Source organism: Solanum lycopersicum, chromosome 12, assembly GCF_036512215.1.
Source record: "Solanum lycopersicum chromosome 12, SLM_r2.1".
In the NCBI taxonomy this organism is placed as follows: Eukaryota; Viridiplantae; Streptophyta; class Magnoliopsida; order Solanales; family Solanaceae; genus Solanum; species Solanum lycopersicum.
The window spans coordinates 7,748,793-7,864,739 of NC_090811.1; the positions used below are offsets into that span (position 1 = coordinate 7,748,793).

At 36.0% G+C, this 115,947-nt stretch overlaps 7 protein-coding genes across 8 annotated transcripts; 4 read left to right on the top strand and 3 right to left on the bottom strand.

The window, feature by feature from the left end:
• Window positions 1–4,893: 4,893 nt before the first annotated feature.
• On the bottom strand, window positions 4,894–6,258 carry LOC138340185 (uncharacterized). Its single transcript, XM_069291877.1, has 2 exons — window positions 5,908–6,258; window positions 4,894–4,998 (listed from the first exon to the last, which is right to left on the bottom strand). Exons 1-2 carry the CDS (start codon window positions 6,256–6,258, stop codon window positions 4,894–4,896), a joined length of 456 nt encoding a protein of 151 aa, XP_069147978.1.
• A 12,963-nt stretch (window positions 6,259–19,221) lies between these two features.
• Window positions 19,222–23,324, top strand: LOC138340186 (uncharacterized). Its single transcript, XM_069291878.1, has 10 exons — window positions 19,222–19,625; window positions 19,688–19,908; window positions 20,000–20,066; window positions 20,180–20,444; window positions 20,546–20,777; window positions 20,880–20,986; window positions 21,161–21,439; window positions 21,561–21,700; window positions 21,817–21,961; window positions 22,593–23,324. Exons 1-10 carry the CDS (start codon window positions 19,222–19,224, stop codon window positions 23,322–23,324), a joined length of 2,592 nt encoding a protein of 863 aa, XP_069147979.1.
• Window positions 23,325–30,732: 7,408 nt separating this feature from the next.
• Window positions 30,733–40,922, bottom strand: LOC101260312 (uncharacterized). Its single transcript, XM_004251927.5, has 10 exons — window positions 40,546–40,922; window positions 37,157–37,331; window positions 36,841–36,999; window positions 33,860–33,953; window positions 32,962–33,032; window positions 31,906–31,957; window positions 31,599–31,647; window positions 31,359–31,499; window positions 31,015–31,134; window positions 30,733–30,932 (listed from the first exon to the last, which is right to left on the bottom strand). The coding sequence occupies exons 1-10, from the start codon at window positions 40,746–40,748 to the stop codon at window positions 30,797–30,799; spliced, it is 1,200 nt and encodes a 399-aa protein (XP_004251975.1). The 5' UTR covers window positions 40,749–40,922; the 3' UTR covers window positions 30,733–30,796.
• A 2,417-nt stretch (window positions 40,923–43,339) lies between these two features.
• On the bottom strand, window positions 43,340–72,541 carry LOC101253458 (pre-mRNA-splicing factor ATP-dependent RNA helicase DEAH1). Of its 2 annotated transcripts, none has more exons than XM_019211317.3 (5): window positions 70,025–72,540; window positions 69,664–69,739; window positions 69,385–69,521; window positions 68,700–68,758; window positions 43,340–43,637 (listed from the first exon to the last, which is right to left on the bottom strand). In XM_019211317.3, the coding sequence occupies exons 1-4, from the start codon at window positions 72,374–72,376 to the stop codon at window positions 68,717–68,719; spliced, it is 2,607 nt and encodes an 868-aa protein (XP_019066862.1). In that variant the 5' UTR covers window positions 72,377–72,540; the 3' UTR covers window positions 43,340–43,637; window positions 68,700–68,716. The 2 variants fall into 2 exon arrangements, with proteins under 2 accessions (XP_019066862.1, XP_019066861.1); XM_019211316.3 differs by lacking the exon at window positions 43,340–43,637 and adding an exon at window positions 67,944–68,542 and having other exon boundaries at window positions 70,025–72,541.
• Window positions 49,533–51,677, top strand: LOC138340187 (uncharacterized). Its single transcript, XM_069291879.1, has 3 exons — window positions 49,533–49,894; window positions 50,365–50,596; window positions 51,306–51,677. The coding sequence occupies exons 1-3, from the start codon at window positions 49,533–49,535 to the stop codon at window positions 51,675–51,677; spliced, it is 966 nt and encodes a 321-aa protein (XP_069147980.1).
• A 17,359-nt stretch (window positions 72,542–89,900) lies between the features above and the next one.
• LOC138340188 (uncharacterized) lies at window positions 89,901–90,425 on the top strand. Its single transcript, XM_069291880.1, has one exon. The coding sequence runs from the start codon at window positions 89,901–89,903 to the stop codon at window positions 90,423–90,425; it is 525 nt and encodes a 174-aa protein (XP_069147981.1).
• Window positions 90,426–90,512: 87 nt separating this feature from the next.
• LOC138340189 (sporulation-specific protein 15-like) lies at window positions 90,513–92,337 on the top strand. Its single transcript, XM_069291881.1, has 3 exons — window positions 90,513–91,058; window positions 91,153–91,419; window positions 91,894–92,337. Exons 1-3 carry the CDS (start codon window positions 90,513–90,515, stop codon window positions 92,335–92,337), a joined length of 1,257 nt encoding a protein of 418 aa, XP_069147982.1.
• Window positions 92,338–115,947: the final 23,610 nt, after the last annotated feature.

The window sequence follows — 115,947 nt, forward strand, 5'->3', positions numbered from 1 at the left end:
ATAATCACAGGAGGTACAGAATATACATTACGTAACATGGTTGAAATACCATCTTTTGTCCTAGGTATAACTCAGATTAAAACACAAATTTCAGGATATACTGCTACGATGGAATTACATAAGAAGTCGAAAGATGAAATAGTAAGGACTCCTTCAAAAAGAAAAGTAGGGTTAACGGTGAAAGCGATTGAAAAAAATTGTTACAAGAGGAGGAAAGTAAAAAATGTAGTTTCCGACATGATTGGAGAACATGCAGTTAATGAAGAACAAAACGAAGTCAGTGAGCATTAAAGGTATGTACATTTTTAATTTTTTTATTTTTTTTTGAATAATTTTTGCATATGAACATGCAGTGTACTTTAATTTGTAAAATTTACTTAAATGAATATAATTTTTGATTATGATATAGTATTTATGTTGTTGAATGGTGGTAACTGTAGTGTAGATATATATATATATGCATTTAATTTTGTAAAAAGTACATAAGTGGATACATCTTGTATGAGAGCTTTTTGAGTGAATGTAGGCAGTGATGTAATGTATGCAGGTTGATGTAATGTATGCAGGTTGCATGATATAGTGATGTATATTGTGTTATAATGTAATGTAAGTCGAACAACAAAGGTTACGTTGAGTATATACCAAGAAAGTTTATTAGTAGTTTTCCTTTTTTGAATGTGTTATCTTTTATAATTACAAGGTATCAGATTCCATGTATTGGCTCGCCCAAATAAACCACCACGCATGCAGGTTTATGTGAACCATAACATAGTCACAGATTTGAAGGGGAAGCTTACAGCGACCCAATTCAATCATTTTAAAATACATGTTTTGGAGCATATACAAAAATGCACGTGTGTGGAGCGCAACCACAAATGTTTAGGTGTTTCATGGTATGTGAATTAGAGGACAGTTCCCCTGATGAATTGTTGTTTCATATAAATCATACCATGCTCTGTTTTGGTATCAAAGAATTTGCTATCATTACTGGTTGAACTGTTTTGGTAATAAAGATGATTTTTTATTTGATACAAGGAAGCCAAATAGATTAATCAATCAGTATTTTGAGGGTAAAAGTATTGTTACAAAAGTGGATTTGATCAGTAAGTATAAAAAAAGGTTTGGGGTGGCAATGATGATGATGCTGTTAAATTCGCTATTCTGTATTTTATTTGTACGTTCATATATTCCAGCGAGATGAAGATCTCATCAATTCCAAAGATACATTTTGATCTAGTTGAGAGCGGCCGGTACCATGAATACCCCTGGGGGAAAGATGTTTTCTACAAATTGCTCAAAAGCGTAACAAAAAAAATGGATAAGAAGAAAAAGTATTATAGAATTGATGGTATGCCTCTAGCCATGCAAATTTGGATATATGAATGTTGTTCTGCGATTGATTCGAATATTGCTGTAAAGAAGAGCAATCGTATACCCAGAATCATCAATTGGATGACCAGAAACAGCAGAATACATTATGAATTCCTCATGGAAGGAATGTTCAGTGATAACGGCAATCCGATAATTTATCATATTTTAATTAGTCAATTGGTATAGATTTTGTTGTATTTCAATATAATTTTTAATTATAATTATTTTGTGCGCAGTTAAAAATTGAAAAATATCGAACCTTAACTTAAGGAGATTGCATTTTATCAGCTTGAAAAAGTAATGCAATCACAGAGAATACCTTTCAAATTGTTAGTGACAAAGATGACGACGAAGATGATGATTTCACTTCAAAGCCTCCAAGTAATAAGCCACACAATAAAGAAAAAGGTAAACAGAAGGCATATGTTTTAAGATCCACATTGATCAAAAAGTCCAATTTGTATGCAGGTTCGAGGTTGAAAGATAAACGCCCCACAGTATTGAATGGTTGTCGTAAGGCAAAGAGTACAACTTTAAATTCTGATTCAAATCCATTGGAGGATAATGTATTATTACAGGAGTTGCATAACTGTCCGGATGATTCTGCTAACCGTACACCACTAAGGAGTTCGAAAGAACCTCAAGATACCAAGGCAGATGAAATTGGTTTGCTGAGACAAGATCTTGCATCCTTCAAGAATTATGTATGCAATATGTTCTATTTTTTTTAGTTCACATTGTATTCCAATATAAACTTACATTCTATTTAATAATTAGGTTAATAATGAGTTCAAGGAGTTGCAATTGTTTATAATGGGGAATTTTAGACAAGTTATGGATGCACTTAACAGAAGCTGTCTTGAATCTGGAGCACCACGTCAGGTTAATTATGACAATATTAAATTAATAGAATACATTTACATATACAAGTTACTTACTTATAATATCTAATTTTCTAATGGATAAAATACACAGGAAGATTCAACTGAATCTCCAAGTCATGTACCTAATTGGTCGAACAACAATCCGATGAAAGATGACAACCAGATATCAAATGTTATGGATAAGCCTCACTGTGATGCAAACGAGGTACTATTTGAATAAATTATTTTTTGATTAGTTAGTAGTTGAAGGTGAAAAATGTTAAAAGAATACAAATAATAGTTTTTATTGTAATATTGTTAGGTTCGGACACCTCGCTTCGTTCTTCAAGAATATGTCAAAATTAATGTCAAGGAGTATTTGCAGTCTGTCCAGATACACATACAAGACCCTTTGACGGTACATGAACATATTAACGACATTAATGTTTTTCAGAACCATGACACCCAACAACCGCAGTCACAAATTGAGTTGATAGATGCTTTGTTACCTAATATTGATGCAATCAATCCCAAAAAGAATGATGTGGTTCATTCAAAGGTTGTGGTCCATCCAGAGAGTGTCGTTTATGATACTACACCCGTGCCAGTTAAAAGGATCAGACATCCTGATCGATTGACAGGAGATCATAATGTAATTCAGAATGACGGAATCCAACAACCTCAGTCACAATTTGAGTTGCTTGATGCTCTGTTACCTGATATTGACACAATATATCCCAAAAAGAATGTTGTGGTTCATTCTGAGGTTGTGGTCCGTTCAGAGGGTGGCGTTTATGATAATACACGCGTGCCAATTCAAAGTATCATACATTCTGATCGATTGATTTGCTCTCCTTACTCCACAAATATTGGATCATCATCTTGTAAATAGCAATGTTTGACCTATTTAGTGTCTTACCTGCCACCTCCTAGTTTTTTTTTACAAATATGATTCTATAACAATCGTAGTGCCTAATACATATATGTGATGTTTGGCTATTTGATATAGTTCATTGTGTACCATAATTAGTAGTACATAATGTAGTTCAGTAGGTACCAAAATGGAGTAACATGAATGATGAGTATTCTACTAGTTTTGGATTTAGGTTTATCTATTGGTGGTGGTTGCAGAATTATTTATCGAACATGACAAGTAACAGTAATAGCTAGATTCAATGTGAATAGTATGCAGCTCAGAGATGATTTTTTGCGAAAATATGTTTGTTATAATTTGTGTGTCTGTATACTAAATATTTCAGGTAGCTCTTATGACGTGGTTAAAACTTATGAAAAGAAACATCCTTTTGTTTCCGACTTCATACAAGGGCCATATAATATGATCTCTTCGACGATTACTGTTTGTGGCTTTCTGAAGGGCTTCTTGCTAGCCATATGAATAAGTATACATAATATTCATATGATGATTCTGTAAACATAATATACTTAAATATTAATTAATTTTATTTGTTATCAAAAGGATGCTCGGTGAAGATCGGTATAAGAATAAAAAAGCAAAACTGGGGGTTGATATGGATTTGGGCATTCATCGAATATCAAACAAGAATTGGTTCTACTCTCTGTCTTATGATAAACAACTGCTGAATGATGAGGTAAACATATGAATTTAAACATAAAAAGTAGTATAAGTATTGTTCATATTTTTAAGATGTGCTAATTTTTTACATTTGTTTTTTAATTGTTTACAGCATATTGATGTGATCCTGTATTACTTGCGTAAAAAAAGTAAATACAACATCAATAGTCGCTACAGATACACTACTGTTGATTGTATATTCAAGTCAAAAATTTCTGAAATTTATGCTGCATATGCTCAAGTTGGAAGTAACTTTTGTGTTGCAAATGTTGAAAACGTCATACGTGATTACATAAAAGGATATAGGTTGATGGCTGCCATTCCATGGAATACAATCGACAATGTGTTCATACCAGTGAACGTGGAGCATAAAAATCACTGGGTGTTGTCTGTTTTGTCATTAATTGACAAACACATTTATGTATATGACTCATACAGAGCAGCAGGTCATAACTATCATGTTAGAGAAGAAATTCAAAAGCTTGCTCAACTTCTGCCAATGTATGTTTCAATGGAGATTGGAAATGTTTCGGATGATGCAGAAGATAACCATATCGCATACGACGTGATGTATGTGGAGGATATACCTCAACAAGGATAAGATTTTTTGTAAGTATAAAACAAATATCTTCATTCAATTTTCCTAAAATGTATCAGATTTTAAAAAGTAATGTATATTTTTAGGGATTGCAGGATATACTTGCTAGCATTTGCCGAGTACCTAAATGAGGGTGAAGGTATTCCAGTTAAATATCTTGATTCTAAGTTACACCGCATCAGATACAGTGCACTCTTGTGGGAATATGCAATGAAAAAGATGAAAGAGGGGGTTGTTAGCGATAATGAGGCAACACCAAGAAGAATGAGGAAACCCGCAAGGATCGATAATAGTCAACTTCTTGTGATTGATTAGTATTTTGTACTAGTTCTATTTTTTTTTGAACTTATGGTAAAAACTAATATTTTGCTTTTTTGTCAAACATTATCAACTTTTCTTTATATTCATATATGATACATTAGTTGTTTTAAATTTATTTCTGTGTTATTTCATAACTAATGAGATGATCATGACTTGCCATGATTTGGCTTTGGCATCGGTGAATTAGTCAATGGCTTATCAGTTACAACACGAGGGGATAAACGATATTTTTGACCATGTAAAACAATATCCTGCAAAACAAGTATAACATATTTTCATATCACAACTTTTTTTTCAAATTAAAAGTAAAAAATTAAGTGACCCCATTTTTATATGTATAAACATGGCATCCATGCACATAATGACGCGATCCCACAAACATTTTTAACAGTCTACATATTGAGAATCAATGTCAAAATACATATACACTTATACCAAAGAATTTGATTCCAAAATTTGTATCATTTTTAAAATTTACATAATTGATATCTTATTTAATAAATATTTCAAAATATACAAAAGGCAAATAACTCATCATTCCTTTATTCAAAATAACAAAACTTAACTATAAAAACAATTTAATACTGTCGTGTAACAATTTCTATGCATTTCGTGTTGCAGTTCGACATGAACACCTATTATGACCTTGTTGTCCACATGTACTAAAAGAATTGGTACCCTTCCTTTTGCTCAGCTCGCTAAATGACTTTTCACGTTGCTTTTTTAGCCTTCCTGGAGGTCGCTTGAATTTTGGTGGCAACACAACTTCGGTAGCAATGTGTTAAGGTATGTTCCATTCACTTTTGTCAGGGAGAGGATATATAGGGACTTCATATGATTTCAATATTGTTCCTCGCTTATAAAAATCTGAACAATATTCTTCCGGAAGCATACGATTTTTATTCAATACACTCCACGCATGTGAGCACGATATACCGTCAACTTGAAACATGTTGCAACTGCAAGTCTTTTTTTCCAAGCATACAATATAACTCTTCCCTTAATCACTTACGGAATAAACGTAATCAGTTGACGGGGCAACTTATAATCAATACAGAAATTCAATTATACACTTTAGTGTTAAAGCAAATATCTTTGATTACTAAAATAAATGAATACACAATCCCTTGAACAAGAATTTTTTTTTTCAATATACATACCATCATACGCCCAGATTTTGATTCATTAAGCAAAAACATCTCTTGAAACTTCTTTCCAAGCAGTGTGAATGTGCATGATGCATTTTTTCGATTTGTGCAATTCCATCTAGCAAACATCAATCGCACTTGTTCAAGAAAGTCAAATATTGGTAATTCTCTTGCTTCTACTAACGTCGAATTGATGCACTCTGCAATATTCGATGTCATAACCCAACCACGAGGAATTGGTGCATACAACCTTGCCCACTTATCATATCCAACCATCTCCAAGTAATTCTTAACCCTTACATCAAACTGCTCAACCCTTTTCATTAGCTTATCAAAATCACTTTGAGTATATGCATTTGCCATAGTGTAGAATACTTCACTCTATTGATCATTTGCTTTTCGAAAATTCTTACATACATTAGCCCACAAGTGCCATATGCAGGCGTAATGTTGGACATTGTTGTATACAATAGATACAACCTTAATTATGCTATTATGTCGGTCAGATACTACATACATATTCTCTCTTTCTCCATATGCTTCTTTGAATTGTTCAAAGAACCATGTCCAAGAAGCATCATTTTCCGAATATATAACTCCGTATGCCAAAGGTAATATATTCCCTATTATAATATACAAAAATAGATGAATAACAAAAAAATAAAAATAAATTAAATTGTATGTATGTATCCAAATACCTGCTCCATCCATAGTGCTGGCTGATACGAATGCACCAGCGTATGCTGATTTGAGGTGGCTGGCGTCTACAACAACAATTGGCCTGCAATGATCAAATCCCTTTATAAAAGCATCTAGCACTATAAAAACATACAAAAATTCGTCATTAGGTGTTTTCTTCATTCGTATATGTGAACCAGGATACATCTTATCCAACATATACAAGTATCCTGGTAGCTTCCCGTAAGACGCAGCAGGTTGCACCATGATAGATTCTAATGCCTTCTCCTTTGATCGCCATGACAACATGTAATTAATATCAATACCCAAGTCCAACTTAATGTCATCCTTAATATCATTTGGACTGTACTTCCTCTTATGATTCCTCAATAGGTGTTATTATTCCTCCAATCAACGAACTTGTTGCACGACAATCTGAATGCACCTCATCCTTCAAAGGACATGTATGTTCAGAGTTAAAAACTCTAATTCTGAACATTTTTGACTTGTTAATACTTGACGCTTTCATTAACCACGTGCATTCTTAAGATTGGCATACAAGAGTATAGCTGCGAATACTATTTATAGTTTGGTTTTAGTTTTGAGTTGCATCTTCAAACATATATAAATAAACGTACTATGAATAAATTTAAACACAATTTACCTAATAGAGTTTGACCTCTCCACCAAGAATTTAAACATTTTTTTGATTGAATATTTTTCCATCACATCTTTCAATGTCGACTTATCCATGTATATCTGATCCACCATTATCTCCTTTTGTGATCTGTTAGTGATTATTAAATCATTTTCAACATCAAATGCATCTACTGTTTGATCGCCAAATACTGGTACAATTGCTAATTGATCATCCTCACTATTTAATTCTTTATTGTATTCAAGTTGCAACATATCACTTTCAATAGAAGTTTCTCCAGAACCAGAATATACAACATCAATATCGTAAATACTAACACATAGGGGATATACTCCAATTTGCGTATTCATTTTTTTCAACTGAACATATAGGCGCACACCCATGTCGTTACGTATTTCCATAAGCGTGTCGTCACCTTCGATAGTGTATTTAATCTTCATACACTTCTTTGTAAGATCAATGTTTAATTGTACGGAAATCACATTAACTAAATTAGAATATGAAGAATATTCCTTCAAAACAATCCCGTCAATGTTGTATTCCACATAACAATTCTCATCGCTCCATTTTCCGGAATGGCGAATTAAAACGCAGATTGTTGCCATTTTTTTTCCAGTAGTACAGTGTATAAGAATAGATTGCATATCTTCATTTTTTTTATATGTTGATAAGAATCCTATTAAGGAAAGGTAAGTTACAATTTGAAAGTGCCAAATTAGTGGGCTAGAAAATAGGATTTTCAGTTACATTTAAATTCCAATGTATTTTTGTATTTTTTTTTAAAAAAAAATTTAGCCATTTTTTAAAACAAACTGTAGCTATTTTTTTTTAAATATGATAAATATAGTCATCTCAATCTAATAACCCTCAAACCATAGCTATTTATGTAAGTATAACTTTTTTTATTATGTTAAAAGAAAAACAATTCATGTTATGATTGGTTTAATTTACTTAATCAAGTTTTAGAGTTTGAGTGGAAATTTAATGTGAAGTTTAAAAATGGTTAATCCAATTTTTATTTAAATAAATAATTTAATATAATTATTATTTTTAATTTTAGTTCTAAAAAATATCATCCTATTATTTAATTTTAATTTTTATCTTTATGTAATTATCAAAATTTAAATTTAAACATGTGTCACATAAATTGTTAATTTATTAATTTTCAATTAATCAAAGTTTTAGATTGAGTGGGAATATAATGTGGAAGTTTAAAACTACCTTCCTATTTATATTCCCATCATAATTTAGTTTCAAATTATTCACATTGAGTGGGAATGTAATGTGGAAATTTTACACAATTTTTTTTTAAAAATTTTTACGGTGAACTTTCATATTTTTTAAAAATATGTTTATTTTATTGTAATTTTTTTAAGTGGAAATGTAACAGGGAGTTCTAAAACTATCTATTTATATTTCAGTTTATTTAAATAAAGCATTTAATTAATTTTAAATTTTAGTTTTAAAAATAGTTATTCAAATATTTAATATATATATTTAAAAAAATATGAAATTTAAATAATTGAATTAATTATAATCACTGATGGGAAAACAATGTCTCATATAACTTCAAGCAAGGGGAAGGTAAGACTGGATACGACTATAATTTACAAAAAATACAAAAATTGACCAAGTCATTAACGACTATGTTCGGTCTAAATATAAGGAGTTTGTCCTCTATCATTTTACAAAACATCAGAACCAAAATAATTCCAGTTTCAGACTGGAAGTTGTTGACCAAGTCATTAACGACTATGTTCAGTCTAAATATAAGGTGTCTGATCGCTATCAATTTACAAAACATTATAACCAAAGTAGTTCCAATTTCAAACTGGAGGGAGTTCCATGTCTTCTTCTCCAATATTCACTGTCGCCTTATCTTGTTGGCGGCTGCGGCGATAATGCAAGGCATGATACAACTCTTCGTACATCAAAACAGAGAGTATGAAAAATTCAAAATAAAAGGCAATAAAATACAAAAGTAACATAGTCGACAAATCCATCATCCTGTCGAACAAGAAAAAAAAAAGAAATACAAGTCTTGTTAGTCTAACTTCATACCTTTTTGGCATAAATCATATATCTCAGAGAGGCCTTATTTCTTTGGGTTTGTAGTAATGAAATGCTTTAATTATCTAAAATAAAGAACAACTCCCACCAAAAGATGTATCAAAAATACTAAACCAAACATGAATACTTTCATTATATAAAATAAAGAATATCTCCCACCAAAAGATGTATCAAAAACCTCAAACCAAACATGGAATGCTTTCATTATAAAAATAAAGAACATGTCCCACCAAAAGATGTATTAGAAACCCTACACCACAATCACACTTAGGACAGAAATTCCTCCTACTATCTCAAAAACCTCTATTACTTAGCCATCAAACAAAGGTTTTTTGAAAACAAATGTTTTTTGATTTTTCCTAAAATTAAATGACTACTTTAAACTAGTCATATAAAAATCCGAATAAAATAAAATGACTACTCTGCTAGGAAAGAATAATAATGAGGGGTCGTTTATTTTTTTATTTGTTGTGTTGCTGAAAATAGTGGGGATGGGTTGGATTTTTAGAAAGTGGGCTTGAAATTATTGTATTGGATTGGGGGAGATTGAAGATGGGTGCTATAATTATAGTTATCAATTGACACTTTCTGATAGTCTATAATTAAAAAGTTCAAATTAGCTGCAAAAGTCATTAATAATACACTAAGAGCAGGGGAGCAGAAAATCAAATGATTTCAAATCTGCACAAGAAGAGCGTCCATATCTTCTCCAATCGCAACAAAAGGGGTTTTTTTCCACCAAACTAAACCAAGAGAACTCACTCAACATGTAGTCATATATATAACTAAATTCAACATCTGTTCTGACTTTTTCTGTTCAAGCTGTCTATTATAAACAGACTCCTCAGCATACCTACAAACACTTCTCCTAACAGAAATAAAAGAGATCCCACAGAGAAGCTGATCTCAAGCAAGGGGAATGTGACAAGCCTGAGAAAGAAGTCGAAGGAAAAACTACCAAAGTAAAAAATACAGGCAAAAGATTCAGATACTAGTCAACAGACGATGGGACAACAATAGCTCAGATAACTTCAAGCAAGGGGAAGGTAAGACTGCACACGACTATAATTTACAAAAATATAATAATTTACCAAGTCATTAACGACTATGTTCGGTCTAAATATAAGAGTTTGCTCCCTATCAATTTACAAAACTTCACAGCCAAAATAATCCAGTTTCAGACTGGAGTTTGTTGACCAAGTTATTAACGACTATGTTCAATCTAAATATAAGGAGTTTGCGCCCTATAAATTTGCAAAACATTACAACTAAAATAGTTCTTGTTTCAAACGGGAGGGAGTTCCATATCTTCTTCTCCCATCATCATTGTCGTCTTATCATGTCGGCGTTGACGGCAACGGTAGTAATACAATGCTTGATACAACACTTCGTACATCAAAACAGGGAGTATGATAAATTTAAAATAAAAGCCAACGAAATACAAAAGTAAAATCATTGACAAATCCATCAATATGTCAAATAAGAAAAAAAGAAATATAAATTTTGTTAGTCCAACTTCGTATCTTTCCAGCATAAATCGTATATCTCAGAAAGGTCGTATTTCTTTAGGTTGGTAGTAAAAGAATGCTTTCATTATATAAAATAAAGAACATCTCCTATCAAAAGATGTATGAGAAACCTACACCAAACATGAAACACTTTCATTATCTAAAATAAAGAACATCTTCCACCAAAAGATGTATAGAAACCCTACACCACATTCACACTTAGGACGAAAATCGCTCCTACTATCTTCCAAATCCTTTATGACTATGCCATTAAACAAAGGTTTCTTGATTTTTCCTAAAATTAAGTGATGACTCTAAACCAGTCATAAATAAAGAATATTTTTTCCGAATGAAATAGAGTGGTGATTCTATTGGGAAAGAAAAATACCACGGGGTCGTTTTTTTCTCTGTTGTGTTACTGAAAATAATGGTGTTGGTTGAGTTTTAAATGGGCTGAAAATTATTGTATTTAATTGGGGGGGGGGGGGGATTGAAAAGGTCTGCTATTTCATAGTCGTTAGTTTACACTTCCTGATAGGCTATAATTAACAAGTTCAAATTAGTTGCAAAAATCATTAATAATCCACTAAGAGTAGGAGAGCAGAAAATTAAATGATTTCAAAGCGACACAAGAAGAGCGTTCATATTCACTTGAATCGCAACAAAAAGGGGTTTCTTCCACCAACGTAAGTCAATAGGCACTCACTCAACATGCAGTCATATATATAACGAAATTTAACATCTGTTCTAATTATTTTGTTCAAGCTATCTATCGTAGACAGACCCATCAACATACTCGCGAGCACTTCTCCTAACAGAAATAAAAGAGAACCCATAATGAAGCAGACCTCAAGCCAGGGTAAGGTGACATGCCTGAGGAAGAAATCAAAGGAAAAACTACCAAAACAAAAAATACAAGTGAAAATTCAGACACTAGCCAACACAAGATGAGACAACAATGACTCATATGACTTCAAGAAAGGAGAAGGTAAGACTGCATACGACTATAATTTACAAAAATACAAAAATTGACCAAGTCATTAACAACTATGATCAGTCTAAATATAAGGAGTTTTCTCCTTATCAATTTACAAAATATCACAACAAAAATAATTCTAGTTTCAGACTGAAGTTTGTTGACCAAGTCATTAACGACTATGTTTGGTCTAAATATAAGGAGTATTCTCCCTATCAATTTATAAAATATTACAACCAAAATAGTTCAAGTTTCAAACAGGATGGAGTTCCATATTTTCTTTACCCATCTTTCACTGTCGCCTTATCATGTCGGCGAAGGCGCAATGCAAGGCTTGATACAACACTTTGTATATCTAAACAGAGAGTATTATAAATTCAAAATAAAATCCAATAAAATATAGAAGTAAAATCTTCGACAAATCCATCAACCTGTCGAACAAGAAAAAAAAAGAATAATATATTTTGTTAGTCCAACTTCGTACCTTTTCGGCATAAATCATATATGTCAGAGAGGTTGTATTTCATTGGGTTAGGAGTAATGGAATGCTTTCATTATCTAAAATAAAGAACATCTTCCACTAACAGATGTATCAGAAATGCTTCACCAAACATAGAATGATTTTATTATCTAAAATAAAGAACATCTCCCACCAAAAAATGTATTAGAAACCCTACACCACATTCACACCTAGGACGAAAATTGTTCTACTATCTCCATAGTCCTCTATGACTAAGCCATCAAACAAAGATTTCTTGATTTTTCCTAAAATTAAGTGACGAATCTTATCTGTCATAAACAAGTAATGTTTTTTGAATAAAATAGAATAACGACTCTGCTAGGGAAGACGAATAGTGTGGGGTTATTTTCTCCTCTGTTGTGTTGCTGAAAATAGTGGGGTTGGATTAAGTTTTTAAAAAATGGGCTGAAAATTATTGGATTGGATTCGGGTAATTGAAAAGGACTGCTATACTTAAAGTTATCAATTTACACTTTCTGATAGTCTATAATTAACAAGGTAAAATTAGCTGCAAAAGCCATTAATAATTCACTAAGAGTAGGGGAGTAGAAAATCAAATGATTGCAAACATGCATAAGAAGAGCATCCATATCTCCTCTAATCGCAACAAAAGAGGGTTTCTGCCACCAAACTAAATCAATAGACACTCATTCAACATGTAGTCATATATATAACAGCATTCAACATCTGTTCTGACTTTTTCTGTTCAACCTGTCTATCATAGACAAACTCCTCAGCATATTCGTGAGCACTTCTCCTAACAGAAATAAAAGAGAACCCATAGAGAAGAGACCTCAAGCAATGGGAAAGTTACATGCCTGAGGAAGAAGTCAAAGAAAAAACTACCAAAGCAGAAAATACAGGCAAAAAATTCAGATTCAAGCCAACAAACAATGGGACAACAATGACTCAGATAACTTCAAACAAGGTGAATGTAAGACTGCCTACAACTATAATTTACAAAAATACAAAAATTGACCAAGTCATTAACGACTATGTTCGGTCTAAATATAAGGAGTTTGCTCCATATTAATTTACAAAACATTACAACCAAAATAGTTCTAGTTTCAAACTGGAGGGAGTTCCATATCTTCTTCTCTCATCTTTAATGTCGCCTTATCATGTCGGCAGCGGCGGCGGGAATGCAAGACTTGATACTATACTTCGTACATCAAAACAGGGAGTATGATAAATCCAAAATAAAATTCAACAAAATACAAAAGTAAAATCGTCAACAGATCCATCAACCTGTCAAACAAGAAAAAAAGAAATATAAGTTTTGTTAGTCAAACTTCATACTTTTCCGGCATAATCCGTATATCTCATAGTGGTCGTATTTTTTTGAGTTGGTAGTAATGGAATGCTTTAATTATCTAAAATAAAGAACATTTTACACCAAAATATGTATCAGAAACCCTACACAAAACATAAAATGCTTTCATTATCTAAAATAAAGTACATTTTCCACCAAAAGATGTATCAGAAACCCTACACCAAACCCTACACCACATTCACACTTAGAACAGAAATTGCTCCTACTATCTCCCAAATCATATATGACTAAGTCATCAAGTAAACACTATTTTAACTTGATACACTTACAATTGAAAGTTAAAGCACATAACATATGGATAAATGAAATGCCCTAACCTAATTCGGCCTTTTGCTGAACGACGGTACAAACCTTCATATTAAGGGGTAAACGGCGGCAACAGTGCTTCCGATGGAGGGACAATGGAACAGCAGAGGTTGGACGAGCTTCTGATGGAGGGACGACACGCAACAGAGGTTGGACAAAGTGTGTTTTAATTACGGTAGAATTTTGTAATTTTTATTAAGGGAACCCTTTTGTTAATATGTCGAACGAAACGATGAATATATCTGATGGATATATGAACACTCAATATATTCAAAATTTTGAATTTTGCATTTTTTTATAAAAAATTAATTAAATTTTTAATAATTTCATTCTATACCCATTGACCATAAGTTTTTGGAATATGCTTGATTAACTAGTTGGCCCTGACGGTCAACCCGATCCATTTACGTGTGCTATAATTCACCATTTCTTTTAGTGATTTGATTTTTGGATGTCCAAAATGTCGAAAGGCAGTAAGTATGGTAGTTTAGCCATGTTACAGGTTGACGAGCGTCTTTTAGCTAGTGATGTCCAATCCTTGGCCAATAGCTTTGTGAGACTTGATATTACAGAATCTGATAAGGTGTTGGCTTATATGAAGACTAGGTCATCCTTGTTGGAGAAGACTCGAGCTCAATAGTTTGATGATGGCGACTTATGTAAGATTAAGGACAAGGTTTTAAAAGGAGAATCCAAGGCTGCAATTCTAGATAGTGAAGGAGTTCTGAGGATTAAAGGTCGTATCTATGTTCCTCGTACATGTGATTTACTAGATGAACCATGGAGGAGGCCCATAGTTTGAGGTACCCTATTCATGCGGGGGCTACTAAGATGTATCGTGACTTGAAACAACATTATTGGTGGTGTCTTATGAAGAGGGACATATTAGATTTTGTATCTCGGTGTTTGAATTGTCAGCAAGTTAAGTATGAACACCAAAAGCCTGGAGGTATGACTCATATGATGCCCATACGTGAGTGGAAGTGGGAGCGTATTGCTATGGACTTTGTGGTAGGATTGCCACGCACCTTGGGTAAGTTCGATGCTATATGGGTCGTTGTGGATCGACTTACTAAATCTACACACTTTGTACCAGTTCAGACTACCAATAACTCAAAGAAGTTAGCAAAGATTTATATTCGGGAGATAGTTCGGTTGCATGGGGTTCCTATATCCAATTTAAATCTCATTTATGGCGGTCTATGCAGAAAGAGTTGGGCACTCGGGTGGATCTTAGTATACCCTTTCACCCTCAGACTGATGGTCAGCCTGAGTAGACTATTCAGGTTCTTGAGGACATATTGCGGGAGTGTGTGATTGACTTTGGTGGTCAGTGGGATCAGTTCTTTCCTTTAGCGGAGTTTGCTTACAATAATAATTATCATTCAAGCATTGAGATGTCACCATTTGAGGCTCTGTATGGTAGGAGATATCGATCTCCAATTGGTTAGTTTGATGTATTTGAGGTTAGACCACGGGGTACAGATTTGTTGAGGGAGTCCTTGGACAAGGTCAAGTTGATCCAAGATAGACTTCTCATGGCTCAGAGTAGGCAAAAGAGTTATGTAGATCAAAAAGTTTGTGATTTAGAATATATGGTTGGAGAGAGGGTTTTATTAAAGGTTTCACCCATGAAGGGTGTGATGAGGTTTGGAAAGAAGGGCAAGTTCATCCCAAGGTATATTGGTATTTTCGAGATTGTGGAGCGTATTGGTGAGGTGGCATATCAGTTGGATTTGATGCCTGGGTTGTCAGGTGTCCACCGTATTTCATATTTCAATGCCGAAGAAGTATCATCAGGGTGGTGCTCATGTGATTCAATGGGATTTAGTGTTACTTGATCATAATTTGACTTTTGAAGAAGAGCCGATAAACATTTTGGATAGGCAAATTCGGAAGCTAAGGTCTAAGGAGATTGCTTCAGTAAAGGTTCGGTGAAAACATTGTCCATTGGAGGAGGCTACATGGGAGACAGAGTCAGACATGAGGAGTAAATATCCTCATCTTTTTGAGCGTTCAGGTTAGATCTTTTCTTTTCTTGTTCGAGGACGAACGTTTGTTTAAGTGGTAGGTGATGTAATGACCCACTATGTCGTTTTGAGAACTAGGACTATTTTTACTTCTTTTGAAAATTTAAAGAGGGTATTTCTAGTTGGTGAATTGTTTAATTAAATAACTAATATAGTTAATAGTTGGGGGTCAAGTCCATAACCCATTAAATATTTTTGATATATTTGGTCCATTCATCAAAATGAATATAAGGGGGTTAAAATTATTATATCATAATTTGAGAAAAAAATCAGAACTAGAACAAACTGCTCAAATACATCGACGAGCAGAAACCCTTATTCAGGTAAGACGATAACACTAATTATCAAACTTTCAAACTTTGCATTGAATGTCATTATGATAATAGTTAATGTTATTTGATTTATTAACATTATTATTATTATTATCATATGAATGGGGGAAATTTGGATGGTATATGTTTAAGCTTTTGGTTAGTGAGGCATCAATATGGTGGGGGGACAAAATTTTCAATCCAATCATTGGGCAATCATGCCAATGATTGGCATTTGACATTTTTTTTGTTGAAGTTAGGCATATTGCAGATGGGTGATGTTCGCAGGAATTCCACTGGTTCCTAGTTTAGGTTATTACATTGACCTGCATAAGTTAAATATAAAATTAAGATTCTAGCTTTGATATATTGATATAGGTAATTAATTATTAGGTGTATATTATATGATTTAACATTGAATTCTAGGGTATTTGGAAAGATTAAGGTTAAGTTATTGGCTTGAAATTTAGCAAGAATGAAATTTTGGCATACAAATTATATCACGATTTGGAGCTTGGTTATAAATATGAGTGATTTTTAGGATCTATAATAGACATATTATAATTTGAATGTCTACAAACTCGCTTACTTATGAATATTGCGTAATTGTTAAATTGTGAATGTTTCGAAGCTTTGCGAAGGGGAAAGGAAAAGTTGTGAAGATTCGTGACACGGGTTCGGCATTTAAGGTATGTTAAGAATTTTTAGACTTGTTGAAGGATGTTTTTCCTAATTAAATATTTTTTTTAAAAATGAATCAATGGTGTGACGGGCATTGGTATGAGCACCAGTGTTATAAAAGGGGAAGTTACTACTATCAAAAGGTGGATTGTAATGTGATATTGCCAAAGCATATGGGCATTATCTGATATATTATTGACTTGAAATCCTTGTGTGATTATGTTTTCTTTATTTCACCCGTATAGTTGTTATAATTGAGGTGGTTATGTATTATGTTGATATTGATTGATTGAGATGCATCATCATCCCCTTATATTGAAATAATATTGTGCACATGCATAGACATGAGACTAAGTATAAGTTGGACACGTGGAGATCGTCCGTGCTGGGGATGGTGAGATGTTAAGATTGTAATTTGGGCACGTGGAGACTGTTCGTACGGAAATTGGTTGATATTATGATAGTGCATTGAGATCGTCCGAACAGACACGTGGAGATCGTCCGTGTCGGTATATGGACTTCGCGAGTCCCCCATGGATCATGAGCTTTCGGTGTTTTTCCAAGGAGTATCATGTATATACGGTTGAGTGAGTACTGGGTATTCTGAGACATATCATTGCATTGTATCATATTGCATTGCATTTCATCACATTATTCAGTCCTGATGATTATGTGTTTTTTTTGGTGTTGGAAAGTACTTATGTTTGATTACCTTTATTGATGAAACTGAAATAGTAAGTGTAATATATATATATACTTATATAATTTAAGAATTTATTTTTCTTATATAAACTTCCTTCACTACTTATTCGTTGTCGGTCAATAAAACATACCGGGTACACGTGGTTTCGTACTCATACTACACTTGTTGCACTCTTTGTGGTGCATATTCGATTTCGAGTAGGAGCAGATATCGAGGAGCAGTTTGAGTCCGAGTTTGGAGTGTCTTGGAGTTGTGGTGAGTTGCTTGGCTGTTTCCGTGGCCCACACCTCCCTCTATCTTTTACTTATTCTGTTAGTCAGTACTCAGACAGGGTATCCCTTATGTTAGAATTGTCATTTTAGTTTCAGACTTGCATCGTATTTTAGAAGATCTTGTACTTGTGACCCAATTCTTGGGTAGTATTTTTTTATAGTTTTCCGCATTCGATCTTATAAGGAACTCAGTGTTGGAGATTTGGCTAATTGTAGTCTTTTCACTCATTAGTTAGTTAAGTTTGTTAAAATATGTTCGTTGGTTTACCTATTGGTTGGGAACATAGGTGCCATCACGACTCATGATTTTTGGGTCGTGACAATTTCGTATCAGAGCCCTAGGTTCATCTGTCTCACGAGTACAAGAGCAATGTCTAGTAGAGTCTTGCAGATCGGTATGAAGACGTCGATACCTATCTTTGAGAGGCCATAGGACATTTGGAAATATTCTTTTCTTTTATTCCATATCGTGCACGCTTGACCTTGTTGAAATTTTAATCTTGATATCTCATTCTCTCAGATGACGTGGACTCATATATCGGAAAGTGGGGGTCAAAATTCTATTCTGGAGCCTGCTTATGGGAACACTATCCAAGGTAGAGGCAGGAGATGAGCTCAAGGTCGGGGTAGGGTCCATATTGCAGCACCTGTGGAAGTTCAAGTACCAATAAATACGCAGGGTCGTGATAGGACCGTACCTCCTGATGCAGAGGTTATTCTTGGGGATGTGCAAGATCATGTCGATGGGGATGGGCCATCTCAGGCTCCACCCAATACTATTGCCACCCTAGTTCTTCAAGATACCTTGGCTCATATGTTAGGAATCCTAGAGGGGATGGCTCAGGGAGGAGTTTTACCTGTCACTTCTGATTGCTCACAGACCCGTGTTGGAGGTTAAACTCTAGATCTGATAGTTGCTCCAGATTCTCAGTCTCCTAGGACTCAACCAGCTGTTGTTGTAGCTCCTCGTTTGGATAGTATGGAGTTTCCAGATATTGCATCACATCTGGCGAACAGACCTTCTATGACCGTTGATGAGCAAAAGTTGTTTAGGAGGTTCAGACAAATGAATCCTCCTACTTATACCGGTGATTTAACTGAGAATGCATATGAATTTATAGTTAGTTGTCATGAGAGGTTGCATAATCTTGGATTAGTGGAGTCTCATGGAGTTGACTACACAGCGTTTCAGATGACTGGCTACGCCAAGTAGTGGTGGAGGGATTACATTAGTAGTAGCCCATCTGGATCCACTCCACTATCCTGGACTCAGTTTACTCATGTATATCTATTCAAATTTGTTCCACGCTGAGTTTGACGGTTCGCAACAAGGTGGTATGTTAGTTATAGAGTATGAGGGTAAATTTCATGCCTTGGCTAGACATGCTTTGATGATACTTCCCACAGAGGCTGAGAGAGTGAGAAGGTTTGTTAAGGGGCTGATTATTTCGATTCGTCTAGGAGTTTCTCAGGTTGCTGCTTCTGATGTTCCATTCCAGAAAGTGGTAGATGCTGCTAAGGAGTTGGAGATGATTTGCGTGAGGGATTTGAGCAACGTGAGGGCAAGAGGACTCGTTATTCAGATGATTATGGTGGTGCTCCGCCTAGGAGTCGTGGTTACTTGGGCAGAGGTTATCACCCTCAGTCCAGCAGACCCATTCATGCTGCTATACCAGCGTCTGAGGTTGGTTACACAGGGATTAGATCTTCGAGCTCAGTGCATACTTCATAGGCTTCATCTTCTAGACCTATAGTTTGTGGAGGGCATTTTGGTCATTCAGGATCCTCTCATCAGCCTGCATCTCGTAGGGGTTGTTTTGAGTGTGGTGATATAGGACACTATGTGAGATACTGTCCTAGGACTAGGCGTGGTGGCTTACATCAGGGTTCTCAGGCTTCAACTTTCAGGGCTTCACAACCTCCAGCTAAGGGTGGTGCACAAAGTGGTAGAGGTGGTTCTTACTCAGGTAGAGGTGGTTCTTCTTCTGGTTGAGGTGGTGGTTGTGGAGATTCACAATCTGACGGAGGTCGTTCTCACTATTATGCTTTTCTGAGTAGGCCAAAGGCTGAGGCTTCAAATGCTATTATCACAGGCATTATTTCGGTTTGTCATCGACCAGCTACTGTATTATTTGATCCAGGCTCTATTTATTCTTATGTGTCCACATATTTTTCTCCTAGTCTTGATATATTATGTGAGTCTCTTGATTTGCCGATACATGTTTCTACTCCTGTCAGGGATTTTGTTGTTGTTGATCGAGTGTATCAATTATGTATTTTTACCTTGATGGGGTATGACACTCATGAAGATTTAAAGGTCTTAGATATGATAGATTTTGATGTGATTCTTGGTATGGATCGGTTATCTTCTTACCACACAATTTTAAATTTCCATGCCAAGACAATTACTTTAGCTATGCCTGGAATTCCTATAGTAGAATGGAGAGGTTCTCTTAGTCACCCTCCTAAGGGTGTGATATCATTTCTTAAGGCTCGTCAATTAGTACAGAGAGGATGTTTTGGCTTACTTGGAACACATCTGAGATACTAGTGTTGAGACTCCTATGCTTGAGTTTATTCCAGTTGTGAGTGAATTTTCACAAGGTATTCCCGACCGATTCGCCAGGTCTTCTACCAGATCGTGATATTAATTTTTGTATTGATGTCGAGCCAGGCACTAATCCTATTTCCATTCCTCCTTATCGGATGACACCAGCTGAATTGAAAGAGTTGAAGGAGCAGTTGCAGGATTTGTTGAGCAAAGGTTTTATTAGACCGAGTGTATCTCTTTGGGGTGATCCAGTGTTATTTGTGAAGAATAAAGATGGGTCTATGCGTATGTGTATTGAATATCGATAGTTGAACAAGCTAACCATCATAAATAAGTACCCGATACCTCGTATTGATGACTTATTTGATCAGTTGCAGGGTGCTTCAGTTTTCTCCAAGATTGATTTGAGATTTGGCTATCATCAGCTAAAGATTAGGGCGGAGGATATCCCTAAGACAGCTTTTCGAACACGTTATAGCCCTTACGAGTTTTTGGTAATGTCTTTTAGATTGACTAATGCCCCTGCAGCTTTTATGAACTTGATGAATGGAGTGTTCAGACCGTATTTGGATTCCTTTGTTATTGTATTTATTGATGATATATTGATATACTCATGAAGTAAGGAGGAACATGAGCATCATTTGAGGATTGTACTTGGGATTCTAAAGGAGAAAAAACTTTATGCAAAGTTTTCAAAGTATGAGTTTTGGGTTAGTTCGGTAGCATTCTTAGGACATGTAGTTTCCAAGGGGGGTATCATGGTGGTTCCTAAGAAGATTGAGGCAATTAGAGATTGGGTCAGACCTGCTTCAGTTACTAAGATTTGGAGTTTCTTAGGCCTTGCAGGTTATTATCAACGATTTGTTGAGGGTTTCTCATCCATTGCATCTCCATTAACTAGATTGACACAGAAAGAGGTGACTTTTCAGTGGTCTGACGAGTGTGAGGTTAGTTTCCATAGGCTCAAAACTTTATTAACTACTGCTTCGATTTTGACCCTACCCGTGGAGGGAGAGGGTTTTATATTGTGATGCTTCTCAAATTGGTCTTGGTTGTGTAATAATGCAGAAGGGAAAAGTGATAGCTTATGCTTCGAGACAGTTGAAGGTTCATGAGAAGAACTATCCTATTCATGATTTAGAGTTGGCGGCTGTTGTGTTTGCAATGAAGATTTGGAGGAATTATCTTTATGGTGTGCATTGTGAGGTGTTCACGGATCATCGTAGTCTCCAATATATATTCAGTTAGAGGGATCTGAATTTGAGGAAGCAGAGATGGTTGGAGTTGCTCAAAGACTACGATATGACTATTTTTTATCATTCAGGCAAGGCAAATGTTGTAGTAGATACCTTGAGTCGGAAGGCAGTAAGTATGGTAGTTTAGACATGTTACAGGTTGACGAGCGTCTTTTAGCTAGGGATGTCCAATCCTTGGCCAATAGCTTTGTGAGACTTGATATTACAGATCTGGTAAGGTGTTGGCTTATATGAAGGCTAGGTCATCCTTGTTGGAGCAAACTCGAGCTCAACAGTTTGATGATGGCGACTTATATAAGATTAGGGACAAGGTTTTAAAAGGAGCATCCAAGGTTGCAATTCTAGATAGTGAAGGAGTTCTGAGGATTAAAGGTCGTATCTAAGTTCCTCGTACATGTGATATGACTAGATTAACCATGCAGGAGGCCCATAGTTTGAGGTACTCTATTCATCCGGGGGCTACTATGATGTATCGCGACTTGAAGCAACATTATTGGTGGTGTCTTATGAAGAGGGACATAGTAGATTTTGTATCTCGGTGTTTGAATTGTCAGCAAGTGAAGTATGAACACCAAAATCCTAGAGGTATGACTCATAAGATGCCCATACGTGAGTGGAAGTGGGAGCGTATTGCTATGGACTTTGTGGTAGGATTACCACGCACCTTGGGTAAGTTCGATGCTATATGGGTCGTTGTGGATCGACTTACTAAATCTACACACTTTGTACCAGTTCAGACTACCAATAACTCAGAGAAGTTAGCAAAGATTTATATTCGGGAGATAGTTCGGTTGCATGGGGTTCCTATACCAAATTTAAATCTCATTTATGGCGGTCTATGCAGAAAGAGTTGGGCACTCGGGTGGATCTTAGTATACCCTTTCACCCTCAGACTGATGGTCAGTCTGAGCAGACTATTCAGGTTCTTGAGGACATGTTGCGGGAGTGTGTGATTGACTTTGGTGGTCAGTGGGATCAGTTCTTGCCTTTAGCGGAGGTTTCTTACAATAATAATTATCATTCAAGCATTGAGATGTCACCATTTGATGCTCTGTATGGTAGGAGATGTCGATCTCCATTTGGTTGGTTTGATGCATTTGAGGTTAGACCACAGGGTACAGATTTGTTGAGGGAGTCCTTGGACAAGGTCAAGTTGATCCAAGATAGACTTCTCATGGCTCAGAGTAGGCAAAAGAGTTATGTAGATCGAAAAGTTTGTGATTTAGAGTATATCGTTGGAGAGAGGGTTTTATTGAAGGTTTCACCCATGAAGGGTGTGATGAGGTTTGGAAAGAAGGGCAAGTTCATCCCAAGGTATATTGGTATTTTCGAGATTGTGGAGCGTATTGGTGAGGTGGCATATCAGTTGGCTTTGACGCCTAGGTTGTCAGGTGTCCATCCTGTATTTCATATTTCAACGCCGAAGAAGTATCATCAGGGTGGTGCTCATGTGATTCAATGGGTTTCAGTGTTACTTGATCATAATTTGACTTTTGAAGAAGAGCCGATAACCATTTTGGATAGGCAAATTCGGAAGCTAAGGTCCAAGGAGATTGCTTCAGTAAAGGTTCGGTGAAAACATCGTCCATTGGAGGAGGCTACATGGGAGACAGAGTCAGACATGAGGAGTAAATATCCTCATCTTTTTTAGCGTTCAGGTTAGCTCTTTTCTTTTCTTGTTCGAGGACGAACGTTTGTTTAAGTGGTAGGTGATGTAATGACCCACTATGTCGTTTTGAGAACTAGGACTATTTTTACTTCTTTTAAAAATTTAAAGGGGGTATTTCTAGTTGGTGAATTGTTTAATTAAATAACTAATGTAGTTAATAGTTGGGGGTCAAGTCCATAACCCATTAAATATTTTTGATATATTTGGCCCATTCATCAAAATGATATAAGGGGGTTAAAATTATTACATCATAATTTGAGAAAAAAATCAGAAATATAACTAACTGCTCAAATACATCGACGAGCAGAAACCCTTATTCAGGTACGACGATAACACTAATTATCAAACTTTTCAAACTTTGCATTGAATGTCATTATGATAATAGTTAATGTTATTTGATTTATTAACATTATTATTATTATTATCATATGAATGGGGGAAATTTGGATGGTATATGTTTAAGCTTTTGGTTAGTGAGGCATCAATATGGTGGGGGGACAAAATTTTCAATCCAATCATTGGGCAATCATGCTAATGATTGGCATTTTACATTTTTTTTTTGTTGAAGTTAGGCATATTGTAGATGGGTGATGTTCGCAGGAATTCCACTGGTTCCTAGTTTAGGTTATTACGTTGACCTGCATAAGTTAAATATAAAATAAAGATACTAGCTTTGATATATTAATATAGGTAATTAATTATTAGGTGTATATTATATGATTTAACATTAAATTCTAGGATATTTGGAGAGATTAAGGCTAAGTTATTGGCTTGAAATTTAGCAAGAATGAAATTTTGGCATACAAATTATATCACGATTTGGAGCTTGGTTATAAATATGAGTGATTTTTAGGATCTATAATAGACATATAATAATTTGAATGTCTACAAACTCGCTTACTTACGAATATTGCATAATTGTTAAATTGTGAATGTTTCGAAGCTTTGCGAAGGGGAAAGGAAAAGTTGTGAAGATTCGTGACACGAGTTCGGCATTTAAGGTATGTTAAGACTTTTTAGACTTGTTGAAGGATGTTTTTCCTAATTAAATATTTTTTTAAAAAATGAATCAATGGTGTGACAGGCATTGGTATGAGCACCAGTGTTATAAAAGGGGAAGTTACTACTATCAAAAGGTGGATTGTAATGTGATATTGCCAAAGCATATGGGCATTAGCTGATATATTATTGACTTGAAATCCTTGTGTGATTATGTTTTCTTTATTTCACCCGTATAGTTGTTATAATTGAGGTGGTTATGTATTATGTTGATATTGATTGATTGAGATGCATCATCATCCCCTTATATTGAAATAATATTGTGCACATGCATAGACATGAGACTAAGTATAAGTTGGACACGTGGAGATCGTCCGTGCTGGGGATGGTGAGATGTTAAGATTGTAATTTGGGCACGTGGAGACTGTCCGTACAGAAATTGTTTGATATTATGATAGTGCATTGAGATCGTCCGAACAGACACGTGGAGATCGTCCGTGTCGGTATATGGACTTCGCGAGTCCCCCATGGATCATGAGCTCTCGATGTTTTTCCAAGGAGTATCATGTATATACGGTTGAGTGAGTACTGGGTATTCTGAGACATATCATTGCATTGTATCATATTGCATTGCATTTCATCACATCATTCAGTCCTGATGATTATGTGTTTTTTTTGGTGTTGGAAAGTACTTATGTTTGATTACCTTTCTTGATGAAACTGAAATAGTAAGTGTAATATATATATATATATATATATATATATATATATATATATATATATATTTATACTTATATAATTTAAGAATTTATTTTTTTTAAATAAACTTCCTTCACTACTTATTCGTGTTCGGTCAATGAGACATACCGGGTACACGTGGTTTCATACTCATACTACACTTGTTGCACTCTTTGTGGTGCATATTCGATTTCGAGTAGGAGCATATATCGAGGAGCAGTTTGAGTCCGAGTTTGGAGTGTCTTGGAGTTGTGGTGAGCTGCTTGGCTGTTTCCGTGGCCCACACCTCCCTCTATCTTTTACTTATTCTGTTAGCCAGTACTCAGACAGGGTATTCCTTATGTTAGAATTGTCATTTTAGTTTCAGACTTGCATCGTATTTTAGAAGCTCTTGTACTTGTGACACCAATTTTTGGTTAGTATTTTTTTCCAGTTTTCCGCATTCGATCTTATAAGGAACTCAGTGTAGGAGATTTTGTTAATTGTAGTCTTTTCACTCATTAGTTATTTAAGTTTGTTAAAATATGTTCGTTGGCTTACCTATTGGTTGGGAACATAGGTGCCTTCACGACTCGTGATTTTTGGGTCGTGACAGTGTTCCTTTCGATGACACGTACTGCATGTAGCTTTAAACCTCTTAAATTTCACATAAGCAAACCCCTTTCAGTGTTCAAGTTTATCACAAATTTCATATCCTTTCATGACAAAATTCATCAATTATTCATACCAAGATCATGTCCTAATAATTTCTTCCATCTGAAAATCAACATATTTCCCTGTTTCATTATGAAATCACAGTCAGTATTGAATAAAACAAAAGTAAAAATACATATGTTGGATACAAATTTCATCCATAAAAATCAATATAATAACAACAAAATTATACACAATCGTCATTATGTTTTCATACAAATATCATTCAGAAAGTACACTACAAAACAGATTACACAAAAAATAATTTTTCACCTTTCATACTCACTTAATATACATTCCATACAAATGATCATCATTCATATCGTTTTTATACATTTCTCATACCAAATAGTTCATTCCTTTAACACAAATTTATACACAAATGACAAAACTTATATAAACACTAAAATTTCAAATTTAATACCAACTAAAAACACTTTTCATATAATTCGTCAAATTTCTAAACAACTTTTTTTACAGATTACTAAACAAACTTTCATAGAAATTTATTTTCATTTATTCGATCAAATTCATTCAAAACTATACATTTAAATTATACTTTCAGAAGAAAAAAAATAGTATTCAATATTATATTTTTAATCTGTACAACAATGATAAACTATTTATGTTTTATCAGTTTATACTCAAATCTTTCATATTTTGCGAGTGTATACAAAATAACCAGAATACAAAAAAAACTCACTAATACTATATATTTCACAACAATAACAAAAAATCATCACCTTAAATATAGTGATGATTTACAGTTTCATCATTTTTTTCTCATTTCGTTGTAATACAAAAACAAATACTATACAATAATAAATACAAACTTGAAGGATCCCATCTTCCATCATGTTTAATTTATATTGTTACGTAGTTGTCCATCACAACAAAATCAAGATTTTTCATTAAAAAATACTATAATTAAAGAAATGTTAAAAAAAGAGAGGATAAAATCAAAATTGTAGATGAAAATGACTTTTTGTATTTATTTATGGCATTGTTTCCTTTCATAAAATATTTAATTATTGTAGACCTATAGTTGTTGTAGATGGAAGTCACCTAAGAGGACCTTATAGTGACACTTTTGTTGCAACGTGCATGTACTACTGATGCGGCAATTATGTTGTACTTATACAAATATTTAAAATCTTATTTATTGTATAATATATAAATAGAAGCATTGTTATATTTGTACATATATGTATGTATATACATATATCACTAATTGCATATAAATGTACATACGGAAAAGGGTAAAAAAAATACCCTTAAACTATTTGAAAGATCATGTTTATAGTAAACTATATTTTGGCTCAAAACTACCCTTCCCATCAAACTATTGGGTCAAAAGTGCCCTTTTTATTAACGCAAGTTGTTAAATGTCATGTGGTTGCCACATCGAACGCCAATAGGGTTCCACTGCCACATATAGACTAAATGGAAATGGTCAAAATATAGACCAGATGGAATCCAAGTGTGCTTTCTCACTTCAATCATCTAGTAAGCCTGCTAGTTTGTTTTGAATTTTGAATATATTACAACTAGTAAAATTGTATACAACTAATTATTATGCACAAAAAATTGTAATTTATAAATGAAAAAATACTAGTTAATTTTTTTTTACTTAAGCCCGCATCAACAAATAGTAATTCTGTTAGTCTGGAAATTCGCTATAATGACTGTAGCAAAACCTTTTCTTTTCTTATGTGGTTTTAACTTCATATGGAGTTTAAGAAATTCGAACTTTTGTATCTTGTGTGTCTTAAATTAAAGATAATAAATATACCAAAATATCCTTCAATATTGTCGCCGGAAAGTTATAAATTTTGAAACTAAAGAGTTTCTGAAAAAAAGAGAATATATTTTTTTTATGAAACAAGTTAGCAAGAAAAGCAAGACAAACAAATTGATACGAAGTGGGTAACAAAACAACTATTGAACTGGAATTTCTTGTGGCTCTGTTTTTTCTTTTCATAATTGATAGTGGTGCTTAATGCAATAACATATGTATTGCTGATTTTGTATTAGATGTATAACTGGTAATCTTTTTATGTCTCTGAAATACTGAGCTACTTTTACGTGTGACGAGAATGGTGCGTGTACAAAGTAAAAGGGGAGAAGAGAAAAAGGAAAGGAGAGAATTATGATAAAGAAGAAGAAATTGAGGTACCTATGGAAGAGGAGGAATCAACAAAAAGAGTGAAGATAGAACACTCTGAGGCAGACACCGAGGTAGCTGAAAGAGTTGTAGATTACTATCTGACATTCTTGTTGTTGCAACTAATCAAACCAATAAGCCTGATGTTATTTTCATCATTGAAAGAGCATCTCATCATTGAAAGAGCATCTCTTAAAATTGCTAAATTTGGAAAGGTTTGTCTTTATCTTTGCAAATGTCATTTCTGTTCCTCTACTCTGTATGGTTTTGAGAATGTCTACTTTAGAAGAAGCTTGTAGCTTTATTATCCAACATCCCACTAGCTCATCTTATTATTATCTTAAGCATTGCATATAATGCTTATCCTTCCCTTCACCATGTATAAAAGAAATTGAAGTTATTGTGTGTAATGATCTCTTTCTCTTATCGATGCAGACCTACGAACTTTTGAATTCTGATGAACACTCCAACTTTCTGAAGAAGAATGACCGAAACCCTTCTGATTATCGGCCTGATATTGCGCATCAGGTTAGTCCCAACTTTGGAACTCCAGCTCTATCTTGTTGCCCAATATTCCTATAGTATGAACATAATGGTGTTCCTGTAGACTCCAGATTTAAGTGTTTGTCATTTGAGACACTATATGCATGCATGTGGGCCATAGACCAACGGTAACCAGCAAGAAGTTGATGATTCAAACATCTGTCAACTTTTTGTGGAGATGGGTGGTGGAATGTCCTGGTCAGATATTGAGTCCTGCTAGTGAAAGTATGTCGAATACGGACATGGAGAGGGATATCTGCTAGTTGGCCATGAAATCACCAAGTAGTCATTTTAATAGCTCTTTGATAATATATTGCCATGTATTTATTAGTGATTATGCATTAATTTCTCTAGCCCAATCATCATGGGCATATGCCTTTAGGCAAAATCCTGCTTATTCACTTTGTAGTCCACTTATTCAATTCTACAATCCACTTTGCAATTAAGGTAGTATCTAATATATGCCGTCCATCTATAATACTTCCTCCGTTTAAAAAAGAATGACTCTATTTCCTTTTTAATTTGTTTCAAAAACAATGATCCCTTTCCTTTTTTGGCAACACTTGAACTTTAACTTTACACGTGGCATGTTTAAGACCATAAAATTAAAGGGGATTTTGGTATATTAGACATAACTTAAATTTAAAACCATAAGATTAAAAAAATTTCTTTCTTTTCTTAAATTCCGTTCCAAGTCAAACTAGGTTATTCTTTTTTAAACGGAGGGAGCAGTTATTTTGTTCCAAGAGATAACCGAAAATTCTATTGAAAGTCTAGAGAACATAGCAAAATTAGGACGATGGATAAGTGGGCTAAGCATGTCTTTTTTTTTGCTTAATTACCCTACGGACACTAATTTTTAAGTTTCTGCCACTGTCAAAAGGAGAAAAAAACAAATAGGAAATCAAATGCCTTCTCAACCCACCACCTCTGATTCTGCGCATCTCAGGCTCACTCTCTATGCTGCATTGTTTCATTTATACATATGAAGATATCAACCGCACATTGATACCTCCACGTAGCTTCCTTAATTCTCTCAAAAGCTTCTCAATACCTTACATGAGAAGATGCAGATATAGATTGATTAGGCTGTGCTTTCCCTTCCACATTTTTTCTCAGAGTAAATTCTTTAAAGCGAGTTCACCAAATTGATCTTGCTTCTATTCTACTTCTTTCTGGTTCAGATTCTGAGTTTGTATTGGAACTAAAAAGTAGGGGTGTACAAAATCGAACCAAATCACAAATCGAGTCAAATCAAAAAAATATCCGACTAGTGATTTGGTTTGACTTGGTTTGATGTTGAAAAAAATAACCCGACTATATTTGGGTTGGTTTTGATTCAACTAAAAAGAAACAACCCGAGATCAAACCAACCCGACATTATATATATAATTTCAAAATTTTTATTATATACATAAAAATATTTACTTTGATAGTATACTTTTAAATATTTCTTATATTTTTTCATAGTTTTTATCTTTTAATATATTTATTTTTTGTTTGAAAATTAGAATTCTTAATGATCGTATAAATTTTATAGTTCATACATGTTGGTAATTATAATAAAGCTTAAATCAAAATCAAATTAATAGTAATGCAAAAGGAGAAAATCAATTCAACACTAAGAATGACCATAATATTGAATATTTATTTTTTAGTTTTACACAATTAAAATAAATAACCTAATTTTACTTTCGTTTAATATTTAGTCATGTAAGTAATACTTTCTAAACTTATTTTAGCATGATTTAGTACTTTTAAATTATGATCAATTTTATTATGACTTGTTAATTTGCAATATTTGTTTTACACGATTTCATTATTATTTTTTTGTTAGATATTTTAGTGTCATTAATCATTTCACATTGTGTTATTTTTGTAAAAACAACTTAGATAGTTGCATTATGGTAGGACAAAAGAAATATTTGAAGTACAAATAAATTATATATCTGTATGAATACTTTACCGAAAAACCCGAAGTTGAAAAACCTGAATTTTATTGGTTTGATTTGATTTATAAATTCAAAAATCCGACAGAAATGATGATTTGATACTTGAAACCAACCCAGTCATGTACCCCTAGATATGATGATATGATCATCATTTAAAAATGTAAGATTACCTTTCATGCAGTAAAATAGCTAAGTAAAAGCTAAGCAATCGGGGCATATGAAAAGATAATGGAAAAAAAAAACTCTTAAAGCTGTGATTTAAATATAACCTCTTGCACAGAAATATCAAGTTAGACGCTTAAAGCAGCAGAAAAGAGATGTTCATGCCTATTTCCTATGAATTTCTGTCGAAATTGCTGGAAATTTCCTTGGTGAATCGCCTCTCTGATAGAGCGGAAGAATCCCAGAAAATGATGTGTGTTATGCCTGGGAAATGAAAGACAAGCTAACATTAGGTATCATGAAGACATGACAACAGAGCCAGAGAACAAGTCAGAGAGCTTCATACATTTCCAGCAGAATATGTGCCAGCATTTCATGTACATTGAGAAGGTGATTGATGTAAGCTTTTGTATGATTTTGGCATGTATAACACTTGCAATCATCGACGATAGGAGATGTATCCTTCCTGTGAGAATAGATGGAGAGGGAGGACACAAATTGCACTATCAGTGAACTTCATCCAAGTATTTTGCCAGAAAGGCCCCAAAGTAAGTTTATTGAGGGACATCGCAACATTACATACAATCACTTTCTATAAGAACAGCGAGTGCAATTGTAGGTATGCTAGCATGTTACAAGTTTCAGTGATTGTGAGTATCACAAGAAGTCTGAAGGATGAACATGACTTACCTATACAATGTTGCTTTCAAATTTATCTTTGTGCCATCACATCCTGAATTACTATTTGGTTGATATTTAGTAACTTGCTTCTCTATGCTTTCAAGTGGAAAGGTGAGAGCAAAGCCTCCTAGTGTGAGATCGTAGATGTAACTGGAAAAAATAATTCCAAAGTCACAATAGAAGCTATAAGAGATTCAGATATAGTGGAAAGGAGACACCAATATCCTGAGCAGCTGAACTAGCACTTACGTGGAATCAAATAAATCAACACCTGCAGCAACACCTTGCAAGACCTCTTCTGTAGAGAAAACAAGTAAATCCACTCAGCCAGAAGAAGAACACAGTTATTAAATTCAAATATACAACAGTTTTCACAGTGAGAAAGCAAGTGGGTTGAATCTGGTGGATACTAAAGTTGTTTCATTATACTAGCTAAGTAGCTAAAGCAAACAAGCTCCTCTTTTTCTAACACAATATCAATCACTATGTTGACATGCATTTATATGCAAATATGTTCTACAAGTGCAACATTGAATGAGTGACAGAAGCATCTTGCCTGGTAGTCCAAGGCCACTTATGAGACGTGGCTTTTCTTCAGGTAAACTATCCTGCAATCAGTAACATCATAAGCTACTATAAGCTTGAGTTTTCTACTGTATGCAAATAAGTACAAAATTTTACAGTCTACCAAAGACATTAAGGAACCCCCACCACCATACACACACACACATAAACATAACTTGGAGAAGCCCATTTGTTCGAAACTAATATTTATTGTCAACTTTAAGGCTGTAATAAAAATGAAAATAAAAAGTTAGCACGAATAATGACCTTAAGGTGAAGAGACTGAATGAAGATGATTAGCAACTTATGGACCCGAAGGACAGATCATAAAGGAAATTTCACAACACAACCACCTACAACTATTTCACATGTACTGCAAATTGGCACTTGAAGCACCAGCACCAAACTACTCCAACAATACAGGACCATAGACGGTCCCCAACTTATATTTAAAAAAATCCATGTTATGGACTCTTCACTTTGGCTATACATATCCATTTCACGAGAAATGACATAGGTGAAACTATTGATATGAACCTTCAAATACACTAAAAACCTGATAAAAATATAATCCTCATGTGGTGTTCAAGTCAAACTGAGTTCACTTTACATTTTACATTACATAAGGTGCTAAGTATTCAAAAGAGCTCCTAAAAGTATATGGGGGAATAGCCCCAAGGGTTTGGTTCAATAGCAAAAAGTAATAGAGCACGAAATATGTGGTAGGCCGTAGAAACACATGATGAATATGAATTCTGCAGGTGAATACTAGTATTTAAGTGGAGAAAGGAAGAAGGGAGGGTCCGTTATCTATGAAGTTTCGAAGTTGGAAACAACAGATCTCTTGATAGGTATAAGGGGAATAGAGCTAAAGAAAATTGGTTATCAAGATATCTATGATTCTTGTCTTTATGCTCATTATGTAAGTGCAACAACAGTGGTGGGCCTGTCTTGCCTTTCCATATTCATTTCAAGACTTCTGTAGAAGCAAAACTATTTCCTGCTAAAAGAGAAAGAACAAAGCAGAAATATCATGAGAGAATCATACCATAACAGCATTAAGGAGGGGGTTACGCTCTTCCATGCTCTCCCCTAATCCAAATCCCCCAATCCAAAAACCTGCATTGAACTCATTCTAAAATTAATAGGATATTTTCAAGAGACCAAACAAACAAATGCATAGCTATGAGAAATTTGATATTTAACTAAAGTAAACTTCAGCACATCGGTTGAAAATATATTTTAGATATTGCAAAAATAAAATAACTAACTGAAGTATCTCTAAAAGATTTGCAGTAAATCTATATGATTTAGGATTTTAAATTATTTTTATGTTAAGTGAATTTCGGAATTAGTTTCCTTTTTGTGATTTGATGTTGCAGATAAGTCATTAGCATAATTTCTATTTTTTAGTTAGGAACTGCAGCTATAGATGTATGTCTCTGAGTTATTAATAAAACAATTTCCTTTGACCACATTGCAATATCTTTTCAGTATTTTTCTCTCTGTTATTTCCCTAGTTCCTTTGTTTAAAACTAACAACAACAGAATCACTAGCAAAAGATGGCAGATGAAAATGGACCAAGATCCCCTCTCTGGTAGATGCTTTGATTTATAAAAGTCTTTTCCATGACAGGAACTTAAGTTAAAGGAAGTTCATCAGTCGGGGCAAGATATTTTGAGATATAAAGATACTTATGAAACAAAAAGAACTTTTCTCCAACACCGTTGAAGATCAGTTTAGTCATGTCACACAAAAAGCCTGATACTTATGATAATAGAAATTCTAATTGATTTATTTATTAGTTAGGAGTATTTCACTTACAAATATCACATTCTCTAAGGGTTTTTGGACTAGACTTTGCTGTTACTCATCAGATTGGAATCAGTTGCAATCACCAAAATAGTGGCAAGGAAGTATATGACTTTGAAGAGAGTAAACAAACCTTCTACATTCCTCCTAGCAACTTCTTGAGCACAACTTTGCCGCTGCTCCACCCTAGAGCCTCCAACAATGGATCCAAGCACTGCTCCTTCTGTCTACGCTTCAGCAGTTATAACACTTTTTGATGAGATTATGTAGCAATATACTTGGTAGGGTTAATAACACCAGGAATTAATTGTTTTTTCAAAAAAAAAAAAGAAATAGAAAAACAAATAGAAGGAACAAACAGGAAGACTGAATGCACCTCGTTAGCAAGATGGCATTGACTACATTCAATTAATATATATATATATATATATATATATATATATATATATATATATATACACACACACACATGACGAAGACATCACACTAATCTGCTGTTTTTTGTGGGCTATCACACTATTTTGTGGTTGTTACTGTTTCCTTGTCAGTTACTTTGTTTTCTTCATTGTCGTTTTCCTTTTCTCATACCTACTTTGATATGTTATACTCGAGCCGAGGGTCCTCAGAAAACAGCCTCCCAGCCTCCACAAGGTAGGGGTATGGTCTGCATACACTCTACCCTCCCCTAAACCAACTTGTACAATTTCGCTGGGTATGTTGTTGGTGACCAAGGCAACAGACGAACTACCCTCCTAAAACATATTGCAAGAAAAGTGCAATACGTAATGAGTAATGACCAGCAAGGCAGATACCCTGCTACAAGCAGTGCCATTCACTTCATTGAAAATTTTTACTAAAGGTGTAGTAGGGGAGGGCATAGTTTGGATTAACCCAGAATTCAAACCAAAATCCAAACTTTTTAGATATTTGGTTTGGATTATGAATTGGACTTCGAATTTTGAAAATCCAAATTTTTGTACCTTATATTCAACTCTACACAAATCAAATGTGCTGATTACTAATTAAATCCAATAGATTAGTGCCCTACAGCCCTACCCCTTACAGTATTAACTCCAATATGGAATTACAAGGCATGGGAAGAAGGGAAGCTTAGGAGGGTTGAGTCACTATTTCCCTAAATATATTCTACCCATCCCTTTGACTACATTACAACCTATGAAGTCCAACTTGATCCTAGATTTGGCTAGTCAAGTCTTACACTATGGGCAAGCCTATGGTACGACCTCAGGAGGCACATGATTTTCTTTGTGTGAGAGAGTAAATTCTTTTTATATGTAAGTCCTTAAATTACATTTGAATTTATTTGAGTGTATGTACTGATTTCTCTGAGTTTAATTGGTGAGGTACTTGGATCTTGAGTTGCATTGGAAAGCAAATCATGTAATAGATAGGGGGAAAGTCAATTTTCGAGGTCAGGATGTTAGAAAAGATAACTTGAATATTTTAAATAGTCTTGGCATGTTAAAACTTGAAGAAAGGTGTCAATAGTGCATATGCTAGGTTCTAAATGTTGATATAACCATTATCATTGTTCAGGAATCAGAATGCATGACACTGTTTAAAGTCATTCAAGCCAGCATTTGGCTATTCTCCAGCTACTATTCCAGAAAACTTTTTAATGATATCAAGGCGACCATATTTTTTCACCAAAATTAACCCATCAATTATATCAGTGATACTATTCTGAAAAACTATTTTGAAATGTTGTAGGTGTATTGTATTTGGTACCTATAAACAGATACATTGTGTTAATCAAATAACCAATGCTCTTCCCAATTTTAAGGAAGATTCTCAAATTTGATCTGCTCCTAAGGCATAACAAATATAATCAGGACATCTCTTCCAAGAAAACAAACAATAGCAAAGAAACAAAATATATCTCAGAAACAGTTTTCGTGACTATTTACTCAATTGGATAAAATGAACTTATAAAGTTCAATTAAACAAAAGGCTGGAAAGGCAAAAAAGCAAAAATCAATAACAAGATTACAATGATACAAGATATAGGCATATATCTATCGAAAATCAACTCAGGGAAAAGGAAGTACCTCCTGTATGGTTGAAAACCTAGAGGTATCCAAAAAGACAAAATGCAAAATTAAACTAATATGAATTTTCTCAATGTTTTAGAGGAGTAAGCCAAGATTTATTTCTCTAAAATTATGAATTGATAAATACTTGTTTCTTCAATGATTTAAAAATGTGAGTCAAGAGTCATTTCTTTGAAATTATGATTTGATCAATGAAAACAAAGCTAAGAACTTAAGAGACCTACACGCACTAGTTTTCAGATGAAAACATAGCATGCAATTGATGATATTTCATTTACTCAAAACTCAATCATAGAAAATATCCAAAAAGATAGATTACAAGATTGCCCTAATGGTATTTTCTTCATGACTGAGAGGAGTAAATCAAGAGTCATTTCTTCAAACTTATGATTTGACCAATGAAAATAAATTAAAGAACTTGAGATACACACACACTAGAAACAACTTCAAGTGAATCAGCTTCCCAAGTTATTTATATGCCACTCATATTACGGATTGAACATTTCATCCAACTCACACTTTTAGTTTTAATATGGCATGTTATTATCTAGGTCATAAATATCTCCACTACAACGACCAACCAATTAAGTGTGACAAAAGTCAGCAAAGATGATATATAGAACAACAGGTAAAAAAAGAAGTAAAAAAGAAAAAGAAGAACTGCCTGTGTGATCTCATTAGAATGAACGGAAAGGTCAACGACTTTGAACGACAAATCAAATTAGTTCCCTTTTTTTAAAAAAAAAAACATCTATACAATTATGAGTACATTGTGCTGTCCTGTGTCCAGATTATGGGAATGTTGTAATAAATGTATCTCCTCGTTAGGTAGTTTACAGAAAAGGAACTATTGAGTTATTGCTTCTTGCCATGAAATGGTGTTCAACCAGCAATAAAAGTTCCACAGACAAGCCTATATAGGCATCTCTGCATGCTTTTCACATTGCATATGACATCAAACTCAGGCTTGTAATTAAGCATATTTACATAAACTTTGCTAACAAAGCTGAGGATAGATAAATAACCAGTATGACATGCCTACCGAGTTTGAAGTGATGCATTCGTCAAGCCATTTCAACGTACGTTCAACTGAGGCTTTGTTCCTCTTTTCAGAAACCCAAGCAGGAACTTCATCAGCTAAAGTGGCCCACAAATTTGGCCGCATTGATGAAATCATTTCCATGTAATCTGCAGGCTTAATCTGCCAAGCAAGGCAAAGAAAATTTTCATGAACAAATAAACTTGATGGGAAAAAAATACAAGAAAATGGATCTTAACTGGGTGGTTGCACTAAAACAAGAAGGTGGTCCAATTATAATTATAAACATAAATAAGAAAGAAAAGAATAAACAAATTACCAACATACGACCACAAGGAGTTTCAAAGGAAGCTCCGATCCTGTTAGTACTATCATGATCTGGAATAGATATAATAGAATCCCTTGGCACAGCTACCATTATATGATCATGTAACCCTAGCAATGGGTGCAGCCCTCCAATGTTTGAGATTGCTTTCAGGGAAATGCCTTCCAAGCTAGAAAAAGGAAATTACACAAAGCTGAATTGTGTGAATCACCTCATCTAAAGGGTTAAACGCTAGCTACTATTATAAGAGGAAAACGTATGTGTTGTATAACAGACAAGAACAGGAAGAAGAAGAATGTCAACTTTACCAAATAATGATGTTGTGCCCCATAAAGAGAAAAGCAGGCATTCGAACTACAGCCAGAAGTGATTTTAATAGAAAGAAATCCAAGTTTTCAGTTAGATACATGAAGGGCTGAGCAGAGACTCCCTCTCTAGAAATAGGGGTTTAGGATTTCCTACTCCTTAGCATTTAATCATCCAAACAACGATTCTAACAGCCAACTTTAAGCAGAATAACTGACTTTGTGATATTACAGCCAAGTTCAAACTCACATTAAGAGCTCCACCAGCCATTTCTTCACTCAATGTCCAAAACCTAATTCCAAAATCTCTTGCAATTCACCTATTGATTTCATTGCTGGATGATATTTGGTAAATCAGAGCTTAATTGGGATAATATTTCAGCTTCAACTCTGAATTGTACAGATCTGGGTCTTCCAGATTGCACTGATCAAGCAAGGAACTGTACTCCATTGCTTCTTTTCTCAAGAAATAAGCTCTGACAGATCTAGCGGCAATTTGACAGACTAATCCAGAAACATAGTGACAGATGGAACTTGGAAGACTATAGTAAGGCAAATAGGTTCTGTTTTTCCTCGAGCTATAAAGCAAGCAAGATTCTGCAACTCCTCTTCTTTATGCTTAAATCGATTTAAAATTGCTTGTTTTAAATTGTTGGATATCCTTCATTGTGTGTTTGTTTCTTGTCTGACAACTAAGAATGATAAGGCTAAAAAGAATCCTGATACACAAGAACTTTCATAGAATGAAAGAGAATCTCAACATCGAAGTACTAAGAGGATGAAAGATAGAATTACTAAAGATATTCTGATGGATGATGAAATTGAGGAAGCAGATGATGTTTTGGCTACTAATAAGATGAGAATACTGGACAAGATACAGAGGGACTGTTGATTAGCGAGACATTGTTGAATAAAGCGCAGAAGGCTCAATATTTTGATGGCAGATATGTTCTAGATATTTTATGTATGAGGAGGAAGCAAAAGTCAATAGTCATTTGTTTCTCCACTGCAATACTGCACAAGCCAATGGAATAGTTTCCTATGCATATTAGGAGTTAGCTGGGTGATGCCCAAGACAACCTTGGAGTTAATGAATAGTTGTCCAGAGATGGCAAAAGAGCGAGGGAAGAAGATTGGCGCAAGACTATACCAGCTTGTATATGGTGGATTGTGGAGAGAAAGAAATGATAGGTGTTCAAAAGATCAGGGAATTACAGAAGATTAATATGAAGTGTATTAGCCTTCTATTTTTTTGGTGTAAACAATAATTGGTAGGGGTCCTAGGGGATAAAGTAGATTTAGACATTTAGATTTTATAGGGAACTTGTAAAAGCACCCAAATAAGATTGTGGTCACCACTATGTGGTATGAAAATTTCCAATTCATCATTTTTTGGATGATAGATTTTTTTTTTTTTTTGAATACGAAGTTACCTTATTCTCAAAAAAAAAAAAAGAAAAAACTGTCTCCCTTCTATGGAGCCTATGATTTGTCTATTTCTTCTATCTCTATTCCCCATAATTGGAGGAAAGCTTTTGCAGATTCTAAATGGAACCAAGCTGTGATTGAAGAAATAAAGGTCTTATCAAAGAATGAAACTTGGGAACTTCCTCACACCAACACCAGACAAGAAGTTGGTTGGTCAGAAATGATTCAAAGCAAGATTGGTCGCTAAGGATGGTTTATCGAGAAACATTTTCTCTTGTTGCAAAAATAAACACTACTCAGACTTATGGAGTGGATTATCGAGAGACATTTTCTCTTGTTGCAAAAATAAACACTATTTGAATTCTTTTGTCAGATGCAGCTAATCTTAAGTGGGTACAACAGTTTGATGTGAAGAACGCCTTTATTCATGGAAACTTGGAAAAAGAGGTGTACATGGAGATTCCTCCTCGTTAAGGTACTAAACAAAGTCATGGAAAGGTATGCAGACTAAACAAAGCCTTGTACGAATTGAAAATCTCCTGGAGCTAGGTTTTACTGATTCTATGAGCAAATTTTCTAGCAAATGAATATTACAAGCATGATGATGATTTGCTAGTATGTAAAGATTCAATCAACGGAATGGAGTTCATACAGCTTCTGAAGGATCTTAGGAAGTTTATTTACTATTTTACATTGTATCGCAAAAGAGGTTATATGGTTAAAAGACCAAACTTCTTTATTAGAATAGACCGTTTGACTCATTTATGACAATCTTCAACACAGGACACTATATTTTATAAGGTTTGTATTTAGTGAAACCTTCATATACATGAGTGGATTCATTGAATCAAAGCCCCTAAAAGGCATATGAAATCATGCAGATAATCCGAATCCATGCAACTGATGTTCAGCGGGCTAAATCATTTCCTTGGGCTTAGGTACTTAGAAATTATTATTATAACTGAATACTAACCGCATTTGAGACCGACTACGAATAACATTGGAGATGTAATACTTTTTTGAATATTTCTCTTGAAGAAATAAGAGAAAGGTTCATAGGCGGACCCACATGTATAGAGGAGTGCACACATCCGTTAATTCGAAAAAAATGATGTATATATATGTATATCTATCTAATTGGCAGAAACTATATATAAGTAACAGTACCCCACGGAAAGCATTGAAGGACACTTGTACTAGTGGTACAAGCCAACAAACCCGTCCACGCAAACATGGTTCGATCCCAGATAGAACCCGATTTTATTGTTTATATTATAAGCTTTGAATTTAAAGGGTACTTATTTATAAAATTAAAATTGCTACATAAGAAATTCAAACTCTTGATAATTTATTAGAACAAACGAACCCTCTTGACCATTATTTGGTCTTATAATATTTTCAATATTGTTCAACCCATTAGTCACCAATCCACTACTACATTTTTCATTAATTGATAACCGGAATCTTCAAATTCTGGGTTTTCCCGTGGAAAGAGAACCAGTATATTATATAGCTTTGCCTTAATAATAGCAAAAATACAGCATGTACAAAGTACCAAACACCTTGTGTGCAACCCAATGGATTTTGACAAGTATCAAAATAGTAACAAGAGAAAAAGTAGAAACATAGAGATAAGCAAGGAAAACTTACAAGTGAAGAGGACTGAAGTGGAGTAGGTTAGAATCCGGGGAAGGGAGAGAAGGGAGATGATCAGGAGGGATGTAAACGGGCAAGCCTTTACGAGTTGTGAGGAGAAGAGCAGGTGTCTCAATATTGTGTGGACAGCTTCCTAGCTGAAGAACCCCAGATCGAGCTTTGCCGCCGTTGCTCCATGCCTTTACAGCAAACTTCATTCTCTTCTCCGTTTGCTCTCTCCCTTTCTTCCTCGCCGGCTGTTTAGACAAGTTAGCTTCCCGCCCTTGACTGTTTAACCCCAAAAAGAAAGCAAACCAATATTGGAGTTTTTTTTTTGCCAAAATATCTAAAAACTCAAATTACATCATTTTTACCGTAAAACATTTTAAAGTAAATAATTTTCATCATTCTTACTTGAATTTATTAAAAAAACTAACCAATATATCTCATAAAAAATAAGTCGTTCTTTGCTATTTATTGTGAACTTTAGGTATGCCAAGAATTTTATTGTGAACTTTTTCGTAATTGTGTTAAGAATTCTGCAAAATCTTTTAATTTGACCATTTTTTCCATTCATTTTTCATGTAATTTTAATTAAAAATAATATTAGTTTTAATATGTTTCTTCTTAATTGAATATGCTAGAAGCGACATTTGTTGGAGACTTCCGCTTCTAATAATGTAGAATGAAACTCAAATACAAGACATAATCAGTATTTTGATCACTTCAATATTAGATTTACCCAAAAATCTATTAACTTAATTGGTTAAGAAAAAAGTAAAAATAATTAATCTACAACTTCTTTTCATTATGAAAAAGACAAATCATGTATGCTCACACTTTTCGATCATTTTTAGTTGTCATAAGCAATAGTGTCTAAGATTTTTTTATATTTTTCAAGAACTTCACGTAGATAGTAATGAAATTATGTAAAATAACTTTTGTTGATAGTCACATTTACTACTCATGTTTGTTTTTTGACAATATCTAACAAAAGGATGAAAGTTGTTCACTTGTAAGTACTTAAAGGATGTTTTCTGCTAAAAATGATATTTTAAGGATGCAGTTTAAGTTAAAGTATAGTTAAATGATGTTTCTGCTAAAACTGATACTTTAAATAATTAGTTTAAGTTTGAGGTACAGTTGAAGGATGTCTTTGGCCAAAAAATTCACCAATATTACACCTTACAACCACTAAACTTTCCTCTCTTGTTCACTTTTTTTTTTCAGTCGTTCCTAAATACTTATCTATTTTGACATTTTTTTTTCTATTATACCCTTAATTAATTAATTGAAAAAATGTAAAAAAAAAATTGAAAATCTTAGATTTTTAATTTATCCACTTTACAATTAACAGGGGTAAAATTGAGAAAGTTAGTATGTCAATTATTGTTTTCTTAATTGATGCATCAATTCAAAAGTAGACAAGTAATTAGGGACAATGAGAGTACTTATCCTCATTTCGTAAAATTACCACTAATATTTTTAATTTATGCGCAAAGACTTGAAAAACTCTTATACTTAGACTTAAATTGTGACTTGGGCCCCTCTACTTAATGAAGTTTCAACTAGCACTTATGCTCAAACAAAATACGAATTTTAAGTCATTTTGTCATCGTTACCTCACACGATTTAATATGAATGACACATCATATCCACGTCAAAGAAAATAAGTCACATTCTATCTATCTCATTAATTTAAGGGAAAATGTTTGATATACCCTTCAACTTTGCAATTTAGAGTTGATATACTTCTTGTTATGAAAGTGACACAAATATATCTCTACTACTATACAAATAATTCACATATACCCCTTTCCTCTAACAGAAGAGAAAAAATAATTTTAATATAACTTTTTAATTCTTTTTTGAAAAGATATAATACATATTGGATATGTTTGATCTTCTTCACACATTTTTTTGTTTTCACTATTAATTTAAATTTATTATTTTGACTGTCAAATTTATTTATATTTCACTATTTTTCTTGCAAAATTTATTATAGATAACCCATTTTTTTTTACAAATACAAAAACTGAATTACAATTTAGCCATAAAAGATTAGTCTCAAACCTTTTCTTTCACTAAAGAATGAAACAAAAAAAAAACTCAAATAATGATAATCAAAAGAGACAAAAAAAAATAATTTGATTATTAAAAATATACCTCTAATAGAAGTAAACAAATTAATTTTAATTATTTTCTTGACAAAAATATAATTCATATGGGTATATTTGATCCTCCTCACATTTTTTTTTTACTTTTTTGCTTAAATGACTAAATTAAGTTTATTATTTTGATGGTCAAATTTATTTATGTTTCATTAATTTTCTTGCAAAATTTATTATAGATGCCACAATTTTATTTTATTTTTACAAATATAAAAAATTACAATATGTCCGCAAAACTATAAGTCTTAAATTATTTCCTTTACACTAAAGAATGAAAGAAAGAAAAAAGAAACTCAAATAATGATAATCAAAAGATACTAAAAATAATTCATGTATGAATAATATTAAAATGTACCTTGATTTTTGCTAAAAGAATCATATATACCTCTATATAATTTTTTTTTAAAAATTGAAGTCCAAAAACAATAATTAAAACTATTTTTTTCACTTTAATTAGATGAAGGGTGTATGTAAGCTCCTTTTGAAACACTAATGTCATGACCCGAGTCTACACCCTGGACTAGGTCGACACTCGAAAATCATTGTTGGCCCCAAACAAGCCCTTATCATGATTGACTACAAACGGAAAACTAAATCAAGCATACAAAGCTTAAAAACTGAATAAAAATTCATGAAACTTTAATACAAAACTTTAACTCAAAATAAAACTTTAAATAATCAAATACATTCAACTCGCCCCAAATAGGCAACTTAAGTCTTTAAAACATTTAACAAAATAAATGAACAGACTTCTCAAACTCTACAGTCTATTTATGAAGCCTCTAAATGACTATGATGAAAGTCGGGACAAGACCCATGACCTCCTAACAACTAAAAGTAAATGGAATCCTCTAAAATCAAGGAGGCTCACCATAACTAACTTGAACTCCATGTGATATCAATAAAGTTCCTATTGATGATCCTGAATACCTGGATCTACATCATGAAAGGATGCAGGTCAAATGACTCAATACGTGGAATGTACGAGCATGTAAGGAGAATTCTAAAATAAAACATAAGATTGAACATGATTCAACTAAACTCAAAGAATACTCAACAGTACTCAAAACTACTTAAACATACTCAACTCAGTAGTACTCAAGGATAAGATACTCAACTCAGCAAAGCAAATGTAACACTTCGAAAATCTAAGACTTGTTCTAGAGCCTAACATAAGTGTTAAAAGGTTTAGACACTGTTTTAAGGTCTATTTTAATGAATATAAGTCATTTAGGAAGTTTAGAAATCAAAACGTCAAAGAACGTCCATGACATCCGAAAAACTAGTTTAATGAGGTGCTAGTGTGCCTTAATCTGTTTGTCTAGCTTTTAGGAGTCGAAAAAACACGTATTAGAGTTAGTTCATAGTCGAAACGTCCGAGCACGACCCCCCAAGGACCAACAAAGGGCCATTGAGGAGGACCCTTACGATTTGGCAAGAGGCTACAAAAGGCAATGTTCGTAGACGGTTGCCATCAACGAATCGTATGTCAATCGACGGAGCGTTGATTGCCTCCATCGATGAACACTTAGAAAAATTGGACAAGGCCTGTTTTGGACCAGTCTCTGAACTCAAATATGGACCAACAGGACAGTTGGTCCGTGGCCCGTCGATTTACAAATAGGGCGTGGGTCGGGGTTTCGTCTGTGAGGATTGTTTTTGCTGCACATTTTAATCTAATTCATTTAATTATTTGGCTTAGTTAGGAGGTTAATTAGGGGTTAGGTGAGGTCTAATTAAGTTAATTAACAACCTATATAAAGACCCTAAGTTCATTACACTAACCAAAGCCCTCATAATTCCCTAACCCATAACTCTCTTCCTTATCTCTTCTTTCTCTCTCTAGTTGAAAAGCCCCATTGAAGACCAAGATAGATGTGGATTCAAAGTATAAAGTTTCTCCATCAATCTTCATCAAACAATAAAGTATGAGATTCCTTTAACCTTTGAGACCTCTTTCCTAAAAGGGTTCCATCAAATTGATTTCAAAAGTTGAGTTTTCATATGGGACTTTTCCAATCTCGAAATTGATCTTATGAATTTATTTTTAATGATTTCTGTTGAATATTATGAATATATTAACATGTATTTTAACTCAATTATGTTATTTCTTGATGGATTGGTCTAGTTTGTAGAAGATGACCTATTCCCCTTAACCCTAGGTTATGATCTTGATATGAATTGTGTTATGTTGGTTCAATTAAATTTGTTATTGGTTGAATTAGTACTAGACGATGATATCGTATCAATTATGAATAGATTAGGGTGAATTATAGTCTTATCATGCTAGTTCTTGAGTAATTGATCTAGATTATGACTTTGACCTAAGTCTCTTTACTTAATCTATGAACTAGTAATAAATTGTGATGTAGTGTTTCAATTAGCCTTGTTATCATGTTGGTTATTGTCCTATGATGATATTACACCCTTATTAGGTTGAGTTAAAGGGTTTAGGGTAAGACATTGATGATGGATTGTGAATAAGACTTGGTAAGTCTTGTGATCCTTATTCTTTACTTCAATTATGGTTAATTGTGATTAAGTCATGATGTTGTATTGGAGTATATATTGTATTAAGACTTATAGGGTTGGTATGATGTTGGATTGAAATATCTTGACTATGGTTTGTGAGATGTTGGCAAAGATGTAATGTTATAAGGATGGTGATAATTTACCAATGTGTCTTATCATGATGTGAATATGTTAATGTGCTAACCTCACTTATATGGATTGTAATGAAAGTACAATACTCATGAAATTCTTATTGAGCTATGATTATGATGATGTTTATATAAGGGATAGACCATATGACCTACATTAATCTATGATGATTAATAAAGGTATTAAAGACATTTCAAAATGGACTCTAGCTTAGCACCGAATAAATTAGAGTGAGGAGTGTCTCTTCCCACATAGGTAAGGTAGGATCACTAATGTACTCTTGAGATTGGAGACTCAAATGCATGTAGCATAAGGAGGGTCCCAACTATATCTCCTAGTTCTTGAACTATGTTGCCCACATAGGAATACTAGCTAGTGGATCCACGTAGTTTCTATATATGTTCATGTTTTGGTACTACCTTGGCAAGTAGTCTGCCTTCTTTCAGTGTAGGGTTCCATGACACCGATTCTACATTAGATCATGTGTTCTATGTCGGTTAAGGCAAGATGTTCCCAAAAGGTAAAATGAACTAAAGGATTGAACTCTAACTAAGATGACCTAAGGGGTTTAGCGTAGTCTAGGTATGGGTATGAGAGTCTACCTATACATTGCACTAGTTAGCCTTAAGAGAAGTCTAAGGATAATGTTCTTGTGTATGTATATTCTTACAAATGTAAATGATATGTATATAATGATCTTACATGTTAATGACACTATGTGATGTTGATTACTCTTATGAACATGTATTTGGTCTCTATTGCTAAAGTATGATATTATGTACTCTTAATGTTATGTTAGTTGAAGTTGGACACTGGTTGTGGTTCTTGCTAGAATTTACTTCATTAAGTAAGGTTATGGGACTTTGCTTAGTCATTGCACAATTGGACTTAAAGAGGGTCATAAATAATTGTCTTGCTTTGGTTATGATTGAAATGTACTCTTATTTATGCTTATTGAAGTTATAACTTGATGATGGAGTTTCTTAGCTATGAGTTCAATTATATAATATATAGGTTGACTTGATTAGAGTTAGCATTTTTGGTCTTGTGATGTACATGGCTATGACTTAATGAATATGTCTTATTGATTGGTATGGTCTTCTTGTAAATGTATAATTGCATACTTTAATAAAATGTCCTCTTTTAGCATGATTTTCATTATATATATGCATATGGTCTCATACTTAGTACAAGTGGTGTACTAACACCATTTTCTCCCTTTCCCCCCGATATTTAGGTTCCTGTTGTTGAAGGGCTTTTGAGACGACTTTAAAGGAAGACTTGGAATTCTCAATCATCCAAGTTGGGTAGGTCCTCACTTTATGAGGCAATGCCACTATCAATCTTATGAAGTTGTTTAGTTTTAAGACTCTTATGCTCTTTCCTTTTTCGTTTGAGTATTAAATATTGTATGACCTATATGTGGTCTTTTTTCATTGACGTATGGGCTAGGCCCAAATTATTAGACTCTTGTTAGATGATTATGAGATGAGACATGTATTTGAGACTATGTTATATTTTTATATCTATGTGCAATAAAAGTAGAAGACTAAGTAATCTTCTTATACGAAGGTTCTATGTATACTCGATATAAGTATTATATGTATGTAGAGGTCTATGTAAACCTCACTGTAGAAGTAATGAAAAGTTTTTAAAATTTCTGCATTTTAACCTATGATTGTAATGATGTAAACTAAAAGGCTAGTCTTAATCCTCAAAGAGGATGATGACGCCGATTACGTCTGGGGGTGCTGCCCGGATGAGACAAACTTGGTATCAGAATATGAGGTTGAATATCTTTGAGTCGATGTCTCTCTTAACCACGTATATGTAAGTTTGGATTCATAATTGTGAAGCTCGCCACACTTATGAATAGGAATCTATGTGATGCTTAAGAAACTCACTTTCTTGGAAGTCCAATATTGTGCCTTTTGAGTTTTGAATCTAAGTGCTTTTAGTATATAATCCTCTTATATTGATTATAGGCATTGAATACTTGAAGAAAAGCGACACAAAGACTTGACTAAGATATTGCTAATGCGGGAGTTCCTCCCCGTGGCGATCAAGTCCTTCATCTTGAAGAAGATGTTAATAATGACCAAGTTCCGGTCGATCCTCCTTCTTTGATGAATGTTGCCATAAGGGTTGCCCTTTTCTAAATGTCCCAAGCCATTACCACTCAAGCACAAGACACCACTACTCAAGCTCAAGCCATGATGACCCATGCTAATAGGTAGGTTGTACCCCAAGCAAACCAATAAGTTGTACCATGGCCTCCCGTTTGAGGAATTTCAATAGAATGAATCACCCTACTTTCTATGGGTCCAAGGTTGAAAAAGTCCCCTTAGAGTTCATTAATGAAATCTACAAGATCCTCTATGCTATGGGGTTGACTACTAGTGAGAAGGCCGAGTTAACCACTTACCAACTGGCCCAAGCTTGTACGTCCAATGGAGAGACAATAGGCCTTTAAAGGGTGGACCAGTGACTTGGGAAGTTTTCAAGAAGGCTTTTCTTGATAGATTCTATCCTAGGGAGAAGAGAAAATCCAAAGTGGTGAAGTTCATCAACCTTCGTCAAAGAGGAATAACAGTTCTTGAATACTCTTTGAGATTCACTAAATTGTCAAAGTATGCTTCTTCTTTGGTTTCCGATCTTAGAGATAAAATGAATCGATTTGTGATGAGAGTGTCAGATGACTTACAAGAGGAATGTCATTCGGCTATGCTACATGACAATATGAACATTTCTCATCTCATGGTTCATGCTCAATAAGTGGAAGAGGCAAGGCTAAGAGGAAGAGTAGAGATGCCAAAAGGGCAAGATCTTTTGATAGTGGTTTTTCAAAGGGTAGACTTAATATCCAAGACAAGCCTAGGTTCAAAAAGAGGTTTTCTAATCAAGTTCCTTCCAATTTCCCTAAGGCTAGGGATGATAGGTTGTCTAACTCTAAGTTTGAAAAGGGTAGGGATAGTAGCTCACCAACCAAGAAGCCAACTTGTGAAAAGTGTGGCAAGAAGCATTTTGGTGAATGCCTTAAGGGAACGGATAATTGTTTTGGTTGTGGTAAAAGTGGGCACAAGTTTTGAGATTTCCCAAATGAGAAGGGGCAAAACAAGGAGAAAGGGCAAGCAAGTGGTTCTAATGATGCTCCGAAGAAGAATCGCTTTTATGCACTTCGCTTAAGAGGTGAGCAAGAAACTTCTCCCTATGTGGTGACCGGTATGTTGAAAGTTTTCTCTATTGATGTATATGCATTGCTTGATACGAGCTCTACTTTATCTTTCGTTACTCCTTCGATATCTAAGCAGTTTGAGATTTTACCCGACATTCTAAATGAAACTTTTATAGTAACTACCCCGGTGGGTCAATTAGTGGTTGAAAAAAATGTGTATAGAAATTGTCCTATAATGTTGCCCAATAGAGTGACTCATGTTGAACTAGTAGAACTTGATATGCTTGATTTTGATGTCATATTGCGTATGGATTGCAATGCTTGCTTTGCCTCCGTAGATTGTAGAACAAGGTTGGTGAAGTTTAACTTTCCAAATGAGCTTGTTTTAGAGTGGAAAAGGGGAAATTCTATTCCTAGAGGTCGTATCATTTCTTGTTTGAAAGCTTGTAAGATGATCTCTAAATGGTGTTTATACCATATTATAAAAATCCAAGATTTAGACTCCGAAATTACTCCCATTGAGTCGGTCCACGTAGTGAGGGAATTTCTGGAGGTCTTTCCTAATGATCTTCTCAGTATTCCTCCTGAGTAGAAAATTTATTTTGGTATCGACTTGTTACCGAATACAAATCCCATTTCAATTTCTCCTTATTAGATGACTCCAGCCGAATTGAAAGAATGGAAGGCTCAACTCAAGGATTTACTAGATAAGGGCTTCATTAGACCTAGTATTTCTCCATGAGGTTCTCCAGTTTTGTTTGTGAACAAGAAGGATGGTTCCCTTATAATGTGCATTGATTATCTCTAACTTAATAAAGTCACTATCAAGAACAAGTATCCTCTCCCTCGGATTTACGACTTGTTTGATCAACTCCAAGGGGCAAGCTACTTCTCTAAGATTGACTTGAGATCGGGGTATCACCAACTTAGGGTGAGAGGTGAGGATATACCAAAAATGACATTTTGGACTAGATGGTCACTATGAGTTCTTAGTAATGTCCTTTGGTCTCATTAATGCCCAGGCGGCATTTATGGATCTCATGCATAGGGTATTTCGAAGTTACCTAGATTCATTTGTCATTGTCTTTATTGACGACATCTTGGTATATTCGAAAAATGAGGGTGATCACATGGACCATCTGAGGGTGGTGTTACAAGTTCTTAAAGAGAACCAACTATTTGGCAAGTATAGAAAATGTGAGTTTTGGTTGAGTTCGGTGGCGTTTCTTAGTCATATAATCTCTAGTGAGGGAGTTGAGATTGATCCAAGAAAGACCGAGACGGTCAAGAATTGGCCTAGACCATTGACTCCAACCGACATTAGGAGTTTCTTGGGTCTAGAGGGTTATTATCGGAGGTTTGTGGATGGTTTTGCGTCCATTGCATCTCCCTTGACTATTTTGACCCAAAAGAGTAAGAAATTTGAGTGCTCAGAGGCATGTTAGATAAGCTTCCAAATCTTGAAGTATATGCTTACTTTCGCTCCAATGTTGACTTTACCGGAGGGTACCAAGGGTTTCGTTGTATATTGTGATGCATCCCGAGTGGATTTCGGGTGTGTGCTTATGCAACATGGGAAGGTAGTAGTCTATTCTTCTACACAACTTAAGGTACATGAAAGAACTATCCAACTCATGATCTTGAATTAGCGGCCGTGATATTTTCCTTGAAAATATGGAGACATTACTTGTATGGTGTTTATGTGGATGTGTATACCGACCACAAGAGTCTCTAATATGTTTTTACTCAAAAGGAGTTGAATCTCCGACTAAAATGGTGGTTAATATTGTTGAAATATTATGACATGAGTGTTCTTTATCACCCCAGAAAGCCCAATGTGGTAGCAGATGCTTTGAGTCGTTTGTCCATAGGAAGTATGTTCCATATGGAGGAAGCCAAGAGAAACTTAGTGAAGAAGGTTCACAGGTTGGCTCGTTTAGGGATTCAGATTGAAGATTCTCCTATAGGTGGTATAGTGGTACATCATAACTCCGAGTCGTCTTTGGTGGTTAAGGTGAAGTCCAAACAACACCTTGATCAACCATTGATGGAGTTGAAGGTATCGGTTCTTGGCAAGATTAATGAGTCATTCTCCTTGGGGGGGGGTGTCTTGAGGTATCAAGGAAGGTTGTGTGTTCCCAATGTAGATGGTTTGAAGAACCAGATTCTTGAGGAATCTCATGGGTCCTGTTACTCATTCATTCGGGTGCTACAAAGATGTATCATGACCTTAGTGAAGTGTTTTGGTGGAAGGTTTGAAAAAGGACATAGTAAAAGTTGTTGCTAAGTGTCCAAATTGCCAACAAGTGAAAGCCGAACACCAAAATTCGGGTCGCTTACTTCATGAAATCCAAGTTCCCACTTAGAAATGGGAAGACATAAATATGAATTTTGTGGTAGGTTTTCCTCGGACACAAAAACAATATGACTCTATATGGGTGGTTGTGAATAGGTTGACCAAATCCGCTCATTTTATTCCTGTCAAGTCTATGTATTCGGCGGAGGATTATGAAAGGATCTTTATAGATGAAATTGTGTGTCGCCATGATATTCTGTTATCCATCATATCATATAGGGGTGCACAATTCAAATTTAGGTTTTGGAAGTCATTCCGACAAGGGTTGGGTACCAAGGTGAAGTTAAGCACCGCTTTTCATCCTCAAACGGATGGTCAAGCGGCGCGTACTATTCAAGCCCTTGAGGATATGCTTAGAGCTTGTATCATTAATTTCATGGGAAATTGGGATAAGCATTTGCCTTTGGTGTAGTTTACTTATAACAATAGTTACCATTCATCTATATCTATGGCTTCTTATGAATCCTTGTATAATAGGAGATGTAGATCTCCAATTGGATGGTTTGAAGTGGATAAGTCTTCAATTTTGGGTCCCGATTTGATTTATAAGACTTTGGAAAAGGTTCATATCATAAGGAATCAGTTGCAAATAGCCTATAGTCGGAAAAAGTCTTATATCGATCATAGGAGAAGGGAATTAGAGTTTGAAGAAGGTGATAAGGTGTACTTGAAAATTTTGTGTATTAAAGGGCTGGTTAGATTTGGCAAGAAAGGGAAGTTGAGTCCTCGTTATGTAGATCCCTATGAAATTCTGCAAAGAGTTGGTAAGGTTGCATATGAGTAGAGGTTGCTAGTGAATTGACTTTGGTTCATCCGGTTTTCCATGTTTCCATGCTTATGAAGTGTATCAGTGATCCCGAGTCTATTCTTCCTATTGAGGGTCTTAGTGTGAAGGATAACCTCTCCTATGAGGAGGTTCCAGTTCAAATCATTGATAGGCAAGTAAAGGGGTTAAGGAACAAGGAGGTGATTTTCGTAAAGGTGTTATGGAAGAATCACCTAGTTGAGGGTGCGACATGGAAGGCCGAGGCCGACATGAAGTCCCTTTACCTTATTTATTTGATAACTAAGGTTAGTTATTCCTATTAATAAAGAAAAAATTGAATAGAATCGAAGTTGCTTGATTTTTGGTGAAGTTTTGCAAATATATGCATTTATGGTGTCATTGCAGTAAGGTACAATGAAATGTACCTTTGACTTGAAATTTTGCAATTTTGCTTGTTTGAGTTATGTTGTGCATTTTAATATGGTGAGTCTTTATGAAATTATATGGAGCATGTTAGTAAGTTGAACTTTGGCATAATTGACTCATGTTAGGTGTGTTGAGCTCATGTTGTTGTTGTGAGAAGGAAATTCCTCATAATGTGACTTTGAGCCTTATGTGTGGTAGTTGAAGTTTTGAATTGCCTTGTGTAAATGATATTATTGATGTTGTAACTCATGTTTTCATGTATTGTTTATTGGTTGGGCTGCTAGTCTTGAGTCTATTCCTTCCTTTCAAAAGATTTTAGTATCACTCGGGATAAATGTTCCTACGGAATGAGGGGATAATGTAATAATTCGAAAATAAAAGACTTGTTATAGATCCTAACATAAGTTTTAGAAGGTTTAGACACTGTTTTAAGGTCTATTTTAATAAATATAAGTCATTTATGAAGTTTAGAAATCAAAATGTCAAAGAATGTCCATGAAGTTCGGAAACTAGTTCAATGAGGTGCTCGTGTGCCTTAACCTATTTGACTAGCTTATAGGAGTCGGAAAATGATGAAAATAAGTGGAAGGGTGTCTTCCACGTATTAGAGTTAGTTCATAGTCGAAACGTTTGGGCATGACCCCCCAGGACCAACTAAGGGCCCTTGAGGAGGACCCTTGCGATTTGGCAAGAGGCTGCCAAAAGGCAGTGTCCATAGATGGTTGCCATCAACGAATCGTGTGTCAATCGACAGGGCGTCAATTGCCTCCATCAATGAACACTTTGAAAAACTGGACAAGGCCTGTTTTGTACCAGTCTCTAAACTCAACGGACCAACAGGACGGTTGGTCCTTGGCACGTCGATTGACAAACGGGGTGTGGGTCGGGGTTTCGTCTGTGAGGACTGTTTTTGGTGCACGTTTTGATTCAATTAATTTAATTAGTTGGCCTAGTTAGGAGGTTAATTAGGGGTTAGGGGAGGTCTAATTAAGTTATTAACAACCTATATAAAGACCCTAAGCTAAGTATATAACCTAAGCCCTCATAATTTCCAAACCCAAAATTTTCGTCCTTCTCTCTTCTTTCTCTCTCTAATTGAAGAACCCCATTGAAGCACAAGATAGAGGTGGGTTCAAGGGCTGCAAAGGGTAAAGTATCACCATCAATATTCATCAAGAAATAAGGTATGATATTTCTTTCACCTTTGAGACCTCTTTCCTCAAAGGGTTCCATCGAATTGATTTCAAAAGTTGAGTTTTCATGTGGGTCTTTTCCAATCTCAAAATTGATCTTATGAAATAATTTGTTTATATTTCATTTTGGAAATTTTAAATATATCAACATGTATTTTGACTTAATTATGTTATTTGTTGATGGATTGATCTAGTTTGTAGAAGATGACCTATTCCCTTTAACCCTAGGTTATGATCTTGATATAAATTGTGTAATGTTGGTTCAATTGAATTGGTTACTGGTTGAATTACTACTAGATGATGATATTGTGTCAATTATGAATATATTAGGGTGAATTATAGTCTTATTATGCTAGTTCTTGAGTAATTGAACTAGATTATGACTTTGACCTAAGTCTCTTGTCTTAATCTATGAACTAGTAATGGATTGTGATGTAGTGTTTTAATTAGCCTTGTTATCATGTTGGTTATTGTTGTATGATGATACTACACCCTTATTGGGTTGAGTCAAAGGGTTGATTGTAAGACATTGATAATGGATTATGAAGGAGACTTTCTAAGTCTCGTGATCCCTATTCTTTACTTCATATCGTTAATTGTGATTAAGTCATGATGTTATATTGGAGTATGTCTTGTATTAAGATTGATAGGGTTGCTATGATATTGGATTGAAATGTCTTGACAATAGTTTTTAAGGTGTTCACTAATATGTAATGTTATAAGGATGGTGATAACTTACCAATGTACCTTATCATGATGTGAATACGTTAATATGCTAAACTCACCTATATGGATTGTAATGAAAGGACAATACTCATTCAATTCTTATTGAGCTATGATGATTATGTTTATACAAGGGATAGATCCTATGACCCACATTAAGCTATGATGATTAATAAAGATATTAAAGACATTTCAAAGGGACTCTTGCTTAGCACCGAGTGAACTAGAGTTAGGAGTGTCCCTTCCCACATAGGTAAGGTAGGATCACAAATGTACTCTTGAGATTGGAGACTCAAATGCATGTAGCTTAAGGAGGGTCCCAACTATATCTCCTAGTTCTTGAACTATGTTGCCCCCATATGAGTACTAGCTAGTGGATCCACGTAGTTACTATGTTCATGTTTTGGTACTATTTTGGCAAGTAGTCCACCTTATTTCGGTGTAGGGTTCCATGACACCAAATTCCATATTAGCTCATGTAATCTATGTCGGTTAAGGCAAGATATTCCCAAAAGGCAAAATTAACTAAAGGATTGACCTCTAACTAAGATGACCTAAGGGGTTTAGCGTAGTCTAGGTAGGGGTATGAGAGTCTACCTATATATTGCACTAGTTAGCTTAAAGGAAGTCTTAGGAGGATGTTCTTATGTATGTATATGCTTACAAATGTAAATGATATGTATATGATGATCTTACATGTTAATGGCACTATGTGAAGTTCATTACTCTTATGAACATGTATTTGGTCTCTATTGCTAAAGTATGATATTATGTACTCTAAATATTATGTTATGTGAAGTTGGACATTGGTTGTGGTTCTTGATAGGTTTACTTGCTTAAGTAAGGTTATGGGACTTTGCTTAGTCATTGTACAATTGGACTTAAAGAGGGTCATAAATAATGGTCTTGCTTTGGTTATGATTGAAATGTACTCTTATTCATGCTGTTGAAGTTACAACTTGATGATAGAGTTTCTTAGCTATGATTTCAATAATATAATATGTAGGTTGACTTGACTAGACTTAGCATTGTTGGTCTTGTGATGTACATGCCTATGAGTTAATTAATATGTCTTATTGATTGGTATGGTCTTCTTGTACATGCATAAATGGTTTCAAAGGAATTTGCATATTTGAACCTTTTTAGCAAAATTTCATGATATGGTGCATACGGTCTCATACTTAGTACAAGTGGTGTACTAACCACATTTTCTCCCTTTTTCCCCCAACATTTAAGGTTCCGGTCGTTGAAGGGATTCTGAGACGTCTTTGAAGGAAGACTTGAAATTCTCAATCATCCAAGTTGGGTAGGTCCTCACTTCCGAGGGCAATGTCACTATCAAGCTTATGAAGTTGTTTAGTTTTAAGACTCTTATATTCTTTCCGTTTTCGTTTGAGTACTAAATATTGTATGACCTATATGTGGTCTTATTTCATTGATGTATGGGATAGGCCCAAATTATTACACTGTTGTTAGATGTTTATGAGATGACACGTCTATGCGAGACTATGTTATACTTTATATATCTATGTGCAATAAAAGTAGAAGACTACGTAATCTTTCTATACGAAGGGTATATGTATACTCGATATAAGTATTATGTGTATGTAAAGTCTATGTAAACCTCACTGTAGAAGTAATGAAAAGTTTTTAAAATTTCCGCATTTTAATCTATGAATGTAATGATGTAAGCTAAGAGGCTAGTCTTATTTCTCAAAGAGGACGCCGGCGACGTTTATTTCTGGGGGGTGCTGCCCGGATGTGACAAACTTGGTATTAGAACATGAGGTTGAATATCTTTGAGTCGATGTCTCCCTCATCCACGTATATGTAGCTTCGTATTCATATTTGTGAAGCGCGCCACACTTATGAATAGGAATCTATTTGATGCTTAGGAAACTCTCACTTTCTTGGAAGTCCAATATCGTGCTTCCAGAGTTTTGACTCTACATGCTTTTAGCATCTAATCTCTATGGAGATCATGTGGATGTGTTCACTAATCATCTCTATCTTTAAAAAGGTGAAGTCACTAAGCTAAATTGACCATATCTTTGCCCTCTCCCCCATAACAAGCCTGAAAAAGACCTTTGAGATTTTTGTAAATCTAGGTGGCATGATGATTAAAATATAGGCAAACCTATGGGTTGAAACATGATTGCATTTCTCTTTGAGAATGTGAGAGTTTGTGTCCTAAACTACAAAATACAGTTTTTTCAAGATATAGAGATGATTGGTGAACACATGCACATGATCTTCACAGAGATTGTGTTTCCATATCTTCTTCGATAGAATCAACCACTACCAACTCTAAATGCAAGTTAGGTAATTCTTCTCATCAACCTTAAGTTTCCTAGAAGCATATGTTATTACCTTAACATTTTACATCAACATAAAAACCAAGACAAATTATGGAGGCATCACAATACATAACAAGACCATCTTAACTGTTCGGTTAAGTCAAAATTGGGGCTGAAGTAAGTCAAGTGTTGAATTCCTGAAAACTCTTCTCACAAGCTTCAAACTAGTAAAAATCCATTTTTTTCTGATTCAAGGTAGTCAAAGGAGAAGTAATAAAAGGAAAATCCTTCCACAAAGCGTCTATCATAACTCATAATATCTGAGATAGAAAGAGGTATATTCTAGTTTTTAGGTGTCTCAGTCTTCTTAGGATAAAGTTGAATGCTTTCTCCTGAGACTATATGGCTAAGAAATTCTAATGACCTCAACAAAAATTAACATTTTCTAAACTTATCAAATAACTGACGGTCCTTGAAAATTTTCAAATCAATATTCAAACAATCGACATGCTCATCCTCATTACAAGAATAGATCAAGATGTCATTGATAAACATAATAAAGAACATATCCAAATGTTGCTTGAACACATTGTACATCAAACCAAAAAAATCTAATGCAAAATTCGTTAGTCCAAAAGACATAATTGATAATTCATAGTGACCATACCAAGTCTTAAAGGTTACCTCTAAAATATCACACTCTCTAACTTTAAGCCACTGATGTCCCGGTCTAAGGTCAATCTTCAAAAAGAACCTAGCTTGTTGAAGTTGATCGTACAATTTGTTAATCCTTGGGATGGGATACTCATTCTTTATTGTAACCTTTTTTCAACTGTTGACAATAAATGCATATCGTAATATAACCATCTTTCTTATGAACAAATAGAATGGAGCACCCCATAAAGAAATACTTACACTTTGTTTGGATCATTGTTTCATAATGTTGTATTGTATTGTACTATATTGTATGGTAGATACAATGTTTAGCTATATTGTATTGTTTATTGTTGTTTAGTAACATTTTAATTCTTTAGTTTGAGTGTATCGTACTGTATTGTAATTTATAAATTTACTTGATTATCCTTAATTATTCTAGGGTAGGAGGCTTGAATAGGTTTAAATAATTAAGGTAAAGGGTAAAATAACATTTTGAAATATGATCTAAAGATATAATTGAAAAAAAAATTAAGCAACAATTGGAACACACCAAATTGGTTGTTCCATAAAATAGGGGTTTTCATTGTTACATAACAACAAAATTTAAAAATACAGTACAATACATTTAAGTAACAATCAAAACAAACATTATAGGTATAGTAACGATACAATACAATACAATGGATAACAATGATCCAAAAAAAGTGTTAGTCTAACAACCTTTATCCAAATGGTCTTTTAATTGATCTTTCAGCTATTAAGCTCAACTGGATCCATTCTTTAATGAGGAATGGAGATATGCTGGGTATCGAGAAGAAGTTCAATTCCAAAGTCCATTTCCCTTTAGGAAAAAAATCCTAAAAGATCTTTGGAAAACAATTTCGTAAATCATTCACAACAAATGGACTCAAGAGTAGGGATTTCAAAATTCATATTCCTTATAAAATTAGATGATAGATGCAACTTTTACAAATCATCTTTATGTCCTTAGTGCACGAGATAAACTGACCTATAGGCACTAAAGTACTACCCTTCCACTTTATGATTAGGTGTAATACATAAATGTGTCCTTTAACTTAGCCTCATTTCACATTTATGACCTTCAACTTTGGATACGCACAAGCAGACATTTAATCTTATATAAAGTTGAACAAGTAGACACAGTCCTACATGGAACAATACACATAGGACACTAATGGGGGACAAAAAATTCAACGTAGGATGTCATTATAGGACATGTGGGTCTATTTGTTCGACTTTATACAAGTTTAAGTATCTACATGTTGAAGGGTAATTGAATCCAAGTTAAAAGGCATATTTATGTAATACTTCATTTGGAAAACTGAAACTTAACAACTCTATTTCTACATTTAATAGAGACATAAAAAGCATCAAGTCATTCTATACTAAGAATACATTGAAATTAAACATGTCTAACTCTACTAGATCATACCAAGCAATTTCTTTTAACCCGTTTGCTAAAAGTGAATCACTAACATAAGTAGAGACTAATAAGGGTTTAATAGATTTTGGCTCTGACATCAAATTTCATAACAACATAAGGAGTTACAAGAAAAGTGTGGCTCCTAGGTATAACAAGTCATAAACATCAAACTGAAAGAATTGTAACATACCAATGACCACATTAGGGGAAACCTCTTGATCTTGTCGAGTCTAAAGAGCATAAAACCTATCCTAACATTTTCCTCCACCAGAACTTTATGAAGTACCTGACTAAGTCGGGTGACCTAAAGAAGCACTAAGCTGAGTCTACTAATGAATGTATCTACATATTTAGAAGTCGATGGACAATCTTCATTCTATGACCAGTCTTACCACAACCATAGAATCCACTAATACTGTCTAAACATTCTCCTTAATGTATCTTTCCATACTTCACACAAATGGAAAAAAACGTGCACTAGAACACTACTATGAGACTTAGAGTTCAGGACCCATACTTATTGAACTTAGGCACCTAAGCACTAACAAAAGATGGGTTCGGGACTGAATACCTCTATCTAAACTAAGAACGATCATCACCACCAGATCTCTGATGACAGTAGTCAACACTATTGGTTCGAGCCCCTCTTAGTGTTCCTAGAATTCTCCTTAAGCTTCTATTTGTCAATTTGTTGAGCAAGAGTCATCAACCTAGAAATATCTATCTCCTTGATCCACATAGCGATTCTACACTATTTCACAGTCATCTCCGAGACACAAGAAACAAGCTCACTCATATAGGCCCTAGAGTCGGCTAGCATAGCCGAAGTAAACTTGGAGAGTTAGTGAATTTCAATGCATACTCCTTCAAACTTATATTCTCTTGCCTCAAGTTAATGAACTTGGAGGCCATGTGAAGCAACCACAAGGTTTTAAAGATAATGATTAACCAAGTTATGCTCCAAGAGCATAGTATGAAAGGTCATCCAAGTTTCTTCTTTAAAAATGGCCTTAAAAGAAGAAAAACCGACACTAGTGTTTTTGAAATCTCAAGGAAAAGAATCTGCTAATCATCCAAGTATATATCGATGATATTATATTTGGAGCAACTTCTGAGGTAATGTGTGAAGAACTTGTTGCACTCATGGGGGGTGAGTTGAGATGAGCATGAACGTAGAATTAAGTTTCTTCGTAGGATGCAAATAAAACAAACTTCAAAGGGAACCTCTATCTATTAAGAAAAACTTATCAAAGAACCACTGAATGAGTTTCAAATGATAGATGCCAAGTCTATTGATACTCCCATGGGAACCAACTCAAAGATGGATAGCGACTGACTTGGTCCAAGTATGAATAAGACCATGCATAATGGAATCATTGTCTCTTTGTTATATCTTACTGCTAGCAGACCTCACATTATGTTCAATGTTAGGATGTGTGCAAGATTCCAAGATCATCCTAAGGAATCAAACTCAATAGCTTCTAAGAGGATCTGAGATATTCAAAGAAAATAGGGGACCCTTTCACTTTTAGTTAAATCTCCACTTTCTATTTATATTTGCTCAGAACTCTCTAGCCTGCTTCATACTGCTTAAGTCCTAGTTATCTAGAAAAGACTCTCCCTCTTTCTTCATCTCCTACAAAGTATTGAAAATGTCTATACCATTTGTTCCTACTGCCCAAATGATGAAGATTGTACATGGAGTTGACCCATCAGATTTTGCCATTCCTTTGGAACAAATCATTCCCTCGAACAGTAGATCAATCATTCCTCTGGTCGAAAGAAAATCATTAGTTGCTGTTGTAGTTTTTCTTAATCCCTCTTCAACTATTCCTACAGTTGAAGCATGTTGAAATCTCTCTCTTGAGAATCCTTACCAACCCGTCGACGAAGCTCTTTCAAAAGAAGCCCTTATGTCTCGATTAGATACCCTTAACCTGAATGAATCTCAACACTCATCTCCCGAGGTATGATTTAAGTGAGACGCTCGATTTGTGAGTGAAATCCTTGCCAGCATTGAATCCCAACCTGTCCCTACGTATTCTACAGTTTTTGAGCAATATTTTGAAGGAGACTTGCCAAATGACAGGACTGATAAGTCAAACATTCTTGCGGCCTCAGAGGAACTTGTTGTGAAGAGTTTGACTCAAATGAAGGAAGACCCAAGACCTCCATTTTCTGATGAAGGTACTGGAATTTCTGAGTCATCCACTATGAATCCAGTTCCACTTGACAAAACCCCTTGACTAGGTTACTAATGCATTACCAGAGTAAGTTGAAGCATGAAATGAGGATGATGATGATGATAATACAACATTGATAAGAAATACGAGTAAAAAACAAACTCCAACATAGTTCATGAGTCAGCAAAGTTTATTTCACATGTTGCTTTTGAAGAAAAAAGTGTATGAAGATGACAATGACAAAACCCTTAGGAAGAGTATGCATATAAGAATGTCTCCTTCTCCAAAGGAAAGGAAAATGTTATAGAGGAGATAGAGAAGAAGAGAAAGATGTACCCCACCAAGTGTTCTACTCAAAAACTCATGAGTAGCGTTATGGAATCGAACAGAGAGAATTAGAAGGCACCAGCAATGATTGTGGAAGGGGACCATGTGCCCTAGTTAGATTTGATTAGGAAAGCAGAAACAAAGTACGATGATATGGATGTTGCAGTCGAAAGCATACTTGAACATAAAATCTTCCAAGTCTTCTAAGACACGGAAGAATCGCTCTTAGAGAATGAGCCCTCTGAAAAGGAAAAAAGAAACAACAAAGAGGAAGAGAGAAGAATCGTATCCAAAACTTGTTGAAAACTCAGATGTTGAATCACATATGGGAGCTGGTTCAAGTGGAAAAAAGAAAAAAGTGGACAAGGAACTGATGCATGAATAAAGGGTTTAAAATTCTAAAAACCCAAAGAGTTCTAAATTGATAAACCTGAAATTAGAGATAAACTAGGAATGAAGCACCTGGATGATGTCGAATTGCATGATTAGTCATGCCTGTTCTGTTAGGATCGAATTCACGCACACACACTAGATGAATGGAGAACATAAGAACTTTCAAGAGAAAGAAATGAGAGATCTAGAGAGAGAAAGAGAAAACTCAATATTTCGTGGTAACACCCCGTGAGTAAACTTCCACGGCGGTGAGGTATATTTATATCAATAAATCAGAGTATTTTTTGTTACAGAGAATAAATAGGAAAACCTAAAATAGAGAATAAATAGGAAAACCTAAAATTAATCAGGCTCCACTACCTAACAATTTTCCCACTTGGAGACTGACTCAGTCATCAAAAAAATACATTCTCAAAAAAAATCTCTTCATCATCAACATCTTTACCGCACCGCAACATCTGTAGTAACAATTACAGAAGACCAACCGAGGTTTTACATAACCTCAGTTTCCCAACATCAACACATTTCGTCAATATGTCTGCCGGGTTCTTTGCACCCTCTATCTTCTCCAAGCACATATCACCATCCTCCACTGCCCTGCGAGTGAAATGGTATCGCCTTCTAATGTGCTTTGTCTTCGAATGATAGACTGGATTTTTCACCAACTGTATGGCACTCTGGCAATCTGAGTAAAGAATCTTCTCGCTCTACTTCTTGCCCAATTCCTCAAGATAATCTGCCAACCATATCATCTCTTTCCCAGCTTCAGCTATTGGCACATACTCAGCTTCAGTAGATGAAAGAGAAACACACTTCTGAAGATTGGACATCCAACTCACTGCTGTTCCGCCTATGGTGTAAATGTACCCAGATGTACTCTTGCTCGATTCAACATCCCCACCAAGATCAGCATCCACAAAACCCTGTAGAGTCACCTTGCCTTTGCCAAAAAAAAGTGAAGTACTGGATGTACCTCTCAGATATCTCAGAAGCCACTTCACAACTTCCCAATGCTCTTTCCTAGGGTTCGCCATGTACCTGCTAACTACTCCCATTGCATGTACTATATCAGGTCTAGTACAGACCATAGCATACATCAAACTACCAATTGCTGAAGCATATGGAACAAGTTCCATGTGATCACGCTCCTCGGCAGTCTTGGGTGACTGCTCCTTTGACAATTTAATGTGATTTTCCAATGGAGTAGTCCTGGGTTTAGCATCATTAACCCTGAATCTGCGCAGTACCTTCTCAATGTACAACTCCTGAGATAGATTTCAAGTGCCAGCAGATCTATCCCGAGAAATCTTCATCCCCAAAATCTGTTTTGCTGGACCCAAATCATTCATCTCAAATGCTGCAGACAACCTTGTCTTCAGATTGTTAATCTCCTTTATACTAGATCCTGCAATCAACATATCATCCACATACAAGAGTAGAAAGACATATGAATCAGTGTATTTCTTTAAGTAACAACAAGGATCTTTTTCAGCTTTGCAGAATCCACTCTTGGTCATGAAGGAGTCAAATTTCTTGTACCACTGCCTTGGCGCTTGCTTTAGTCCATACACGCTTCTGGTGAGCTTGCACCCCATGTGTTCCTTTCCTGGAACCACAAATCCTTCCGGTTGCTGCATATAGATCTCTTTGTCTAGATCTCCATGTAAAAACGCTATTTTTACATCCATTTGCTCAAGATGCAAATTCTCCGATGCAACAATACTCAACAGAGTTCGAACAGAGGTTAACTTCACAACAGGAGAAAATATTTCAGCATAATCAATATCTTCCCTTTGTGAATATCCTTTAACCACTAAACGAGTCTTGAACCTTCTTTTGCCATCTGGTTCAGTCTTGATTCTGAACACCCACTTGTTCAGCAAAGCTCTCTTCCCTGCAGGTAACTCAGTTAACACCCATGTGTCATTCTTCTAAAGTGACCTCATCTCATCATCCATGGCTTGCTCCCACTTGATCGAATCCTCCACCTGTAGGGCCTCATCAAAAGACTCTGGGTCCCCCTCATCAGTCAGCAATAGATAGTGTAATGAAGGTGAATACCTATCTGGTGCCCTCATGGATCTGGATGATATCCTTAACACCTGCTCAGGTGTAACTTGTTCCACTTCAGATTCTTCAGTAGGAGTTGGTTGAGTATCTGCTTCGACATCTCTGGGGTTACTCTTCTCCAACTCAACCTCAACTCCCACTTGCTTTGTAATCTCTAGAACCTTCTAATCTTTGTCCTTGTACAAGACAGACTCATCAAATGTCACGTCGCAATGTCCCAAGATCTTTTTGTTCTTGTCATCCCAAAACTTGTAACCAAACAAATTAGAACCATAGCCTATGAAGTAACACTTCACAGCCTTGGCATCAAGCTTGTCTCTCTTTTCTGGATTAACATGAACATAAGCAGTGCAATCAAAAGTCCTCAAGTGTGAGTACTTGAGTTCTTTTCCTGTCCACACCTCCTCTGGAATCTTGAACCCTAAAGGAACTGACGGTCCCCTGTTGATCAAGTGTGTAACTGTGCTCACAGCATCCGCCCAAAGTGTTTTGGGAAGCCCACACTATATCCTCATACTCCTTGCACGCTCATTCAATGTTCTGTTCATCCTCTCAGCAATCCCATTTCGCCTTGCCTTACCAGGAACTGTTCTCATCAATCTGATTCCCTCAGCTGCACAGAATGCCTTGAACTCTGATTTGTCATACTCTCCTCCATTGTCAGACCTTAGGCATTTGACTTTCACACCGGTCTGATTCTCAACTTCAGCTTTTCACTTCTTGAAAGTTGCAAACACATCTGACTTATGCTTCAAGAAGTAAACCCATACCTTCTTGCTGAAATCATCAATGAAGGTAACATAGAATCTGGATCCTCCAAGTGATGATACTAGAGATGGTCCCCAAACATCTGTATGGACCATTTCCAACCGCACTTTCTTTGGCTCTCTAGGAGTCTTTGTGAAGCTTACTCTATTCTGTTTGCCCATAACACAGCTCTCCCAAAGACTCATATCAACAGACTTCAGACCCTCTAATGCTCCTTTTGCAACCAACATCTTCATTCCTTTAGTACTCATGTGTCCAAGTCTGTTGTACCACAGACATGAACCGGAAGCACCTTCAGCAACAGCGCCATATTTATACACCCGGCAGTGGTGTACAAGGTTCCAGATTTGGTGCCACGAGCTACTACCATAGCACCTTTCACGATCTTCCACGAACCTTTCCCAAACTCTGCTGCATATCCCGTTCTATCCAACTGACCAACAGAGATCAGATTTTTCTTGATCCCAGGAATATATCTGACATCCTCCAATGTCCACTAGTTTCCCCAGGTGGTCTTTATGCAAACATCCCCCTTTCCTTCAATCTCTAAGGCTTTATTGTCAGCAAGATATACTTTTCCAAAATTTCCAGATTTGAAGTTTTGGAACAACTCCTTGCTTGGAGACGAATGGAAAGATGCACCAGAATCCAAAATTCATGATTCAACCGGGCTATTCACACTAAGGATTAGAGCATCCCCAATGTCCTCTGCTGAATTTACAGAATCATTGTCATCTCCAAATTTCTGATTCTGTTTCTTCTTTGGCTTTGTACAGTTCGTCCGAAAGTACCCTTTTTCTCCACAGTTCCAACAAGTCACGTTTGATCTGTTAAGTGATTTTCATCGATTCTTTGATTTTGATCGACCATGTTGATTTTGGACTTTCGTCTTACTTCTCCCCCTTCGATCAACGCTGAGAGCACTGCCTGATGAATCTCCCACTTCTCGTTTGCGAATACTTTCGCTAAGAACAACATCACGGATTTCATCAAACTTCAGTTTCTCAGATCCACGAGAACTGCTAATTGCAGCAACAACAGTATCCCAAGACTCGAGCAGATATGACATCAAAATCAACACCTTAATTTTATCTTCGAAATTAATATCCACAGAATTGAGTTGACTCACAATCATATTGAACTCGTTTATATGATCAGAAACGGATCCAGTTTCAGACATCTGTAAATTGAACAATCTACGCATCAAATATACCTTGTTCATAGCTGATGGTTTTTCATACATGTTTGACAGTGCCTTCAACAGACCGGACGTAGTCTTCTCCTTCACGATGTTGAACGCCACGTTTCTTGACAAAGTCAACCGGATCAACCCTAGAGCCTGGCGATCCTTGAGTTTCCACTTCTCCTCCGTCATGTATTCCGGCTTCACCCCGGTCAACAGTTCGTGAAGATCTTTCTGGTACCGATAATCTTCGATCTGCATCTTCCAGAAACTGAAATCGGATCCATCAAACTTCTCGATTCCAAGCTTCGAACTATCCATCTTCTGTGATCGTGTTGAATCTCCTTAGCTCTGATACCAGTTGTTAGGATCGAATTCACGCACACACACTAAATGAATGGAGAACACAAGAACTTTCAAGAGAAAGAGATGAGAGATCTAGAGAGAGAAAGAGAAAACCCAATATTTCGTGGTAACACCCTGTGAGTAAACTTCCACGGCGGTGAGGTATATTTATATTAATAAATCAGAGTATTTTTGGTTACAGAGAATAAATAGGAAAACCTAAAATAGAGAATAAATAGGAAAACCTAAAATTAATCAGGCTCCACTACCTAACATGTTCAATGAAGAGACCCCGGTGCTGCATGAACCAAAGGTGAGAGCATTTTATTATAATATGATTTTATGCCTGATGGAAGTTTGAACACACAAGTAGGAGGCATTAGTACTCATTTTTCAGAAGACGCCTTGGGGTTAATCGTGGAGGTTCTTCTAATAAGGATGGGTTCAATAGCGAAAAAAACTCCTACCATCGAATTCGTAGAAGATATAGGAAAAATTCCCGAACTCAATTATGCGGGAATCAAGAAGAACCTTCTCAGGAGAGAATCAACTGTATTTTGAATTTGTCAACAAAGTACTTCTCCCCAAATCTAAAAAACGAACAACTGCATCTATAATTGTCATGTTTCTCATGGAATGTTTGCATAGGATGGATGATATTAATATCCCTGCTATTATGCTTGAACACATGCGCAAGATTATTATTATCAAGGACGGAAAGCACGGAATATGTTATGGCTACCTGCTGACATGAGTGTTCAAACACTTCAATATTCCTGTTGGAGCATGTGTGAAAGGAACAACGAAGCAAAATTCTCCCTGAATACTCTTGTAGAATGTGAATGTGTAGAAGGTAGGACAGGGAAAAACAACACAATGTGTAGAAGGTAGGACAGGGAGAAACAACACAATGTCAGAACTTGTAACATTGTAAGAGACGTTAAAGTTTGAACTAGAAGCCATGACTGTCACTCAGCTAAGATTGCTTGCTTGAATGCAAAGCGTCATAATGCTTTGACTAAGGGACCAGGTGGAGTTGAGGTGGTTTCTCTTAGAGATGAGATAAAAGCACTGACAGCCAAAAAAACCGATGCTTGTCTTTCTCTTATTCTCAAATCCCTCACCTCCAAGTGCTCCTCCTCTTCACTCCATGTCCAGTCCTAATTCCCCTCTTTTTTTCTTGTCTGAAAATCTGTCGGTATTGCCTCGGTTCTCCAATGTAATGATCTTTGTGATGTTTTGACTACTGATATTTTCTTAAGAATGAAAATGATCTTGTTTCTTCTGACTTGTCTCATTATCTTATGCATTTTTGCTCATGCTAAGTACTGCCCCTGTGGCCATGAATTTGTTTAAAGTGCATTCCTAATTTACTTGGTTTATTGCTTCAACTCTTTTTTCTATGATGTCAAAAGGGGGAATATATTTGTGTAAAGATAGTATAGTTTAGTTTTTGTCGAGTCGAGGGACCTGACATGGTTGGTCTTCTAGTATTGGGACTGATGATAAGGGGAATGAACGAAACTAAGGGACGAAAGCTGAAGAGGTTAGTTTGCCATCATTAAAGGGGTAATTGTTATTCGAACAAACTTTGGACCTGATTTCACGAAAAATTGTACAGGAAAACTATTGTTGTCTAAAAGCGTGCAAAAGATTTGTGGTTGGTGCACGTCTCCCACTGCACAACAGGCCTTCAGCCAATGATTTGTTTCGGGTGTTTCTGCTCATCCTATATTATGTATATTCTCCATTATCAAAAACAAGCTTTTTGAAATCAGATCTTTCACAAAAAAAAGTCATTCTCTCAAGGAAATATTTTATCAAGGAACAACAAAGAACATGATAGAGTTATTATTGTTCTTAGTTGTTAGGGTTTAGATTTCGATGCTTAATGTTGTCAGACCTATCCTAAGTTAAAAAGTAATTGGATCATTTGTTGAGTATTCCGATTTTAGCTTGAGTTAGCTATGTCGAGTTGTTAAAGTCTAGATTAGCTGGAGTTAATTGGTGTAGTGGACAACATAGTTGTTTCTTAGTGCAGTAGAGTTGTAGCTTGTTTAATCTACGATCCTTGAGATCTGAGTTGGTGGCTAAAGTTAGCCTTGTTGAGCTCTTGAAGTCTAGATCCACTAGAGTTAGTTGATTTAGTAGGCAACGGAGTTATTGCTTAGTTTTTGCTGGTAGTAGATTTGTTATAGTAAGGAGAAGGGATTAAGAGTTTAATTCCTAGGTTACAAGAGCAGATCTATATCATTGCTCCGTTTTTGAGTGAAATGGAGTTGGGTTGAAAATCTTGTGAGGACAAGTCGTGGCTTTTTCCTCCCTTGAGCAAGGGAGTTTCCACATAAAACTCTTGTATGTGTTTTACTTTCAGTTGTTTACTTTCTGCATCATAATTCTGTTAAGGGGCATAGTTCATTGACTTTTAGTGGAGGCATACATTCTATCACGCACACTGGGCATAAAAACCAACCTAAAATTTTAGTAGTAGGTTCCACGACAAGCATCCACTAGCCATGGATTATGTCCGTGAAATAGGATTAAAGAGACAACACAATGTCTGAGTTTCATGAGAGAGTTCGTGAGTTGTGGATCATTCCATGAGCCATGAAAGGTCCTCGTGAACTCGATCTTGGAAGTAGTCAAAAACCCCGAGTTCCACAAAGTCACTTCATGATCAGTATATCATCCCACGCTCCTTGGAATTATCTCGTGGATAAGAAACTAAAAGATGGTAGAATGTTCCACAAAGGGATTTCATGAGCCATGGATCATTCCACCTCTGCCTATTTTTATTAGTTTTGCAACACCGGCATGAACCGTGAATGGCGAGATAATGTGGATACTCTGTCATCCCTTTGGAAGTTGTAATTACTGTGCATATAAAGAGAAAAGGTGTGTAAAGAGAAACGTAAAGTTAGAATGTGCTCAGAAAATAGGAGACAGACAAACTGGGGGGCATGAAGTAGACAACAACAACAATAACTACTACTACGCTTCAGTCAAACATAAAAAGATAGTTTGTTCTCACCAGTAAAAGATTAAGCTTCAGTAAGCAACACGAGATACGTTATCAGCCGAGTGCTGTTCCTGCAATTTAGTAACAGTCTGCACTTCAAGTTTTGACAAGAAAAGTAGTTTGCACTTCAATATATACTGGGCTGATTTATCTTTTCGCAGCTATTGAATATTCAACATGAAATCTTTCTTTTTCATGATTAGGAGGAACCGCTGAATATTTTAGTGATACTACACAGCTACTACCACCATTTTGGACATCCTTTATTTTATGACTTTCAACAAGAAGTTATTGCCGTGCTTAAGCTCCTCAAAGAAGGGTGTCGTTAAGGATCTTCTGGACAGAAATGAAGCCCCAACTAATTTGACTGTAAAGTCCTAGCCTAAAATTACACAGAGCATCAGTAAAATATCAGATTCCCTACAATCAATTGACATCAAAGTTGTTGCATGTTTATGCATCCAACAGGTCAAAAAGGTCAGCCTGGTATAGGAAGCATCAGTGACTCCATTAGCCATTAATTACATCCAACAAGTCAGCCATTTTTATTATAAGTAGTCCGCGATGAGTGTTAATTCACACTCATCATCACTAATTTAAACGTGCTGATATGGTTTAAGTAATATTATTCCCTTTTATATGGTTTCCTGAACAACTCACAATATAGAATATGACAAGGCTGGATCGAGATTTATACCTTATGAGTAAAGGAGATACTTATCATCCACCATTCATGAGATTCAGTTTTAGTTACAACTGTACTTGAATAAGTGTCCTCTTCTTTAATCAAATAGCAACATTTCTGAGTTCTTCCACTAAATAGTCTACCAACTCCTATCCATTTAAACAAAAAAAAAACAGAAGAAAATAAAACAAATGATCGTAGAATGCCAATCATATTCAAAGCAGTTAAATAAGATTTTCTTGAATGTTATGCAATGGTTCAATGACGTACATGAATCTGCAGTAAACTTACCATTTTCAGATATAATCCAGTACCACCCGCAGCTTTTGGAACACGGTCTACACCAAAGATATCTCTGGTACTTCGCCTTGCATCCGCATAAAGAATGTCCAGCAGAATATTGAAATGACATACACAAAGGAAAGATGAAAAATATTCAGCATTAGAAAACTGAAAACAGTAAGCACACAGTAATAACATATACAATAATCCACTCAATAAGTACACCATAACAGAATTAGCAAGTGATTGATGCAATCTAATAGAGAACTATTCCACGAGGCATTTTTTTCGCGTTTGAGTCTTCAACGTCTTTCAACTGATAATAGTGGGGAGCTACTTCTACAAGCCATTCTGGTTTCAATTCAGTTACCTGCCGCATGTACTCCTTAGTTGTCAGGACCAGCTCATGGTAGACAACCCATCTAGGAAGTACCTGCGATAAACCCGAGCTGGGATGAACGTGACCTGTCTGGGGATGCTTAACAGTTCGATAAGACCCATTCTTCTGTAGCCTTGCTGAATGGGGAAAAAATCCTGATATTATAGACTTCTTAATAGCTTTCAAGTCATTAACATTTGAAGTCAAATCAATTCCAACCCTTTCAAGCCGACCTTCTAACTGATCTCGGATATCTCTAGCTTTTTTCATGCTTCTGACCTGGATGTAATTCTCATAGCACCACTGACTTGAAAATTTTGTTTCCTTCCAGGAATTGTAAACCTTAAGCAAAGCAATATGATCTCCAACATTGCCAACGTGAAAGTTCATCCACGCATTGTCAGCTTGGACTTGTCTATCCTTTGGGCGATAAAAGATTGAGTTCCCGACAGAAAGCATTGCAGCAATACTTATTATCTCAGCTGAGCACTTGTACTTATCAGAGGCAACTATCATCTTGGACAGCATCGGATCCAGAGGAAACTCGGACATTCTTTCACCTACTTTGGTTAACTTACCATCCTTATCAAGGGAACCAAGTGCAAATAACAGTTCTAGGGCTTTAAGTAGAGCTTCAGCTGGTGGAGGATCCATGAAGTCAAAGTTCAGCAAGTCGGTAATCCCTAAGCTCTTGAGTAAGAGCACGACATTTGTGAGGTTAGTCCTTTGTATTTCTGGGATTGTGTTATCTTCCAAATCATTCATGTAGCTATGTTCAGTGTATAACCGGAAGCACTTTCCAGGACCTATTCGTCCTGATCGACCAGCACGTTGGTTGGCAGATGCCTTCGAGATAGGAGCCACCATCAATGACTCAGTTCCTGTTCGAGGGTTGTAACTATTGATCTTACAAAACCCTGTATCAATAACATACTTGATCCCATCAATCGTCAACGATGTCTCAGCTATATTTGTAGCCAGGACAACTTTACGAGCCCCTTCAGGAGTAGGCTCAAATATCTTGGCTTGTAGTTCAGTTGGTAAGTTTGCATATATGGCACAGGTTATCAACTCAGCCATTTTTGTTCCCAAAGCTCTTATTCGGCGATTAATAATATTCTCAGCTGTTTCAATCTCCTCCTGCCCCGTCAAAAAGATTAATATATCACCATCACCCTGTGGTTGAGTTGCATGAATCTGAAGTGAAGTAACTACTGCTGCATCTAAGTAATCAGATATTGGTGCTTTTAAATGATGTATCTCAACCGTAAATCGCCTTCCAGGTATTTTAAAAATCGGAGCACGGTCAAAATAATCACTGAACTTCTCTGCATCAAGGGTGGCGCTAGATATAAGTAACTTGAGATGTGGTCGAGCACTAGCTACGTCTTTTATCAACCCAAACAGGATATCCGTTGACAATGTTCTTTCGTGAGCCTCGTCTATCATTATAACACTATAGCTTGCTAAATCAGGCTCTGTAAGGAACTCTCTTAGCAACATTCCGTCAGTCATATACTTGAGAACAGTTTTCTCACAAGTACAATCCTCGAAACGAATAGAATAACCAACCTCATGACCAAGTTTAACCCCCATTTCATGTGAAACACGCGCAGCAACTCTCATTGCTGCAACTCTTCGAGGCTGAGTACAACCAATCATCTTCCCACCGCTTCTAGTATAACCTGCTTCATGTAGATATTGAGGTATTTGAGTTGTCTTCCCGGAGCCCGTTTCTCCAACTATAATAAGAACTTGATGATCATGAACAGCTTGGAGCAAAGCATCCTTGTATGGATAAATAGGTAAAGCTTTCCTATCCTCGTTAAGTTTCGAATTTCTGGTACATTGGAGCTTCTCATTATCAACATCAACATCTGAATCTGAATCAATTATAGTTGATTTGATGAATTCAATTTGATCTTCAAACACAAATTGATAATCCTTCTGTTTTCTGTCTCTAGATCCAAAATTAAGTTTCGCATTGTTGATTTGATTTTCCTCCCAAGCTTGTTGTGGATGAATCTCTTGTTCCTCACCGGCGTCTTTGCATTGCTGCTCCTTACTAACCAATTCAACAATTTTTTGCTTGTATAAATGTTCATGTCTTTCTGGTTCGCTCAATTTTTCGATTTTCTCAAACAAAAATTGCCCATCTTCTATATCATCTCTGAGTTGCTTTAATTTCTTCTTCTCCCTATTCTTCAAATACTCCTGCCTTGAAACTTCCCTTAAATTTTCAATTTGTTCAGTATGCTTTCCCTTCAACTTAACATCTTCGTCTTCGTCTTCACCGGCCGTATTCCTCTTTTTGCTCTCAAGCGTTGGGCTCGATTTCTCCATTGCTGCAACTTTGTGATCAGAAAACGGCAAAACAATTTGATTTTACTTTAATGTCAAGGCATGCAATTCCGACTTTAATGTGAGTGGGAATAAGAAAAAGTTCTCTTAAGCACGTGTTAGACTAATTTTGACTTGATTTTTTTCCTTTTTCTTGTTGAACACATTAACTTGGAGGCCAAGATTATTTTCCACTCCAATATCATTAAAATTGTGTACAATAGTGTAAATGTTTTTTTGCTTTTTTATATTTAGTCAGTCGTAAAATAATTTGATCCAGCGTCAGTGGATAACTATAACCTTTAACTCTGGATGTGCACAAGTAGACACTTAAACTTATATAAAATTTAACAAATACACACATTCATCCTACATGGCACACCACATGAAAATTTTGTGTCCTACATGGCGTCTGACATGTAATACGTCATGTAGGATACATGTATCTACTTAAATTACCATTTTACCCAATACTAAATCAAAATGTTAATTTTAAAAAATAAATTGATTAATATTAAACATTAAATACTAATTATATCATTTTATATTAAATACTTAAAAGTGGAAGTTGTTAAGTCAAAAGTTGAAAAATGAAAATATCAATATAAAGTTTAAATTAAATATTTTAATCCTTTTAACAACTAAATTTAATTGTATTTTTAAAACATTTTTCTTTTCTTTTGTATTTATTTTTATTTCTCACCCATCATATCATATCATCGTATCATATCATCGTATGACATATATTATATTAAAAGTGGAAAGTCATAAACGTAAAAATTGAAATATCATTTTATCCTTATCCTAATTTAAAATATTATAACATATCTAAATAAGTTAATATTAATTAATAAAATATGTAAGTTAAATAATAATATATTAATTACCTAAATATTAAAATATTTAATTAAATAATGATATTTTAATTAGGGGTGGGCATTCGGTTTTTCGGTTCGGTTCAGTTTTTTTTTCGGTTTTTTCAGTTTTTCGGTTTTCGATTTTTATAAATTGCGTACCGAATATCGAACCGAAATATTTCGGTTCGATTCGGTTTTTGTTAATTCGGTTCGGTTTTTATTAATTCGATTCGGTTTTTTAATTCGGTTTTTTAATGGGCCTGTTTAATTCGTCCGGCGGCTGGCTGACTGCTGACTGCTGCACGTCCGGCGGCTGGCTGACTGCTGACTGCTGCACGTCCGGCGGCTGGCTGCTGCTGAGTGTTGTCGCGGCTGGCTGCTGCTGTCTGCGGCTGGCTGCTGCTGTGCTGCTGGCGGGCGGCGGCTGGTTGCTGCTGTGCTGCTGGCTGCGGCTGGCTGCTGCTTCCCTTGTTGTGGCTGGCGCCTGGCGGTGCTTCAGGGAAGACAAGAGTGGTTGGAGACTTGGAGTAGAAGAAGAAGAGAGAAATGAAGAGGAAGAAGTCAAGAAGATGAGGAGTGAATTGAAAAAATCTGGTAGAAAGAGAAAGAGTCAAAAGTAGGGTATTAGGGTATTTACTTTTTTTTTAAAAAAAAATATTTAATATTAATAATTATTAATTAATATAATATAATTTATAAATTATTAAATTATAGCATAAAATTTCGGTTTAAACCGAAATACCGAATTCCAAAGTAATATGCACCGAAAACCGAATCGAAATACCGAAAAATACAAAAAATTAAACCGAATACCAAAATACCGAAACCGAAATTCTAAAAAAATTCGGTTCGATTCGGTGTTTCGGTTTTTCGGTGTTTATGCCCACCCCTAATTTTAACCATATAAATGGTGAGTGAATGGAAGTTTAGTAATGTTTTTTTGGGTGTTTAATTATTTAGAAGTTCAACAATCTCATTTAATGCTCCATATTCAGTTTTTCTTAATGTGTCTACATAATTTTATTTACTGCAATCTTAAACAAGCTTCGTTATTAATCCTTTGCCTCAATTTTTGTTTTTTTACCCCTTTTTGATGTAAAAGTTGGTCCTTTCTAATTTTCAAATAATATTATTTTTTATTATTCATGCTAAACGTAGTATCTCTATAATTAAAAGTTGTCTCTTCAATTCATATAAGTGCATCTTTAAAGGTAATGTACATTGTATTCACTTTTTCTTTTTCCGGCCATTAATTTTTCCTAGCAATTTATTATATTCTTAATTGCTCTCTATAAAGGTCGACAAGTTATTTTCTTTTTATTGTTCTATTTTTTTTTTCTTCTCATATACATTTTTTTCAGGTATGTGTATGATCACTGCTATTATTTCACTATATATCATTGTTTTTGTTTTGTTACTTTTGTTTCCTCTTGAATTTCATTGGTTTATCAACATGTTTTGTTTTTGATTTCTTTCCACCTTTAGCCTTTTGTTTGAGCAATTCTTTAATTGAGGCTTTCAACTTTGAAAAATGTTTTTTGTTGTGAAACTTCCATACATATATTTGTCAAAATATAATTCCTATTAATTATATTGATTTTGTTCGATTAGAAATTACATTTATCATTAGTTAACTCATTGTATTTTTATGTATAATTATTAATATTTTTACAGCTTTCTTGTTTATTACTTCCACATAAATGGCCTGGTAATACTTTCTCACTTTGTATTTACTTTTCAAAAATTAATTTTGTATTTATATTCTTGTTGGATGAAGTATACCAACTGTTTGATTAGTATCTCTCTATTGTTAGAAACTCAAAGTAATCAAAATAAAAATATTAACTTTGAACAAATATATTCATAGATTATTATCTAATTAGCCTTACTAATTATTTCAAACGTTATCCACAACCCAATATTCTTATTCCACAACTTTTAATTTTCTTCGGGCTCTCTGCTCCTTTTATTTTCAGTTAAATTTGATCATATCCTTTATTTAGATGCAATAAAGTTATACAATACTCCAAATTTTAAATGTATCATATAAATATTCTTATGTGGATAGTTATTAAAGATCTCTATAACAAGTAGTTATAACTTTCTTCTCCAGGTGCACATCACGAAATTGATAATGATCTCATGCATCCAATTAAAGATATATGTTAACTTAATTGCCGTACAATTTTAACATATAACTGTAATATGGTGGGGGTTACAATTTTGTATAGACAAGACACAAGCATTTAAGGCATGAAGTATTTGTAATCATAAGTGATGTTGCTCATATACATATTTGAACTATGTATTGTTGAGTTATCACATAAATTAAATATTTGATGAATTAAGAAAATCTCATAAGAAAAAGTCATATAATTTGTGAATCATATACAACTACCGACTATAGTATTAGTGGCCGAAGTAAAAGAATAACTTTAAAGAAACTTTTTTTTGGTCTTGAAATGAAGGGGATCATATAAACTCTATTTGACAGAGTAAAAACACCTCTTAAAGTGAAAAATTCACTTTTTATATGGTAATTTTATTTCTTGAATTTGTACTTACCCAAATCATCTTTATAAGTTTGTGTATAAGATTGCTATTATATTGTTATCAAATGATGTAAAGTTTGTTTTTGGCATAATACAATAATACATAAATGTGCCTTTTAAATTTTCTTCAATTCACATTTATGCCATTCGACTTTGGATGTGCACAAATAGATACTTAAGCTTGTATAAAGTTGAACAAATAGACACACATGTCCTACATGTCATCCTACATGTCATTTTTTATCCTACGTGGTGTCCTACGTATGTTGTGCCATGTAGAACTCATGTGTTTATTTACTTAAAAGTTGGATAGTTAAAGTGTCTGTTTGTGTATTATGAAAGTAGAGGTCAAACTTAAAATTTGAAGACAAGTTTAGCGTCCAATATATGTATTATGCCTTTTTTTTCATGCTACACTATGTCAAAAGGCACATGAATAGCTATAGATAATAAGAATTTATTTTAATTTGAATGAGACGATGACAAATTTAATATCACGATACATATGTATCATTTAAAGTCTTGAGTCAAATACTTACTCTATTTACGTTAAATTAATATCTAATATAATGTTCATATACATTAGTTAAGATTTCAATTTAACGTTATTGTGCTGGAGAGATTCTTAGAAAGAATATGAGTCAATTTTTTTTAACTTAAATAATTAGTTTTAAAATATAATTGTTCTACTCATTCATCTGAAGTTCAACTAAGATTTTGTTTTGGCATATATGAACACCAATTATCAATTTGAGTTTTTTCCTCTTTGAATTTACTTTTGAATCTCACACTAATATTTTAATAGTATTTATTATTTGTTAGGAATACACATATTATTTTTATGATATTGTTATTTCAGTTATGTCACGTAAATTTATTTTCTTCTTTATCAATAATCACCTGCTACCCTTATTTTCTGTTTATTCGTGGGAAGTTTGGAATTTGGAGTATGTTGTTTGAATTTTTGTTCCTATTGTTGGTTGTTCTCGCACAAATATCAATTTGATACTTCTTGTATGTTGTCTCAGTTTTGTGATGTCAAAATGCCTCCTCCTTACCTTGGCCTTAGCTTCCACGTTGTAAGATGAATTAACTTTCCTCGTTTAGAGAAACTCTTAACCCTTGTAACCAATTGTACCCTTTTGCTTAAACTTAATATATTAAGAGATCACTGTGATTTTTTTTGCTGGAACTTCCCTCATCCATAGATATCGTATTTTTTTCATGTGGTTAACCTTCACTTAATATTCATTGTAGTTGTTTTTTATGTATTGCTCCTAATAGCAGTTTTAACTTTGATTTAGGTATTATGCCTTTGAATTTCTGTTGCTGTATGTTTACTTAAGTTCACATAGACATTAAACTCAAGAAACTTATTAGAGAGAAAGAAGTTTATGTTGTCATAAAGCTCCATGCCCACATTGACAAAATAACCGACAAGTAAATACACCATACCTTGAATTTCTATTATTTTTACAACGTATATTGATGTGTTTCTATCCATTCATGAACAAATTTTTGAACAATTAACTTAGCTTTCCTATTTATTTTGAAATGTAGATATTGTGATATGTATTTTTTTTGGAATGTTGGGTGTCATTGACAACAAATCTAGTGTGTACCTCCAGATGTGTTCTTTGTTTTGTTAGTGTTATTTATGTTTCTATTTAGTTTTTTCTAGTCTATGAATTAGAGATTTGGGAAATTGAGCTCTGTAGGCATCTTCAAAAGTATATATACTTTTTGGTTTATATTGTTTTCTTTTTCCTACCATATATCTGAAAATTAATTGTGTTGTATTTCATAATTCAATTATATGTAAATAATTTGACAACAAAATTTTATGTCAAAATTTACAGATGGCAGGATTAATAATTTTGAATGAGCTAAAGAAGACGAAGGATACATATATATGTAACTATTATTTATGTATGTTAATTACATATTTAAACAATGATTATTTTATAACAAATAAATACCTTTATTTTGTAGGTGTAGACTATGAAATTGATAATGATCTATTAGTTATCCTAAGGAAGACATATGTCGATCGAATTTCTCTACAACTATTACAAAACACCACTTTTCTTCGACGATAAATTATCGATATGTATGCATCTGTAAAAAGGTGAAGGGTATTATTCGTTAAAAAAAAGGCAGAAGCTTTAACGTATTAAATATTTTCTAACTATAATGTCGACCTTTAAATTATGTGTTGTAGCATATTATTGTTCCAACTTCTTGTTTAGACTTGCAAGTGATTTCGTAAAAGAAATCTTAAGATTATAAATAAATAATCAAAAATTACCATCATGTTCAATATAAATATAACTCAACTCAATATGATACTTTGTTTACGCACTTAAAGCACATAGAACACTTATACATACTATAGACTAAAGCATATGAGGAATATTGCATAACCATGTTTCTTCTCTATTTAATAACTAAATATGATATATATTCATGATCTTAAAAACATTACACTTTTTGAATAAGAAAACCATTTAATTATTCAAATCCATTTTTAATTGTATTTGTGTAATCATATTTAAATTTTTATAATCATTCACATGAAGCGCACGCGCAACGCCCATGTCCAAGGTCTAGTTACCTTAAAATCATGAATTTCTAACTTGAATATTAAATTACTATAATGTCCCTAACTTAAGCTGTGATCTTTTCTATGGTTGTGACTTTTTTAATAGGCATAATACATATATATGCCCTTTAACTTGATCTCTTTTCACATTTATACCCTCTAACTTTTGTGTGCACAAATAGACACTTAAACTTGTATAAAGTTGAATAAGTTGATACATTAGTTCTATGTGACATAATACACATTGGATACCACGTAGGACACAAATTGTCATGTAGGATGCCACATAGGACGTGTGTGTCTATTTGTTCAATTTTATATAAGTTTAAGTGTCTACTTCTGCACAATCAAAGTTGGAAGACATAAATATAAAATGAGGAAAAGTTAAAGAGCATCTTTATGTATTATGTCTTTCTAATAAGTTGTGACTTTTTCCAAAGCGTTGTAATTTTTCAATAAGTTTTGATTTTCCCCAAGAGTTGTGACTTTTTCAAATAGTTGTGATCTTTTCAATTAAGTTATGACTATTCCAAATGGCTATGATTTCTTAGAAAGGTCATGACTTTTCAGATAAGATACGAAAAACACTTTTCAAACTACCATTTGTTGATTATAAATAGAGTGATTTCCTCTCATTTTTCAACCACAATTTTTTATAATCTTCTACTCTTCTTCTTCTTGCAATTTAAAAAATTTCGTGTGATTTATCGTCATTGAGTGAGTTCAATGTTTTGCGGAATATGAGGTACCACTATTCTGATGAAGTGAATTGTTCTATCGTAAGAGAGTATATTCCTTAATCTTGAGTACTTAAGGAAAATAATTCTGATGATACAATAATTATTTTTTTTAAGTAGTATAGCATGTAATTTTCCAATATAAACATGATGTAGTCTGAATTCATTTGTTTTTGTTAACAATTTCTCTTGTGATGTAGATACATGCTTCTAAATGTATTAAACTTCTCTAGAGTTAGAGAATTGACACGATTTTTTTTGATGCTCAAGACAAAAAGAATGACTTTATTTATTAATGCTACTCATGTGATTTATACTATCAAAAAGTTTGTTTTAAAATATTTATTACTATATAAACATTGGCCTTTTATTTTATTTAGGGATAATGCTCAAGTACCCCCTCAACCTATGCCCGAAATCTCAGAGACACACTTATACTATACTAAGGTCCTATTACCCTCCTGAACTTATTTTATTAATACTTTTTTACCCCTTTTTAGCCTACGTGGCACTATCTTGTTGTAACGACCTGTTTAGTTGTTTTGAGCAGCAGATTTTATTTCTGGAAAAACACGCTGAGGCGACGGACCCCACGACGGACCGTCGCAGGGTCTCGTTTCAAAACACTTAGAAAATCTGAAAATTGAGTACTGAAATCGACTCTCTGAACTTCGTAACGGAATGGCAGGACGGACCGTCACAGGTGTGACGGACCGTCCCAGACTCTTCAGAAAAATTGAGTCTCTGAAGTCTGTGACGGAGCAACAGGACGGACCGTCGCAGGCGCGACGGGCCGTCGCAGGCTGCGTAATCCCAGTCTGGATCGGATTTCTTTATACGTTTTAAGGGACGTATTTGACTATTCCTGCTTTAATTATAAAGTTAGTGGGTTAATGTTAATAAGTCTAATTACTTGGGGGTTAAAAGAGGTAACCTTAAGCTAATTAGTGGGTTATTATTGCCATCTTTTATTCTTAATTATATGCTAATTAGGGTAAAAGAAAGAGGGTTTGAATAAAGAAAATAGAAAGAACAAGAAGAGAGAGAGAGGATTGATCGAGAGAGGAGAAACGAAGAGGAAAACACAAAGCTTTGGGAATTTGCTTGCTTGATCACTAATCTTCGGTGGAGGTAGGTTATGGTTTCCCTTACGATATTCGTAGTAAACTCTTAATAGCGAATGATATGTATTGATAATATTGTAAACCCTGCTATGTGCTTAATTGTATGCTTGCATGAATATAATTATATAATTGTTATTATATAAGCATGATGAAGTTATTGAATCCCAAATCTTGCAAAACCCTAATCTCTTGTTAATGATGAGGCCTTGGTATAAAAGAAGGCGTGATGAACTAAAATAATGAGATTGATGATGCCTTGGTGAGAAAGAAGGCTTGATGAATTGATAGAAGGAGATTAGGGGATCGGGTGTCACGAACCGACACGTAGATTTAGGGGATCGGGTGTCACGAACCGACACGTAGATTTAGGGGATCGGGTGTCACGAACCGACACGTAGATTTAGGGGATCAGGTGTCACGAACCGACACGTAGATTTAGGGGATCGGGTGTCACGAACCGACACGTAGATTTAGGGGATCGGGTGTCACGAACCGACACGTAGATTTAGGGGATCGGGTGTCACGAACCGACACGTTGATTTAGGGGATCGGGTGTCACGAACCGACACGTAGATTTAGGGGATCGGAGCGTCAGGTTTCGACACATAGTAGTAGGGGATCGGAGTGTCACGTACCGACACAAGAGGATTAATGAATATGTGGGAGCGGAGTGTCACGTACCGACACAAGAGAAATAAAGATAATGAATCTTGAAAGATGTTAATATACTCAATCTAATGAACATAATTCCCAAATGAGTATGGTATTGAGGCTTGAGTCCTCATGTGTGAACTTGACGGTAATTGTTAATGATATAGTACTTGTTGTTGCTACATGTGGAGTATCATAGTTGATTTTATGATATTACTTGGTATATATTGATTTCTATTTTGAGTTGGCCGATGATATCTACTCAGTACCCGTGTTTTGTACTGACCCCTACTTTTATGTTTTCTTCTTGTTTATTTGTGAAGTGCAGCAAACGTGCCGTCATCTTCGACTCAACAGTAACTCTAGCCAGTCTTCATTACTCCGGATATCAGGGTGAGCTAATGCTTCTAGCTTTGACCGGATCTTCCTCTTCATGTCTTGATGCCTTGAAGTTCCGGCATGGACTAGCTTTTATGTATTTTTAGCTTCATAGAAACTCTTAGATTTAGTAATTTGAAGTAGATGTTCTTGTGATGATGACTTCCAGATTATGGGGATAATAAGGAGAGGCTAAAGAAGCGACAATCGATGAGGAAGGTGTTTTGAGGATTAAGGGAAGGGTATGTGTACCCCGCGTCGATGATTTGATCAACACTATTCTGACAGAGGCTCATAGTTCAAGGTATTCGATACATCCAGGTTCAACCAAGATGTACCGTGACCTAAAGCAACACTTTTGGTGGAGTAGAATGAAGCGTGATATTGTGGATTTTATTGCCAAATGTCCAAACTGTCAACAAGTAAAGTATGAACACCAAAGGCCCGGAGGAACACTTCAGAGAATGCCCATTCCTGAATGGAAGTGGGAAAGGATTGCAATGGATTTCGTGGTTGGTCTTCCAAAGACATTGGGAAAGTTTGATTCTATTTGGGTAATTGTTGATAAGTTAACTAAGTCTGCTCACTTCATTCCGGTCCAGGTGACTTACAATGCGGAGAAGTTAGCTAAACTTTACATCTCGGAAGTGGTGCGATTGCATGGGGTTCCACTCTCCATTATATCAGATAGAGGTACGCAGTTTACTTCTAAGTTTTGGAAAACATTGCATGCGGAATTGGGTACTAGGTTGGACCTTAGTACTGCGTTCCATCCTCAGACCGATGGTCAGTCTGAGCGAACGATTCAAGTGTTGGAGGATATGCTTCATGCATGTGTGATCAAATTTGGTGGTCAGTGGGATAGCTTCTTACCCTTAGCAGAGTTCTCCTACAACAATAGCTATCACTCAAGCATTCATATGGCCCCATTTGAGGCACTATATGGGAGGAGATGTAGGTCCCCCATTGGTTGGTTTGATGCATTTGAGGTTAGACCTTGGGGTACTGACCTTCTAAGGGAATCGTTAGATAAAGTGAAATCGATTCAAGAAAAGCTTCTAGCGGCGCAAAGTAGACAGAAGGTGTATGCAGATCGGAAGGTTAGAGACTTGGAGTTTATGGAGGGTGAACAAGTCTTGTTGAAGGTTTCGCCAATGAAAGGGGTGATGCTGTTTGGTAAGCGAGGTAAACTTAGCCCGAGGTATATTGGTCCATTTGAAGTACTTAAGCGAGTAGGGGAGGTGGCCTATGAGTTAGCCTTGCCTCCAGGGCTGTCCGGAGTGCATCTGATATTCCATGTGTCGATGTTGAAAAGATACCATGGGGATGGAAACTACATTATCTGTTGGGATTCAGTTTTGCTTGATGAGAATTTGTCTTATGAGGAGGAACCTGTTGCCATTCTAGATAGAGAAATTCGCAAGTTGAGATCAAGGGAGATTGCATCCATCAAAGTTCAATGGAAGAATCGCCCCGTTGAAGAAGCCACTTGGGAGAAGGAGGCAGATATGCGAGAAAGATACCCACACCTGTTTACAGATTCAGGTACTCCTTTTCGCCCTTGTTTTCCTTCTTGTGATCGTTCTGGGACGAACGATGGATAAATTGGTATCTATTGTAACGACCTGTTTAGTCGTTTTGAGCAGCAGATTTTATTTCTGGAAAAACAGGGTGAGGCGACGGACCCCACGACGGACCGTCATGGGCACGACGGACCGTCATGGGCACGACGGACCGTCATGGGCACGACGGACCGTCATGGGCACGACGGATCGTTGCAGGGTCTTGTTTCAAAACACTTAGAAAATCTGAAAATTGGGTACTGAAATCGACTCTGTGAACTTCGTAACGGAATGGCAGGACGGACCGTCACAGACTCTTTTGAGAAATTGAGTCTCTGAAGTCTGTGACGGAGCAGCAGGACGGGCCGTCGCAGGCACGACGGGCCGTCGCAGGCTGCGTAATCCCAGTCTGGATCGGATTTCTTTATACGTTTTAAGGGACGTATTTGACTATTTCTGCTTTAATTATAAAGTTAGTGGGTTAATGTTAATAAGTCTAATTACTTGGGGGTTAAAAGAGGTAACCTTAAGCTAATTAGTGGGTTATTATTGCCATCTTTTATTCTTAATTTTATGCTAATTAGGGTAAAAGAAAGAGGGTTTGAATAAAGAAAATAGAAAGAACAAGAAGAGAGAGAGAGAGGATTGATCGAGAGAGGAGAAACGAAGAGGAAAACACAAATCTTTGGGAATTTGCTCGCTTGATTACTAATCTTCGGTGGAGGTAGGTTATGGTTTCCCTTACGATATTCGTAGTAAACTCTTAATAGCGAATGATATGTATTGATAATATTGTAAACCCTGCTATGTGCTTAATTGTATGCTTGCATGAATGTAATTATATAATTGTTATTATATAAGCATGATGAAGTTATTGAATCCCAAATCTTGCAAAACCCTAATCTCTTGTTAATGATGAGGCCTTGGTATAAAGAAGGCGTGATGAACTAAAATAATGAGATTGATGATGCCTTGGTGAGAAAGAAGGCTTGATGAATTGATAGAAGGAGATTAGGGAATCGGGTGTCACGAACCGACACGTAGATTTAGGAGATCGGGTGTCACGAACCGACACGTAGATTTAGGGGATTGGGTGTCACGAACTGACACGTAGATTTAGGGGATCGGGTGTCACGAACCGACACGTAGATTTAGGGAATCGGGTGTCCCGAACCGACACGTAGATTTAGGGGATCGGGTGTCACGAACCAATACATAGATTTAGGGGATCGGGTGTCACGAACCGACACGTAGATTTAGGGGATCGGAGTGTCAGGTTCCGACACATAGTAGTAGGGGATCGGAGTGTCACGTACCAACGCTTCATTCTACTCCACCAAAAGTGTTGCTTTAGGTCACGGTACATCTTGGTTGAACCTGGATGTATCGAATACCTTGAACTATGAGCCTCTGTCAGAATAGTGTTGATCAAATCATCGACGCGGGGTACACATACCCTTCCCTTAATCCTCAAAACACCTTCCTCATCGATTGTCGCTTCTTTAGCCTCATGTGTGAACTTGACGGTAATTGTTAATGATATAGTACTTGTTGTTGCTACATGTGGAGTATCATAGTTGATTTTATGATATTACTTGGTATATATTGATTTCTATTTTGAGTTGGCCGATGATATCTACTCAGTACCCGTGTTTTGTACTGACCCCTACTTTTATGTTTTCTTCTTGTTTATTTGTGGAGTGCAGCAAACGTGCCGTCATCTTCGACTCAACAGTAACTCTAGCCAGTCTTCATTACTCCGGATATCAGGGTGAGCTAATGCTTCTAGCTTGGACCGAATCTTCCTCTTCATGTCTTGATGCCTTGAAGTTCCGGCATGGACTAGCTTTTATGTATTTTTAGCTTCATAGAAACTCTTAGATTTAGTGATTTGAAGTAGATGTTCTTGTGATGATGACTTCCAGATTTTGGGGATAATAATAGTTATTGATTTTATTAATGAGTTTAAGTCTTCCGCATTACTTTCTGTTTATATTCTATTGAAATGTTAAGGTTTAGATTGGTTGGTTCGCTCACATAGGAGGGTAAGTGTGGGTGCCAGTCGCGATCCGATTTTGGGTCGTGACACTTGTGGGCCCAACGATGGTTGACTTTTTTTTTCAAACTAGTGCCACGTAAGCTAAAAAGGGGTAGAAAATTACTTATAAAATAAGTTCAGGGGGGGGGGGGGAATAGGACCTTAGTATAGTATAAGTGTGTCTTTGGGATTTCGAGCATAGGTTGAGGGGGTACTTGTGCATTTTCCCTTTTATTTATTTGTTGTTTCTTAATATTTAAGTATTTTTGATGAAGAAAGTTTATATGACTTATACCAGTTGAAGATTGTATTAGTTCAATTTATTTAGTCTAATTTTATTTGTTCTTGTTAACAATTTCTACTGTGGTTTAGATATATGCTTTTGAATATCTTTTTCCAAAATTAATCAACTTCTCAAGAGTAAAAGAATTGTCATGATTTTTTTTGATGACAAAGACAAGAGACTGACTTTATTTATTTATGCTACTTATGTGATTTAAATAGTTAGGAAGGTTTCTTTAAAATAGTTATTACTCCCTCTGTTCCATATTTGTTTAACTTTGAGGTGTTTCACACCCTTCAAGAAAAGTAAATTAAGACATAAACTGAACATAGTTTTCCATTTTTACCCTTATTAATTATTGTCAAATTTATAATTAGAATAACTATATATTTATTAATCACTAATTTCAATACAAACTAATGAAAGACAAAATTGAAAGAATACTCTAAAAATAGTCTGAAAAACTGAACAATTAACTTTGGATAGGAAGGTCTATATGATAAATAGATTTCTAAATGAATGACTAAATGTTGAGAAGTATGGAAGTTTTACCTTGTATGCTATATGATGAATTGTATGATGCTTTGTAACTTTATTCATGAATGTTTTATTAAAATAGCATGGAAGGTTTATTTCAAATAAAATGTCCTCTTTAGCATTTTTTGCATAATGCCATACTTAATACAATATTTGTACTAACTCCATACTCTTCTATATTTCTAAAAGTATAGGTGGAAGGCAAATGAAGGTTCTTAGAAGGCAAAACTTGAAAAGTTGATTCTCTTAAGATTGGTATGTCCTCATATGTTCGAGGACATAAACTATGTTTTTTTTAGTTTCTTTCTTGTATCAGACATTATATTTTTCTTTCAATATAAAGGGTCGTGACCCTATGATAATTTAGACGTTTCTAGTTGGCTTGTGATGATGAAACTTGTTCCTTAGTTTTTATAAATGTGTTTCTTATTAATTATTGTAAAAAGTTTTAATTATACACTACTTTTCATACCTATGTAATGAATGAAAGCTAAGAGACTTGTAGAATATCTCCGAGAGGTCGAGTACGCTGTGTGACGACTTAATTGTGCTCTAACCTTTAGGGTGTGCTCTTGAGTCGTTACAATCACTTGTAACAAATTTATCGAAAAACTAGTCTATATTACTTTAAAAGCATGAGCTCCTAATTCGAATGTTAAATTACTATAATATCCCTATCCCTAACTTAGGTTGTGACTTTTTCGATGAGTTGTGACTTTTCAATAAGTTTGACTTTGTTTTTTTGAAGGTTCATGATTTTTTCATGAGTTGTGACTTCTCCAAAGAGTTGTGACTTTTTCAAAAAGATGTGACTTTTTCAATAAGTTGTGACTTTTCCAAAGGGGTGTGACTTCTCGAAAAGGTCATGACTTTTAGATAAGAAACAAAAAAATATTTCGTAATGCTATCCTTTGCCGACTATTGTTATTCTTACAATAACCTGTATTAATAAGGTTAATAAACAGTAACAGAAATAAGATGAAGCAGAAAATATAAAATACAAGAATTAATCTGAGTCCACAGAAACTACTGTGTGTCCTTAAGAAATTTAATCCCCTCACTATACCCAAGGTTATGGATTAATTTCTCCCAAGATAAAACGGATTAAACCTGTTAAAGAAATAGCGGTACCTCAAACTTCTTTAACTTCAACGAACTTAAGAACAACAACAAGTCACACAGACTCAGTCGATCGACACTTTAATTTTATTTGAGAGAAAAATAAATGTAGAGAAAGAAAAATTTTCAGTGTTTGAAAAATCATAAATTGACTTCCTTTTATAGCCATTTTCAGCAAGAAACGTGTCTGTTCAGAGAAATCTATTCAGACCCGTTTATTCCAGAGAGTTGTGTCTTTTAGAAAAAAATAACAACTTTTCGAAAAATGTGTCTGTTAGGAAAATACCTACTTATTGGAAAGTAACGACTTTTCGGAAAAGTAACGACTTTTCGGAATGTTACCGTTACCCGCAAATTTATAAGAGATAATATTAACATGATTTATTCGATTTAACAAAAACTGATTAAATAAATTTTGTCCAAAAATTTTATCAATCAATCAAAGCCAAAGTTGAGCTAAATTTGTATATTTTTGAAGCTTAGTGTACCCTGTATTAACCTATGTTAGTAATTAATGTGCAGTTATGAAAGATACTTACTTCCAAGAAGGAATTAGAGCAGGATCACAAGGGTGTGTTGTAGGTGAATTCATTATTTGACTCTCGTTCACAACATTGGGAGTCCTATGCTTAAAAATGATAGACGCATCCTGACCTAAAAAACATGCTACATTAAATTGAATAGAATTATAGAAGTAAATTAATATTGCTGTGAAAGCTTTACAAATATTGACAATGTAAAAAAATCATTTCGAAATATAATATCAACATCATTTAAAAAAATTAATTAGAGTATATGATAGAAAATAAATTTATGAAGAATAGAGGTATAAGAAGAGGAAAAAGGAAACCAAGTAAATGAATACAAAAGATGGTGGTGAACACTTAACCTTTCGGTGATCCATAATTCTTTATACATGATAAAGATCAAGTGCTTCTTCAACAGGTAGATATCTCGTTTTTCCGGTCTGTACCTCTTTTTCCCAATTAATATGTTGCCTCTGAGGAAACTTATTATGTTTCTTTGGTTGCACAATACTCTGCCGAATCTTTGTAGAGGCATGTAACTTGGATTCCTTGAAACTCTTATTTTCTAGTCCACGCGGTGAAAATATTACCCCCTTTGGAATATCACATTCTTCACAACGCCATTCCACTGGTGCATCTTCCCAGTAGCCCAGAACGCAGAATCTGAAAGGAAGAGAAAAATAGACGTTTTTAGAATAAGAAGATGACTATGTGTGCATAAAAGATATACAAAATATTTTAGATAATTAAAGGCCACAACATGCTAATGAAATAATAGATTATAGTAATATATTTATTAGAACTAGTTCTACTTGTATGCCTGTAGCAGGAACTAACAACCTACATATAAATGCTCCTGCTATTCAGATGCTTATAGCAAGATCTAGAAACCTACAACCTATGGATACTTAAGCCTTTAAAAATAAATTACCTTTGGAAACCTAAACTAAAAAAATTAGTGTATCCATTAGGTGGATCCCAATATCCAATACTATTAGTATCTGATCAAAAATTGTAAAAAATGTCAGAAAGATAAAAAAAATCGAAGAAGTCCTTACTCTCCCTAAGCGGTAATATCACTTTAATTTAACCTTTTAATTCTATTACACTTTTCGTTCCTATTTAAAGTTCCAAAAAAGGGGACAAAGTTTACAATCTAACTAGAAATTTTCTTCGAGCGAAGTAGGCCCCTGTGTGAAAAGATTTGTTTCTCCCATTAGAAAGGGCAAGTCAACTAAAATAGAAGGGGATTAGGATTGGGACAATGTTTAAAGTTTACGAAGAACATACACATATACATACATACATGCATGCATGCATGTATACCTACATACATAGGTACATATATACATACATACATATATATATCATGACTATCAACTCAGCTGACTACCCGTTCATGTTAAAAAGATAAAGAAGACTTATGGTGCATGTCAACATTCTTCCACTGATAACATGTAATAATTGCTTATTGAATACCTGAATCACTGCAAATTTCACAAGTTTTTTTTCTGCAAGACTAGAAATTCAGAACCAAAATTACCATATGAATATAATGAACAATGAGAAAACAGAATGTCATCAATCGCACAAAGGTAAATCTTAATAAGCAAAATCATATTTTCATCCCCCTTTTACATTAGCTCACGTGTTCGTATATGTAATAAGTCCACTTTCGCAATAGACATATTGTTATTTGTAGTTTTGATGATTTGACAAACTTAGGGACCTTGTAAAGGTACCAGGTTTCTTACTTGAGTATTGAAGGTTCTTACTTAAGTGTTGCAGATGAAACAAACCCAGGGACCTAGTAGAGGTACCAGGCTCTCATGATGATGAGCCAGCCGACTTCCAGCTGGAGACGGTACAGAAAGTAGGTGCACACTTCCTGATGGCGTCAGAAAGTGTGACTTTTCCAACCAATGGCAAAGAGGTTTAGGAAAGTGACTTGTCTATACAAAAGGCACTTTCCTAAACATTTTAAAGCAGTTTTTGAAACTTGATAAAAAACTTTTCAAGAACTCTTGAAGGCTACTATAAAGCAAAGGCGGAATTATTCCAAGAACAACAACAAATTTTGAAGCTTTTCGTCTAGTTGTTTAGGAATACATTCTCTTGTTCTTAAACTTTAAACCATTCCTGAATCTATAAAGGAATTGGTGTGTATTGTTAAAAGTCTAGGTTGTCCAGGTGGGATAGCTTAGTGGGTAGATTGTTTTCTACTTAGGCTTGTTAAGCAATAGAGAACTATTGCTTAACTGTGAGATTGATAACTCTTTCTTACATTTGGTGTAATCGTATTTTACTTTTGCTTTTGAAGATTAGTGAAAACGATTGAAAATCCTGTGAGACAGATTGTGGTTTTACTCCCTTAAGCAAGGAGGTTTCCACGTAAAATCATCGTGTTGATTTAAGTGCATTTAACTTTCTATTTTTATTCATTAGTGTAGTAAGGGACCTGGTCCATTACTTGTTCAGTGGAGGCATATATTCCATCAAGTGGTATCAGAGCAGGCACTATCTATTTGGTTAACACCAAGGAAGTGATATTTGCTCTAGAATGGCAGCTCCACTTAACCTCGAAGAAGGTCAGTCGTCAAACAGAACTCCTCGTTTCAATGGACATTTCTACAGTTGGTGGAAAGTTAGAATGCACGATTACCTCATGGCTGAAGACAGCGAGTTATGGGATATTGTACTGGATGGACCATTTTTTCCTACGATGGAAGAAAAGGATGGAGAGAAAACTATTCTTGTCCCAAAGCCTAGGCAGAAATATGACGAAGCTGACAGGAAAAAGATTGAAAAAGGTTTCAAAGCTAAAAATCTTCTTGTCTGTGGGATAGTACCTGATGAGTACAACAGAGTGTCAGCCTGTGAGTCTGCTAAGGAAATTTGGGACTTCTTCAAGACTGCACATGAAGGAACTGAACAAGTCAAAGAATCTAAGATTGATATGCTTACCTCACGATATGAGATCTTCAAAATGAAGGAAGGAGAAACAATACATGACATGTTCACCAAGTTGTCTTCCATTACAAATGAGCTGCGAAGTCTAGATGAACCTATAAGCATGACCAAATAAGTCAGAAAAGTGCTTCGAATTCTTCCAAAGTCTTGGGAGAGCAAGGTTGATGCCATTACCGAAGCCAAGGATATGAAGGTGCTGACTATGGATGCTTTGATTGGTAATCTGAAGACTCACGAGATGAATCGAAATTACGATTTATCGAAGAAGGAAGCCAAGAAGGATAAGTCATTGATGCTGAAGTGCAAATCAGTTGAAGATTCCAGTGATGATGATATGGCATATCTCATCAGCAGATTTCAAAAAATTGTGAAGAAAAACAAAGTTTATAAAAGAGGAACAAATGGTACTCGTAATGCTGCTCAAAGTGATACTTGCTACAAGTGTGGAAAAGCTGGGCACTTCATCAGAGAGTGTCCTTTGCTCAAGAATGAAAGCAAGGAACATCAAAAACCAAGAAGTGACAAAGAGAATAGAAGGGACCTGGTACTCGGCAAGAGAGATCGAAAAGCTACTGCAGATTTGGTTGTCAAAAAGGCTCTTGCTGCATGGGGTGATTACTCAAGTGATTCAGAAGACCCTGATGAGCCAAACGATGTGTCCATGGTTGCTGTACATGAGGAGGAAACTGTCTTCAATGAAATGTTTGCTCTCATGGCTCACACAGCAGATGAAGAAGAGGATAATCAGGTAACTCTTCTAGATATGAAAAATGACTTGGATAAATATTCTCTTAAAAAATTGAGAAAATTTGGCAAAAGTCATGATTGATTCTGTCATAGAGTTAACATATGAAAGAGACACCATGAATGCTGAACTTGACAGTTTGACTGAAAACAAAGTTAAACTTGAAGAGAAAATGTCAAGAATGGTGTCTCTAGAGTCAAATAACTCTGAACTAAAGAACCAGTCGAACCAGATTACTGAAGAAGCTGAAAAATTGAATGGAATGTCTAATGGTTTGCAAGCTGAAATTCAAGAGAAATTGAAAATCTCTGAGAAAAAACTTGGTGTGTCGCTTGAAAAGAGTAACAAATTAGAACATGATATTGTTTAACTTAAGGAAGAACTTGAAAAATCCCTTAAGTGGACAAAATCCTCAAAGTTACTGTCAAATGCAACAAGTCAGAGTAATTACAATAAGAAAGGAATAGGAAGTCTGAACATCACTCCTCCTTATAATCCTCACAGTAAGTATGTGTTTGTATCTGACAATTTGTTATGTCTTCACTGTGGTAAGAATGGACATTTGAAGGGTGAATGTTCTAGCTAGAGAAACTCCTGTGGAAGGCTCTCTAATTATGCTGAAAGGCAAAATGTACCAAAGGAGAGACCTGGTTCTTCAAAACATGTATCAACTCACAGACTTTCAAAGAAAAAGTCTGTCCCTGCTCCTATGTCCTTTGTTAGTAAGCTTCAAAATCTACCATATTGGACTAAATATAATCTAATCACTCCTTTGTCTGCCTACTGGGAACTTAAGCTAAAATAGGTTCCCAAGCTAAACAAGTGATTCTTGGTGCAGGTGAGTGAGAGGAGTAGCAGTCAATGTTGGTATATGGACAGTGGATGCTCTAAGCATATGACTGGTGATGTAAATAACTTCCTCTCACTCAAGACACTCCAAGGAGAAGGTGTCTCTTTTGGTGATGGTAAGAAGGGGTACTTTTTGGGAGTTGGCAAAGTAGGAAGATCTCTTGAAGATTCAATTGACAATGTGTATCATGTGGATGGGTTGACGTACAGCTTGTTGAGTGTGTCACAAATCTCTGACAAAGGAAATGAGGTCAAATTTACTTATGAGAAATGCACTGTGGTGAGTCTAACTACAAAAAAGGTAATTCTCACTGCACACAGAAGTAAAAATATGTACGTGGCAAACTTGGAAACATCTCATGGAGATGACCTGGCATGTCTTAGTGCTCAGAATGAGAATGCTGATCTCTGGCATCGTAGGCTAGGGCATTGAAGCTCATCTTTATTGAACAAATTGATTTCTAAGGACCTGGTCCGAGGTCTGCCCAAACTGAAGTTTGCTGAAAATAAAATCTGTGAAGCTTGTGTTAAAGGAAAACAAATAAGACCATCCTTTAAGCCCAAAAATCAAGTAACATCATCAAGAACACTGGAGCTGCTTCATATGGACTTGTGTGGACCCTTAAAATTTCAAAGCAGAAATGGCAAGAAGTACATTTTGGTGCTTGTTGACGATTACTCAAAATACACCTAGACGAGATTCTTGAGATCAAAGGAAGACATAACTGAAGAGTTGGTGGTATTCTTCAAAATGATTCAAACCAAATTAAATCAAGTTATTTGCAGTATTCGATCTGATCATGGCACAAAATTTGAGAACTCAACACTGGATAGATTCTGCATGGAGAATGGTACGAGCCATAATTTTTCTGCTCCAAGAACTCCTCAACAAAATGGATTAGTGGAAAGAAAGAACAGAACCTTGGTGAACATTGCCAGAACTATGATTATTGAATCAAGTCTTCCTCAAAATTTCTGGGCTAAAGCTGTGAACACAGCATGTCATGTTACCAACAGGTATCTAATAAGAGCTGTTTTGAATAAGACCCCATATGAGCTGCTCAATAACAGAAAGCCAATGCTGAGCTACCTTAGAGAATTGGATGCAGATGCTTTGTGCTGAATAATGGGAAGGATGATCTGGGAAAATTTGATCCTAGAAGTGATGAAGGAGTGTTTGTTGGATATTCTTCATCCAGTAAAGCTTAAAGAATATTCAACAAACAAACTCAGTGCATTGAAGAAAGCATTTATGTTGTATTTGATGAAGATGGAAGCTTGAAGAATGTTGGATCAAATGATGATGATGATGTGATCAAAATGATCAAATCAAAGAAGACTGAAGGAAGTGAAGCTGATGCAGATCAACAACTGAAAAATGACTGTGATGATCAGAATCATAGTCTACCTGAAGAGGCTGGTGAGGTTGAAAAGGATGATATGGTACCTGGTACTATTCAAAATTCCAGCCAGAGTACATCAGACGCCCCAGAAAATGATGCCACTCTTGATGAAGAAGAACATGCTGATCAGCTCAATCAGTCTGCTCTAAGGTCAGGATGGAAGCATAATTCATCACATCCTCTAGATAATCTCATCGCTCCTTTGAATTTTGGAATTCATACTAGATCAAAAACAAGAAATCTAGTTGCATTCTCAGCATTTATATCATCTTTGAGCCCAAGAATGTGAAAGAAGCATTAGGTGATGCAGACTGGATCAATTCTATGCAGGAAGAACTTCATCAGTTTGAAAGAAGCAAGGTATGGTACCTGGTTCCTCGACCTGAAGGCAGAACTTTAATAGGAACTAGATGGGTTTTCAGAAACAAGCTTGATGAAAATGGAGTGATTACTAGAAATAAATCCAGGTTGGTGGTGCAAGGATACAATCAAGAAGAAGGAATAAACTATGATGAGACTTTTGCACCTGTTGCCAGAATGGAAGCTATTAGAATTTTAATAGCTTTTGCTACATTTATGGGGTTCAAGCTGTATCAAATGGATGTGAAGAGTGCATTTCTGAATGGAGATCTTAAAGAGGAGGTGTTTGTCAAGCAACCTCCCGGTTTTGAAGATGCAGAGCTACCAAATCATGTGTTCAGATTGAATAAGGCACTATATGGCCTGAAACAAGCTCCAAGAGCATGGTATGAAAGGTTGTCAAAGTTTCTACTGAAGAATGGGTTCAAATGAGGCAAGATAGATAGGACTCTGTTCTTATTAAAAAGAGAACAAGAATTGCTTATCATTCAAGTTTATGTGGATGACATAATTATTGGAGCTACTTTAGAACATCTGTGTGAAAAATTCTCATGTTTAATGGGAAAAGAGTTTGAAATGAGCATGATGGGTGAATTGGCATTCTTCCTAGGTCTGCAAATCAAGCAATCAACAAATGTAATTTCAATATGCTAGGAGAATTACATTAAAGAGCTACTGAAGAAATTCAATATGTTTGATTCTAAGCCTATTGATACTCCTATGGGAACAAATTCCAAGATGATAGTAGAAGAATCTGATCCTCTTGTGAATCAGACAATGTACAGGGGAATCATTGGCTCTTTGTTATATCTGACTGCTAGCAGGCCTAATATTGTGTATAGTGTTGGAATGTGTGCCAGGTTTCAAGCATGTCCTCGTGATTCACACTTAAAGGCTGCAAAACGTATTCTCAGATACTTGAAGAAAATAGGGGACCTGGTTCTCTTCTATCCTGCAGGTGACACTTTTGATCTGGTTGGTTTTGCAGATGCTGATTTTACTGGCTATCAAGTTGACAGGAAGAGTACCTCTGGAATGGATCATTTCCTTGGATCATCACTTATCTCTTGGGGTACCAAGAAGTAAAACTCTGTGGCTCTTTCAACTGCTGAAGCTGAATATGTAGCTGCTGCAGCTTAATGTTCTCAGTTGTTGTGCATCAGGCAACACTTGGAAGATTTTGGGATTCACATCAAAGCAATTCCTCTTATGTGTGACAATACTAGTGCTGTTAGTATGGGAAAGAATCCAGTCCACCATAAGAGAACAAAGCATATTGATGTTAGACATCATTTTTGAGGGATAATATTGAGAAGGGAAATATTGTGCTTACATATTGTCCAACGGAGGAGCAAATTGCAGATATCATCACCAAGGCTCTCAGCAAGGATCAATTTGAGAGAAATCGGTTGAAGTTGGGCATGTTAATCCCCAAGTGATGCTCTTAGCTTCCAACAGTTGAACTCCCTTGATGGCTAAAATTGCAGTACAGGTATCCTTTGTGTGAATATTTAAATATTGAACAAAGATCATTTTTGTGCCTTTTGTAGGTATACTCTCAGTAAGGACTTGCTTAGCAAGGGAAGCAACTAGAACAACCGAGGAATAAAATTTAACTGTACTATGGTACCTGGTGCCTGTCCAGGTTAGCATTTATACATTAATTTGAAACTGAAAATATGACCGTTGATAATGCCACGTGTCAGTCATCGGTTACTCTGACCGTTTGTCCTATCGTTTCTCTCTCAAACGATGCATCCAATCATGGACCTGACACCTTTTCTCTTTCTTTAAAAACCCTTACTTCTTTTTGAAACTCTCATCTGTTTCTTAACTTATTCTTCATGTTCACGAAGGGTTTTTAGCAAAATTTCAAAAGGCAAAATTTGTCTTCTTATTTTTCTCTTCAGCGTTCAAAGAAACTATTCTCTAGTGTGAAAATCATGTCTTCCCCCTCATCTTCTTCCAAACAGATGTTGAATGCTCTCAGTGAAATAGAGCCTCTTGCCTTCTATTCTCCGACCACTACACAAGCCAGACTTCCTCCCCCTTCCAGTTCTCAACAAGACACCCCTGATAACCCCTTTTTCGCCATAGATCTAAACAGTTCTGTCCTGCCTACCGAACCTGGTCTGTTTCACAACATGTTGCCTGACAATATGTTTGAAGGGGATCTACCCAAGCATAAGGCTTCTGAGTCCAACATATTGGCAGCGAGTGAAGAGTTGGTGATTGAAATCTTGGCCATGATGCGGGAAGAAGCAAGGGCAGAGCATACTGAAGTATTGGAAAGGGAAGAGGTAAGACCCACTCAACCTATCTTTGATAAGACCCCTGATATAGGAAGGTACTCTTCTTCATCTTCCTCTGACTCTGCAAGCGAGGAGGAACCTTTAAAATGGAAGGTTGAGAGAAGAGAAGGGGAGAAATCTAAAAAAGGAAAAGAGAAGGTTGTAGAGGAGGCCCCTAGGAGACCACCCACTACTAGGTCGAAAGTTGATGGCTGATGCCTTGAAGGCGAGTGGACGTTCTACTGTTGTAGTTAGAAGTGCAAGAACCTTCAAGGTATCAAATTTAAAAATATGTGAAGCTAATGTGGTTGAGTTGTCTGGAGAAGAAGTGGAAAAGAAAAATAAGAAAAAGAGGTCAGAGAAGAAAAAGGGAAAGGCTACAGAGAAGGTTGAAAAAATAAAGTCAAAAGGGAAGAGATCTGAGAAAAAGAGAAAGCGGTCACAGGGACCTGGTTCCCAAGCCAGGAAAGTTGAGAGTGTCAACATGCAGGAGGTGGTTGACATCCAGAGAAACCAAGTTGTCTTGGCAGGAAGAATTTTTGATATAGGGATCATAACTCTTCCTGGCATGGACTCTCTTCACGATATGGTAGAGATCCAATCTTGGTTACACTTGTTCAACAGGAAATCCCCCATTCTCCTTGAAGAAGAAGTGCGTGAATTTTACTATAATATTCAATTCAAGGACGATGGGAGCATCCTCACACGAGTAAATAACATTGTTGTATGTTTAGATGAGGGTGTGTTGAGCAAAATTCTCAGGGTGCCTAGAGAGGGGACCTGGTCTGTACTGGGCAGAACTTTCTCTTCTGAGTTTGCTGCTGTGATTTCTAAGACACCCACAACCAAGGTTGCTGGGATTTATAAGAAAATCATGAAGAGTGAGTACCAGTTAGTCTTTGAGTTCATCAACAAAGTTATCCTTCCTAGCACTGAAAAGAGGACAGTAGCAACTTCTGCTGACTTTTTTCTGATGGAGATGTTGTGCAACTTCGAGGCTCTGAACCTCCCTGGTCTGATGCTTGAGCATATCAACAAAATTGTCATTGAGAGAAACGGTGTTCACGGAATGAGTTACGGATACTTTCTCACGGAGGGTATTCAAGAATTTTCAAATTCCTCTCAGTGTGGGAAAAATGGGGACAGTTAAGCAGACTATCTCCGAAAGTACCTTGGTTGAGTGAGAATGCATTGAAGGAAGAGGCTATCCTAAGAAAAAGATGACCCAACTTATTGATGATCAAGATCAGCTTAAGCACGAGGTTGAGGAACTTACTGTGAGGTTAAGTGGTAGAGAGGCAGAGATTGCTATACTCAAAGTAGAACTGCTTACTGCACAGAGTGAGGGACCTGGTTCTTTAGTGGTTCAAGCTCTGGAGAAAGAGAATGCTGAGTTGAAGGTGAAGATAACTGCCCTGCAGGAAAAGGACATCAAGGACAATGATGCTGCCAATGCACGACTCACTCTTGTTATCCAGTCCCTGTCTCATCCTCCCCCCTCTTCCTAGCCTGTTGAACAACCCTCCCTGTGTCAATTTTTTTTGTGTGGCTTATTAATGTGTTGATGGATATTCAATTTGTTTTTAATGTATTTATGTTATTATGGCGTGCTGGTTAATTTATTCCTTTGCTGTTCTAATTATCTTCGTTTGTGCATGCTCTTCCATTACTGATTGATTGCTTGATAGCTTTGATCTTGTTCAGTGTTTATGTTGAACTCACTGGTTTACTGCATATCTTTTTTATGATGCCAAAAGGGGGAAGTAAAACTGTGTGTAGCTAAATGATAATTTAGTGAAGTGGAATATACAGTGAGGAGGAATGTACAGTGAGGGGGAATATAAAAAGGGGGAACAAAGTTGGAGAAGATTCTTGATCATTGTGTGTCATCATCAAAAAGGGGGAAAATGTTATTTGTAGTTTTGATGATTTGACAAACTTAGGGACCTTGTAAAGGTACCAGGTTTGTTACTTGAGTATTGCAGGTTCTTACTTAAGTGTTGCAGATGAAACAAACCCAGGGACCTAGTAGAGGTACCAGACTCTCATGTTGATGAGCCAGCCGACTGCCAGCTGGAGACGGTACAGAAAGTAGGTTGGCGTCAGAAAGTGTGACTTTTCCAACCAATGAAAAAGAGGTTTAGGAAAGTGACTTGTCTATACAAAAGGCACTTTCCTAAACATTTTAAAGCAGCTTTTGAAACTTGATAAAAACTTTTCAAGAACTCTTGCAAAGGCTACTACAAAGCAAAGACAGAATTATTCCAAGAATAACAGAAATTTCTGGAGCTTTTCATCTAGTTTTTAAGGAATACATTCTCTTGTTCTTAAACTGTAAACCATTCCTGAATCTATAAAGGAATTGGTGTGTATTGTGAAAAGTCTAGGTTGTCCAGGTGGGATAGCTTAGTGGGTAGATTGTTTTCTACTCAGGCTTGTTAAGCAATAGAGGACTATTGCTTAACTGTGCGATTGATAACTCTTTCTTACATTTGGTATAATCGTGTTTTACTTTTGCTTTTGAAGATTAGTGAAAACAATTGAAAATCCTGTGAGACAGGTCGTGGTTTAACTCCCTTAAGTAAGGAGGTTTCCACAGAAAATCATCTTGTTGATTTTACTGCATTTAACTTTCTATTTTTATTCATTAGTGTAGTAAGGGACCTGATCCATTACTTGTTAAGTGAAGGCATATATTTTATCACATATATCCAATATATTCCAAGTATTATCCTCGACATCTTCTTTTGGACAGAAAATGGGGGGGGGGGGGGGGTTAGAGCAATAAACACAACATGTTGGACTTTAAGCGTAAATCTTTATGCACAAATAAATGTCATCATACTATTTGTCTATCTAAAACAATATGATTATATATTCTTTATAAAGCGGAAAAGAAATAAAAACACAACCATAATGCAATATGAATTTATGTTAAATTATTTTCAACCTAAATTTCTAGCAAATTCGTAAGCTGACTTTAGATTACAGAAAACATCCTTAGTACTGCAAGAAAACACAAGATCCTAATACAAGGCAAGTAAAGGTTTAAAAAATTAGGACTTGGGACAATTAAACTGCACACAAAATCATTAGTAAAAAACACCTAACAAACAACAATGTATTGATTATTATTGCCTAATGGAAATAAAATCAAAGTTATTAATAGTTAGGGGATGGTGACATATATATATATATATATATATATATATGTATATATATATATATATATATATATCTTAATTATATAGAAAATATTATTATGGATAAAACTTGTACGTAATTCGAACTTCTTATAAAAGGAAACTATACTAGACAAACTTACTTTGGAGTCTAGAACATTAGTAGTCAGTATTGCCTATTCGAAGTATGTGCAATAAGGTGCTATTACAACTTATATTATTCACTTTTGGGTTCACCTCATCACAAAAATACTATTTCACATGTACTTATCTTTTGTAAAGTACTACAACTCTTTTGTGATGCATGCATGGACTCTCAAGGCGGCATTGATCTTTGCTAGGTACGCTGCTCATTTAATTGACTTGTGGTAAACTCTATTTATGATTGAGGAACATTTGCTTATGAAGTCACATTTTCTATATTTTGAGTATATTTATGGACTTGTATCATATGTGATATTGAAGTTCCATAAATATCATGCTCTTGTCATGTTATATTTTGTAAAGTTCGTATTATAGCCTTGCATGGCTTTTTTATATCTTTATTTTTTTATTAACTTTCCAGTAAATGAATTACTCAATACTTTATGAAATGCTTTGCCTTTTCTCTTATATTTACCTATCATTTTCATAAGTAGTATTAAAGTTCTAGGATATTTTGATGATCGTATATATAATTGAGAGTCTATACATACATTTAAGAAGTTAAATTTCATATGTGTCAAATAAGTAAGTGATGAGAAGGAAATGGAAGGGTTGAGTACTGATGATACCGTCCATTGAGTAAGATTATAAAGTGTTTGGTAGTAAGGAACTATACTCAAGAATGAAATTGAAAGTGTAATGAGGGGCCAAGGAGGAGGTAAATAATGATTCAATGCGCTAGTGATATTGTTCGCTTTTGGGCCTACACGCCCATGATTTAAAATGTTTCATTGTGGTGCCACTATATCTCTCTCTGTGTGTGTGTGTGTCTCAACCAACTTAAACAAGCTAAGTATCGAGTTTTCTCCATCCTTTCAAAAGCTATTCAATAGAGTATTAATTTAATTTACGTTATGAACCTCTTAAGTATTTTAATTAGCTAATTGTGACATCCCGCCACAATTCCAGCTAGATTTAGCATCCAAATGGGGAAGAAGGATCTAGAGTTGTGAAGAGGTTTGCCGAAGACTCTAGACCCTTCTAGATCTTTGGAGAAGACTAGAGAATTCCCTAGAATTCTCTAGAATACTTTAGAACCTTTTGGAAGAGTTTGACATATTCTAGAGAGTGTAGAATTCTCTAGAACATGGACTAAAGTGTAATTACTTTAGTGACTTGTAGAACAATATTTATTTACTCTTAGGCCCTTAGGAAGTAGTATAAATAGGAGTTCCTCTCATTTATAACTCATCCAAGAATCCATCCAAAGTTGTAAGCAAAGCTTCCAAGTTTAATACAAGCTCTCTTCCAAAGTCTTTCTAAGTCTTTCTTTGCATTCTCTTAGCGTTCCGAGTCTTAAAGGCTTACTTGAGCTTATAAGATCGTGAAAGAGTCGTGAGTAAGTTGTCGAGTGTCGCACGGAGTCTTAGGTAATACTCTAAGTCCATGACAAAGTGGTATCAGAGCAGGTTAATCATAAGAGAATGACTAACAAAGAAGACGTTAACGGCGCTAGTACCACCAACGTCCGCATGGATGGAGGAAAGAGGAACCGAAAGAGGAAGAAGCATCAGAAGGGAAACGAAGAAATGCTGCCCGGAATCACACCTAGCGAGGCGCTAACATCTCACCCACCCTAAATTGTCGATGGAAGTGACGAAGAAATAGGCGAAGATGTCGTAGACGTCACTACCGAAAAAGAATGGGTTGCAAGGGTAGAAGTGGCAAGACAAGCCGTTGAGATCTTAGGCCGGCGCGTGAATACGACTGACAGCAAATTCAAAACCCTTGAGGACTTCACCTTGAGGAGAATGAGAACATCCGAAAGGAGTTGGAGGGACGACAGCGGGACGAGTTCGAGATAAAGGAGGCCATTACTTCCTTGGAGTATCGGTTCTTGGAAGCGCTTGGCACGATCGAGGCGCTGAAGGCCGAGGTAAAAGCTCTCAAGGAAGGTATAGAGGTTGGAGGATCCGCACCACTTGACCTGGAAAGGGACGCCAGAGTCGAGGCTCCCAAGCCAGCGATATTCAAAGGCGTCCGTGACGCCCAAGACGTGAAGAATTTCCTATGGCACTTGGAGAACTACTTCAAGTGTAGTTGGGTGAGGAGTGATGAAAACAAGATCAACACTGTCGTGTTGTATCTTTCGGAGATGGCAATGTTATGGTGGAGGCACAAGGAGGCCGAGATCGGGAAGGGGACGTGCATCATCAACATGTGGGAACAATTCTGCGAGGAATTCAAGAAAACCTTCTTCCCTAGCAACGTCGTGTACGAGGTAAAATGCAAATTCCGGGAGTTGAAACAAACGGGAAGCATTCGGGCATATTTGAAGGAGTTCCCAACTCTAACACTCCAAATTACGAACCTCACGGACGAAGACATGTTGTTCCACTTCATGGACGGACTGCAGAATTGGGCCAAGACAGAGTTGGAGCGGTGCCAGGTCAAGATCATAGACGAAGCCATCACACAGGCTGAAGCCTTGACAGATTTCAAGCATGAACGGCACGACAAGGCGAAGGGTAAGGAGACGAGAAGTAGTCATGCTAAAGGTGGGGGAGACCGTGGCCGAGGCAAGGAATAACAGGTATACCCCAAGTAGCATGACACCTACAAACTGGACGGCAAGTGGTTTGGGCGTCAGAGCTACAGAAAGAAGCGTACGCAGGCCAACAAAGGAGATGCATGCTACATATGCGGAGGAACACACGGCTATGCCAGGTGCCCCAAGATGAAGAGCCTTGGTGCCATCCTACGCGAACGGAAGGAGAAGGATGCAAAAGAGCAAGGGCAGGACGCGGGTACAACACAGTTGCGCATGGTTGGACTGTGCGGTGCGATAGCCAAGGAGAACGAGAAGCTAGGAGATTTCATCACACAGTATGTAGACATCTCCATCAATGGACAACAAGCTCGTGCATGGTAGACTCCGGGGCTGAAGTAAACATTATGACCAAGACGGCGGCAGAGAGGTTAAGGTTGAACATTGTTCCAAGCAACAACCGCCTCAAGACGGTCAACGCCCCACCGACTCCCATGAGCGGATTCGCCCAAGGAGTAAGCATCACGTTGGGAAAGTGGCAAGGTAAAACAAACTTTTCCGTTGCTCCTTTAGACATATTTGATATCATCCTCGGGAAAGAGTTCTTTCAGCGTTGCCACACTATGACCGACCCCTACCTCTAACAACTCATGGTCGGGGAGCGGGAAGGGTCATGCATGGTACCTCTTGTTAAGGTGCCAAAGAAAGAAGGACATGCCCACTTATCGGCCATGCAGATTGTGAAAGGCCTAAGGAAAGGAGCACCGACGTTCTTAGCCATCATTGCAAGTTCAGAAGAAGACCATGGTGCTATGGAGTCCTTGCCACCGATCATAAAGACTGTCCTTGAAAAAAACAAAGATGTGATGTCGAACGAGCTGCCAAAGACTCTACCTCCAAGACGCGAGGTAGATCACAAGATAGAACTGGAGGTCGGAGCCAAGCCACCTGCACATGCACCTTATCGCATGGCTCCACCTGAGTTAGAGGATCTAAGGAAGCAGTTGAAGGAGATCCTCGAGGCCGGTCACATCCGTTCATCCAAGACACCTTATGGCGCGCCAGTGCTGTTCCAGAAGAAGAAAGACGGGTCGTGACGCTTATGCATCGACTACCAGGCGCTTAATAAGGTTACGATCAAGAACATATATTCGATCCCGCTGATTAAAGACTTATTTGCTCGTCTTGTATAGGCCAAGTACTTCACTAAGATGGATCTCCGAATAGGCTACTATTAGGTGCGAATCGCAGAAGGAGATGAGCCAAAGACAGCGTGTATAACTAGATACGGAGCATATGAGTGGTTGGTAATGCCTTTTGGCTTAACCAACGAACCCGCCACCTTTAGCACGCTGATGAATGAGATTCTTCACCCTTACTTGGACCAGTTAGTGGTGGTGTACTTGGATGACATAGTCATCTATAGTAACACCTTAGAGTAACACGTGGAGCACTTGAGGAGGGTCTTCAAAATCTTACGAGAGAACCAGCTCTACGTCAAGCGGGAAAAGTGCGAGTTCGCTCAGCCCAAGGTGCACATCTTAGGCCATATTATCAGCCAAGGCGAACTCCGGATGGAAGAAACAAAAATTAAGGCGATCCAAGAGTGGGAGGCGCCCATGAAGGTGACCGAGCTGCGATCATTCCTTGGACTTGCAAACTACTATCGCAGGTTCATTAGTGGTTACTCCACTAAAGCCGCCCCACTGACCAAGCTATTGAAGAAGAATAAGCCGTGGGTGTGGAGTAAGAGAGCCAGGGAGCATTCGAAGGTCTCAAGGCTGCGGTAACAGAAGAACCAGTCTTGATGCTTCCCGACTTCTAAAAGAACATCGAAATTCATACGGATGCCTCTGATTTGGCCATTGGGGGAGTCATAATGCAGGAGAGACACCCAATAGCATTTGAAAGCCGCAAATTGAATGAAGTTGAACGACGATACACAGTGCAAGAAAAAGAGACGACGACCATCGTGCATTGTCTACACACATGGAGACATTACCTATTAGGCTCCAAATTCGTGGTGAAGACCGACAATGTTGCCACTAGCTATTTCAGTCTAAGAAAAAGATCACCCCAAAGCAAGCTAGATGGCAAGATTTCTTAGTGAAATTCGACTACATCTTGGAGTACAAACCAGGAAGAGGAAATGTCGTGGCCGACGCACTGAGCAAGAAGACTGAGCTCGCTACCATCACCACAGCTCATTGTGACATCCAAGACGCAATCAAGGATAGTATGATCCAGAAGCCAAGAAGCTGATGGAGTTGGCTGCCCAAGGCAAAACCAGGCGCGTTTGGGCAGAAAATGGCTTCTTCCTTACCACCGAACGGAGGGTTTATATACCCAATTTTGGATCTATTAGGAGGCATATCATAAAAGAAAGCCACGACACACCGTGGGCTGGGCATCTAGGGAAGCGAAGAACGAGGGCACTGATCGAGGCTCTTTACTTCTGGCCACGTATGCGGGATGACATTGAATGTTATGTGCAGACTTGTCTTATGTGCCAATAGGACAAGGTGGAGCAGAGGCAACCAAGAGGACTGCTAGAGCCACTACCCATAGCGGATCGTCCATGGGAAAGCGTAACCATGGACTTCATCACTTCGTTGCCGAAGTCCAAATGGGTTTGGCACGATTATGGTCGTGGTAGACAGATTTTCAAAATATGCTACATTCATGCCTGCCGCAGCTGGTTGCACAGCAAAAGAAGCCGTTCTATTGTTCTTCAACAATGTAGTGAAATATTGGGGGCTGCCGAGACATATCATCAGCCATCGAGACCCCCGTTTCACTGTGAACTTTTGGAATGAGCTCTTTGAAATTCTTGGAACTAAACTTCACTTTTCCACAAGTTTCCACTCGCAAACTGACGGCCAGATTGAACGTGTCAACGCCCTGTTAAAGTGCTATCTAAGGCACTATGTCAGTGCGCACCAAAAGGATTGGTCCAGACTCCTAGATATGGCACAATTTTCTTATAATTTGTAGAGGAGTGAATCCACAGGGCGCACACCATTCGAGTTGGCGATAGGTCAACAACCACAAACTCCACATTCATTGCCAACTACGTTTGAGGGGAAGAGTTTGGGTGCTTTCGATCTTGCCAAGGGATGGGAAAAGCAGCTTGACATTGCCAAGTCCTACTTGGACAAGGCAACTAAGAAGATGAAAAAGTTTGCCGACCGTAAGAGTCGTCCCAAGGACTACAAAGAAGGCGACATGGTCTTGATAAAATTCAATCTGAGGTAGTTTAAGACACTAAGAGGCGTCCATCACAACTTAGTGTGTAAATATGAGGGTCCGTTCAAAATGATTGCCAAGGTGGGCAAAATTCATACAAGTTGGAGTTACCTCCACACTTAAAGATCCACCCGGTCTTTCATGCAAGCGTGCTCAAGCCGTATCATGAAGATAAGGATGATCCCAATTGAAACCAATCGCAAAGGGCCCCCATCACTGTCAGCGCCTCGCACGATCGAGAAATCGAAGCCATCATATATTACCAAGCCAAACGGAAACGAGGTCAACAAGCCAGTGCCATGTTCCTCGTGCATTGAAAGGGACAAACTCCAGAAGAAGCCATATGGGAGAGATACGAAGATTTGTGGCAATTCAAGGACAAGGTCCAGGAGTTCTTGCAGCGATAAGTCGCGGTCGCCGCATCATTAGGTGGGGGGAGAGTGTGACGTCCCACCACAATTCCAACTAGATTTAGCATCAAAATGGGGCAGAAGGATCTAGAGTTGTGAAGAGGTTTGCCGAAGACTCTAGACCCTTCTAGATCTTTGGAGAAGACTAGAGAATTCCCTAGAATTCTCTAGAATACTTTAGAACCTTTTGGAAGAGTTTGGAATATTCTAGAGTGTAGAATTCTCTAGAACATGGACTAAAGTGTAATTACTTTAGGGACTTGTAGAACAATATGTATTTACTCTTAGACCCTTAGGAAGTAGTATAAATAGGAAGACCTCTCATTTGTAACTCATCCAAGAATCCAACCAAAGTTGTAAGCAAAGCTTCCAAGTTTACTACAAGCTCTCTTCCAAAGTCTTTCTAAGTCTTTCTTTGCATTCTCTTAGCGTTTCGAGTCTTAAAGGCTTACTTGAGCTTACAACATCGTGAAAAAGTCGTGGGTAAGTTGTCGAGTGCCGCACGAAGTCTTAGCTAATACTCTAAGCCCCTGACATAATGCTCTATCAATTTTGAACAATAAATATATTTTGCAATAAATTCAAATTGATGAAATGACAATTATCAATTTTTTTATAGCACACATTTTTGCCAAATATCCTTTAATTTCAACTCAAAATTGGAAAAAGACATTTCAAAAGGCTACACAAAAGATAGTTTTTGGCAACATTGATTCAAGTCATACAAACCCAACTCCTCCTCCCCCAAAAAATAGAAAAATTCTATAAGTCAATTTTAAGGAAAGAAAAAAAAACGCTATAAAAATTAAAACAACTGCTTAATCGCATAAACAATAGCTATGGAAAAATACAAACATTAGTTGTTTTACGATGTTGGGATGATGAATGTTGTTTGGTTCCTTTTGCATTGAAGAATGAATGGTCATTTGAGTTATACGGCGGCGCACCGATAAACAAAGAAAAAAGGTCCCAACGGTCCTACTCAACACACAATTTGCACGCTTTGCTATTATTTTATACTCCTGTTTATTTTACATATGAATCTGAAATATTCAGGTATAATTATTTTACCAGACTATCTCAATCAATTAATATATAGTGGAGTATCAGATTTTGAAAAATAATTTGGTCAATGAAGAATTAATGTTGAAATTAAGACAGAAAAATGTAATTGTTTTTCTTTATTTGTTAAAAGTGAAAAAATAATAATAAAAAAGTTATTTATGGCATATTAATTAAATATAAACAAAGTGAAAACATAATACACTTGGGGCAAACACCGTAGTAGGTCCCAAAAAAAAATAAAAGATGACTCATATTTTGACATTTAAGCTATAAATATGAGGACTTTATGTATTTTATATGTTATTATAAAATTGTTGATTTATATGATTAAGAAGTCAGAGCCAAAACTCATTATGAGGAAATAGTTAGGGTGTGTTTGGAATTAAAAAAAAATATACTCCACAAAAAATATTTTATTAAAAATTCATACGCATAATTTGTCATATCAACGATTCCATGAAATGGTCTTCATATATCATGATAGTTGTCCGACTCAATAGTCGTTGTTGTATCAAATTGGACCCATACTATCCTCATTCATATGTCAATCTCTGATTTACGTGGTCCACATCAATATATCATATTTCAATCTTCAATCCTTCACAACTCAACTCCATAACATCAGATATGAGAAAATAACTCGGTGAGAAAAATACTTGATCAAGAATTTCAATATATACATAGATAGAACATGTTCTTAGGTGTATAACTAGCACAAGCGCATCAATAATGCATAAATACAATTCCTAACTCATATCAAGACACGACATGAAAATCAAAGCTAATCCAACATTTTAAGTATTTTTCTGTACTAGTCTTTGGTAACGTGCGTTGTACGTTTGTCCCTTATCATATATAAAATTTATACATTATTCACTTTATTTTCTTAGATATTTATCACATATTATTTTTGTAAATACGATAGATCTTATGATGTGTTTATATATAATAATGAAAAAATGATTTCAGATATAATTTGTTAGTCAAAAATATTTTTTTATAAACTAAATATATGTTTATCTATAAACTAGGGGTGTACATAACCGGGTTGGTTCGGGTTTTTAAGTATCAAACCAAATCATTTGAAAGCAAACCAAATCAATAAAACTCGGTTTTTCAACTTCAGATTTTTTGGGCTTTTTTGGATATTCAGGTTTTTCCGGTAAAGTATTCATACAAACATATAATATACTTATACTTCAAATATTTCTTTTGTCTTACCATAATGCAACTATCTAAGTTATTTTTTGAAGTAAATAACACAAAATGTGAAATGATTAATGACACTAAAATATCCAACAAATAAATAATAATGAAATCATGTAAAATAAATTGTGCAAATTAATAAGTCATAATTAAAGTGATCATAATTTAAAAGTATTAAATCATGCTAAAATAAGTTTAATAAGTATTAATTACATGATTATATATTAAATGAAAATAAAATTAGATTATGTATTTTAATTGTGTAAACCTATGTAAAATTAAAAAATAAATATTCAATATTATTTTCATTCTTAGTATTGAATTGATTTTCTCCTTTTGCATTATTATTAATTTGATTTTGATTTAAGCTTTATTATAATTACCAACATGTATGGACTATAATATTTAGTTGAGCATTAAGAATTCTAACTTTCAAACAAAAAATAAATATATTAAAAGATAAAAACTATGAAAAAGTATAAGAAACATTTAAAAATATATCAAAGTAAATATTTTTACATATAGGATAAATTTTTTAAAATTATATATATAATGTCGGGTTGTTTTGGTCTCAGGTTGATTTTTTTAGTTGAAAGCAACCCAACCCAAATATAATTATTTTTTTTTCAACACCAAACCAAATCAAACCAAACGACCAATCGAGTTTTTTTTTCCGATTTAACTTGGGTTGCAATTTGATTCGACTCGGTTTTGTACACCCCTACTATACACAAACTATGTCAATATAGGAACTAACGGTGTGTCAATAATGTGTAACATAATTTTTTGAAAAAAAAATTTACAAACTCAAACTAATCATACAAAGAATAATAAAAGTATGGCCTTGATGCCAAGTGAAGGTAGATAAAAAAATAACAAAACAAAAAAGACATATCCATAGGATGACTACTGAGTGAGCAAGTGTGGTTTACGCTAATGTGGGACGAAGTGGATATTACTATATCATGTTTTCTATTACTCCTCTAAACAATTTTAAATAGATATTACTATATCATGTTTCGTCCACCTAACATAGAGAGTGGTGTGCACTCTCTCTCAAGTGAACAACCTAAAATAACTAACATAATTATATATCTACAATTATTTTATTATAAAATATATTTTCTTATTTTTATTTTAACTTTTTTTCCTTTTTATTTTTTCTCTTTCTTTCTTCTTTCTTCTTCAAAAAATTCATTATCATTTTCATTCATTGAAGTTTCCCACTTTCAATATCAGCGTTTTTACCATAACTTCACCTTTTTTTTTCTACTATTAATTTTACTCTCTTTAATTTTAAAACTTCATCTAAAATTTTCTTACATTTCGAACAATTTGATAAACCCATTAGATTTCAAGATGATTACGAAGTATCATATAATTTTTTATCCGATTTCAATTAAGTTCTTTAAATTTTTAGGAAATTCATTGATTTTATTAAAATTATCATTTGTTATATGAAAAATGAATAGTTGATGATACCTTCAAAAATTTTAATTTCCTTAGGAAAATAATTTACTTTGTTATGATAACTTAATAAAGTCTAAAAACTGTATGAATTCTATAAAGAATTTGATCGGAGAAAAAGAAAAAAAATGGGAATGGGGTTCAATGGGGGTGAAAGGTGAAGAAAAAAAATGAAGGAGAATCACTTTGGAGTGGGAGATGGGAGTTGAAGTAATACTTAAAATAAATCAATATTAAAAGTCAAAAAGTAAGAGAGATAGAGAAAAATAAATAAAGAAAAAAAAGATAAAAGGAAAAACTTGTAACGACCTGTTTAGTCGTTTTGAGCAGCAGATTTTATTTCTGGAAAAACAGGCTGAGGCGACGAACCCAACGACGGACCGTCATGGGCACGACGGACCGTCGCAGGGTCTCGTTTCCAAACACTTAGAAAATCTGAAATTGGATACTGAAAATCGACTCTCTGAACTTCGTAACGGAGTGGCAAGACGGACCGTCACAGGCCATTCACCCAAAAATCAAGTTTCTGAACTATGCGACGGACAGCAGGACGGACCGTCGCAGGCGCGACGGCCCATCACAGCTTGCGTAATCCCAGTTGGAGTCGGATTTCTGGTTAAGTTCTAAAGGGGCGTTTTGGACTATTCCTGCTATAATTATATATTTCGTGGGTTTATATTAATAACTCAAATTCTTGGGGGTTAAAAGAGGTAACCTTAAGTTAATTAGTGGGATATTATTGCCATCTTTTATTCTTAATTATATACTAATTAGGGTAAAAGAAAGAGGGTTTGAATAAGAAAAATAGAAAGAACAAAGAGAGACAGAAAAAGAAAGAGAACGAGTAGAGAGAGAGAGAGAAACGAAGAGGATAGCAAGGATTTTGAGAAGATAGCTTGTTGATCGCAATTCTTCGGTGGAGGTAGGTTATGGTTTTCATCTATTCGTAGTAAACTCTTAATAGTGAATGATATGTGTTAGTAGTATTGTAAACCCTTCTATATGCTTAATTGTATGCTTGCATGAATGATGTGATTATGTAATTATGAATAAATAAGCATGATGAAGCTATTGAATCCCAAATCTTGAAAAGAAACCCTAATCTACTTTGTTAATGATGATGCCTTGGTATAAAAGAAGGCTTGATGAACGAAAGTAGTGAGATTACGGGATCGGGTGCCACGTTCCGGTACCAGGATAGAATATGAGGATCGGAGTGTCACGTTCCGACACCAGGATAGAATATGGATCGGGTGCCACGTTCCGGTACCAGGATAGTATATGAGGATCGGGTGTCACGTTCCGACACCAGGATAGAATATGGATCGGGTGCCACGTTCCGGTACCAGGATAGAATGAGGATCGGAGTGTCACGTTCCGACACCAGGATAGTATATTGAGGAGCGGAGTGTCACGTACCGACACGAGGGGAATAAAGATAATGAATCTTGAAATATGTTAATATATTCAATCTAATGAACTGAATTCCCAAATGAGTATGATGAGGAGGTGTGAGTCCTCATTGATGTGCTTGGTGTTGTAACCAAGGGTTATGGTAACTGTAAATGCTGCATGCTAAGGATATTAGTTGATTTTATGATATTGCTTAATACATACTGTTTTCTATTTTGAGTTGGCCGATGATATCTACTCACTACCCGTGTTTTGTACTGACCCCTACTTTTATTGTTTTCTTCTTGTTTATTTGTGGAGTGCAGCAAACGTGCCGTCATCTTCGACTCAACAGTAATCAAGCCAGTCTTATTACATCGGAAATTCAGGGTGAGCTAATGCTTCTAGCTTGGACTGGATCTTCTTCTTCAAGTCTTGATGCCTTGAACTTCCGGCATGGACTAGCATCTTATGTATTTTTAGCTTTTTAGAATACTCTTAGTTTAGTCATTTGATTATAGATGTTCTTGTGATGATGACTTCCAGATTTTGGGAAATAATAGTATTGAATTGGTTTATTAATGAGTTTAAGTCTTCCGCATTACTTTATGTTGATATTACATTGAAATGTTAAGGTTTAGATTGGTCGGTTCGCTCACATAGGAGGGTAAGTGTGGGTGCCAGTCGCGGCCCGATTTGGGTCGTGACAAACTTGGTGTCAGAGCATTAGGTTCGTTGGTCTCATCACACAAGAACAGGTCTAGTAGAGTCTTAAGGAACGGTAGGGGGACGCCTTTACTTTTCCTTTAGAGGCTATAAGACTTTAGGAAAATTTCACTCTTTCATTCTTTCTTTCGTGCTACTACTTGAGTCCAATTGGTATCTAGGCGATACGAATTGGTATCTGACCATCTTCACTCTCTTTCGCAGATGGTTAGAACTAGAGCAACGACTACGCCAACACCAACACCGGCCAGACAAGAAACAACTGAGCCAGCCACTGGGGTTGTGGCTCGAGGGAGAACAGCGGCAAGGGGCCGTGGTAGAGGTCGTGGGAGGACGTCCTCTAGAGGAAGAGGACGAGCGCCTAGCCCATCTGATACTAGGGCAGTGACTCCTCCACCGACTGAGGAAGTAATAAGAGAAGGGGAGGATGGGGAAACTGAACAAGTGCAGAATGAGGGATTGCCACCCCAACCTACCCTAGAGATGATCAATCAGGTTCTCGCCTATCTCAGTGGGTTGTCTGATCAAGGTCAGAAACCTCCAGTGTTTTCTGCGCCAACACCTCCAGTTTCAGAAGTACAACATGCAGCCACTATGGCTCCTCGTATGGAGGTCTCATTGGACATAGGCACATTTCCACGTCTGACTACTGGGCCTATAATGACAAATGATCAGCATGAACTTTTCAGTAAGTTCTTGAAATTGAAACCTCCGGTCTTCAAAGGTGCTGAATCGGAGGATGCTTATGATTTTCTGGTTGACTGTCACGAGCTACTACACAAGATGGGTATAGTAGAACGGTTTGGTGTTGAGTTCATGAGTTATCAGTTTCAAGGGAACGCCAAAATGTGGTGGCGGTCACATATTGAGTGTCAACCAACAGAGGCACCACCTATGACTTGGGCCTCATTCTCTAGCTTGTTTATGGAGAAGTATATCCCTCGAACTTTGAGGGATAGGAAAAGGGATGAGTTCTTGAGCCTAGAGCAAGGTAGGATGTCGGTCAATGCATATGAGGCTAAGTTTCGTGCATTATCCCGGTATGCCACCCAACTGTGTTTCAGTCCACAAGAGCGAATTCGCCGGTTTGTGAAGGGGTTGAGGTCGAAATTGCGGATTTCGGCCTTACAGATAGCGGCAACGACAAAATCCTTCCAAGAGGTGGTAGACTTTGTGATAGAAGTGGAAGGAGTGAAGCCAGACGACTTCACCCCGACATCGACATCAAAAAGGTTTCGAAAGGGAGGTGAGTTTAATGGTGCTTACACTAGAGGACAGGGTTCGGAAAGTTACTCAGTCCGACCAATTCAGTCTTCACTATAGACTGTAGTTGGGGGTCCACCTCCGACCGGTCAACACTTCTCTGAGAGACCTATGCATGAACCCAGAGAGTGCTATGGATGTGGGGAGATTGGACATATTAAGAGATATTGTCCAAAACAGAGTTACAGACCTCCAAATGTTAGAGGTAGAAGTGGTCATGGCAGAGGCCGTTATTCTAGAGGACGTGGTGGTCGAGGAAATGGTGGTCACCAAAACGGCCGAGGTGATGGGCAAACTGGAGCCACTAAATCACAACATGGTAGGGGCAACGGACAGACGAACGATAGGGCCCATTGTTACGCTTTCCCTGGGCGGTTTGAAGCGGAGGCATCTGATGCTGTCATCACAGGTAATCTTTTGGTTTGTGATTGCATGGCTTCTGTATTGTTTGATCCTGGATCCACATTTTCTTATGTATCTTCCTCATTTGCTAATGGTCTAACTTTACATTGTGAATTACTTGATATGCCTATTCGTGTTTCTACTCTGGTGGGTGAGTCTGTGGTAGTTGAAAAGGTGTATAGGTCTTGTTTGGTGAACTTTGTGGGGAGCAATACTTATGTAGATTTGGTTATCTTAGAAATGGATGATTTTTATGTAATTCTGGGTATGACTTGGCTTTCTCCGCAATTTGCAATTTTGGATTGTAATGTTAAAATGGTGACGTTAGCCAAGCCTGGGACAGATCCGTTAGTTTGGGAGGGTGACTACACTTCCAATCCGGTTCGTATCATCTCCTTTCTTCGTGCTAAGAAAATGATTAGTAAAGGGTGTTTAGCTTTCTTGGCACATCTCAAGGATGACACTACCCAAGTGCCTTCGATTGAGTCGGTTTCAGTGGTCCGTGAGTTTCTGGATGTGTTCCCTGCAGATCTTCCTGGTATGCCACCAGATAGGGATATTGACTTCTGTATCGATCTCGAACCGGGCACACACCCCATTTCTATACCCCCTTATAGAATGGTTCCCGCAGAGTTAAGAGAGTTAAAGGCACAACTTCAAGAGTTATTGAACAAAGGCTTCATTAGACCAAGTGCATCCCCTTGGGGTGCTCTGGTTTTGTTTGTGAAGAAGAAGGATGGGAGTTTTCGGATGTGTATAGACTACCGGCAGTTGAACAAGGTAACCATAAAGAACAAGTATCCTCTTCCTCGCATTGATGACTTGTTCGATCAGTTACAAGGTGGTTGTGTCTTCTCTAAGATTGACTTGAGATCCGGTTATCATCAATTGAAAATACGGGCAACGGATGTGCCAAAGACTGCTTTTCGAACGAGGTATGGGCATTACGAATTTGTAGTGATGTCTTTTGGTCTTACGAATGCCCCTGCTGCGGTCATGAGCTTGATGAACGGGATTTTTAAGCCATATTTGGACCTCTTCGTGATCGTATTTATTGATGATATATTGGTATACTCAAAGAGCAAGAAGGAACATTAACAGCATTTGAGAATGGTATTGGAAATGTTGAGGGAGAAAAAGCTTTATGCCAAGTTCTCTAAGTGTGAGTTTTGGCTAGATGCAGTGTCCTTCTTGGGGCACGTGGTTTCTAAGGATGGAGTGATGGTGGATCCTTCTAAGATTGAGACAGTGAAGAATTGGGTAAGACCTACTAATGTGTCAGAAATAAGGAGCTTTGTTGGGTTAGCTAGCTACTACCGCCGATTCGTCAAGGGATTCTCTTCTATTGCTTCCCAATTGACGAACTTGACTAAGCAAAATGTTCCATTTGTATGGTCGGACGAATGTGAGGAAAGCTTTCAGAAGCTCAAGACCTTGTTGACTACCGCACCTATCCTTACATTGCCAGTAGAGGGTAAGAACTTCATTGTTTATTGTGATGCATCCTATTCGGGTTTGGGTGCAGTGCTAATGCAAGAGAAGAATGTGATTGCTTATGCTTCAAGACAATTAAAGGTGCATGAACGTAACTATCCAACTCATGATTTGGAATTGGCTGCGGTAGTGTTTGCATTAAAGCAATGGAGACACTATTTATATGGGGTTAAGTGTGAGGTCTACACGGATCATCGTAGCCTTCAGTATGTCTTTACTCAGAAAGATTTGAACTTAAGACAGAGGAGATGGATGGAGTTACTAAAGGACTACGATATCACTATTTTGTATCATCCGGGGAAGGCGAATGTTGTAGCGGATGCTTTAAGTAGAAAGGCGGGAAGCATGGGAAGTCTAGCTCACTTGCAAGCTTCTAGACGCCCACTGGCTAGAAAGGTTCAAACTCTAGCTAATGACTTGATGAAATTAGAAGTAAATGAGAAGGGAGGGTTGTTGGCTTCTGTGGAGGCAAGATCTTCCTTTCTTGACAAGATTAAGGGAAGACAGTCTGATGATGAGAAACTGCGCAGAATTCAAGATAAGATATTGCGAGGAGAGGCTAAGGAAGCACAAATTGATGAGGAAGGTGTTTTGAGGATCAAGGGAAGGGTATGTGTACCCCGCGTCGATGATTTGATCGACACTATTCTGACAGAGGCTCATAGTTCAAGGTATTCTATACATCCGGGTGCAACAAAGATGTATCGTGACCTAAAGAAACATTTTTGGTGGAGTAGAATGAAGCGTGATGTTGTTGACTTTATTGCCAAGTGTCCAAACTGTCAACAAGTAAAGTATTAACACCAAAAGCCCGGAGGAACACTTCAGAGAATGCCCATTCCAGAATGGAAATGGGATAGGATCGCAATGGACTTCGTGGTTGGTCTTCCAAAAACGATGGGTAAGTATGACTCCATTTGGGTGATTGTTGATAGGTTAACTAAGTCTGCTCATTTTATTCCGGTTAAGGTGACTTACAATGCCGAGAAGTTAGCCAATATCTATATCTCAGAAATCATTCGATTGCATGGGGTTCCACTATCCATCATATCAGATAGAGGTACACAGTTTACTTCTAAGTTTTGGAAAACATTACATGCGGAATTGGGTACTAGGTTGGACCTTAGTACTGCGTTCCATCCTAAGACCGATGGTCAGTCTGAGAGAACGATTCAAGTGTTGGAAGATATGCTTAGTGCATGTGTGATAGAGTTTGGTGGCCATTGGGATAGCTTCTTACCCTTAGCGGAGTTTTCATACAATAATAGCTATCACTCAAGCATTGATATGGCTCCATTTGAAGCATTGTATGGTAGGAGATGTAGGTCTCCCATTGGTTGGTTTGATGCATTTGAGGTTAGGCCTTGGGGTACCGACCTTTTGAGGGATTCGATAGAGAAAGTGAAGTCTATTCAAGAAAAGCTTCTAGCGGCGCAAAGTAGAC

Excerpts from the sequence above, each read along its gene's own strand:
- LOC138340185 (XM_069291877.1), bottom strand. The coding sequence starts at position 6,258 with ATGGCAAATGCATATACTCAAAGTGATTTTGATAAGCTAATGAAAAGG. Across the intron at positions 4,999-5,907 it reads CAAAATCTGGGCGTATGATG|GATATTGTTTTACATGGTCA; the intron begins GTATGTATATTG and ends CTTGTTTTGCAG.
- LOC138340186 (XM_069291878.1), top strand. The coding sequence starts at position 19,222 with ATGTATATCTATTCAAATTTGTTCCACGCTGAGTTTGACGGTTCGCAA. Across the intron at positions 20,067-20,179 it reads TTTGTCATCGACCAGCTACT|GGATTTTGTTGTTGTTGATC; the intron begins GTATTATTTGAT and ends TACTCCTGTCAG. Across the intron at positions 21,440-21,560 it reads AGTGGTCTGACGAGTGTGAG|AAGGGAAAAGTGATAGCTTA; the intron begins GTTAGTTTCCAT and ends GTAATAATGCAG.
- LOC101260312 (XM_004251927.5), bottom strand. The coding sequence starts at position 40,748 with ATGAAGTTTGCTGTAAAGGCATGGAGCAACGGCGGCAAAGCTCGATCT. Across the intron at positions 33,033-33,859 it reads TGCTAGGAGGAATGTAGAAG|GTTTTTGGATTGGGGGATTT; the intron begins GTTTGTTTACTC and ends AGTTCAATGCAG. Across the intron at positions 31,648-31,905 it reads AAGTGGCCTTGGACTACCAG|AAGAGGTCTTGCAAGGTGTT; the intron begins GCAAGATGCTTC and ends TTTTCTCTACAG.
- LOC138340187 (XM_069291879.1), top strand. The coding sequence starts at position 49,533 with ATGTCCTTTGGTCTCATTAATGCCCAGGCGGCATTTATGGATCTCATG. Across the intron at positions 49,895-50,364 it reads CTAGAGGGTTATTATCGGAG|AAAGCCCAATGTGGTAGCAG; the intron begins GTTTGTGGATGG and ends TTATCACCCCAG. Across the intron at positions 50,597-51,305 it reads AACCATTGATGGAGTTGAAG|TTTACTTATAACAATAGTTA; the intron begins GTATCGGTTCTT and ends CCTTTGGTGTAG.
- LOC101253458 (XM_019211317.3), bottom strand. The coding sequence starts at position 72,376 with ATGGAGAAATCGAGCCCAACGCTTGAGAGCAAAAAGAGGAATACGGCC. Across the intron at positions 69,522-69,663 it reads CTGGATTATATCTGAAAATG|GAGTTGGTAGACTATTTAGT; the intron begins GTAAGTTTACTG and ends TTAAATGGATAG. Across the intron at positions 68,759-69,384 it reads GTATCTCCTTTACTCATAAG|GAACAGCACTCGGCTGATAA; the intron begins GTATAAATCTCG and ends ACTAAATTGCAG.
- LOC138340188 (XM_069291880.1), top strand. The coding sequence starts at position 89,901 with ATGGCAGCTCCACTTAACCTCGAAGAAGGTCAGTCGTCAAACAGAACT.
- LOC138340189 (XM_069291881.1), top strand. The coding sequence starts at position 90,513 with ATGGATGCTTTGATTGGTAATCTGAAGACTCACGAGATGAATCGAAAT. Across the intron at positions 91,059-91,152 it reads ATGAAGAAGAGGATAATCAG|TTAACATATGAAAGAGACAC; the intron begins GTAACTCTTCTA and ends TCTGTCATAGAG. Across the intron at positions 91,420-91,893 it reads ACAAATTAGAACATGATATT|GTGAGTGAGAGGAGTAGCAG; the intron begins GTTTAACTTAAG and ends TTCTTGGTGCAG.